This window comes from Homalodisca vitripennis, chromosome 2 (genome assembly GCF_021130785.1).
Source record: "Homalodisca vitripennis isolate AUS2020 chromosome 2, UT_GWSS_2.1, whole genome shotgun sequence".
Lineage (NCBI taxonomy): Eukaryota > Metazoa > Arthropoda > Insecta > Hemiptera > Cicadellidae > Homalodisca > Homalodisca vitripennis.
The window spans coordinates 127,205,690-127,333,748 of NC_060208.1; the positions used below are offsets into that span (position 1 = coordinate 127,205,690).

General features: G+C 32.1%; 3 protein-coding genes across 6 annotated transcripts; 2 read left to right on the forward strand and 1 right to left on the reverse strand.

Moving 5' to 3' along the window:
- Nucleotides 1-29,190: 29,190 nt before the first annotated feature.
- LOC124354702 (retinoblastoma-like protein 1) lies at nucleotides 29,191-72,824 on the forward strand. 2 transcript variants are annotated; one of them, XM_046805352.1, is made up of 13 exons: nucleotides 29,191-29,328; nucleotides 34,818-34,954; nucleotides 38,846-38,974; nucleotides 43,087-43,202; nucleotides 45,925-46,097; nucleotides 48,417-48,627; nucleotides 54,535-54,925; nucleotides 56,897-57,052; nucleotides 61,008-61,141; nucleotides 65,182-65,361; nucleotides 69,311-69,419; nucleotides 71,242-71,375; nucleotides 72,622-72,824. In XM_046805352.1, the coding sequence occupies exons 2-13, from the start codon at nucleotides 34,936-34,938 to the stop codon at nucleotides 72,805-72,807; spliced, it is 1,938 nt and encodes a 645-aa protein (XP_046661308.1). In that variant the 5' UTR covers nucleotides 29,191-29,328; nucleotides 34,818-34,935; the 3' UTR covers nucleotides 72,808-72,824. The 2 variants fall into 2 exon arrangements, with proteins under 2 accessions (XP_046661308.1, XP_046661309.1); XM_046805353.1 differs by lacking the exon at nucleotides 38,846-38,974.
- A 2,673-nt stretch (nucleotides 72,825-75,497) lies between these two features.
- LOC124354703 lies at nucleotides 75,498-98,476 on the forward strand. Of its 3 annotated transcripts, none has more exons than XM_046805354.1 (6): nucleotides 75,498-75,594; nucleotides 75,680-75,820; nucleotides 88,626-89,003; nucleotides 91,274-91,399; nucleotides 94,175-94,326; nucleotides 98,207-98,476. In XM_046805354.1, the coding sequence occupies exons 2-6, from the start codon at nucleotides 75,769-75,771 to the stop codon at nucleotides 98,348-98,350; spliced, it is 852 nt and encodes a 283-aa protein (XP_046661310.1). In that variant the 5' UTR covers nucleotides 75,498-75,594; nucleotides 75,680-75,768; the 3' UTR covers nucleotides 98,351-98,476. The 3 variants fall into 3 exon arrangements, with proteins under 3 accessions (XP_046661310.1, XP_046661312.1, XP_046661311.1); XM_046805355.1 differs by having other exon boundaries at nucleotides 75,557-75,575; XM_046805356.1 differs by having other exon boundaries at nucleotides 75,521-75,820; nucleotides 88,612-89,003.
- A 7,133-nt stretch (nucleotides 98,477-105,609) lies between these two features.
- Nucleotides 105,610-112,448, reverse strand: LOC124354704 (ejaculatory bulb-specific protein 3-like). Its single transcript, XM_046805357.1, has 2 exons — nucleotides 112,154-112,448; nucleotides 105,610-105,893 (listed from the first exon to the last, which is right to left on the reverse strand). The coding sequence occupies exons 1-2, from the start codon at nucleotides 112,431-112,433 to the stop codon at nucleotides 105,709-105,711; spliced, it is 465 nt and encodes a 154-aa protein (XP_046661313.1). The 5' UTR covers nucleotides 112,434-112,448; the 3' UTR covers nucleotides 105,610-105,708.
- Between the last annotated feature and the right edge of the window lie 15,611 nt (nucleotides 112,449-128,059).

Genomic DNA, 128,059 nt, shown 5'->3' on the forward strand with positions numbered 1-128,059 from the left:
TAAGTTGTTTTATATAAATATGCCAAGCATATCATATTTATTATATTATGATATGATGTGATACAAGGGTCATTCTGAAAGTTTTAGTGATACCAACAGATTGTGTCTTTTCTGAATTTATGAGCACCAATCAGTATCTTAAAACAACTTGGGTTCATTTATGTACTTATGTCTTGTGTTCAGAAAGATCAATTTTGTGAAATCATAAAGTAATCGGAAGAGCATTTTCGGGTTATAATTTTAAAGCAGTGGCGGGTTAAGAGGGGGTAATCACTCCCTTGTGTAATCTTATAGCATCGTGCTAGGGTGGGCACTCAATCGGGAAACCGTACTATATATAACGTACTGGGGAAAATAGGAAATAAGCCAGGAATGTCATAAAACCGGAAAAATGTATAAACCGACTTCTGTTTCAAAGAATTTATGAAAAAAAGAATTAATTGAACATCTATATCTTTTTGAATTTGGAGTTGATTAATCCATTATATTTACACCTCTTTGATCCTTTTAACTGTGAACGAAGGTCGATGGCGTGCAGGCAATTATGTCGCCGAATTGTTTACAGTACGTGTCGACAGTACATGGTTACTGTATTGTGTGGTATGATTGCCGATGTTTTCACAAGTCCCACCTGAAACCGGTTGATATAAGACTACCTCTGGTATTGTAGTTGAGTTTATCTTGGTTAGATCTACTCATGTTGTGGCGTTCCAGCATACACAACTTCAATCTAACGAACAAGCTGGGGCCTGAACCACATCCTTTCTTGTATTTATATGATAGACTTTAAAATGGAGTTGAAATGTAATTTCAACTTCAAACCATATTTTCACTTTAACTTGTAAATAATTTAATATTATGTGTTAAATAAACTTGTAAATAAATCCAATTTGAAAAATCTTTATTCGCTACAAAATATATTGATTGGAAGAATTTGGACCAAATATATATGCTGCAGTAAAAAGTAATGTAGTCAATGAGGCTGTTGATCTGGCTTCCAAATTTTACAATTAACTAAGATGACTGTTGGTAAGTTTGGCCAATAATCCATTGAAAGGGTCATACACCACATATTACCTAACTGATGTCTAATCTAAATAATTTTTGCCAGGTAAACAGTGACCTAATGAAATAAAACTATAATATAAAGCAAACCCATGTAAACAACAAAGACAAACATGTAGATTTAGATATTAGCTGTAGGGGAGAGTGTTGTTTCTTGGGTCAGTTGTGCCTTTGGTCAGTCACTATAGTTTCGCTATCAAGCGGCAAAACTCAAAACTACTGTGACTTAGTTGTAGAATAATCCACCAGGACTGCTTAGAGTGTTGTTACTTGTAGTTAGGAGGTGTTTTGTAACTGTTAGTAAATATTATGTTTATTCAGTGTGAAAAATAAAATTCAATCATAATGTTTTGTGTTTCCTGAAGAGACTTTTACTATTTTTTATAACAAGATACGTAGCACTGGTTGGTAGTACATTTTACTGTCTTTTTAATGACATTCATTAGGTTAGGCAAGCATAACTTCTCTTTTTTTCCGAAAATGCTAAGAAGTAAAGAAGGTAAAGAAGGCCACCAGTTAATGTTTCGACACTAGAAAGGGCAGTCAGTGAGTTTTAGATAGTAAACTACCATTAAGAACCGCTGCAAAAAGATTTGATATTTCTAATACAATCCTTCAAATGCACTTAAATAAACATAGTCAGAGAACAAAAAACGATGATACCAATCATGAATTTATCTATGAATCTAAATTGGCCACTAAAAAAGTATTTAGTTCAGCGCAAGAAATTGAACTAGTAGATTATTTGAAACAGGCAACCAAATTTGCATTATGGCCTAACAAAACGATGACCTATTAATGATGATTGACCAACAAGAAAAAGAAGCTACTGAAATAGAAATGTTTGAGCATGTCTCAATTTGAATATAGAAAAAGGAAACTTTGTTCTTGTAAAAATATCTGCCAAAAAAAAGGATTTGTTATTTTGTTGCACAAATTGTATGTGAATTGCCTGATCAGAACTATGAGATACAATATTACAGACGCGTTGAAGGTACAAGTAAGTTTACCCAACAAAAGCAAGACATATACAACATTACTCATGAAGATATAGAGAGAAGACTACCACTGCCAACTACTACTGGTTCCTCGAAACGCCTGTCGAACTGTGTGCAGTTCCCTGTACACTTTTCTTCTTATAATGTTGATTAGGGTTATTAATTAAATAAATTTAGTTCTAATTACATACTAACATTTAAATAATGTATTGTATATTATATTATTTGTTCGTATACAGTGGCCAGCTTTTGTTTCATTTTAGGCTACAGGCCCACCATTTGTTCATATCACATTTTCACCTTTATTCAAATAAATAAACTTTAATAATTTTGTAAAAACACTATTGTTGAGATTTGATTACCCAATAACACAATTTTCAGGTGAAAAAATTATATCAAGCATTTTTACTTGATATTACTCCAAGATATAACATATGACCCATGGTACAACACACTGCTCTACCTTGGGTCACCTTGTCAATTTATTAAAATGATTCAAAACAAAACTTTAAAATGGTGTAAATAAATAACTAAATGTATCAATAGGAGCCTTACTAATCTGACTAAGAAATGCACTGATAATATTGGTGCCAGGTTTTAAACCCTGTTGTGTAAAAATGTATTTCTGAAAAATGACCCGAGGTACAACACCTTCCCCTAATGATGTCTGTACAATGTTCTGAACGTGAGAACTATTTGTAAAAGAAATACCAAATCTCCATGAACAACTAAAAACCACCAAAAAACGCTAAACTAAAAGACTTTTTTTAACTGTTCGAACGATGATATAAATTAAAAGTTGAAAGTGAGGAAAAGATTTCATCATTTGGTACTGAAAGGAAGTGTCGGTTAACCATTGAAGTGTTAGAGGCCAAAGTACAGTATCTCAAGGTGGAGGTATAGAAAATGGAGGAGAGGTCAGCTTCCACAAATCTCCCTGGGCTCCATACCAGGCAGCTAACCGACTCTCCCGTCTACTTTTTGTCACCCTCCCATCAACTTAAAATCAACACTTAATAGTCCTGGTGATCTATGGAACTTTATGATGTCTTATTAATATTTGACTCCCAACTGACTATGCTGTCAAAATATGTATTCAGGGGAGCATAAAATATGAAGATGTTAATGTTCCATTTATATTCATGCTGGTATAAACAAACTGAGAAGGGGCTACAGGAGAGGTTCAGTATGTAATGGAGGGTACAGAAAGTGAGAGGCTTTTCATGATATGACAGACGTTTTGTTTAGGTTCTGAGGAGGTGCCTAGTGGTGTCACACAGAGTTCTCAAGAGGAGACCTCCCTGATTTTGGCCTTGTTCTCAGGTCAGGGCTGAACTGGACACCTCCAGATTGCAGATTGGAACGCTGAACATGAGGTCTCGGAACACAATTTTGATGAGACGTGTTCACTTGTGTGTGATATTTGATCAGAACGTATTTGGTGTTAACAGAACCTGGCTTCATGTGATACACTCTTTGAGAATTATCAAATTTCAGGGTACACATTGCTGCCTAGTGACAGTCATGGAGACATGCAGGGTATGAGTTGCCTTCACCACTTGCTCAAGACGCCATTGTATTTGAGCAGCAGGGCCGGCCTGAGGCGGAAATTGCAAAGTGCGCAAGACTCACATTTTATGCTCTTACCGGGAGGGCCGGGAAATAATTGTGAAATGTAAGGTCTAAAAATACAGTTTTTATGCATTTTGGCGCCTTCTAGCACATTAAGTTTATGTCTCTCAATTTGATTTATTATTGATTGAATTGATAGGTTCAATAATCTTTCTTGTACCTTACTCCTTAAATCACTATTATATTAAATAAACTAATGAAAGTTTCTGGGTCAAAAAAATAAAGCAACAGAATATAGTGAACCAATAATTACAAGAGTTTAATAATGAAGCACACACAACACAAGTTTATTAACTTAAAATGGGTACATGGTCTCCTATTATATATTCTTGCACTCATTTCGGAGAATGAATGAATTATGTCAAAATAATCAATTGACTAAGACAGCTCGTTTTCAATTAATAAAATTGAAAAGCTATTAAGTCATACTTGGGACAGTGTTGACCTGAGATAAGGTTTGATCAACTTCAGCTTTGAAAAGCTTCATTCATCGGAGGCGACCGACATGGACATTGTGGATATGATCAGTAACGCTATCCTTTTCTGTAAGGTCTTTTATTTTGTTCGATAATTAGATTCTGTAACCCAGAATGTTTGCCCTTCATGTTGGACCCATTGTTGTAGCCTTGGCTTCGGCAATTTTGAATGTGAAGGCCATAGTTTTCTAAGGCCTTAAAAACGAGTTTAGTCATGCCATTGCCAGTGGTGCTGTGATCTCAACAAAGCCAACAAAACTTTCATATATTTCTACTGTTTGTCACTTTTTCCATGGACATTGCGCAAGATTATAGAAAGTTTTTTCTACTTAAATCTGGAGTGCAGTCTAGAATTAATGCAAAGTACTTTGCTTCTTTAAATCTGTTTAAAATATCCCCTCGTACTTGATTTTCCGTTAAGGAAAGAAGCTCGTTTTTCATGGTTTTCCCAAGATAGGAGGTATATCTTCGTTTTTCATTCATTATAACTCTTGAAATTTCTTCTTTCATCACAGGATTGATGGCTATGAGTTCAACAATATTTAAGTATTTTCCGTGGTCTAGTTTATATGGTGATTCATGGGTCCCTCTAAATGCAAGTTGGTGCTGCGCTAAAAAGTGTGTAATAGCAAGGAGTCAAGTGAGAACATTTTCCACCTTTTCTTTTCTTTTTCAACAATCCTTTGATGTGAATGGTCGATTGCTGTTCTTTCACTCAGTATTTTTTCTGCTTCAACCCATTTCTCGTAACACTTCATGTGATTTGTAGCAGTTTCATGTTTTTGCATATGTGTATCCAATAACTGTTTCTGTTTTGTTTTTTTTAATAAAGTTGTTGTTCCTGTTCCTGATGTGTTAAAGATCCTGCAGCAAAAAACAATACAATATTTTTGTTTTTAGAGTAAGTTAACCAACGCTCTTTTTTGACAATGTTTTGCTAATCTGCGAGGGAGTACCCAAAAAAACCTAAATAGCACTGCCGTGGGCGGAGCTTGTGTAGTACGCATTTCTGCCGCTAGGCAGTTATAGCTTAATTCATAGCCAGTTAAGTACCTCTGTATTGTCAATCTGGCTATGTAGTTCCGTTCATCTACAGTTATTGTTTTTTCTAGTGCTGTTGCCGTCTTGTTTCGTTTTTTATGATGGCAAGTTTAAGTCAGCAACGGACAGCTATGAAATCTTGTTATACACTCGGTAAAATGCTGCTGAAACTGTTTTTATGTTTTACACCGCTTACCAAAATGATGCTATGAGAAAAACTCAAGTGTACGAGTGGTTTGCTCGATTTAAAAATGGACATGTCGATTAATGACAACCCTCTTTCAGGACGCTCATCAACTGCCCGAATCAACGAAAATATTGAAAAAATCGAAAGCTTGTGCTTACAGAGCGTTGACAGACAAGTGATCAACTGTCAGAGATTAGTGGGTTATCCTAGAGATCGGTTCAACGAATTGTAACGGAAGATTTAGGAATGAAAAGGGTTGCTGCCAAGTTTGTTCCTCGGGTTCTGACTGACAATTAAAAGGAACATCAGGAAAAGAAACGCTTTTGGCTAAAATTGGCATGGTTCCGCTGCCCCACACACCTTATTCGCCTGACCAGGCACCGTGAGATTTTTTCTTATTTCCACGCATGAAAAGGGGAATGAAAGGACACCGATTTGACAACTTCGAAGAGGTCAAAAAACGAGCCATTTCTAAAGATGATTTAAAAAATGTTTCGAATAGTGGAACCACCGGTGAAACAAATGCATTAGTTGTAATAAAGAATAATTTGAAGGGGATAAGGTACTATTGTAAAAAATTCAAAAATATACAGCTTTATAAAAAATTCCGGTTTCTTTTGGGTACCCATTGTGCAATAAAACATCGCCAAATTTACCGTCGCCACGCGCATCTAGATGAAAACGACAGGTCAGCAATTAACAATACTTGTAACTTATTTACACTCAAGATTAAATGTTGTATTCATTATAGTGTGGCATTGGAAATAAAGTATCATTGGGATAATGTAAATTTATCTCAAAGCGAGAAGTATCCAAAACTACCAATAAATAAGTTATTATAACTACTTCAGTATTAGTTGAAAAAATTAAATATAAAATATTGGGTTTTACAATATCGTAACTTTTGTTTCAGAACACGCCAGGACTAGCACTTCACATATTATTGTATTAGATTTAGTAATTAAAATAAATGGTGTATTGTACCTTTGATTGCATTAGTTACACATAACTAATTGTGTAACTGGTACAGTCAAATATTATAGATTTGGTTAAACTCTAAATTTAATAACCTAAGGGTAAAATAAAGATTCATTTTAATAATAATATTGTAATAAAAATATAAAATTTCAGTCTTATTATTCATACAGTCACACTAGATTCCAGAAGAATTCTTCATAGTCAATACTTCTTTTAATTTAAAGCAATCGAGGAGTTAGATGTAACACAGGCGTATGCTGTCAAACGCCCTTTTCTGTGAGATGACTTTTTAGCATTTCTATGGTTTTAATAGTCGGCCTGGAGAGTTTTATTCTTATACACCTACGTTTTACTTTTTGGTGATTTTTTTTTAAAGCAGATGAAGTCTAAGATCACAGCTAAATACACTCGGGTAAGCAACTGCAGGATTAAAGTGATAATTTTGGTTAGTGTTGCTCTAAATAAGTGAATTAAACAGTGACAGCGAAAATACACTTTCACACTAACGACAGCAGTGCTTTGTATTACTGCCTTGAATCTGAGTCAAAGAAATATTATTGTTCTTTCGTTTATGACTTTTTTTAATGAAGAAAATTTTTAATTTATAGAAGTAGTATTTATCTCAGACATCAGAGATGGCCAAAATTAAACAAGTTAATGTTAAGGGTTTGTAGCCGGTTGACAATGGATCTTGGTGTAACTGTTTCTCATTTGTTCCCCGTAAGAGGTCATATATTTAGCCAATGCGACCAAAACTTTGGAGTTTCTGGGAGAAAAATTAAAATAGCAAAATAGGTCCACACATTTACAAAGTATGTTTACAATCTTTCAAAAGAAAGAGGGAATCCTAGCCTCTTCGTCTTAAAAAATGGTGCACCCACTCTAAAATAAAAACATGTCAGAGGGGTTCAAGACATTTATGAAGAAATTTTTTTTCAATCAATCATTAGCCTACTCCCTTACTCACTACTTTAAAGATTTAGGGGGAAAGGATGATGGATAGAAAAAGGGCTTATAGACTGAAAAGGGTAGTATGAACAAAATGGTTGAATGTCACCTCTAGAGAAAAGGCTTGTGTATTACTACTTTTCATTTATACATGTCTACAATAGTTATACTAAAAAAAAAACATTTTATCAATAATTATTTAAATTACAAAATTAGTAACATGTGTTCATTTTAAATACAGAACCTCGAAACGTATCATATAAATAGGCATAGTTTGTTGAAATTTTGAAACGCCTATTGATTTTCAACTCTCAGCCCGTGGCTTAAGAACCGCATTAATTTGACGATAAATTTGTCATTGATGTACATATGGTTAATTTTATCACGCTTTTATCAATTTACATAAACATAGTTCAAAAATTGAAGTACTCTCTTTATTTTACATTACTAGGTTAACCTAGTTTGCAATTATGTGTTAAGTTAGTTATTTATCTGAATAAGAAATCAGATTGCAGATCTCGAAACGTAATGTTACTTATTTTTTGTATCAATGAACAATAACAAATGTCTAGGAAAATTCAGAAAAAGCTTCAACTATCCCAAACTCATGCAACTAGTTCAGGCCTTTTTTAAGAAAGACTCTTATTATCCACGGAAACAGCTAAAAATGAGGATTGGCTATTTGATTGTATTCCTATGGAAGCAAGTTCATCCCTAACATTATTTTTATATTTCAGCCGAAATTAGGCTATAATCCTTAATCTTGTCCAATTATTATAATATTCTATGATCATAATACTCGTACACCGAAAACTCAAGTTTTGATCATTCTATATCAGGCAATCATATCTTATTAATTTATGCGAGGTTGAATTGAGAAGGAAAATATTATTGTTTACAGCACAAAGGTTATCATTTTCTATAAGTGAGTCAATGTTGTTCCTCTTCATGTCTCTTTAAATTTGCTGGTTTCAGGCTATTATATAGGTTGTGATGGACTTGTGGTATGAAAGACAGGAGCGACATCATGTCACTGTGCTTCAGGGAGTTAATTTCTTTTTCAGCAGGGTAAAGTTTTGCTACATTACCCAAAGCCTCTTTCAACACTCTGATAGTTATATATTCCTCCGTTATATTTTTTACGGCGGCCAGGTTGTCTTTTGAACATATGGACCTTGATCCCTAATTCAATGTATGAGTAGGATTATTTAAAATGCGTATATTCTGGGTTGTGCTTAGTCACTTTTCCTGAAGTAGCATATCTATGCCACCTTCTTTTTCTCAATACTCTTAATATTTTTTGTACTGTATCCAAAAATTATTTTTTTCAAATTTAAAAATCATCAGTGTCCATGCCAACTACATGGAATGGTTCTTTTACCCCACATTCCTACCAACTTTTCTTCCAATCAGATACAGTAAAAAAGTTGTCTTCTTTTCGAGCTGTTTTTCAATGACACCAAAGTCATTGTCGCCTGACATGAATATGTACCCAGGTACAAGAAAAATATAAATAATTGCTTCAAATTTTCCAACATGAACCAAAATATAATATAATGTAAAAAATATAATATTCTTATTTTGGTCACTGCAGAAATCTGTAAAGAATAACTTTATATAAGCAAGAACCAATTTCACAGGAGCCACGAAAAGCTCCTGCTGTTCTCTTACCACATATGCATAAACCCTTTGTTACTATTAAACACATAAAACCCAAGATTGTACACTCACAGATGCCTCAAATAAAATACTCTTCAGTGGGTATTTTGGGCAGTGGAATTGCTTGTTGAAGATCATAGGTAATGAGAGTATTCATAAAATTGGCTTTGACATTATCTTCCAGCTTCTGAAAGTAGTCTATAGCTTGTTCTTCCTTTGTTTAATGTAGGCGTATGGCATAAGGAATGGCCTCTTCCTCCTTGAGCTTCCACTAATCGCAAATTAATAAAGTGTCAACTAAGGGCAATTTAAACCAAAAATTAAATTTGTGGTTTAAAATAGACGGGTATTTTTCGTATTTCAAAGGCGGGCCTACATCATCATTATCATATCTGTCTTCAATTTCTTTAATGTATATCCTGTATATTCCTTTTATAAACGATACATTTCGAATGAAACTTTTGTTGGGATTCTTCTCTTACTATTGTGGCTTGTATACTGAGGTAACATTTTAATATGATTTATTACAAAATTAGCTTGGAAGTCACTAAGCTTTTTACCATTGTTACCATGTTTGCCAAGTTTACCTGAGTGTGGTAGTAATATAATAGGTCCACTTGATTGAACTGAATGGTTCAGTTAATCTGCACATTCTTTATCACTTAGACCTACAGTACTCGTGGCTCCTGCGGGCTTATCTCCAGTCCTCAATGAGTTACTTAACTAATTTAATGTTTTTAGTAATTTTCTTAATTAGTTAATAATTAATTAATTATATTTATTAGGGTAGATGGATAGGAAAATACCTTCTCAAATCACTTTAAAAATTGTTTATTAACAAGCAGTTCATTATTGCGTTCTTAAAAAAGCAATTCTTGTATTTGTTAGATCTTTATATTTTAACTCCCAAAAGAGAACACTACCACGTTTGTTTTAAAGGTCTTCTCAAGAAAAGGTTTTCTTCCTCCAAATAAAATAAAGTTAACTTATTGTTTCAAAAATAAAATTGAACTGAAGATTTGACCTTCTTATAAAACTCAAATAAAATAAAATGTACTTTTCTCTATTATAAACGAGGGTAAATAAAACTGAACTAAAAACTTCCTGAAAACTCCTTTGTACCCCTTGTGTCACAACCCGTTGCTGTTGGTACAGTCTCAAATAAACTGTTAACTGCAAATTAACTATGTTTCACCTAAAAATCTTTGTTAAAGGAAAGAAAGAAAGAAATTTATTTCTCAAACAACACCTTACATACATAGATACATTTAATAAGTATATCATGAGAAATATTTAATCCTCCAAGGCTTAGCCTGATTGGAGGCTTTACTGCAAATTTAAATATCACCGTTCAAATGGCAACTAAATTATATAAACAAAAATAAAGTAATTATACTTAAATCTATAATACACAATCAAATACTGTATACAATAAATACTACTCTTCCAAACTACTACAATTTATAATATGAACACTTACAAAATCATTAGACAAAACTACTTAAATACTTATTGAGAGAATTTATGATTTAATAACTATAATACTTATCATAACTATAATAATTATAATACAAGGCAATATACAGTAAGTAAAGCAAAGTACAGTGGAGTAAAGTAGGAGAGAAAACTAAAACAATAAATCTTCAATATTCTGAGTTGTAAACAACCATAGTCTTAATTTTTTAAGAAAAACATTTATATTACTTAAATCTTTTATGTTGTTTGGCAATTTGTTAAATAATGTAGGTGCTAAAAAATTAAATGATTTTGTAAAATACGTGTTTGTTGGCTTCGGTACGAACACATTTTTATTACTACGCAGTCTGTTAATACACTCATAATTTTCCCTACAGTTTCTACTTCTTAAGAAACAATTTTTGAGTACCTTATATACATAAATATATTTTAAAGGAAGAACTTTTAAGGAACAAAAAATTGGAAAAGAATGTTCAAATCGATTACTTTTAGTTATTATTCTCATAAACTTTTTCTGTGCTGTAATTACAGTATAGGTTTTAAGTTTGAGACATATGTGCCACCCCAACACACTATTCCGTATTCTAACCTACTATGAACTAATGAAAGATATAATGTTCTTAATAAACTATCACTATACATGCTTCGAATACGCACTTTTCTCAATTATTCAAGTTTGTGATAGCATAGTTAAATGCTCCTCTGGTGATTTTACTATATTACTGCAAGGTTTATTAATACAGATAAGGAATTTAGAACAATTATTGCTTTTTTATGCAATGAATAAACTAACTATTGGATAATACATATTCAATGTAATTTATGGTTACTTTTGTTAAAAAGATATATATTTAGCCATACTGTGTGGCATATGTATATATGGATTAAAAAATCCATGCCTGCTTGGTACGTCCCGGCCTTCATGGGCGTATGCAAGAAATTGCTTCTATGCAGCATAAAGCCATTGCTCTGTCCACAGGTAGAGCCTATCATCCAGAAAGTTGCAATATGCTAGACAATGAGAATTGGTTTCAAATGCTAGTGCAGAAAAACAGGCTCAATGATCATATTAAAAAGAGAATATTGTCATTAGTTCCCAGGCTAATAATTAAGTTCCTATACATTTTATAATGTATTTCTCCTTGAAATTTATAGCAACTATTGTGACTGAGAAATACTGTAATTTTATTCTTACATTTATTATTATTACTAATAATATTAGGATTTACTTTAACATTGAAACTGAAACATACTACTGTTAATTGGTTTTAATAAAATACCAGTTAAAAATGCTTGTCTTAAAAGTATTTTCCTCAGTTAAATAATTGTATCTTCATTTGCACAAGTAGATAAAATGTGACATTAGTTTTATTTCATTAAGTATTTGTTGTACTTTATTAAACACTGAATGCATATTTATGGACACAACATTAATCTTAAAATTAATATTACCTTACGCGTGTGCGTGTGTATTTTACTAACTGAAAACTTGTAAGAGGTGTAGTTGATTGATTAAAATGAAAATTACATTTGAATTACATTTGTACATTTATATTTATGGACACAACATTAATCTTAAAATTAATATTACCTTACGCGTGTGCGTGTGTATTTTACTAACTGAAAACTTGTCGTAAGAGGTGTAGTTGATTGATTAAAATGAAAATTACATTTGTACATTTGAGTTTGGTATCAAAGTGTACAAAGGGGTACGGTAGGGGAAAGAGGTTGAGAACCGCTGCTCTAGGCTGTAGTACAATTACCCGCCGTTGCTAGCACCGAGTCTCACAGATGTCTGGCAGTAGTCATGAACTCTTTAATCTTAACTTTCTGCTAGTGATCTGAACAATTTGAGGGGTCTCCTACACTTTACATTTTAATGTCTTCGTTGAGTCCAACTTATTGATTTCGGGCTTCGGCCGTATTTTGAGGTTTATTGGGGTTAATGAGCTTCTGTGTGACATTAACTACACATTATCTATCAGCCTTCTAGAAGAAACGTAGGTTCATCATATTTCTTGAATAGTTGAGTTTTAAGTCTTCTTAAAACTGGAGAAACTGGAGTGGTAAGCTCCGCCGGTTTCTCATGGTTCCTTATCATCTTCATTTAGAGGCTACTCCTATATTCTGCTTTTTCTGTAATGAATACTGATTATAATGTTAACAATCTCTTTAGTTTCTCTAGAGCTCAGCTTCATTTTTCAATCTTTGTTTCAGCGAATACTGGCTAAAATGTTCACAAGCAGTAAAGTTCATTCTTACATCAACCTATTGTTGCACAGCAATATATCAATAGTTCGTTAACTGCAGAAACATCTGATCAACGTTCCTGTCTAAACAGGTTCGATACTGGAAAAGGAAACTGTAATAAGCGGCCAAATATTTAGCCAGTGTGCATCTGAGCCCTTAGCCAATCAGATTCTTCTTGGAGTTTGTTGATAAATATAGTTGTCCACACTAATAATTCAATGTTTTACATTACTACTACATTGCTATATTTTATGTTTATTAGTGTATAAATTAAAAACTATCAGCTCTTTTTATGCATCAGAAGTACTTTAAATTAATTATTTATTGTCTTCAGGTTCAGCTCAAAACTTTTAACACACTTTTTATAATATCCTAATTTGGTATATGATATTAATCCTAAAGAGGTGCTTTAAAAATTTGTATCAATATAAAGTTGGTGAAAATTTGCACTCACGGGTTATTGAACGGTTTATCTTAAAACTACATGAAAAATTTTTACGAAAAAAGGAATTAGCTTAGTGGAATAAAGATTTAACTACTATCTTCTTAAAATATACTTCTCTTAGATAAACACGAGATATAACTGCCATGATAGTTTGTAAGTTTTATGTGTGCAAGTTTGTGTATTTGTGTATAATCATATGTGCACACATATTCAAAAGGTGCACATACCATGGGATTATAGTATAACTTCGGCAAGTGATAAAAAAACAAAAACCTTTAATTAGCAATTGTATTTAAATTGCTTTGTATTCATCTGCATGTCCATTTGGATTTGCATTAATACATTTATAGTTCTAAACATGATTAAATTACAGTTTATAACTCATTTAAGGGTACAACATGTTTACTTAAAAATATTGTGTATTTTTTATACATTTTCGGCTGGATTTAATTTAATATTAGATTAAAAGTTTCTTAATTTGCAATAAGTTATATATAATGTGATTGTATTAACTTGAGTGGCAGTATACTCTATCTGTATACAAATGTGTTTTTTTTATAGCGGTATAGGTGTTTGTAATAAACCAACGTTTTTTACAAGATAAATTACAGCTTTTATCCCTGTTAACCTAATGCGATAGCATTTTGGAATAAGGAGTGGTCAAAAAACTAACGAACATTTTTCACGTCAATTTTCTTAATTTACCGTCGTCTCCAAATCTACGAGTATTTGGATCTCTCACATCTATAAAACATGTTCATAATACTTCCATTATCCGCCTCGTTATAAAGCTCAAACCTTTCATCTTTAATTTTAAATATTAGCATTTCGTCAAGACTAGGCTGTTGGATAGCTCTTTTATTTTTCAAATTTACATTTTTAGGCTTGCAAAAGCACTTTAGACCAGTGCTACCTCAAACCAAGCTTGTTATATTTCATATAAGTTAACATCAGTTTCTTGTCCGTATTGTGGTATTGACCATTCAGGAAGATGATCCACTATAAATTTTTAAGTGGTTGGGCATAATTCAGTAAAACAATAAGTTCTTGGTTAAAGATCAATATGAACGACTAAAGTTTGTCGTTTAAAGTTATCAACTAAAGTTGATTTAATATAGGGAAGAGAAAACAATAAATTATTTAACTTCTTCTGTGTTTCATACTGTATGCCTTTGGACCACTATCCTTTTTCCCGCCGTTTTACATTCATGGGCGCAAAATCCATTGTATCATTTTTTATTGTAAATGAAAATTTGTATTAATTTTGATTTGAAGTTACATTACAAATAATTTTGTATTTAACTGTAATAATCTTAAATTATTTTAATATTTTCACAATTTAAAATAGCTTTGGACATTGTTACTAATTGTTAAAGTCACGTTCACATTCCCGCCATTACTCTTGTAATAACATCGGCCTTTCAAGATGTTTTCTGAAGACATTATTTTCAGCTGCATTGTGTAGGGTTAGTTAGTTTCAGTTGTGTAATAGAAGCATTAACATGGGGCTCTCTGGTGAAGCTGAAGAAGATGTCTATAAAAAACATCAAGATCTATGTCAAGATTTGAATATGGACAAAGATTCAGCTAATGAAGCTTGGCAAAGTTACGAAAATATTAGGCAAAACTACACTCTTGAGGTAAGGTTAAGTTTGGAACAGAACCCTATTGTTGTCACCAATACAGGTTTATTACGTTTTATATTATCATGGTAAATCATATTTGTTAAGTACACCATATCATAATTATTAACACTAAAAGCAAATATGTATCAAGAATGAAGGATTAAACAAAAGATACTCTTATTGTGTCATTAAAACAATAGGCCCATCTAGATAATTTTAATGTTGCTAGGCTCAAAATTACAACTTCCTCCCTTGAATATACTTCTAAGCTTCCAGTGCAATTTAACATCTAATTTAGGGGATCAGGCCTTAAATCATCTTATGTTTAGAGGAAACTCAAATCATTCTTTATTTGTCACCCTTTCAATCCCTAGATTTTTGCGGGTATCTGCTTGAGTGCCGTTTTCTGGCACTGTGGTATGTCTCCCAGCGGGTAGAGTACGATAAGTGGACCAGGTTTTTTATATTGAAATTAGCCTATCAAAGGACATTAATTATTATACTCCTTGATATAATCAACCAATAGTAATTTATTTGAACAATACCTATCATCTGCAAAGTCATAAATGGGCTAAATCATCTTTACCAATTGCACAAATATTTTCATATTAAAAAAAAAACAAGTTTTATCTGTAAGTAAATTCTTTTAAATGTAAAACCATAATTTAATTTTTAATTTTAAACACTAAAGGATGACTTGCTATGTTTTTCTCAGTTTCAAGATGTTTGTTTTGTTTTTGTGTTTTCTTTGTTATTTAAATGCCATCTTTTCTATCACCTGTCTTAAGTTTACCGTTTTATTAACCCTTTAAGGAGTAATGACGTCTTGGAATGTCACTAGGTTCTGTTCCACAGGAGTAACAGCTGAAACGAAAATACAACCCAGGAGTAAAAAAAAAACACATTAAACATATTTTTTTTTTTTTAAATTGATTACAAATAAAAATGTACAAATTTGGAATGTTTACATTTTTTGTGATTTACAAATTTTTTTTGTGTGAAATTCCTCAAAACAAGGGTAAATACACAATGCTACATTGCAGTCTGGGCAAGCAGCAAACAATGTAAACGAAACGGTAAACCACTTCACGTTTACCTAGTAATGCTCAACAACACACTGTAGCGGGAAATTCCATTAAGTTCTTGTTATTTCTAATAGATGGCGTGTGCGGCCTGTCCGCTCGAGAAATAAGGTGGTTGATAACAATTTCTTATTTGTCGATTATTCTGCCTAAAAAATTACACTACCAACTATGGTTTGGTTTAAAATTAGTTTTAAATAACTATATGGTTCTAAATGGATGCAAATAAAACAAAAACAAAAGAAAAAAATCAATTTCCTAACAAACAATAAATGCTGTTCTGGAACGTCACTACTCCTTTTGGCTTGTTTTTCATTTGACGTTCTGGAACGTCATTACTATTTTGAAGCAGTTTCCTGTACTACTCAAAGGGTTAATTATTATGGTTCCTTAATTATTTATGGCATTACGTAATTATTTAAGCTATTTCTATTAATGTGAAACATGTGACTTCAATTAATTATTTTAGGATATGATGATATTGATTGACAGTTCTGATATTCGATATATAAAGTATCAATGATTGTAATGGTATATATGAAAACCAGGTTCTCTTATTGTAATCTGCCCCTCCCAGCTCCACCCATATTTTATTAGAAATGTAGAAGTTAGCTAAACATTACGTAGGACTTTTATTTATCTTATTATATAAATATATATATATATATATATATAATAACTTAAATACATGGTATAACCTACTCTACTACATGCTTTAAACTAGTCTCTTAATCATGCACTAGGATTTTGTATGAAGAAAATGATTGGTCTAGCCTACTTACCAAAAAATATTTGAGTATATTTACAAAAATTCCTAGGTCAAAAGATATATGTTTTCTAGTACACATATAGATAAACTTGAACAAGGTTTTCACTGAATTATATTTACAAATAGATGAGATAATTAAAAAAAAAATACTCACTTTTTGGTTTAGTTGGCAGAACTATGCAATATAAAATGCAAAATATATTAACCCTTTGCATGCCACTGATAAATCCATTAACTTTCCTATAACGCCAAGTAAAAAAATTAAATTAATATTAGCGTATTTATTGATCAAGATAAAAAATAACTATTTACAAAATTGCTTATTTAAAATAAATTTTCATATCATTGTACAATGTAATTAAACTGAAACGTTTAATTACATTTTACTGTAAAACAATATAAATATTTCAAACTAATCACAAGATACAGTGAAGAATAATGACAAGATATATAGTAGACACGGATATGTTTGGTTATGGCTCTGTAGGAGACGCAGAACTGATGAGCAGGTGGTCGGAGTTAGGCAAAGGGCACTCCCTTCCCCCTGCTGCAGAGTGAAGGTATTTAATAGGTATAATATATACCAATATATAGAAGGTATAAATATTTCCTTGGCAACTGCGATAAGCACTGACCATTCACCGGGCATTTCGAAAGGCTTTTGTGAACTAAAAAAACTCCAAGAGACAATTTATACGATAGTATAGAAATACAGTTATATCCGATAGGATATAACTGTATTCGGTGTTTTGGTCAGTCTAATATTCTAAAATATGCGTAAATAGTGTGGAAAGGGTTAATAGGTCAGGAATGTAAAAATACTCAGGTATTTATGAATCAGGGTCTGAGTAAATATCCAATGTTTATCAACATTTTTAGAAATTGTGCAAACTCATTTTTATAGTTGTTTGAACACTATAAAGTTATCAAAAGTGACATAAATTAGAATTGGCACTTACTACTTAGATTAAAAGATAGGATTAGAATAAATAAGGCTAAGTCTAACTTCTAAAATAAAAAAAAAATTAAAGTAACAGTTTCAGAATTATCGGAATATTCATGTCATAGGCACAAACCTACAAAAGGTTTAAGAACCAAAGGTACTGAAACAACCCTGAGTTTACTCCACGAGAGCAATGTTAAACTTTCAAACACTTTTGTTTTCAGTCAATTCTAAGTTAAAAGACATAATTAATATGAGCCTAAGTATCTAAACACTTAGTTATTCTTGTAGTATGTATACTTTTGAATATTTAAACAATGAAATATAAAAGATTTTGAGTTTTTATGAATAGTCCATACAAATATTATGTAGGCTAAAATTCTACTTGGATGCACTTTAATCATATTCTTAAAATGATATTTTTTTCTAAAAAATCTACAATTAAACAAATAGCATAACTGTGTTTGAAGTTTGAAATTGTCTTATTGGGTTCAAATCAAGAGGAATGGCAATACAAAACCTGTACATTTTGAAACACATTGCAGTTGTTTTGAAGGATAGTAGTTGTAATGAAACGGATAAACGATATTGTCAAAGAATCAAAATGACAAAAACACATTAGCAGTTTTATCGAGAAAAAAATTGAGCTAGGCTACAATGTTTTTTAAGTTTAACCAAACTTAAGTTAAAACAACTAAAATATCTATGACAAAGCATATTTTACTTTAGGTCCTCTTTATCAAATATATTTTGTTATCTTTTTACATACACCACCCATACTTAAATTATTGTTGTAAGGCCTATTCTTACGATGAAAGTAGCAAACACCCTCTCTATCCACATGTTTGTTGCTATTTTTTAGTAATAAAACTGAAGATTTTGATAATTCTGAAGTTTATTTACAATAAAAACCACCTGTAGTAACCTAGTAGGTATTTAAGTTCTAGTTGAATCTTTATGGTATTTTCATCTGTAAAGTACAATACACTGTAATTAAATATTACCAACCCTTTTATAATTACAATGGGTCCGAGTAAAATGAATAGTTTATGATCGGGTTAGTTACCTTTACTGTTGTAGTAGTTAAATGGCAAATTAGGTTAGTCTTCATTACATTAATTCTATGAATATTAGAGCTGTATAACAAATTTAACATGTTCCTCTACAGGGAGATCAACTGCACTGGCTAGGATGTGCCTTGTATGTAGCTTGCCGCAAGGCTACTGCTCCAACTGTGGGCCGAGCAAATATGCTTGTTGAAGGAAATCTTGTTAGCTTGACTCGTTTGTTGAGGTTATGCAATCTGAGGTAAGAATATTTTGTTTTATATTTCATAAGCTCTTGGTACATCCACCTATTTTTAAGTTAATATGTTCAGAGTGGATTCATCCACTGTGTGATTGACAAGCTTCTAGTAGCTACACACACACTTCACCAACTTCTAGTACACCCATTCATTGCACAGTTTGTTGCTAGTAGATTTATTAACTATATAGTTAACAATGTGCTCTTAGGTTTATGTCATGCAATAAGAGTGTTGTCATGCAACAAGAGAACTTCAGATGTCAAGACCACATCACTTATTTTATATTGCACAGCAATTGAAGTTGAATCAGAGTATCGCAATAAGCGGCTGGATTATTGTTCTTTCTTGTTCAATAAACTCGATTAATAATATTCCATGTCTATCCCAAAACACGGTCACCATAACTTTGTGTATTGAGATTTTTTGTTTTGCTGTCATTTTAACCGATGAAGTCATGTGACACCATTCCATTAACTGCGGTTATGTGAGAAAGCCATGTCTCATCACCTGTAACAATGTTCTCTAAAAGTATATCGCCTTCCTCATCACATCGGGTCAAAACCTCTAGAGCACTACCCATTCTTCTCATTTTGTGTTCCTCAGTAAGCAGTCTGGAAATCCAATGTGAGCACATTTGCTAAATTTCACCTGTTCAAAGATGATTTTGTACAATTTGGTTTTTGATGAAATGGTTAATTGCCAATCTTCACAAATATTTTCATCAACAACTTCAACCAAATCTTCCGTGATCACTGATGGCCAGCCAGATCACTGTTCATCTTAGACATTCTCCTGTCCATTTTTGAAAACTTGCTCATTTCCGCACTTTTCTGTCACTCATCGCATTAGGGCCATATAATTCATGTATCTGTACATGAATATCCGCTGCTGGAATGTTCCTTGTTCTCTAAAGCCGGATAACTGAATGTATTTCACAGTCGGCGGATTGATCTATTCTGTTGAACATCTTAAATTCACATAGTAAACAGCACTCTACAATGATTTCACTGCATCATTTTGTGCGCAAGTCTTGCTGGGAGTTGGTGCTCATGCTCATTGCGCTATTTGCTCACCTCTTAGTTACCGCGAAACGGACCATTTTATTCTTCAAAGTTTTTAATTGATTTACTATTTGCTTGTTTGGTCCATGTGCATGTGTAATCGCACATATCCAGTCTGTGGAGAATGTTATACTGTTATTAATTTTTCATAATTATTTTTGTTTATTGACTACTATTTTTAACTTTTACTCTGTAATGGAAACTTGTTTATTGACAATGTTGTTAGTAATTAAGTGCTCTGTGAGTCTGTCCTGGATGTTTTTTATTTTTATTACAGGTAAATGACTTTCATAATATCCATTACTAAAATACTTAGATGTATAGTTAATTGTGTGCTAAAAAACTATGTAATTCTACATATTATTCATTTTTCAATTTGTTGTCAAATATGGTCTGCTAATACTGGGCATTAGCAGTAAAAGTAATTATGTCCCTCATTCTGCAAAAGAAAGGTACTTTTAATAACATTTTAGGTCTCTTCAGAATTCCAAAATGACTGGTTTGACTGGAAAAAAATACATCTAAAGCTACTATGTAATCAGCTGTTTCAGTCAGCTGACATCAATTTCCACTACTTTGTTTGCTGAGTATCATACTATATTCACTTTGTGAAATAGCTGTATATTTACATTTATTCCTACATTCCATACAAATTCATGTATTCTTTAAACAAATACATGTTTAGTGTTATTTATATGACAAAAAACATCAACTTTTTCAGTTATACCATGTTTCCTGATAGTCCGACTTTTTTTGCAAAACGGCCACCCTTCGGTCCACATTAGGCTGAGTTTGCAGAACTCTACTATAAATCACAGAAAAATAGCATTTTAATTTATATTAACTAGCTGATACCCGTGGCTTCACATGCAGTTTTAAAAACCGAAGTCAGTAGCCTACGTAATTAAAGCACAAGATATAAAATGTCGGTATCTTATGTTATTTTCAAACATATCAATTGCATATTATTTTAGTGTTCATGGTTCAGAGGATCTGAGGTTACTGACTTATTAGGTTTTGCACATATAGGAGCATTTCTGATTTGAATGAATTACGTTCCAACGCCACAGCTGAGTTTACATTTTGTTGTTTCGGTCAAGAAAATATATACATTATAGTACTCTAAGAGGAAGTTGAACTGGAGCTAAACTCAACATTCATATATTCACGGGTTTCAGAAACCTACTTCGTTATAAAAACCGTTTATTTACAGTCATTGTAATATATTTCTGGTCTAAATCATTTTTAGTGGCATAACTGAGTTTCCATTGTTGACTTGATGTAAAAAATATATATAATTGTGTAGCACTAAGAAGCCTACTTTGGCCTCATGTGTCTACTTCTGACGGTTTAAAATTTGTTCTAGCCTACTATAATTATGGTGCCACAGTTGACTTTGCCATATTGACTTGATAAAAAAATGTATGTGTGAAAGTAAGTCTCTGAAATCTACTCCGGTCATAAAGCGTGACTTCTGGTAAGATTTTTCTTGTACCGTTGTAAAGTTTGTCATGTTGTCTAGATAAATAAACTACATGTAGCACTGAGAATCCTACTTCAGTCAAACAGCATCTACTTCAAACCATTTAGATTCTCTTACAGTGAAATCTATTTACAGTGTAAAATTTAAGTTTGCCTTATTGACCCGATCAACAAATATTTAATTTAAGTCTTAGAAACCTACTTTGGTTCACAAGACTACTTCTGGCTTTTACAGTCTTTTTTTAGTCTATAATATTTTCAGAGGGAAGTTTCTACTAAGTTTTCATGCAACATTTCAAAATAATTCTACATAATAGATTTTGTGTTGTACAAGTCACGTTTTTCGGACTGTAGTGTGGGTAAAGAATGATTTTTTTATACATGTGAGTGTTCCTCTGTTTTTCCTTAAGACCATGTAAAAAAGACAATGCCAAGAAGCTAACTCTTGAGTGTCTCATTTGTAAAAATGTACAGCTTTGTTAATTAAGTTGTGTTTTTTAACAGTGTTTTAATATTATTTCCATAAAACTAACTTTAAATAAAGTATGTACAAAGCAATACATGTGTTTAATTAGTCATTGGTGTAATCTGGAATAAAAATTATAGTGTAACTTTGTCTTTGCTAGGGATGACTTTGTTATAGGATGAAATTTGTGTAGTTGTCTCCAAATATTTTGGGAGGTGCTTTGGGATTACATCCTCCGGAAAACAATTTTGTAGTATATCAAAGTAAGGGATCAAATATAATAATTTTTAGATTAGTTAACCTTTTTAAATTACAATCCTTACTATTCTTGTATTCTGGTAAAACTTACATTTTGTTGTTTTATTTTTGCAGTTTGATCCAGTTCTTTAGTAAAAGCAAGAAATGGGCAGATATGACGAATCTGTCACCTGAGTTTCGAGACAAAATAAACAGATTAGAACGCAACTTTGCAGTGTCAATGGTTATTTTCAAAAAATTTCAACCAATTTTCAATGATATGTTTGTGGAGCCTACAAATGACCAGCCTCGTCAGTCAAAGTCCAAGAAACAAAGGTAAAAACAATTGCTTTTTGTGAACAGCTTAATAGAATGCTTAGTATAGTATGTAAATGAAGAATGTTGTACTTATAGTAAAGATGTGTTAAATTAGTGAAAATGAGAAAAACTGTTAACTTTAATATGCTGCCTTGAACATCTTGACCATGAAATGTTGATAATGAACCCGCCTAAAGACCCACAAACTAACTAGCTTTAAGCTAAGACTTGGATTAATAAAATAAACATTTCTTCATCAGAAGGGTTAAGCATGTGCAACTTTACTGGATTCAAGATTGCTTTATTTGTCATTAACTAACAAAACAGTTATAATAAAATTTGTCAAAGTATAGTAGAAATTATAGGCAGGCTACAAAATATGTAAAACTGTTATTACAACACGGATATACAAACTAAATTACTGCAGGATAAATATTATTTTGAAAGTGAACTGTATTTCCATACAATTCATATGCATTGATAAACAAAACAATAAGAAACATAATAAATTAAAAACTTATCAAATAGTCAACAATAAAGCATTATAAACGTCATTAAATAAGTTTATAACAGTAAAATTTTGAAATTATTTAATATTAGTTAAGCGTAAAATACAACATAACAAAAATTAAAATTTTAAAGACCTAATATCACAGACCATACATTTGTTTAAAGAGTAGTATGCTTTTTATTTCAAAAACCTAACAACATTTATTTATATTTAAAAGCCGTGTATTTCTGGCAATTTATTAAATAATTTAATTTTCATATACATGTTGCTATTATTTGATTTTCAAGTCTAGCTATCTATTAATCTAACATTTATGTTTACCCCTGGTTGTATATGCATGTACATTCTCCCTAATTTTACAATTCTGCAGGTCTGCTTTAACATCTTATAAACAATAATACAGTAGTCTCAATAATCCAAGATAATTGGGGCTGGTGGTACCTTGGATTTTGTGAAACTCTGATTACACGGAATAAATGGAGAAAAAAGCGTTTTTAATGTATTATTATATGATATTTAATTTATGCAGTAATCTACATACAGTAAAACATAATTCATGATTTAGTTACCTGGAATACATATATGGTTTACTTAAAAAAGGAGTCCAAAGCAATTTGCGTTAAATTTGATGATCTCTTTTTTGCTGTAATATCCCGCCATCATCTGAGGAGCATTGTATCGACTGGGATTGCTTCCGGTTGTTGTTTTACGTAGGTAAGTGTTGCATCCAGTACGACTAGCCCTTCCATGTGAGTCATCACTGCCATACTCTCTTCACACACATCCTCGTCATCACTTTGTTCTGCTGAGTCATCTGGTTCAGATATCATTTTTATAATAGCTTGTTCAGTAACTTCATGTTGTTCATCATTTTTTAAACACTGGGCCACTTCACTTGCATCTGTTTGTTCATATCCTGAGAGCTTCTGTTGCTTGCAGCATACACTGCAATAAATGATGTTGATATTTATTTTTCATAGCTTCCAATACACCTTGATCCATAACCTGAATGAGGCTACTGATTTTTGGCAGCAAAAACAGAGTGTGGGTTCCATCAAAAGTGAGTTCTTCTTCTTCAGGGTGGTACTCAGCGTTGTCTAGTGTCAAAATCGCTATCAAAGGCAAATTTTGTTTCCTTAAATATTTTTTCGTTTCTGGCACAAAGTCTTCAAAGAACCATTTCTTAAAAATTGCTTTGTCCATCCATGCAAATTTTTTAGTTGTATAAGTTACGGGCAAAGCAGACTTTGAGATATTTTTTAAAGCCCGAGGTTTTGTAGATTTACCTGTGACTATCTAAATTCTAAATTAACTACTTAAAAATCAGTATTTATCTTCGTATAATATATACTACCGCCTCGTAACATTGGGTATTTCCTACAGAAAATATTGGCAAGAGTTTAACTTAGTGAAACATACAATACATTCTTCTTCTATAAGCAAATGTTAATTTAATTGTAATTATATGTATAGGTATAATAATTTTTGTTAACCAAATATTTAGCATGTCTAAATTATTTTCAATTGATTGAATATTATGGTGAAAAATATTCAAATCTTAAGAAGTCAGCTACACTATTGTTTGTATGTGCGTCTCTGGCTTTAATCATGATAAGCAAAAAGTTAAGGAGAGGATTACAGTTGTATCATTCACTTTACAATACGTTAATATTAATATTTACAATAAGTTCTCGGCTTAGTAACTATTACAATACGCAAAATCAATACTTTTAGGCACAGCTCGTGGGAATTTGGCTTCAAGGCTGAGACATGTCAATAGGTCTAACGAATATCACTAAACATACTGGCTTTTTAACTCAGCCATGTATAAAACATTGGAAGTGTACAGTTATATTTGTTTTATTGTAATATTCTATATTACAATTGGTTAACTGTGTTTCAGGAATTTGCCCTGTACTCCCAGCAGAGTATTTGACTTTGTGTGGACGCTGTTTGTGTGCGTCAAGTCAGAGTTTCCAGAGATCAGTGATGACCTGGTCAACTCTTACCATCTACTGCTGGCCTGCTGCGATCTCATCTATGCCAATACTGTAATGGCCGACCGAACCGATCTGCTCAACAACAAGTTTCCAGGTAATTGTTTAACTTTGTGAAAAATTTAAAACTATTGTTTGCTTGTAATGTGGAAAGTACTAGTTTAATACTAACATAAATAAATAGTATTAAAAAAACATATAAAATATGTTCTTTCTTTAGAACTTATGTTGCACCATTACCACATTATCATAAAGTTCTGAAAGTCTAGTTTGAAATATTGTTTGAGTTTCAATTGTGGTTTTTATGCGGAAGTAGTTTATACATTTTAAACCTTTTAGTGTGTTTCATGTGTCTGGCTTTGTCAGCAAACACCTCATGTGGTATTTGTGTAGATATGTCTATGCAAACTATTTCAAGCAGTTATTTGTTTTACTAGATAGAGGACATTTCATTCTATCTTTATGTTATTACTAAAACATGTATGTTTTATTTAGCTGGTATTTGTAACCAAAAATATTATTATTTATATCAGTTAATTGTTTCAATATTATAGAAAATTATGTTTTGCTGCTGTTAAGAGTGGCTTAAGTTTTACATTTTACTCATTACATATGTTTAAATATTACTGTTTTGGTCAAGATAGATAATTTAACGAGTCAAAATATTATTTAATGGACAATAAGTGCTTATGATCGGTGTTGTAAACCTAGTCTCATTATGAAAATTAGTTTTTATTGTATAAAATGTAAACTGTTAAAAAACAAATCAAATCAAATAATTTATAGTCAAGTATTTTTAAAGTGAATAGTATCTACATTCTTATGTCATAAAACTCATTTACAGTATACAAACAATGCTCAATAAGTACATTCTTTACATACAGTTTAAATATATTATATTCTAAACTTCTAACATTTAAAGGCAGATGATTGAAAAAATTTATGGCATTGGACTTAAAACTTTGTTGAGAATTTACATTGCTCCTTCCTTAAATTATCCTTGAATCTTGTATTATAGCAGTGCACCTCAGAATGACTTTTAAAATTATCAATGTATTTTTTAACATATAGCAAACAATTATAAACATATAGACTAGGTAAGGATAAAACTTTCAACTCTTTAAATAATGATTTCAAGAGTAATGTATTCAGGGGTTTTATCATTTTCTGCAGTTATTTGTTTACTATACTGTATTTTAAAAACTAACTTTGAAAATTGCAAAAAACAAAGACTGGTTAGTTTACCCATGATGTCAGTGAGGGTGGACTGAACAACTCCTGTGGCTGGGAGTACTCTGGCGTTTTTGAAGTACTGCATTGAAGTTTTAATGGGCTATAAGTTGGTGTAAAGATAAAAATATTACACTAAAAATAAAAATCAACATGCCATTTTTTTTTCAAAATCACATAATTTGTGTGCAATCTTCATTGTGATTTCAATTACATTTGATTGACCCAAAATTAAAATTTAATATTTGATAACTTAGAACAACACTTTCAAAGACATCTTGTCACTTTGAAAAATTACTACAATTAAAACATTTAGTCCAAACCATTTAAAGCATTTTTTGTATATAAATCTATTTAAAAGGCTATATTTCTTGCAAAATTTCGTCAAATCAATATTTTTCATCATGGGTGGTGCTTGCTTGCACACATTTATAAAGTTGTGTTTAAAAAAAATTCTTGTATGGTTAATGTACTATGGTTAGAAGCCTGAAAATGAATTAATCATAATAGTAATACTATATATGTTAATGTCTACTTTTGTAGAGTCTAACCTCAGTAAGGCAATTGTAATAATAACAAAATAAAATTATATATTATTAACTTCCCCCATTCCATTTGTAGCCTAATCTATTGATAGCAATAATTTCAAAATTTTAACTTCATTGCTATACAAAATTCCTCAGTTTTATATTTTTCTAAATTTGTGTAACTTTCTAAACAAGGTTTTTCTGTTCCCCATAAGGGTAACTTATGGGTGCTGTAGGTACAGCAAAACTGATATGTTACTTATGGGCAACCAGGAGTGGCAAGTCACTAGCTGTATTTATGTTAAGATATTGGATTATCTAGTTTATGAAAGTATATCTAGTTAGTTTAAATACACTAGATCTTGTTTAGTGTATTTATAGCTCCCAAATGACCATTTATCTGAACATTGTAATATAATCAGAGAATTCATGTTTTTTTTGTCATGGCAAATGTGTGAGTTAATGGTAGTCAGCACTGTGAGATTGACGAGTGAGAGGTTTTGGTTTCTGTCTTTTAGTTTCCAATGTTAAGTGGGTTATTTAATAGAATTTAGTTTACCCTAGTTAGTAATCGTACTATATAGGGAATCTAAGCACAGAACCAAATTAGTTTTTTCCAGTAATACTTAGCAAATCAAACTTATTAGGTTTTTAATCAGTTAAATGATATCTTATGACATATTTTGTGTTATAGTGATAGTTTAGTTTTGAAGTGGCACGTATAATACCTAAGTACCATTAACTTACTTACATTAAAACATAACACCAATATTTAATACTTTTATTTTTTTGTGAGATGAAAAAGATGTGTCTGAAGAAGATAGCCTTGCTATCGAAAGGCCTCACAAAAAAATAAAAGTATTAAATATTGGTTTTATGTTTTTATGTAAGTAAGTTATCAGTAACCAATTTAAGCTCCATCTACAACCTCTGTACCATGACATTTTCTCACATAATGTTATAATTCCTTAATAGATACAGTTACAAATTTAATTATGACAGTTTATTTATTTAACTAATTTAAAAAACTCAATTTGTGAGGCATGTTGGATGTTTTGAAAGTTACTGTTCAAAAGATTAATCTTATGTCAATTAATAAATTGTAGTTCCAAACAACTTAAATTACTCCTCATCCCAGTCACAATTGAGTGATGGAATGGAATATTTTTCAAACATTTCATAGAAGTAAATGTACAAATACAGTGGAACCTGGCTAATTCGAACTTCTATAATTCGAAATCTTCTTTAATTCGAATATTTATATTGGTCCCTAGCATTTTCTATATAATTAATGCAAAAATATCGTGGTTAATTCGAAGTTTATTTTGGATAATTCGAACTTTTTATTCGAGCCCACGAAAAGACGCTGCACTCTTTCTAATCGCAAGGCCATTGGACACAGATCTAGCCACCCTCCCGTCCTATCCTTCCGCGTCTATTGTTTTGTAGACGTGACTTCGGTTGTCCAGCCTATGGACCAGGGGATCATAAAAAATCTTAAACAGTTTTACAGACGTTTATTGGTTGAGTACATACTGACTGAAGATAGCGACGCCCTAAAAATCAAGTTAGGCATTCTTCAAGCCTCTCGCATGTGCAAGAAAGCTTGGGACAAAGTAACGCCCGAAACGATCAAACATTGCTTTAAAAAAGCTGGTTTTGTAAAAAATGACGACGGCGGCGAAAGAGCCAACGACATTATAGCGGAAGCGGTACCTTCAGTTGACGGCTGGGAGGACGTCATTACTGACCCTGCCATCTCGTTTGAAGATTTTTTCAAAGTGGATGAAGATGTTACAGTATGTGGTGAGATAACAGACGCGGAGATCATAACTTAAGTGCTCAACAATAAACAAGATAATGACATTGCATCGGGTGACGAAGACGGCGAGTCATCAGTTGGGGGGAAATAAACGTTCCGAGTGCGGCCGAAGCAGCACATCACATCATGGAACTTAGACGTATTTTTGAAAGTAAACATGACGTAAGTGAGTCTATTTTCAATTAATTGAATATGGCAGAATCTTTTGTCACTTCCGAAAGACTTAACTTTAGAAAACAAGTGAAGATTTCCGACTTATTTCGAAAAAATTAAATAATATTGTACTGTATAATGTTCCTTATCACCATTCAACTTATTTTCTTTTATCAAAAACAAATAATGCAATTGTTTATTTTTTAGATAATTCATGATTCAATTTTGCACTGTTTTACCATACTTTGCTTGGTAGGAATGCACAGGAAAACATACATTTACAACCATTCATGTTATTTTCAATAAAGATTTTCAGCAAAGAAGTGAAGTGCCATTATTTAATTCTTAACTTTTTTAATTCGAATTTTTGGATAATTCGAATTTTTTTATTGGTCCCTTGAGATTCGAATTATCCAAGTTCCACTGTATTTGAGAAATTACTTAAGTATGATTTTTCATCTATTGTATACATTTGTTCTGAAGGATTACCCAGGAACTATGGAGAGAGGAACTACCAACCTCCCACTGAACCTCCCTGTATTATCTACCAGCTGTGTTCCAAACATGATGGTATCCTGGTGGAGGCTAAGGGCATTAAAGAGTACTGCTGGAAAAATCATATGAAGAAGCTGTTTGAAAGAAAGGTACATCTAATGTTTTCTGGCTGTCTATGTTGAACATAAAAATGAGTATAAAACAATAATAATTAAACTATGATGTCTTATATTATAGTCTTCCCCATATGTAGTATAAGAGAAAACACCTATTAATTGTAAAAATATTTTGCTTTTCATTGGCAATTTCTAGTTTGGGACTTGTAATCAAAAAGATAGTATTTCATGAATTAGCCTTGACCAAGCCAAATTTGGCATGCATATTCAGTTACTCAATCGTCTTTAGCATATACATAGAGCACAGTTGTGCGTCAAAAATTAAGTTAAAAATATAGTTACATGCAAAGAGATTAAAAATAACATTGTTATTGAGATAATAGGTCATAATATCAAACCCTAGTTATTGTTTCTTAGTTCATCAATGGCTCCTTCAGTTTAGAGATTCTTAAATGGTGTGCATAGATCGGTCTAGGAGCCGGTTAGTGCTGTTTTCAGTTTTTTCTCTGATAGCCTCTTGGGGTTCTCAGGCAGATAGTTGTAGAATGTAGCACCTCTGTAGGAGGTCTTCTTGTAAAGATAAGACGATGAGCGTCTAGCAAAAAGTTTTGCCTGTGCCTGGTGTTATAGGGATGTTGGTCTGCCATCATAGTTTGGTCTGATTTCTAAAGGCCTAGACTACTTAGTGTTCATATTGCCCTTTTCTGTATTATTAACACTCTTTGAAGATTAGCACTTGGTTTTAATTCACCATGTGTTATTAACACTGCCGTCAACCATAGTTACAGTTTTAATAAAATTCTGCAATTTTGTACTCTTATACAAAAGTATATTGGCATGACGTAAGCATTTAAAAAGAGGTTCAGATTGCTTTTTGTTTTGATTAGAATAAGTTATAAACATTATACGAAAAACCACAAGAGAGTGCAGTTGAGGGAGGAGCCTATTTTGCCCGTGACTTTGGAGCGGCCAACGAGAACTGAGCGACGTTGCCAAACTTGTTCCCCGCTGTAACCACAAGCCACGCGAGTCCAGCGTTCTTAAAATACTTAACCGTTACGCTCGAAAGAAATATTAGAGCTGTCTTGAATTAATTAACTACGTATTACAAAATGTAATTTTACGGTCATTTCTAAAAAAAGTACATCTCTGTAGCTTATTTCCATGTTGAGTTAAATGGATTGAAATAAATTATTGTATTATATTACTCATATACGAAGATCGTGTGATTAAAATCTTTAGCCGAAATATAAATTAAAAAGAAAACATAAAAATACTGCAAAAAATGTTAATTTCCCGTATTTAACAGTTAGATAATGCCATTATCACTGATATATAATAAGGCATTACATGTTTGCATAGTATAATCATGTTATGTTAAATGGATTTTCAATTTGGTAAGAAAGTTATCAAATACATTTGAAATATATATTCTTTTGCATAAATATACTTATTCAGTACATAACGGTGGGAATTGTTGCCGCAACGGTTTTTTTACGCACTTCGGTACTCATAAATTTATAACCATTAGAAAGCATTTTTCCTACCTGGCTATTAATAGTCTTGAATATGTGTTATGTAAAATTGTTTTCACACGTGGGTGATTTAAATATTTAAACTGGCTATAGTTGAAAAATCATACAGCACAAGTTTTTTTATAATATGAATGCACTTTCTTATAAAATTCTAAAGTAACGGTTTTCTATAACATCCAATGAAATTTGAACACAGTACATAATAGATGATGTCAGACGAGTGAAAATGTGGAGGAACCGGGTGAAATACCTGTAAACAAAAGCCGCACCAGCCAGCAGTGGTGGTAATACCAGACGGATGAGTCATACTGTTTCCAAGAAACACCCCCTTCCTCCTTCCGGTCTCTGACCGTCAGTCAGTGCCTATTGTCGCTTAATCACTGGCGGTTGAAAATACTGCATTCTCTTAAATTCCAGTACGCGTATATTATTTTGTGCTGAATTTTACTGTTGGTGAACGTTTTCGTGTTTTTTAAGTGTTGTTTATTGGTAGCTATTATAAGTGTACCGATTATTTTCTGTGTAAATTGTAATATACTTGTTATTGTGATTCCTTATTTGGACAAAATGGAGTGTGGTGATGTTTGTTCAAGTGCACAGCCATCCGGAAGTAAGAGCGGTAGTGAAAAAACCCTATGTAGTGGAGAACGACGTATTATTTACAACGTTTACAACTTTTTCAAAAAACTGTCTTTGACAAATTTCCGTCATACAGTGTCCAATATAAGCAACATGTATATTAATTTTGTGTGTGTTTAGTAATCGTTTAAAATCACTGAAAAGATTGTTGTATCGTATGGAAATAAGCAAGTACTTTACTCTGACTAACTGACGGGACGATTTGTTTGTTTTAATTGATAGTTAGTTTGTAATAACATTAATAAACTATACAAGTAATTTAAATACAGCAAACTGTCAACGCATTTTAAATATTGTTTTTCAATTATACTGATAAGTTTTAAATGTTCAGTATCAGTGTTAGTTGTGACAGCGCAGCGGTTTATCAGCCACAAAGCGCCAGCCGTGCCGCGCGGCAGCGGCAGTTGTGTGGCAACGTCGCGCAGGCCAGTCCATTCTATTGGTCGCCGCCAACTGCACTCTCTGGCGGTTCCTTGTATAGTAACAGAACTTTTCTTAACGTGGCATCAAAAAATCTTTCAGTTTTTGTTTGTTAGATCAGGTGGTTTTTGTCAGTGGGAATGTTGTTGCTCTAAATACAAATTTGTATTCTTTATATTTTTTCATGAACTACGTAGTTTTACTACAAATTAGGTATAGGATTGTTACCTGTGAGTTGGCCACCCAGGCCTTGCTGCCCGGTGTTGAATGTCTATTAACCCTTTTAGGACCAGACCAAAATTTGACATGTGCTAAGAAAATTTTTGCGTTTTTCTGGCCATGCTCCAAGAACTGTGCATATTAAAAATGTGCGATTTTTCAAGCGTTTGAGAGAAAAATCATATCTTCAGAACTAATTACTGTACAGATTTGTTTTTAGGCTTAAAATGTTTATAATTAAATTGTTCATTGTGAAAAAATAAATTTAAGTCATTATATAGCAAAAAACAATTTGATTTATCTGTTTTCAAATAAAAAAAAGAAAAAAAATTAAAAAAATTGAATTTGATCTTTAATAACTACCAAAAATAAGAATAAATTATCCGTGGGAAATGGTATTAATTTATTAGTTCTACATATAATTCTCTATAACTGTACAAAATTTTAAAGCCCTGGAATAAAACATAAAAAGTTTGTAAATGAATTAAATTTTTCTGTAACACTGGTTAAAACACACTTTTCAGCATTAGCCTGACATACAAAACCTTACAGGCTACTAAGGATATTATTCGGTACTTTGGGATTATACCGACCACACCATTATGAAGAACACAAAAATATACATTTATAGAAACAAACATGACAGAACGAAAAAACAACTCTTTAATTACAAACTTACAAGGATTATCAATTGTTAATGGGGTCAGATTCCGTTATATGCCCCCAACGCTTAAACTTTTTTCAATGAACTTAGAACGTTATAAAACGATGTAGTTGAGTAACATACTAACATTCCATCAATCAACAAGCATTTCCAGGTATTGTGATCGGTATTGTTGTCGCCGTTATCTTTCTCGAGAATCCCGATTACGGCAGGCCGCGCGGCATCACATGATTATTTAAGTTTTTTGCGCGGTACATAAAAACTAGTTTTGTGTGTTTTTTTCAATAAAGAGTTTAGTTTTTGTTTGGTAATGTTTGTTTTTGTTGAATTTTTGTGTTTGTAGAAATGTTGGGGTAAAACACAGAAGTACAACAAAGCGACGCACCAGCTGAACGGGCGGCGAGACTCTGCAATCACGTTATCTACTAGACCGTTCGACTTTGACCTCTGTCTGAGGATGGGGAGGGGTTTGCAATAAGACAATTCCTGTTTTATATTGACGAAATATTGTTCTACGCTAATCTAGTAATCAGTAGAAGCAAAATGTCAAATAACGATTCATGTATGGGTGTGGTCGGTATAATCCCAAAGTACCCTGACAACATTAAGATGCAACATGGCCGTAAAATATTTTTTTTCACCAAGCTGATGATTCCTAAGACTTTTAAAATTTGATATCATAGTAAGAAACATACAGGGAATAGAAAAATAGTATATTTATTCCGTATAGAAGATTAAAATATCTCTTAAAAATATGAAAAGTCCGTCGGCGATAAATCAGACGGCTGGTCCTTTTCGCATAGTACGCCGCCGGCGATAAATCAGACGACTGGTCATTTCCGCATAGTACGCCGCCGGCGAAAAATCAGACGGTTGGTCCTTAAAGGGTTAAATCGTCATAAAACTAGCCCAAAATTTTCAAAGTGACTTATTTTCTCACCGACATGGAATATTTAGATGAAATATCGATGACATAACAAACCTGTTGAATGTGAAATAATATTATGGTGATAATTTTGTTTTTGTTTAAAGTTTGTTGTTTATGATGGTAGGTTTGAAAGGATAATATGATTTGACATTTGTCACTATTATATGTTACAAAATATATAACACTCAACAGCATAAACACATGTCTCACCAGCACAGGCGAAAATGGAACAATAACAAGAAAATCAATGTTGATATTTCCTGTTGTATTGCGGCGTGTCATATGAGACAGGAAGGCGATGGTCGTTAGGGTGAAGGGTGAAGGCCGTCTCCGGGTCAATATATTTTGCTTCTAGATCTCAATACTAGTATAGATGAGTACTAATGTAGATCTCAATTTATACTTAGTATAGAGATACTTTTAAATATTTTTAGTTTTACTTCTTTTTTTTGAATATTGGTACACAAAGTGTTCTAACCTTTATGGTTGCTCTGCTAATTTTATTTATGAAGCTATAATAAGTTTGCGTTTGAAACAATTCTCCCACAGTGTATTTTGTTGGCCTCATTCCAATTTTATCTTATGATTTTCTGATCAGTAATGTTAAGCGATTTCAGACTATTACACTAGCCCATTTTTCGTATTTTCTGTATGTTCTTTAATTCTCATATTTAGTGGTCTTTTTGTCCGGCCTATGAATTCCCTATTACAGTTTTACTGTAAACACAATGTTTTGGCTTTGTGTGGAATTTTTTGGTTTTGTTCTTATGAACCTTTGTCTAAAAGTGGTTCTAATATTATATTTTCTGCCTACTCTTCTAATTTTCTCTGATAATCCCGGCACATAAGAAATTGACATGTAAGTAAATCTTTCTTTGTTTTAATTTTCTAGCTCAAGGATTTTTTGTTTCTTTTGCACTTATTTTATTGGTAATTATATTTTAATATTTGTCATGTGTATTGTTTTATTTTAGTGTATATACACACACACTTACACTTTCCCAATGAGTATTTACAAAGTCCGTGAACGCATATATTAATACAGTACCCAATTCTAATATGTCTCAATGGTAAGTGTCTTTCTATGTGTCAGTAAGTAGTGATTAATTATTTCCAGGTTCTCAGAGGTGAACCGAAAACTTTAAGTGGGCTTTTAGACTTAGCCAACTTTGATCTCAACTTGAAGGCCATCAACAAAGTGTATGAGGAGTATGTGCTGAGTGTGGGAGACTTTGATGAACGGATTTTTTTTGGGTAAGCACATTTTCTACTCAGTTTACTTTTAAGTGTGCTAATGTAATCGTTTGGTAAGTGTGGTGAGCGCATGTGATGGCTGCATTTGCTTCTGTAATGCCAAACTGCACCTTATAGATTGACATAACTTTTCAATTTTACACACTATCACCATGTAAATAAAAATAAAAGCATGATCGTGTTTTTTTTCACTCTTATTAAAGGAATAAATTAAAACATTATTTAAAACAACAAAACCCAGTTTTTGATATCTCAAAAAAGAATAAGAAGGTTCATAAAGACGTCTTATCTGGAATTAGTTGAAGTTGACATGTAACAAAATCTATATATATAAATGCGAATGTTTGTTTGTATGTTCCGTTATAACTCTGGAACCAATGCACGAAACATCGTGAAATTTTGTACAGTGATTCTACACGTTCCTGGAAGTAACATAGGCATACTTTTAGAGAGGTATTTGGTCCAATTTTAATAGTTTATTTCATTAAATTTTTAATTATAAATTGTTGTTGATGTTGGTGTGTTTTATATTGGATCCGACATACTGCGCTACGACACGTAATACAAAGCGAACTGATACTTAACAGCTGATAATACTTTCAGCTGAAGTTCATCAAAGAGGCAGAAACATTTGTTTACATTTAAAACATTTTTATTGTAAAGTGCTTGATCAGTAGTGTTTTTAAATTCAGATTGCATCAATGATCAATAAACTATTTAATTCAAAGAAAATACTATTAAACGCTATTATGAAATCAACCTCATTATACAAATCCGTGAATGTTTGCACATAAGGTAATCGAATTTGGTTACATCGAAGGTAAATGAAAAGAGCCGAAAGAAGACACTTTATGATCGAAACTTGGTTTCTTTGATACATTTTCTTGAAGGCACACTCCTAAAATAATACTGGAAATATCTTAGACAGAAAATTAATTTTAACAGACTGAATGTGATTCTTTATAACCTAATTAGTTTACCGAGATTCATCCGTATACAGTAACTGTTCTGAATAACTTATCAACACCTAGCAAAAACCACGAAAGATAGAGGCAGGAATGTGATACATACCTTCATAATGCGCCCAAGAGGCTCACGAAGGAACGACTGTCAATTATCTCAGCAATGTTTAGAATGTGATAGAAAAAGAATAAGTGAATATAGTGTACTGTTTTCAACGGGAAATTGCGTGCGAAGCCGCGGGAAACTGCTAGTAATAATATATAATTATAATCAAATATGATCATAAGAAAAATTAAATGTGATGAAATTCAAATCTTTTCCATGCATTAAAAAGATAGGTTCCATAATGATAATTACGACAAACAAATAACCAATTTTTAATTTGGTGTTTAAAAATTGTTATTTTTGGCACCATTTCCTAACTAGAAAGATACAGCCAAACTTTAATGCAACAATTTTTTTAAGAGAGCTATTGATAGGTATAATGAAAACCACCACCTTGCTGTTTAATTTTGTAGATTTTACTTGTTTGAAATATTCTAAATTTGAATTATTAAAAAGAATTGAAAATGTGCTGAAAAGTAACAACTGTAACTTATTTTTAGAAAGAGTAATCTTTGGTAACCTTGAATTTAAATTTAGACACTAAACTTTTTAACGAGGTATTAAAAAAAATTGACAAACCATACAACTTTTGACGTTTTGGTCCACCCTGTATACAACAAGCAAAATAAATAAAAATTTTTAAAATGATCAGTGAATAGAGACCTTTAAAATGAGTTGTGGCTCCACAAAAAAACCTATACTGAAAGGTTTTACATCAAAACGTAACTTTTGATATGAAACCTGTGGTTTCAAAAGTCCTTGTCCAAAAAGTAAACCATATTGGAAAAGTATTGTTTTATTAACATCTAGTACTGTTTTAAAAGTTTTCCAATAGCTCCAAGAGTCTTCAATGAATGTAAATAAAAATAAAACTGAATCTTTATAACAACCTTCCTCAAGCCCTGCATTTTTAAGTAAAAATTATACTTTTGGTGCATTAATATATTGTGTTTAATTTTAATGTCAATATATGTATGATATATGAAATGAGGTTAGTTTTTATGGTTTTTCTTATGGTATAATAAAATAAAATCTTAAACGTTTTGGATACACAAGGTACTGGTTAAAATTTGACTTTTAATAAAACCTAAAAACCATGTTAAAATAATTTTAAAAATATTATTCTGGATTGAATATTATTAGGATATATGTTTTATTCTTTACTTTGAAAAATAATAAAAAGTTTTTATGAAACTCTGTTAAATATTTATCGTGTAATAGGCCTATCTTCAAATTCTTGCAGATTTACAGATTTCAGACTCAGTACTTTATATATATTATATAAAACTTTGGAAAATGCCATTACTCTTAAAGTACAGTGGAACCTCTATACATCCTAACCTCAAGGCTGTTAGAGCAGACTTCGATACATAGAAGTTTACAATTATTTTTCTATTATTTATTATATCAAAGTTAAATTGACAGACCTCTACATAAAGAGGTCCACAATAGCTACAGTAGTAATGCACGCTTGATAATGAATAGTTTATCGGACAATGTGTAGTATAAAATTATAACAAGTATTGTACATAAATTTAAATTTATTAATTTTAACCAAACAAATGGTATTAAAGTATAGATGGGAACATGAAATAATAATTTAAAAAGTTATATAAATACACTACGTTTGCCATTGCATTTTAACACAAAATGCTGTAACATTTGAAAATATAACTAGTTCACTGAGTTAACTTAAGTTCGCTAGAATCACAATAAAGTCTAAATCAATCTGAGAGTGAAGTGGTGATTCACCACTAGTGACAACAGAAACAAAGGATATGGTGTAGGTTTCTTGTCTCGACATGAGAAATATAGTACTGTACTTCGGTTTTGTTGCGCTGAGAAACTGAAACTTCATTATATAGAGGATTAGGCAAAATTGATCGTGAAATTCGATATATTGAGGTTATTTACGTTAAACCTTTTATATATCGACGTAAAATTAGCATTGAAATAAACTGCTCATTCTAGGGGAATGACAAAACTTCAATTTGTCAAGGAGTAAGATAAATTGAGGTTCAATATATCAAGGTTCCTCTGTATTAACATTTGACTTTCAGTTTAGCGTCTTTTAACTGAAGGTGGCTCTCTATAGGTAACTGAAATGTCTCAAGATTTACATTGTCTTAACAATATTTTGACACTTTGTGAACCATAAAACTTAAATTATAGTAACGTAGAGTTAATCAAATTTAAAACGTGGAATAAAATTATGTATTTCTTATTTTTTTAATTTAGTGTTCTATGTATAGTAAAACTAAGAATCTCAAGTAGTTTACTACAATTATGGGTTTTTTGTTGTTGTTTGTTATAGACTTGTTTCAGTGTTATTATTTTTATTGTTTTGGTGTGGCACTTAACACTTAAATGGAATGCTATTTTAAGCTTAGCTTGCTATTATAACAATACTGACCAGATAACAAACCTGCCACTCAAACAAACTGTTGTGGGTTTCATTTGTTCCTCTTTTTACTTAAAGAGTGTTTGTTACATGTTTCTCCCATGTTTAAAAGCTCTTAAAATTGTCACATTTTAATAAACAAATACAATTATTGTAGCAGTTAATTATTTTTTCAGTGTTAAACATAATGTAAATGCAGTCAACCTAATCTTAAAATGTAGTTAAGACAAAGTTCAATTATATTGTGCTTGTACAAGAAATACTAGTAATGTTATTCGTTATATTTCAACTAATAAATCAATTACCTTTTACAAATGCAACATCAGTGAATAAAAAGTTTTTAGAATCTCTTTAAGAAACTATATGTAAGTGTTAGTGCCACCAGTAGTGTGTCCATGTTGCTAATGCTTGGGGTGGTGTAGCTAAGTGCAAACAGTTGAGGGTAGATAGACTCCAGTGTGACCCAGGCCCTGCCCCTGCACCCCCTGTCTGCTCCGCACCCTCTATCTGCAGCCCCGACAGACCGGCACTCAGGCCCCTCAACACCACAGGTCAGTGCTCCCCTCCTCACACAACATCCTACAATATATTCATTTCAAACTTACATAGAAATGAAAATGTAAATTTATTAAAACTTAACCACATTGATTTTTTGGTCTTGTTATTATGCACAACTTTGTCTTTAATCTTTGCAGTACATTTTATGGTTTCCAAGATCCCTTCAGTGTACAGAAAATTTGGAACATGCAGTATATATATATATATATGTATATATATAAAGAATTGAAAGAATGTATATATATATATATATATATATATATATATATATATATAGGACTTCACTTTATAAATGCTAAAATAACTTATCAACAAAAATAAATTTGATTTCTTTTTGAACAACTAACAAGAATGTATTAATGAAGAATTTTAAAAAGTTGATTAATGAATAAGAAAATAATTTAGTGCAATGTTGGGGATTACAATAATGTAGAGACAAAAAGGCATATTTGTTTTAACAATAATTTGTGACAGTAATTTGGTCTAGTTAGTCTCAGCAATCAGGGAAGATGGTGAGTTCTTTTTACAGCAAGGGTGGGTGGGGGGTTATCATGTTAATTATTAGCAATATTTTCACTGGATTTAATTAAAGTTTGTTATGTATTTAAATCAAGTTTGTATTATATTAATTTTGCTTACTAATTTTGATATAAATAAAATATTAGCAATTTTATTATTCCAGATTATATGCCAACAATTGAAATAGTTAAAAAAAACTGTAGACATTTCTCATTTTTATAATTGACAAATCAGATGATAATATATCATAAACATAAAAATACATTTTAAATATAAGTTCTTGAAGTAAGTATTTAAATTAAATCTTAGCCTTTTTAAAGTACTGTAAGTGTGTAGTAAATTAGGCTTGAATCTAAAATATTTAGATAAATATGTGAAACTCTTGCTGCTGTAGATCAAATTTCAATATGCAGTAATTTATATAAAGTAGAAGGATTTCACAAATTCGAAGTCTCTTCAACCACTTTGTCGGTTTTCAATTGTTAAAAAATAGGAAATTAAAGTTAAGTTGTGAATATTAAAAGTTTAAGCTATTGTTCAAAACACTTTTTGGTGGGGATTTTTAATTGAAAGAGTGCTTATAAAAGAATTTATCACTTTCATCTTCAGCTCAAATTAAAAGAGAAATGAAGTTGATGAAACAGGAAACTATAATATTCATTGTTGTTGATGATGCAAATCAGTTGGTACTTGATAGCCAATAAATGACAGACTTAGTACAGCACTATATAAAAATATAAGGTGATGGGGAATTTTGAGATCAGTTTAGAATTTTATGCATATTAATGCAATGATGGTGCATATACTCCATGGGATTTGGCTGAACATGGACAAACACCTTTACATTGGTCTGATGAGTAACCATGATATTAACGAGAGAATCATAGAATCAACAAATTTGTTAATAGTTGAAGTGTTATGAAAACCATTCAATTAAACATGTTTTATGTTCTTTTTTGTGTATTTATACAGAAATTAATAGAATAAAAAAATTGTTATATTTACAAAATATGAGTAAAAGATCAATTTTGCATTGTTCCTCGGCTTGTGCGTCTTTATTTGTAACATGGATGGTGGCAGGAAAATGTCGGGCAGTTAATCTCAGGGGAGCATCTGAGTCAAAGATTTGTCTAAAAGTCTTTCACGCACCATTGTACACACTCAGTAATTGCACAAACATCCTCGTTTATTTACTCACAGTAAACACAACAAATCATTTACAATCAGGTAAACCGGCAACATAAAAGTGAGGTTATAACATGTATCCAGTATGCAAATAGAAATAGAATCAGCTGATTACTTTGAACAACTGATTGAATAAAGTCATATGGCAGTAAATTGTGTCTATAAGAAATAAACAAAAAGTAATTGCAATCTAGTGAGAATGACAAAAACTGCTTGTAAGCGTTTCTTATCTATTTCACAAGATCGCATTTGTATTCAGACTAGAGATTATTTATCACAAAATAGCACGTTAAGACAACATTTCAAAGATAATAGTCTGTCATAGTCATTAATTTGTACATCAACATTTGAAACAATTACATGAGTACCATCAAACAGGTGCATCGTCAAAATATTAAATATACTTACTAAAGGTAACTTAAACTACAACAGATAAGAGTTATATAGGAAATGTTCAAATTAACCAATCAATTAATCTATACCCAACACTTAGAGGGCTTAACAAATGAACATTATTCTGTAATTAACATTTATATTGTGTTACTTGGACTAAAAAGTCTGTGTACAATCATTAATTAAGAGTGAGTGGCCATCCCATTTTATAATTTGGTAGTAGAAAGATGTAAAGTTGAAGATATACTACCTCAACTTAATTAGAACTGAGATATTAATAATGCTAAAATAAAATATTTGGATGCTTCTTATATATTTAAATTTGTAGTTTTATACGTCAGCTCCATTTTTGGGTTGTACATTCACAGCGTAAAAAGACTCAAGTACCTAAGTGTCTTTACCTGTGCACTGCTCGTCTGACTCGGATAGTCAGACAGTAACATATAACCATGGTCAGTCATCATTCTTTCAAGGCTGCAGGAAATGCATTTTGCATATTGTCTCTGTGTAAACAAAATAAATGCGACATGAACCACAATGCAGTCAGTCAGAGTTTAGCAAGACCTGAGGGGATTCAGGGCTGATAAGTAGTAGCATAAGATTATAATTATTTAGGGCTGCCAATCAATATGAAGATGATGTAAATTATTATTAGGTTGATCAGGAAAGGTGTTGGAAGGGTGTAGGACTGGCCAATGTGTTGTATTATTCCTAGGAATGTATTCACAGTAAAGCTGTAATTTTATAGTTCCTGGAAAAGTTAGGAGTTGAAAATGGTTAGTATTAGTTGATTAATTATTTATAGAAATTAACCTATCATTAAAGCTGGCTGTGTTAGGGACAAGGCCGCTCAGATGGTAGTTGTCACCGTTACTGCTGTTTCAATAGTTATTTATGGACCCTAGGTGTTGTTCGCCGTATCTGGACACAATGAACAGTAAGATATCAGTGTTATCTTGGCATGCAATACTAATGCACTAATGCTTTGCATGATGTCCACTCTGTGTTCTTTTCCTTCTGAAAACTCTGATTATAAATAGATTTAGTTTATAGAATTCAACATTAGAAAGGTTATTCAGAAAGTAACCGCAGTTTATGCAGAGCACGGGAAGTAGTGGAGGTAGCACCCATTTTAACTTTGAAACATGGGTGATGTTACAGAAAATGCCGGCAAATTTGTAGTGCTTAGTGTGTTATAAGATTTCTTTGAACAAAAAATCACGAACGATTTATTGTGAATTGTTTGGTCCAAATATTATAAGTGAAAGTCTGTAAATGGGTGCGATTTTAAACAAATAGAAGAACAAACATTCACAATATTAGAACTTGCTAGTTGTTTTCCTGAAATTTCTCACAGTCTATTACACAAGATAATAAAACTGCAGACACAAAACAGCAGTAAAGGCAATGGGGACATACCTCTTCTCCAAGCAAACGCATCAAACTTTGTCAGTGAGGAAAATCACGGCTACAGCTTTTTGCAAAGCTAAAGGCATCTTACTCTTTGATTTTATGGAACATGGTATGGCCATTACTTCTGAGGTTTACTGTGACACTTTAAAAGGACTAAGAAGAGTGATTCAAAACGAATTTTGCATCTGCATGGCAGCTCTCGTCCTCACATATCTCGAAGAACAAATGAACTTTTGGTCGAGTTCAAGTAAGATGTTTTTAATCACCCTCCTTACAACCAGGATTTAGCTTCTAGCAACTTTTATCTGTTCCTGAACATAAAGTGGTGGTTTGCATTTTTTGTGGTTCACCAATGATGAAAAGCTTTATAAAGTGTCAAAACATGTTGGCTACATTCACAGGTTTTATCTTTACTGAGAGGGTATTTTTAAAACTGGTCAGAGATATGACAAGTGCTTGAATCTGTTTGGTTGATGTAGATGTTTATAACTACATTTTTGTATCCACTATTTACTTTTCATTTCAAAACGGAAGTTACTTTCTGGATAACTCTAGTATGATTATGCTATGACTTAGTGTTATTGAAAATTTTCAGGAGACGATGCCAACACAGACATTGGAACACCCACAAAACTGGTCGGGAGTACCCCTATTGGAGATATTTCAGAGAAACTTCAAGCAAAGCGAAACCTTAACCAACAGATGGGCAGCGTAAGTTTTAGCAATGAAATATTGTAATAGATATAAGATGTTTATGTCATTATCCTGTTAATGTTTAATTAACCCTTTGAGTGCTGGAGCATCGCTGTCAGCGATCCCACATTATATGCAAGAAATGCCAGAATCGCTGTTAGCGACTTCTGCAGTAACGCTTATATTTTATATAGTATTTATCTAAATTGGCTCAATGACTATACATACACATTCAAAAGGCTTCAACGTAACTTTTGTTGCATTCTGGTTAGATTCTGATTTTTATGGCGGTTGTAAAGTGAGCGCATCAGTCGAGTTTAGAATCGACTACTACGCGGACGAGCCGTCACATGTTTTGTTTGCGCTGCTGTTTATTTCACAAATGATATTGAAAGTTTTTAAGTGTAAATGGGTTTGTAGTGTTAGTATCTTCAAATTATTTCGTTTGTGTATGTTGTTCTAGTCTGTGTGTAAGTAGAACAATGACTTGACCGTGAGTTACGGCGATCGTAAGCATCTAAAATACGTTTGTATAGTTTTTATTTTTTGTGTGTTTGTTCAGTGATATTTATAAACAATGAGTCATAAAACATTGCTGGCAATGACCTAGTATTGCAGGCATTAGATTTAAGCATTAGCAGTGTAGACAACACACAGTGTGTTTAGGTTAGGTTAGAAAATTTCTGGTTTTGTAGTGGTTCATATTTTCATATTTATTTTCCAAACTTTATTTATAAGTATAAAAAAATGTGTATATGTCTTTTTGTAAAGAATTAAATGGAGTATAAGATAGAATAACTAAAAGAGAAAAAATAAATTATTTCAATAACACTAAGTTGTGTCAAAATAAAAAACAAAATGTTTTTGCTCATAAAGTTTTTGTTAATGATTTTTTTATTTGTATAAAAACGTTAAATAAGTTATCAATGTATTATATGTATAAAATAAAACCCCGAGACATTATACTAATAAATAAATTTGTTATGAATTTTTAACCACACCCTTGCAGAATCAGGCATTTTCGCTCGGCATTTTATGCATACCATATAGCAAAACGCTGTGGCACTCAAAGGATTAAAGTCGTATTACAGCATGTATTAGTATATTGTTTTGTACTCAATTTTGATAATTTTTGTTTAATTTTATAACATTTTTTGTACAGAAGCACACAATCTGTTAAATATTTTGATATGGAACTCAGTTCAATTGTGGCTGCAACCCAAGCTCAATATTGCCAGTCTATAATATTCTCTAATGTTTACATACACTTGATTTTATTGTGTCGCATTGTTTTGTGTGTATTCGTAATTATGTAGTTATTATTTAATTATTGTTTATACATGAGTATTGTATTGGTACTGTAATCATACAGGAAATTACCCTGTATTTTTTTGTATCAATCCATAAAAAATAAATACAATTTTTAAGAATCAGGTCATATTCTTATGTCTTAGAAAAACAATATAGGAATCGGAGTCTAGATTCGAGACCGACGTACACATTTTCTTTTGAAGTACAAATAATTTTTTTTTAAAGAGTACATGCACCAATTTGTTTATGCACAACCTCCTGTGCAGTTTAAACTTTACGGCAAATTGAACAGTACTTATAAAATGTATTTTATAAACACAGATTCATTTACAGATAATTTAAAGTAGTATCTTCTGAGATACTGGTTATCAGACTAATCTCATGATTCCTATTGAAGGAAAATAAAAAATACTAAAAAAGTAAGGGTGAGCAAATTACCTTCATGCAATCTCTCGCATCCAGGAAGGAAGTGGAAACTCTCTCGTGTTAATACTGATCTTTATAGACCTATTGGTGCAATCCTCGATCAATTCCAGTTATGCCTCTTTTTCTGATTAAATGTCTATGGTTATTATTACACTCCACTGAGAACTGAGAACAATTGATATTTTAAAAATATTTATATAATTGGAAATTGGCAAAGGGTTTGTTTCTCATACTTCTTAAAACCAACCTATAATAGTGCTAATAAACCTGGAAACACATTATGCATATCCAGGTTAAAAACGTGGGGCGTGTTGGCTATCAACTACACAAAGTTAATGGGAACCTACACGATCGTCAGACAGGTTGGGAGTTGATCAACACGAATTCTGTTCATGAGCCTAAACATGCTAACTGATTTTTTGTTATACTTTATAAAGTTCTAAAACAAAAACTTCAACCTCTCTGAGCATGGAAGTCAGCGCACATAGTATCTCGTGTGTTCTGATTCAACATCACACTTGAACTTCAAAATTGATTGAGCCTGTGCTAGTATATTACAACTGTTCTGTCTTTCAGGTATGCTTCTGTTGTTTTGACTTTATTTTGTCTCTTGTTATTATGAAGACCACCATGAGATAGTAATTGTGAAGAAGCAATGATAATCAAATTTATACTCATTAGTTTTCCCATTGGACAGTTTGGGTGTTTGACTCTCTTTGACAAATTCCTTCCGTCTGGAGCGCCCTGTTTTCAGAAGTTCACTAGAGACTGAATGGTATTCATAGGCAACTTATTAATCATATTGAAAATGAAATTCAAGTTAGTAATGGAGCAGTTACGGATTTCAGTTAGTAGATTTAGGAGGTGGAGACCAAAGCACAATAACATAGTTTAACAAACAATCTCGCCAAACAATATCAATACATAAGTAAGGTGCTATTAAATTTTATGGATACTTTATAAGAAAGGATTAAGGAGTGGTAAGAGGAAGATGTATGTATAGATATCGCAGCTGACTCCCGCCACCCCCTTGACTGGTCGCAAATACCTCAAGAGCAAGGAACAAGGTCAGAATGTGACTCCCGTCTCTACTGCCACACAGACTGTACAACGACTGCAGAGTTTGCTGAGTGGTCGACAGGCCGCCCCTTCTCCCTGGTTACTTCAGACTATCAGGTTGGTACCAACTAAACAATTCTAGGACCTCAAGTCTTGTATACAATATATGAATGAGTTTAGAATAACTATTGATTTTTTGTGTACTTTACCAAAAAATTTATTAATTTTAGAAAGTCATTGAAGTCAATACTTTAGAGACCATGTAAAATGAGGCTGGTCCCGTTTTTTGTAGATTCTGAACCACCTAGACATTGGTTTTACTGTATGAAGTAATTGATTATTATCAAAAACGTCAATGCTTCTAATCACTGGTCCCTACTCGACCCACATGCCTGCCTTCTGTACATGGGCAAGAAGATTGTTATGAATGTTTGCTTCATATTACGTACAAATAGAATCATTATATTTAAAATCTGAAGTCGCAGGCTGATTTAAATTTGTAATTTTAGTCTTAGACTAATAATCTTATTTATAGAGAAAAACTAAGTTTTCTAATTTTTTCATAAAAGGACATCATATAGGTAGGTTTTTGATTGGTTACTCACTGATCAGTTGTCAGTGGTTGGTTGATGTGTGCAGATTTATTGTGACGTGCTTTGTTTTTTGTTTGTTTTTTTTTTAACAAAGATTATAGTTGTAGTTAGGTCATTTATCCACTTGAGTAAGAGATCAGGTTGCAGATCTTGAAATTTAGTGTTAGAGTTACTTTCTATTAGTGAACAAAGGTAAATTCTGTTTAAATACTGTTTTCTCCAAGACCCTTCTTCTGAAATACAAAACATTGCAATTTCATGTAATTTTCATAAAGCCAAGAGGTTAGTTTTTGTAAACATGTACAAGATGTATCTTCTTTTACAAAACTGAAAAATAATTTGTAATAAAAATATATTACAATTTATTTTAGACTTTGGTAGTGTTACTCAAGCAACATAAGTGGTGTTATTAATTGCCTCACTAGGAATATAGTTCATCTTGGGGAAACAAAAATTCTGTCTAATCAGACAATATCTTCTGTTGGGATTACAATCCTAACATTGGACATACAAATTCTAAATAAATAAATAAAAATGTCTTAATCTAGCCAACGTTTTTTCATCTTTTCCATTGCTTTTCATGTCAATGGCAATTAAGTAAATTTCAAATTATTAAATGAAGAATACCTCTAAACTTAATTATTTTTTCATGTATACCTCCATTCATGTATATCTGTCAGGTGGAGGATATTACACAGTTTAGGAAAATGGAACCCTCATAGTATAAAAACCTCTCTTTTAGTACTGTGTCTCGGAGAAGAGGTTTGGAATCATTTATCATGTCATCATTTTGCATACCACTTCCATGGACAGCATTTTGGTAGTTTGTCAAAAGGGAGATACATGATCAAAGCATTCCAAATGTCAAATTAACTTTATCACTGGGTTTTGATGTCTTTGAAATCTATGTATATCTTCCCTTGAGATACTGTTGACATATGGAAGGTAGAAGTAACAAAGAATTGACAGAAATAATGGAGAGTGTGCATGAGCTAAACCTGGCATTCTGAATCCACAATGATCGCTCAACCTGCTAAGAACGTGCTGGGAAATGTGAGTGACATGGCCAGTAACGTAAGATCACAGTCAAACACAACATTGAGAGACTTCGCTTACCATCAAGTACGGCAGGATAAATGAATTAGGTGGTACATTTGAAAGAGTTGTGGAAAAGGTCTTAGGTAATACATACCACTGAAATGTATTCATTTGATATCCTTATTTTGGATTTTAGTCTCTTGCCCAAAATTGGCAACCTCGTAATTTTAATAGAAAATATTGTTGGATAGGCTGATAAATTTGTGAAAATTCAATATGGTAGGTTATAAAAGGCTTTGTTGACGCAAGGTTAGCCTACCGAAATAATTTGATTTGAAATTATAATTTCTGGTCTTATTTTTTAAAAGTAAAAATTGATATTCATATTCAGACAAAAGTATTGTCCGATAGAGCTGGAAATTTGCTGCTGAAATACCACCATAAAGGCTATGTAATGAGAAAATTCCTTTGGCTTGAATACAACCACTGAAGGATATTTAAGTAACATGGTAATTTCAGATTAAACCTGCAAATTTGAGGCAAGTAACTCTAATAATGGGTACAAGGTTAAATGGCATATGTGATATTAATCAATTATTTCAAATGATAAATAATAATATTTTAAAATATATCCACCCCAATAAGCCTGTATATCCTTATATTTTTTAGTACATAAAGCTTCTGGATTCTTAATGTTACTTCAATTAGTAAATTCAAATTGTATTTTTGGTGTTGCAGATCAACACTGCTGTAACCCTATTATCAATATACTCATTAGATTACATCATTGTTTGTCATTTTGTAGTAGGGTGTGTGAGACAGACCCCAAAATTGAGGAGAGGGTGAGGAGCCTGGGGGAGAAGTTTTGCGCAGAGTACACCCAGACGACTCCAAACCACCTGGGCACTCACATTGACTTTGCCCAGAAACGTCTTCAGCTTGCTGAGACCCTCTTCTACAAGTTGCTGGAGAACATATTGAAGGATGAAATCAAGAAGCCCAACTTTGATTGCAATGTAAGTTGCATACTGTACTTTGATCTAGTAATGTGTCAGAACCAAATCTCGAATCCACCAAAACTTCAAGTAAGATTTGGATTCAAGAATTGATTGGTGGGATTAAATAATGGAATCTGCGGAACCTCACTGTGTCATTATTTATAGGCTAATTGGCATTACATAAATTACTGATCGCCAAAACATGTTTTTACCATATTCTGTGTTTTAAAGACTGTAAATAGATAATCTAATATAAGGCGGTAGCTGCTAGAAGGGCCTATCTCAAAAAACCATGTTTTGAGAAAACTGCATTTAAATGTTTACTATTGGATAAAAGCCATTTATTTTGATAATTTATTCACTTATTATATTTTTTATTTTACAAACAGATTTCTTTTTTATATTTCCACAGTGTAACTGAGTTTAATTACTTTTATTAACCTCTATTATTAACTTTCGGAGGAACATCTTTTCCCGAAGTGGAAGTATAACCTAGGCCCGGCTGCCGCTTTTGTTTCCGAGCATTACGGCCCCACTGTTCAGTGCTAAATACTTTTCTCTTTACACCTTTTGAGTTAGATTTCAAAAGAAGTTCACCACTCATTTCTTCAGTATCTAACACCAATCTAAATAAAACACTCAAATACTACTTGTAAGCTACACAATCACAATACAAAACGACAAGAAGTGAGGTTATATTGTACAGCAGAAAACACAAACACACAGCCAGCTGATGCCACCATTTGTCTATGCTAGAAGGGCCTCTCGACACATAGACGTTTAAATAGGTTTATCTTGACAACAAAGAGGAATATTTGAATGAGTGAGATGGAGGTTATACTTAAACATATGGAGAAAAAATATAAGCGATCTCCGCAAAAAGGGTCCATCTCAAGATAAGCCCTTCTAGCAGCTACCGCCTCAATTATCGTATTTTTGTAATTAATATTTTGGTGGTAGTTAACATAATCTATATTTACGCTCTGCTTTATTTGTTCGCAAATTACCAGTCACTAACACGTGTTTTGCTTGTACTGTTTTAATGAAAAACTGTAGGTTGATAACCTAATTAAAAAACTATCTTGCTTTTTTTAATAATATTTCGCTTGCAGGTTGTATTTTTTTTTATTTATTGTGCATTTACATGTGTCTGCTGCATCTATAAATCGTACTTAGTCTATAAAATGCTCTAAGTATTCAAGAATCAGGGGTTTTGAAATAATCATTCATACAAGTAATCTAGAATTCCTCCAAATAGATCATGTAATTATATTTCAGTTTAATAATTTTACAAATATTCCTTTTATTTATGTGAAGATTCTTGTGCTAGTGAGCATGAATGTCATGTCATTGATAGTGGGGATAGAACCACCCCCACTAACAGCGTAAATATAGATTATGTGTTTTAACCAGATGCTGGAAGGTTTATTAAGCCCCCGTTTGCCTGATTAAGAGTTAATGACCTTCTCTAATCTGTTACTCTTCTGGTTCAACTTTCCCCTTCGGTCCAGTCTTACCTTCACAAGAAGTATTCAGACACTCATTCAGAGGAGCAGCTTCTGCCCTGTACCTTCTTATCTTAATCAAAGACCTAATCAAACAGAGGCAGGGAAACTTTTACCACCAGTATTGTTCACCCAGACAGGTATAAACAAGCAAGGATCTAAAGGGGAAATGTGAGTAGTTATATTAGTATCTAACTAGTCCAGCTCAGTCAGAAGAAGTAGGTAGATAGTGTGACTGATGAAATATTAATTCTCTTAGGATTTACATTTTCTTAATATCTCAAAAACCGTTCCAGATACAACAAAATTGTTTATAACAAAGAGTTTAGAGAATCCTATAAATATTACAGAACACCTTTTATTTGTCCTCTAACTTTATAAATAATGAAGTTGTGTTTTAAAAGGCCACCATAATGAAATGAAACTGTGAACCAAGCTGGCCAATGAACTTTGCTAAGATATTTATAAGATCAATTTTTTACCAAGTTTCAACTAGTTTAGGCTGAATTTAAGTAGCAAAGCACTTATTTCAGCTTGTAGTAGACAGAGTTCCATTATTTATATTTTAATAGAAACAGATTAAATAGCAATAGAAAATACAAAATTAAGAGTGTGTGTGAATAGCAAAATTTTATTACCCCTTTTAGCACCAAAAGTCTATATATAGGCTCAACCTGTTAAGTCATAAAATGCCAAGAGCCTTTATTTAGGCTCAAGCTAGGTTGGTGGTGAAACGCTAAGAGCCTATATATAGGCTTGGACAAGTTCGGACGTTAAGCGCCAAGAGCCTTTATTTAGGCTCTCAACATTTTCATGCAGTACACAACCATTTATTGACTAATATCAATAAAATTAGCACTTATTTATGTATTTTATGTAAAATGTACTATAGCAAGTAGCACTGCATAAACATTCATATGATATTCAAGCAAAATAACAATACACACTAAAATGTTTTATCTGACAATAAAGGTTTTTATGGTAAAATTCAGTTCTATACTTTGTTTACAAATAAATATATAAATCTAATAAATGTTAATATTATATTACCAAATTTTCACAGGTCTTTCTCAATTAAATATATTAGACTATAACACAGAGGTTTGTTGAGTAAATATTTTTTCAGACATTTATTGAGTTCTTAATTAACACACACAAAAAATGGATAAAGTATCTAACTTATAAAGATCAATTTTAACAGATCAACATTTCATAAATTCCATTAGATGTCATTGTTATCCTACTAATAATGAAAAAATGAGATAAAAACCATTAGTTTATCATAAAATTTAGTGAAATGAGAACGATTTATATCTATGTGTGTCATAATTTGTAATATTGTTCTTGCGCTACTGCGACATACCCAGTGGCTATGCCGCGGCGCCCGACAGAACAACCTGCACCAGTAACTCTGGTGTTATATGAAGCGACTTGCCCAATATGATTGGTGCTAAAAGGGTTAAGTTGAGTAAATATTGTTTTAATTCAGCTTGAAGAAGTAGGAGAGTGATTTGAATATGCTTGAAGAAATACAAAAAATAACTGAAATAATTTTAATAAGAGATACAGAATATGAAATGCCCAAATGACAATTTACTAGTGAGGTATCTGGGACAAATTTCTATTACTTCTTTGATAACTGACATAATTGGTAGATGTAAAATCATTCCATATAAACTCAATACAGTTATAATAAAAATGTTACCTTACTATTTCAAATTTAAACTTGACATCTCTTCTAGTTTCACAATTATGCCTCATAAAAAGCTCAAAATTGACTCATTTATGAAAATTTATACTGCTCTAGTATCTCTCAGAATCAAACTAGAAAGATGGGTGTCATTCTGCAGCATTTTCCAAGCCATTTCCAAAAATGTATAACACAGGGTATTAAAATATTATTAATATATATTTCTTATTTTTACCAATTTCAAATAAAAAATGTATTTTGTATTTTAAAATATGTGTCCCTTTAAAATTGTTTAACTGATTCTCAGGTAGTCTGTGTATATTGGTTAATTGATAGTATAAGTTTCATAACAAGATCATAATATATTCTTACCATCGGTTACAAAACATTAAGAAAAAAAATTGATATAATTTTTCACATCTCGACAGATTTAGTAAACATGACATCCATGACACCTGTATTTCCGACAAAATGGTGGCGGCTATTAGAGCTGGCCATAAGAGCTCTAAGGACAAATTATAAATACTGCCTTCAAGTGCATAGGGTAATGGTGTCAGGGCTAGGTCATTATACATGGTTGGGCCAAAGTAGCTGAAGCTTCCCCTTCCGACCTCAAGCCAAACTTGAGGAAAGTAAAGTTTTCGGTCTTGGTGAGTGTTCCTTTGAGAGATCTCTTCCCGATACAACAGTTTATGTCCAAGGTACCGGGCTCTCCAAGACGTAGGACTTTGTGAGCCATGCAGTTGGTTAGGACCCTGCATAAATCTTCCATTGGGGCCAAACCGACTTTTTTTCTACATGTTCCTACTGATTTAGTCAAACAATTAATTTAATGGCAGAGTTTTGTACTTTTTGAATTTTACAAGCATTCCCCGCTGAAATACTATATCCATATGCAGGGTAGCAGTTGTAGAACACTAACAATGTAAGTGACTGCATGATCTGCAGCTTTGTGGACTCTGGAAGCATATTTCTAAATCCATACCGACCCCTTAGTCTACTCAAAGCACTTTGTGTAGCATATGTTACGTGATCACTAAAAGTGAGGCCTGGATCCAGTATGACTCCCAAAGTTTTCACTTTGTCATACTGCCAGACTATTGCCACACAGTAAGATCTTGCCGAGAGTCTGTAAAATAGTGCATGGGGCCACATGAATAACTTTGCACTTGTCTGTAATGAGCTTAACGCCATTAGTCACTGACCACAGGCGTACACTGAGTAAAACAGAGTTGATTTGACCAATAGCCTCGCCCAACCTGTCCAGGTCATATGACAAATGCAGCTTATAATCATCTGTGAATAATTGAGGAGTACAATAGTGCATACACCTGGTAAAGTCAGAAGTGTACAGATTGAACAAAATTGGTCCAATACAACTGCCTTGGGGAACACCCTACTGTCTGGCCAGCGGCAATGATGAGTCACTACCAATTCTGGTTATCTGCTATCTCCCACCAAGATATGAAGGTATCCAGTTCAAGATATTTTGCCCAAAACCATAGTAATTTATCTTAGCCACCAGAGTATCATGAATGATAGTCAAAAGCTACTAATCAAGCAACAATACTTGATTATTGTAAACAAATACTCAAGCAAAACAACAAGACTTTATTCTACCTCTGTTCTTTTCATCCATCAAATCACTAAATATGTTTGTGAGGGCAGTGCAAGTACTATGGTTTTGTAGATCTAGATTGCATTGATGGCAATCTATCATTTGTTTTTATATGTGTGCTTAGCTGGTGAACTACTATTTTTTCTAGAAATTTTGATATAGCTGGAAGAATTGATATAGGCCTCAGATGCTTGACACTTGTAGAGGTCTACACTTTCAGCAACGGGTGAACAATACTGGTTTTCCAATTTGTAGGAAAATTCCCTGTTTTAAGAGACGTATTTATTAAATGAGTCATCACTCCGAGAATGAAAGGACTCACAGCTTTTAACATATTTATTGAAATACCATCAATACCAGCCACACTAGATTTTATCTCATTCATTGCTCATTTAACTTCTTTGTCCGTCACAGCTTTAAACTGGAATTCTTTCTCAATATTACCCATTTTAGTTATCATGTACAAATACATGATTTCTTTGCTGACTTTACCATTATTCCCCACCGCCTAGGGATAGGAAACTTCCATTATTAATGTCAACTATATCACATTCTTCCAGAAGTGTTGGGGTTTTAAGAAGAAGCCAGATTCTTCAGAAAGTATCAGGCTTTTTTTGCTCTTATCAGCCCATTCTAATGCACTTGTATTTCTGCTAACCTGTAACATCTCTTGTTTTCCAATATTTGTTTCATGAATTATTTTTCAATTTAGTCAGCTTTATAATTTCTCTTTTTCTCCGAGGTGCTTTTCTTTTTGTCACTCTCATGGAAAAAAAAGATTTGAGATGTTCCATCAAACACTTTTTGACTGCTGTCTGGAGATAGTCATCTACTCATACAAACTGTGGACTAATATCAATTTTGTTATGATAATTGTTTCAGAGTCTGCTGCAACATGAGATGTTCCATCAAACACTGTTCGCCTGCTGTCTGGAGATAGTCATCTACTCATACAAACTGTGGACTAATATCAATATTGTTCTGATAATTGTTTCAGAGTCTGCTGCAACATGAGATGTTCCATCAAACACTGTTTGCCTGCTGCCTGAAGATAGTCACCTACTCATACAAACTGTGGACTAATATCAATATTGTTCTGATAATTGTTTCAGAGTCTGCTACAACATGAGATGTTCCATCAAACACTGTTTGCCTGCTGTCTGGAGATTGTCATCTACTCGTACAACTCCCAGCAGCGCACGTTTCCCTGGGTGCTTACTGCACTGGACATCGAACCCTATCATTTCTATAAGATCATCGAAGTGACAGTGCGTGCTGAGGACCAGCTGTCTAGAGACATGGTCAAGCACCTCAATTTGATAGAAGAACAAATCCTGGAGGCATTGGCATGGCGTGGTAACAGCCCCTTGTGGGAGGCCATAGGCGCTTCGGAACTACCTATACCCACCTGCGAAGATGTAAGTCTGCCGGGTCAGCTGCTGGAGGACAACCCCACCCTGACACCTCTTAACAACCCTGCCATCCGCCGGCTTGTGGTACCAGGTAATCTTTATATGAGTTATATAAAGCTCTCTGGAACTATTTATCATATACGCGAAATTGAGCTCGGGTTTTTATTTATTACCTCATGAAAATACCATGTCTGAATGGAATAATTAGAAATTGCATATAATACATTGGGACATGAACATGAGTCTACTAAATAATAAGTTAAGATGATACTAAGTACTCAGTTACCAGGGATTGCTGTCAAATACAATTATATGGATATATTTGATCTATGATATTTAGTTATAACATATATATGTATTTACAATATCATTAGGGGCGGGATGATTCCGATACTTGATACTTGACAGTATCAAAGTATCCACAATTTTCAATAATACAGCTATTATCATTCAATTCTCATAATGCTACTTTAAGCGTATTAATTACTAAATAATAAATCAAATCAACAGAAATATTTCAAATACACTAGAACTGAATGTTGCATCCACAAAAATATATATAAATAAGTATTTTTTTCGTCAACAACAGCTAATCACCATTACACAATTTACCGAGGGTTAAACATTTTATTGTTGTACTTTCTTTATGGAACATATAGTTAGATAACCCAATTAACAATGAACAAATTACCGTAGTTTTATAAGTAATATTTTGCTTACAGTTCGTATTTTCTATATTTATTTTCTTGCATCACCAACTCTGTAGCATATATTTGTGGACCAGCTGGTTGGCAGTATTTACATTACTGATTGCTAAAACATGTTTTTGTCATATTTGATATATTACAACATACAGGTAGATAACCAAATTAATAAATTATTGCAGTTTTATAAATAATATTATGCATGCAGATGTCCACTGCTAGGTAGTAAACAAACAAATGTTTGCTAATTTGTTTTTATGTCATAATTTGTCTAGTTGTGTAAATAAATATGTCCTCTGTAAAGAGTATATGTATGTTTATATATTAAAATTTTTTATCATAGCTAAGGGCGATCCACTTTTACCTTCAGATTTAGTTTAAGGGAACAAAAAAAACCATGTAGCTTATCATATTTTTAGTTACAAGTATTGAAAAAAAATCAGTATAAATTCAGAATCAATGCCACAATTTTGGTATTGAAATCAGAATTGACTTTTGTTGTATCGGCCCATCCCTAAATATAACTGCAGTTGATTGATCATCTTTCCATAACAATGTCTTAAAACTAGTTGTTTTCTTTATCGCTCAACTTAGAAAGCCTGAATAACTTTCGTAATTTATACAAGAGTATAAAGCCGCAGAGTTCAGTTTTTGTTGTTATATATCATAAAATAATAACATATTCAGATAGTGCTAACACTGAAATATATATTGATTTAATCAAATATATCTAAATTAAATGTGAAATTGTTTTCAAATACAATTAGTTAAAAATGCAAGGTCTACTATTAGACAAACAATTCAGGATATTGGAATAGTAAAATGGCTGCTTTATTAAAGTATTTTTATTTTGTTTTATTCGTCTTTTTAGCTTAAGTAGGAGAACAATATTAAATTAATAATATCCCTCTTTTAGAACTTATCCCCTATAGAACTTAACTCTTTAAAACTTGTATTTGAAAAACAATTTAAGATATTTTAGACTGGCTTTAACTAATTTGGGGGAATTCAAAAGTTGTTAAAACTAATCATCATAGCAATAACATAAATTAAAAGTATTATTTCAGTTTCTTAAAAATTATTAAATGTGTATATTACTTTTTAGATAGAGATGTGAAAATTGCTGACTCCGTTTTGTATTCTATGTGTGCAAATAAAGATTTATATTTGAAATGTGTTACAATTTCAAAGTTTCATAATATAACAACAATACATGAATCATTTCAAAATTAGAATCTTATGTTGCTATGAATGAATTACTTGTGTTTCACTTATAAAGGTGTTAATAACTAATTTCCATTAACGTAACCCAATATCATTATTGTGTGATGACCAGCGATTCCTACATGTTGTTGTAGTAGTGACTCAGTCGCCTGGTCCATCCGCGTCCGAACGCTTCCACTCTCCAGTCACCTCTGCTATCGCCAAGAAAAAGTTGTTTATAGAAAACACAGGAGGCGTGTGTACAGTAAAGCCCGGGCAGTCACTGCTGCAGGCCAAATTAAAACCACCAGGTCAGTGAAATTTGCCCAGGGAGTGCAAAAGTCATTAATATTTGTATATTCTATATTTTCTTAGAAGAAAACTTAATGTCATAAAGTTTAATATAATATGAAACCATTACTAAGTTTTGTCTAAATTTATTTCTGGTGATATCAGATTTAAATAAATAAAAATTGTTAATATTATTATGATACCAGGCTGTAAAACAGTGCATAAATCAACTTTGTGTTATGCTATTTTCTATCTCATATCCTGTAGAATCCATGTGTGGTGATAAAATAACAATGATGTATTGTTGATTTAACTCTGATTTTCAATTTGTAAGGTAATTGTATGGACTTTTAATAAACTTATCCACAAACTACCATAAAAATAACTTTGTAAAGCAACAAAAGAGTCTTAATTCTTCTCATGCAATGATTATGATTGTGAATAGTCATTGAAAATTATTAATACTTATAATCTGTCTTTTATGTCTTGTATATCAGTATAAAAATCACCATTTAGTGGTACTGAATGAAGTAGTGGTCATTTAACAATTTCAAATATTTGACATTAAAGGGACTTGCATATTTTACTTGGCCAATAACTTTAACAGGGAAAATGTACTCATTAAATTAGTAAGTACAGTGGAGAGAGAAAAATACAAAACTTGTGGTTTATGAATTTTGAAATAACTATATTTTTTTCAAAAAGATTGTATGGGGCGTATTCAGAAAGTAAGTACTGTTTCATTGTATAAATATCGCAGCAGTTGTGTGGTCATAGTCCACGGATGCGTGTATGTCTTCCGTGTCACTAGCTTTTAACTAACGCCATTTTGGTTGCTCTATGTTTAGTTTTCTTATTGTAGTGAACATTTATAACAATCTTTTTTTTTTTTACTTTTGAAAACTCATAACTCCTTTTTGCCCATTTAAGAAGTTTTTGGGTTTTGTTTTTGAGTGTTTCTAACCTTTTAGTTCACCAACATCTTTCTTTAGCCTGTTTTGTCAGAGAGGGCAGTTTTTCTCATAGACCTTCATGTTGGCTTGCTCTGCCAATTGAGCCAACCTTTCCAGTTCAAATTCATTTTTCTCACAGGGTTCTATTTCCTCCAACTCTTTTGCTAGAAACACTCGTTATCCCCTCCAGTATGTGAATTTTGGAACCCTGTTGGTCACGTTTATCTCAACTGTCACCTCTATGTCGAACCTAATGGGGCAGTGGTCCGAAAGTGAGGCCTCCTGTGAGACATGCCACCTTTGGAATGTTAATTCCTTTAAGGCTTTTGGATGAGTTAATATCCAAAACCTCTTGTCTTACTCTAGTTATAAAAGTGGGATTAGACCTTCTATCTTCTAGAATAAGGTCATTACTAAAAATAAATTGCAGGAGATCCTCACCTCTTGGGTTAATGTTGGTACTACCCCAGTAGGTGTGGTGCGCGTTGCAGTCACAGCCGAGGATGAGGGTTATACCTTTTTCTCCACAGTACTGCAGTAGCCTTAGTATTTACACTTGTGGGCAGTGTGTTGAAGGGTTAGGGAAATATGCTGAGGTAAAAATTACCTCTTTATCCACTTGTGAGGCTACTTCCACTATCACTGCCACTAGATCGTTTGTATTTAGATTTGTAACAGGGAAACCAGTTATATATTTTGAAAGTAAGATACAGCGCTCTTGGGTTTTCATTTGATCGATCGTATAGAAGATTACTATCCTGAGTCATTAAGCCTGTGATGTAACCTTTGTTGATCCAAGGTTCCTGGATTAAGGCGATATCCAGACCCGTTGTGATAAACCTCCTTCCCAAGATGTCAGTTGCGCCATTATCATGGTGGAGCTCTGAATTATGCGTATACTTATGGAATTATTTTGCTCCATGACATTGCTAGGCCTCATACTACGGGTGACACCTAAATGTTGATTAGACAGTTTCGTTGAGAGCAGTTCGATCACCCGCCATACAGCCCAAATTTGTCGCTGTCCGACTACCACTTGTTCCTGCTCATGAAGCGCTTTGGATCTGACAATGAGTTGAAAAATTCTGTGAAATCATGGTTATTGTCACTGGCAGGAAGTTTCTATGTAGAAGGAATTAAAAACTGACCCGCTATGTCAAGTGTTTGAGTGTTAGTGAAACTATGTTTAAAGTATGCTCTTATTGTAAAAATAAAACTGAGTTGAAAAAATTTATTTTGCTATTTTATATTTCCAAAACAGTACTTACTTTGCAAATACACCTCACCTCGTATTCAAAGCACAATTTGCTATAAAATTCCACTTTTTGAAACTTTATTGTCTTTTTGTTTTTACAATCCCATTTTTATTAGTGCCCAAATTTATCTAAAGAGTATAACACTACAGATCCTAAATATCTAGTATGTTGTAATACCCTACAAGATCTTTAATTTCTGTTATTAAGGCCATCTGATTTTTATCTTTTGTATCAACTTCTTTAAATGAAAGCAAGCTTATATAATGTTAATATTTTTATAGATTTTTTTGTTATTGTGGTAATGTTTGGCAAAAGCAAAATCACCCAATACTTCATAAAAGAGTAATAATTGCAATACTTAATTGATGTTGGGTCATTTGAATTATTCCATATAATTTATAATAGTATATATATACAGGGTGTACATAAAGTCCTGCACGGGTATAATATTTTCTAAACGATAACAGATAAATAAACAAGATTTGGTACATCAATACTACACCTAAAAATCTACTTTTTGAAGGAACTATCAGTTTTCTGTAATATCATGGGGACGTCCCGCAAGGAGTCAGAAGGAAATCTTAAATAGGAGCATAGGTCAATATGGACATCATTTTAAAGGGCTTATCTAGCAGAGTGTAATGCCGCAAAAACCGCACTCAAAAAGATTGATCCAGTAAAAAATGGCGGCTGTTCAAAGATTTTACTTGGTTACATGTTATTAGTAGCCATAACCCCAGTAAAGCAAAACTGCAACCAAACGAATACTGCAGCTAACTACTACATTATGCTTGTCAGTTGTACAGAAGTGAATTATGACATTAGTTATCCTCAAGGGTTACAAATTTGGTCCTAATATATTGATAACGGGGAAAACCTGATAACAGTAACAATTAGAAATCTCAGCGACCTATGACGATCGGAAAACACTTCCTGTTTTCATAAAGTGTTGAACAGTTCTCCCTACAGTTGTTCTAGAAATTGGCTGCCTCTCGTGAAAGTAGTCATTAAATAAATGGCATGCTTCCTCGTGTGATCGTCTATACGTTCACGTTCGTCAAGCGACATAGTGTAGTTGAAGAACTACAAGCAATACGACAAACTCTTTTGTACTAAAGCGCACTGATAAAATGGATGGACAGCACTACTAAAACAAGAAAACTAGAATAGCCTACTATGAATAGACTGGCTAATAGGAAAGTCCTAACTGCGACCCAAAGATAAGAGATTTCTAATTGTTACTGTTATCAGGTTTTCCCCGTTATCAATATATTAGGACCAAATTTGTAACCCTTGAGGATAACTAATGTCATAATTCACTTCTGTACAACTGACAAGCATAATGTAGTAGTTAGCTGCAGTATTCGTTTGGTTGCAGTTTTGCTTTACTGGGGTTATGGCTACTAATAAAATGTAACCAAGTAAAATCTTTGAACAGCCGCCATTTTTTACTGGATCAATCTTTTTGAGTGCGGTTTGCGGCATTACACTCTGCTAGATAAGCCCTTTAAAATGATGTCCATATTGACCTATGCTCCTATTTAAGATTTCCTTCTGACTCCTTGCGGGACGTCCCCATGATATTACAGAAAACTGATAGTTCCTTCAAAAAGTAGATTTTTAGGTGTAGTATTGATGTACCAAATCTGGTTTATTTATCTGTTATCGTTCAGAAAATATTATACCCGTGCAGGACTTTATGTACACCCTGTATATTGTACAATGTATGGTTGGGCACTGTTTGAACTGAGTGTTTGTACCATTAGTGTCAAGTACTGGTGAGGAGCTAGAGCCAAGAAAAATGTCCAGCGTCATCATTAATCCAGCTTTGCTAAAGGAGAAACAGAGCAAACCCAACAGGCCTCGTCGCACCGGCTCTCTTGGCCTCTTCTTCCGAAAGGTAATGTGGAGTTAAGCAATTATTTTGCTTTTCTAAGGCTTTCCATGGCAGTAACAGCTAAGAAATAAAAATGAACCTCTGAGTTTCTATTGCTAAGTTTCAGATTATATCGGTCCTCAGAACTTTAAATCAGTATTTTATAATAAGTATATTATAAACAAAATACATAAAACTTAAACGTATTGTATTGTGAGTTGTTGTTTGGGTCCGATATGATGTACAGTAATGACAGAATGAATTGAGGGCTGAGAGCCAGAAGAAAAATGTTATGTATAGGATTAGTCACTGATCAGCGGTACAGTGTGGTATCGCCCTGCTGCTCACTTCTTCATATGCACAATGCAAACTAAGTCGCTGTTCACCGCTTGTATTGTGGCCGAGGCCTCGGTTTGGTCTATGAACGATTGCTTCTCACACACACATTCTGATTTGTCAGTAGATTACATAGCTTAAACAAAGAAATGTTATGTTATGTTTGATATCACAGTCACATCCAAACCTCGACTGAATTAGCTGGGTTTGCAATGACAAGAAGTTGCACAAGATTTATGTCTGACAGGAGAAAATCACTAGTTTACAGTTCTTGGAAAATCACTAGTTCTTGGATCAACACGGATGCAAGAACTCTCGCAAGCGCTGATGCAGCCTGTGTCACACAGTTGTTTGCAAGAACTGGAAAGCGCTCTTGGCCATTAAGATTTCAGTTATAAACATAACTGAGAAATTGCTGTCAGGAGTCGACTTTGTATTGACTCCTGCAACAACCCGCAAATTGCTCATCTTGTTTGCGCCCAGAGGGGGTGTAAAAACGCATGACTAAACAAACGCTTGGCCTTACCGTAACCAAGCGAACAAGTGTGGGGCTCTCCAACAGGTGTTTTCTTGAAGGCATAACTACTAAAAAAACACCCCTTCCTCTTCTGGGTCCAGCCTGGAAATGGTGTTCCAAATACTTTGAGCTTGGCCTTTTGTTTGAGCCTTATTCAAGCTCTCATCTGGTTTCCTGATTTTCCTAGAATAGTTGTTCACTGTCCAGAGTCACCTTTTTTGCCCTTAGGGTTTTCTCCACATATTTTGCCAGCATTTCTGTCCTCTGAGCATAACTCCAGTGATATAAACTTCCTGCAGTTGCATCAGCTCTCTCCTATCTCTTATCAATTGTCTGTATCTACATAAGGCATGTTCCTTATCGTCCCGAGATGAATCTCCAAAAACGTAAGTTGGGAACTCCTGATTTCCCATCCTGTGCAGAATTGATCCAAAATAACCGTAACCCGAGACAAGAACTGAGTGAGGAAGAAGCCCACCTCGTCATGATGTCTCTTAATCCACTCTGTGATGTTACCAATCAACGTTTTTGTCCAACTTCTGTGAGATGCAGTATCCCAACAAACTTTCCATCTCTGCTAGCTCATAAAACTTTAGCAACTAGCTCTGCTTCCTCGACTCTGAGCTCTTCCTCGCTGTCAAAAACATACTTCCTCAGAGCAGCTTTTCTCTGAACAGAAGCTATTCTCTTTCAATATTTTCCTTTCCTTAAATAGTTTCGGCCCAAACATCACATCCATAGAGTAGGTTGGAGTCAGTAATCGACTTCAAGAGGCCTTCGCCCTTTGGACGGGCCCCAGATATTCACCATTAGTCTGCTCAACACTGCTGTTACCTTGGTAGTGTTTTCTGATAAGTACCAGATATGCTCCCAAGAAGAGAGCTTGGTATCCAGTTACACACCAAGGTACTTCACTGCAGGCTTTATACATATTTTCAATCGCTAGTGTTCTCGGAGCCATCAGCTCATGCATCGCTTTATCATGTTCAGCACCAACTGTGCATCTTTTGTGCTACGAGCAACAATGACTGCAGCAATGTCATCTGCATACCCCACCAGGAAAGCCTCCGGAGACATCTGCAAACGCAAAATTCTATCATAGCAAACGTTCCAAAAGTCAGGATCCAAGATGGCACTCTGAACAGCCCAGCTTGTGATCTCTCTCCTACATTCGTCAATTGATGTCATGAAGACCAGATGTTGATCTGTCAGGTATTTTTGCACTATCCTGAGCAGAAACTCCCGGATTCTGAAATGTTTCTCTAAGGCCTCCAGCATGTCAGTCCATCTTGCAGAATTAAAAGCATTTCTTATTTACAGAGTGGCCAACTGTAATATGTCCCTGGAGTTGTGGTTCCTTTGCTGTGCCACCTAAAATGTACTTTCCACTTCTTTGGTGGCACCAATGGTTGACATCGCTTGCCTGTAGCCATACTGCCGTGCGGAGAGGTCGCCTGCCTCCCGAATCACCTTCGTCATACGTGGTTGGAGATGTTTCTCCAGCAGTTTACTTGCAACATCAAGCATACAGAGAGACCTGTACGCTGATGGTAAAGCGTACTGTCTTGTCCAGATTTTTGGGAAAACACCCGAAAACAAGCAACGTATGTACAATCCACAGTCACCTTCAGCACCGGCAACCGGCACCACATGCACCTCCAAATCTCTCATAGGATGAGTTGGAAAAAGAGTGTCAATGACGTACTGCATCCTTTCAGTATCCAGCGACAGAGATAAAATCTTTTGCATTTCGATCCTGTATCCCAGACCCCAGGTGTCTAAGTTAATGTAATTTCTAAACTTTCAATCTGAAGCACTGAGTTATTGGAAAATTAAGTTGTCTTCTTGCACGTCTTTATTCCAAGTGAGCTACATCACTTGCTCTCCTCACTCTGATCAGGACCCTACGCCGAAGCAGATAGTCTCCGTAGACCTGCAATCTCATCTGTCCACTAGTACGTGGCTTTTTTCCTTCATGGCATCAGTAATAAGGCCATGGTTGCTTCCACTAGGTCTTCGGTTGTGCCTGTCCCGTCCAGTACCTCATTCTTACCTGTCTCGAGTCTCCAAAAGCACTTCTTCATTCATTTTTCTCACGCCCCAACCAGCGGGTGATGGATGAGCTTACAGAAGGCCGCAATAAATTATTGTTTCGGCCGAACCATAAGCTGAAAGTGATATACTGGTGATCGCTACTAGTATAGTCCTCACTTACTTTGCAGCCTACAATATTACGTGCATATACCTCCGTTGCAAAAAAAGTAATGTCCAGTGTTATCTGTGTATACCCTGGCCTGCAAAAAGTGTATACACTCCCCTTGATGATCACAGCAAGTTCTGTTCTGGTATCTCAATAATGTATCTTCCTCTATGATATACCATTACCTAAGGCGACCACATTTCCATCAAATGTTAGGGTGCCCTCCAAATTGTCAATCTTTGTCCGGAAGTCTAGGATACTCTCATTAGGAGTGAAGTAGCAGCTCACCAAAGTGAAGTCCGCATATCTCACTCAAACGATCCCCTTCCAATTCCTTTCAACAAGCAATTTACCTCTTCTATCTGGAGTCCAAATGGCTACTGTTCCTAGGTCATCCTGAAACCACCCTGGATCATATTATATATGAAACCGTACCTAGTGGGGGCTTTATTATACGATATCAGTAAGTTTAGATTAAGGTTATCATAAATTGTTACTAGTAGTACCAAAGTTAAAGTTAACCTTACAAGTGCTCACGTGATCTGAGCTTGAATTTGGGGCCCACCAAAATCACATTGGATTATCTGGTACGTGATTTGAGGTTGGAAAAGTTAAACTATCTGGGTTGTGACCTGACCTGAGGTAGGGAAAGTATTGATCAGAAGTCCCCCTGGCCATTAGTGCAGTTTCGGTGGTGCCTTCCATACTGTATTTCTGGCAAAGAAGGATAAACATTCCACAGAAATTGTTGTGATTTGGAGAAGAATTAAACTTATCATCTTTTGTTTTTATGTAAATGAAAGCATTCATTTTTTATATTTATAACACTTACATAAGTATTTACCTTCTTGTATAGTCTGAAAATACCTTAGAGAATCAGAAAAGAATTTGAAAAGAAAGGTTATGAGTGGCCACCTTGTGATATTACCTGTGTAATCTGTTCTGATAATCTTTATCTGCAAGTATATTGCAGTGTGTTGTGTGAATACTCACCTTAAGTTGTGTTTACAGTTCTATCATGTTGCGTCAGTGCGAATGCAGGAGCTGTGCAATCATCTGGAGTTGAAGGAGACAGAGCTTAGACGGAAGATATGGACATGCTTTGAGCACTCTATTTTAGAACACTCAGAACTCATGTTAGACCGACATCTTGACCAGATCCTAATGTGCGCTGTCTATGTCATGTGCAAAGTAAGTAATTCATATAAATCAGGAAAATTTAATCGAAGTTCAGTATATTAGGTACATAATTATAATTAATGCACCTTCTAGAGTTTTGTCTCAGAACTTGAATAGAATTTCATTTTCTAAGACAATTTTCTTTTTGGTTTTTTTAAGTTTCTAGATTAAGTGATAGTTTTTCAAACCATGAGTGTAATGTAGTAGAATGTAAATTAAAACTATCGCTACTAATTCCACTAAATGCTTTAGTTTTCCGTAAAAGTGTTGTTTGTCAAATTGGTGTATTTGTATAAGTCTTACTTTTAATTTAGCAAGTTAAGCTTTTTGAAATCTTCTATCAGACTTATTCAAAACTTTTGTAATAAATTTAATAATTTATCATCTTTTAGTAAGTGTATCGGAGTGAAGTAAATAACATGTGAAGAGAGCAACATGCTGTTCCGCTCTTTCCTGCTGCAGATTGCTCTGGAGGGTGTGGCTGATAAATACAACAATCATATAGATTATAATGGATTTGTTGTGAAAAGATCTTTCTGAATATATGTGTTAATCAATATTTAAAATTTCGTTCAAACTAGTTTTAGTAGTTTCTAAGATGTACTAAGACATCTTAAAAATATATACTAATTAAATGATGACCATATATAATAATATTATAATTAGAAGATGTCTGACAATCAATCAGTAATAAGGGTTATCAACAAACAGTTTTTCTTGGCGTAACTAGAATAAAAATAAAATAATGGATTCAGTTGAATAAAATTAGTTGTATGGGACAATGACTGATAAATCTGACCAAAGGAATAAATGTGTGTAAACAAGAAGTTTGATTAAAAACTGACAAAGTAACAATAAAATGGAATCACTAAAAATAAGGTTAGAGCAGGTGGAAAAGACTAGAACCGGTTGTTTAATTCATGAAGCCTCATGGCTAAAATTGCTTTCAAGTTTGAACATGTTACTATGTGCTTTAGAGATTAATTTTACACCTTAGTTGAACACAATTAGATGGCCAACCGACCAGGAAAAAGTCAGAAATTAAATCTAACACATGGGAATAAGCTGAGAATCTATTGGTAAAACCAAAAAATCTCAAGACATTTTTTATTCAAAGCACTTATAATAGGAAAAATTAATTCTAAACAATGTTTTAATTTGTACTTTATCAATTCCATAGTATTTTCTGACCGTGGCTCCGGAAAAATTAAATTGAGACTGACAGTGTATGGACAGTCATGTTCGTGGTTTGTTTACACAGTGCGTAACCTTGAACAGTACCTGATTGCGACATAATGTGGTGTGATTTTATCTATAAAATGCCCAAGAACCGTTCTTGATGCTGTGCCAATTTGTCTCATGTTGATTTAAAAAATTTAGTGGGGTTAACCTTGAACAATTACACCCTTACTTCATGTCACGTGCTGATATTTTATAGCTTGTGACCACAATATCGCAGATAGGTTGTGACTTGAACCAGTCTTCTACTGCCTTTCTTGTACTTATTTGTTTTGCATTCCCAGGTTGTCATTTAGCCAAGTAATATCAGTATAGTTATCTTGATAAACGTCTAGCTGTCAGTTGTGATAATAGCGTGATTTCATTTTTGTGTGAATAAATAAGGCCATCAGAAAATAAGTAATAAACATTGATTACATTAATTGGTTTCAAAGAGTTGATTAAAATAGTAATAGAAAATAGACATAAAGAAAACTCCATAGACAGGGTAGCCATCGATTGGGTATTTAACGGTCTGGAAAAAAACAGGAATAAGTTGGGAATTTCCTTTAGAACCGAGAAAATCTCTGTTTCCAAGAACTTATGAAATAAATAATAATTTGTTTCCTCCTTGAATGAGACCCTGATTTTCTCAAAACAGCATACTTTACGTAACATGGTCCTTGAAACTATGAATGAAGGTCAACATGTGTTCATCTGATGCCGGTTGCCTCCACTAGTGTAGTGGAAGTTATTTTGGTTAGTTCTACCCCTGTGTTGTGGTAAGTCCCCAAACACGTAACAATCTATTGGACAGTCAGCCAACCGATCGTGTCGACCATTGGCCACTTTATGAGCAATAAATGAGCTATAAGTGGCAAAGCAGTAGTGGCCATGATACAAACTGTGTATTTGTGTTTAAGTTTTATTCAGTCACCAAAATGGGTCTCTGAACGAAGTTGGCCAACTCTTATTCTTAGGTAAAAATAGCATTTTGAAAAGACGTTTGTTAGATTGCACAGGGCTAAAATGTACAGAGTTCACTAAAAAAACAGTCTTAGAATTTGGTTTAGTGAATATTATCATCTGTTTGACAGTGTGATAAGACTAAGATATCCAACCAGGTGTTTTTAGTACACCAGAATATTAGTTGAATTTTACAATACCTGATAAGACACCTTTTGGAGAAGGAAATAGTGGGTTTGCAACAATTACCCCTCGAGAAGGCGGTGTTTGGGTCGACATGATGCACAGCAATGACATAATGTCATAAAGGCTGAGCGGCGGGAGAAAATTTTAATGCCTGGAATCGCAAATTTTTATTTTATCTATTCACCATACTTTGTGTAGTTGTACAATACGATTCTGTATAAACATAAATACATCTATTTTTATGTAAATTGAATATATTCTGAAAGCTCATTTAATAAGCTATTATTCCTATTATTTGAAAGCAGAAGTCGTGGATATGACTTGTAATTTTAAAAATTTATTCATCTCCCTGAATATGTGCAAATTCCTTTGAACTATAATGGTATTCTTATTCATGTTTTTCCCCAAAATGTCAAACAAAAGCGATTGTTAAATATGATATATTTGCACATCCATATACATCCAAAGCATTATTTACTTATATTAATACAGTAAAACAAATTTTAAAACATTAAAATAACAAAAATCAAGTTTAATTTAGCAACCCATGTACTAGGAAATAGTTATTAATTTACACCAATTGATAGTATATAAGTCAATTAATAATAAAAAGAAAAATTTTAAAAAGTGTAAAACTAATCATGATCCCATTGCTATTGGGCACTAGAATTTGTATTGTACCACAATTTTAACAGTGTCACTTATATGCTGCTTTGCAACAAATGCCTCCTATGTGCAAATGAATGTTTTTGAAGCAAGTCAGTACTGTCTAAAATGATGATTTGCGTTTTTCAAATAAAAATGTATTTGTGTAATCTTGTTAAACAGTAATGATGAGCTGATTTAATTTACTGATTGGATTGTTAATACATGTATATTACGTTTCCTGCAGTAATGATTGTTACTATCATCTGTATGAATAAACAATTGTTGTGCATACACATTGATTTATTTTGAGTTTTAGTCTCAGTTATTATAAAATAAGTTTAAATGTTAGTTTACTCTAAAACTGAAGAAAATTAGCCATTTTCCAATTAATTGGCTGGTCATTAACGAAATCTATAATTCAAGGGGTGGGGAAAATTGCATGTCTGTCTGTCTATGTGCACAATATCTCAAGAATGAAAACACATGACTTAATATAACATTAGATTAATGAAATTTTGCAAAAACCTCAGCGAAGCCTGTTACACGACGTGTGATTTGGCATACTTCCTTGTTAAATATGGAACCAATCGCGGTATTCTCAAAATTAATGTAGATTGGCCAAGTTAAACTGTAGAATTAGTTATAGTTGAGCATATTTGTACTTATACTTGTGTTTTTTATAAAACTGCAAATACCAACTGTGTGCTTTTTGTTTTTTCTTTTATGTTTTGTTGGTTTACACATGTATAATTCAAACAGAAAGATTATTTCAATCTAATTGATGAGTAACATTAGCTTTTGTACTGTTACTGTACTTAAGTAGGTCATGTGTAATAATTGACAGATCAAATTTAAATTGTCTCACCATAAATAGTTATAGCCAATGGCAAGTATTTTGTTACATTTGTTCAGCTGTAAAATGACATGGCCTTTATGATTGCAGATCGAGGGCCTGGATAAGCCGTTCACAGAAGTAATGAAGTGCTACCGTCTCCAGCCACAGTCGGCCAGCCATGTCTACCGCAGTGTGCTGCTTGCCTCCCGTCACAAACGTCAGTATTTTGTTGATAACTAACTTGTAACAGTTTATGTAATCAGATTTTTTTATACAGGATCACTTTGCAAAAGAACAATGATTTAGAAATTATTACCTGACACGATGTGAAGTTAAATTATGGTATTATTAAAATGAGTAAGAATAACCTTTTTATTGATAGCTATAAAACACAGTAATATCTTTTACCCATGTTCATCCTAATTTATTTTGAGATGTTTCATTTTGTGATGTGGTTTTAAAAAATTTTTATTTTTTAAGGAAAGGTCAATCTCTTTTTAAGAATTATTTACCCATCCTCATAGTTCACTGGCCTGTGCCAGGATCTTATAAAATAAAATAAAGAGAAAAGAATGCAATACAAGGATTTGAACCTGCACTACCTCATAACACAGATCCAATCTCTGATATCGAACAGTGCAGACATTGTTTATCCCGACTGCTAAATTCATAAGTTTGTAATTATTTTCAATATAGATCTCCAAAACAGATATATTAACAAGGACTTTATTTTATAGAGACCATCTAACAGTTTCAGACAAAATATTAGAAGCATATGACAGTTTCCAGTAACACTAGTGTCTGTTTAGGAAAACCCCTTTGTCTCTCATTCTCTTTTTCTCTTGTTAATTATCTTCTTTTATGTTCCCTTTTCTGAAGTTATATAAAAAAATCCCATCAGCAATAGTGAGAGAATCCCCTATTGAGTGTATCAAAGAGAAAGGACCACCGTAGGTTTGTAACATTCCTGGGATAGCGTTCGTCCTTACAGAACGGTTCCTGCTTCGCTATATGATATATCATGCATTTTTTTGTACCATCCATTTATTGATGTAATTTGAATGATTTATCAACTAAATTATCTTGAATTATTGAAGAATACATACATTTATAAGGAACTTAACCATTGCGCTCGAAAGGCCAGCAGCACTGGCCACACCCATGTTGCAGACAGCTCGTGTTTGTTTTGCCTTAGTTTGTCCTCGTAACTCATATGGCCAGAACAGATGGCCGCATACTTTCATTGACAGCTTGGCAGCCATATTTGTTGATTGCCTCCCCAGATCAGAATTATTTTTAAATATCCGCTGCGTTATTTGCATAGTAGTTTTAAATTTATTTTTAATGAATCTTTCTAATATAAAGATAACCTACATTTTCTAACACAAGAAAAAAAACCATACATTTGGGACATTTAACTATGACATGTATATTGTTAACTAAGATATGTAAATAAAATGTTATAAAGTAAGCCTGTATACTTATGTTATACTCAGACATGAACTATTTCACATTTTTCTCAGTCTTTACATTTTTTTATGGAATAAAACTTTTAAAAATATACCTATGTGTAGTCAAGAATAGTTAATACAATTTTCTTTGTTTCTATCCCTTTTATCACTTTAGTGTATAGGCCCACTATAGGCATCAGTTGTCTTATTTGCACAGTCAATGTTTAGAGTAGAATTGTATGCTGATATAAAATTTACTGATTTACTTAAAAATGACTTTAAAATAAAGCTGCTTGATAGGTTTCAGCACTCACCATTCATTATAAAACAAAGAGAGTATTAGAAAATAACTGCTATGTTTAGTGGCCAGTGGAGCTGGCCTTACGAGATATGGATGTAGTATATCTTAGCTATTATAGCTGGACATACAAGCTGAGATAACATTACGGCAAAACTTGATCCGCGTTTCCGACAAAATTGTGGCGGCTAGTGGAGTTAGAAATATGAGCTCCAAGAACAAATTATAAATACTGCCTTCGTTTTTATAGGGTTAAGAATAATTTTTAGTAATATGTTTATTTTTTTTAGGAACAGAAACCAAACCATCTGGAGTCCCAGTCCAGGAAACAGAAAACAGATGTGATATAATAAAATTCTACAATTCAGTTTATGTACAAAAAATGCAGAATTTCGTGAGGAAGTTCGCTAATGGAAATGCTCAGGTTTGTTTAGTTATATCAATTTTGTCTCTTTTCATACTTCAGCAAAATTGTATGAGATTTGTACATACATATTTTGTTTGTATATAAGGTCTCAGTTTTTGGATACCTAATTAATTATGCATGAGATGAACTTGGTTCTCTAGGCTTAGGAATATTAATTTTATATATATATATATATTATGCAACATATTAAATGTAAGTGTCCTGTGGAGTACTGGGCTTACATACCCAGATGTAAATTGCTCCATCCAACCTCTTCTCTACACAACCTTTGAGGAAAATTCTGCAATGTACTTCACAGAGATTTGTCTAATAAAAACAATATAAATTAACACATTCACTACCAGGTCTTGCACAATCTTACTCTGCTGTACCTTCCAATACTAGAGACTGTGTTGCTTATGAGTCAAAGTGATCATTTAAATATACATTTCATTGACTATACATAATTATCACATGTAAGAATGTATAAATAAAATGCATTGTAAAAAAATAGCAGTTAAATGTATTAATTTTAATAGCCTAATAGTAAAATTTGACTTGCTGGAAATAATTTTTGTACATAATACTTAGGCTATATCTGCCTATAAGTAAGAGCATGAAAAGGACTTGACATATGTATGGCTAATTTGCTGAGATATTCAGGGAACAATCAAGTGGTATTTGAGGTTTTTGAAGTTCACCTATGTCCATTCAGTTTTGTGTCATCTTGTAGCTCGAATTTTTCTTCAGATGCACTTATAGTCACTGTTTCACCAGTTCAAAAAAAAATCTATTGGTCATCAACATCACTGTGTATTCGGTAATCATCTTCAAAATTACTGTATGTAAAACTAATGAGTGTCTCATTCAATTATGCTTTATTTTTTGTGTTTATTATCATTTTCATACACAAAACCACTATTAGACAAAGAATAGAGGAATAAAGAGCAAACACCATAATTACAAGTAAAAGTAAATAACAAAACCACATGCCTATCATCAAACTGCTGGCACTCGTCCAAGGTTACCATCACACACTCTACCATCATCAATGTGCCATTCTGTTTGTGAGAATATGCAAAAACGTGTTATTTTGTACAGACTTGAATCTTAATTTTATTTTTCTATTGGGGCTACTAAAAGTAATCATGTATTTACAGTGCTGTGTTTCAAATTTAGTCTCCTTTGTTTTAACCATAATTTTTAGTTACCAGTGGATGTTTACATTCTATTAACCTAATAAGCTGATTTGTGGTGTTTGCAGAATGGCAACCTGACTCTGTCCCCACTGCCGGTAACGAGATCTGTCCCCATGTCACCTCGCAGGAGAGTCTCTGACATGCACAGTGTTTTTATCCGTCCCCTCACCTCCTCAGAGCCTAACGCCTTCCCTCCCTCGCCCACCGGGTCCCTTAGCTACTGCTTCAGCCGAAGTCCTGCTAAGGTATGAGATTTTTTACCTCAACAGAGTATGAAATAATTATTTATATCAAAAAGTCAATGTTATACTTGGTAATTTTATCTTGGATCATTGCAAAAAAGGTATACAAGGTTAATAAAAAATATGGATACTCCATATTAATTTTGTAACAATCTCGCCTAGAAAAACTAAACTCAGTATACATGTGTAGGGAACAAAACTGAAATTTTCTGTTAGTATCACAAGATTGTCCTGTCCCCCAAATACCAAATTTGGATCCCAACTTAAAAGTTTTGAATGTAAACCCCCGTCAAGTTACACATAATTTTACCTCTAAAATTTGACCTACCTCAACAAATGAGGTCTCCAGTAGGCCATTCTTTTATTAAAGGGAAAGTGTATTAGTCTGTTGATTGTGTTCGCAATGTTAAGAAGTTGTTATTCACAGTATGGAGCTTAGTGAACATGAACATATAACAATTTTATTGGCACGTGGTTATGGAGGTCAGATTAGATATTATGGTGTGGTGAGAAACATTCATTGACACTTTTCCAAATCACAGTCCTATTCAAATATTAGAAGTAAAAACCCCTTAAAATGTTTTAAGGAGACAAGCAAAATCAAGTATTTTACCAGAGCTAGAAGACCAATGTCATCTACAAGCGATGAAATGTCAATGGATGTTTTGATATGTGTTGTAGAGAATCTCAGTGTCTCAACTCGTTCTGTTTCAAAAATTTAAAATATTTTCCATATATCAGTATGTAAAGCTTTGCACAATAAATTTAATAATTATCAAATCCACTTAGTGCTTTCGGAGGATGACTTCCATATCTGAATCCTATTTTGCTATTAATGATTAGGAATATTGATAATAATCCAGTAGCATTAAATAACATTGTTTTCATAGATGAAGTGTCATTTATGCTAAACAGGAATGTAAACTGGCACAACTGTCAGTTTTGATCTGATGTTAACCCTCACTGGATGAGAGAGGGTAATATACACAGTATCCATAAAATTTTAACATTTTTTCTGGGTATTGTTTGTATAAGGTCAATTTGTTGGACCCACCTGGAAATATTACAACAGATTATTCCAGCTGCTCAGTTAACAACAAATAACTTCGATGTAGTCTGGTTGTCATACTACAATCAGGATGTCCGCATGTAGACAATATCTTTCCCAATCGCTGGATGGGTAGAATAGGAATTATCAAGTAGTCTGCAAGGTCACCTGATCTATCACCATTAGATTACTTTGTGTGCAGACCACATTAAAGACAATGTGTATAAATCAAAACCACAGTGCATAAACAATTTGAAACACTGAATTAAGCAAGAAATTCAAAGAGTTCCATAGAATTCTATCCAACTTGCCACTTCACGATTTTACAACAGGTTAGCACATTGTCAGACCGTCGATGAGAGCAGTTTGAGCATGTCATGAAAACAGTGAGGTTAGTAAGGCAAATGAACTTAACAAACATTTGTAAAATGTATTTGTTTCACTTTTACAACAACAAAATTCATTCAAACGAGTTGAAATGTCATAACTTTGTTTATTATTTGTTATTTTTAACAATTTTAGACATAAGGGTATTAACAATTTAAATTTGATACCATTCTGCACTGGCTTGTGAGCGAACTCTAGAGTTTACCATTAATTTTGTTTTATAAAGACCTTTAAAAAGATGTGTAACTAGCAGGGGTTTACATTTAAAATTTCTAATTAAGCTAAGATTTATTATCTTGTGATACTAATAGATAAGTGATAAGTGCAGTTTTATAACTTACAGGGTTATGCTGAGTTCGGTCTTCATAGATGTTGTTAAAAAGTTAATATCGAGTAACCATGCCTTTAATTTGCCCTGCATAATAATAAAGTGTTCAGACTTTGGTCAATTTGACTTTTTTGGACAGAATTTGTAGATTCATTTATGTTGGTTATTTGAATTTTTCCACTATTGCACCTGGTCAGTCTTAGAATTCGACGGTCTCCTAATAGTGAGCTATAAACTATTAGCATCTGTACTGTAAAATGTATTAGCAATATTAAGAATGTTAAGTTTAGCTCCAGTTCACCTTCCTCTTAATGCATTGTCTGGAATCTGATGCTGTTTCAGACTTGACTACTGGGATCTGGAGCCATGTTTGGCTGATGTGATAAAAAAAGTTGATCCCCCCCCCCCCCACCCCCCCCCCCCCCCACCCCCCCCCCCCCCCACCCCCCCCCCCCCCCACCCCCCCCCCCCCCCACCCCCCCCCCCCCCCACCCCCACCGAATAAGCACCCTCTTTGAACAAGGGGGTGTTAATTCAGGACCATGACTACATTCATGCATTAACTTAGCACCCCCTTGCCATGACGTCAAAGCCCCAGGGGGTGCTTATTCCAAGGGGTGCTAAAGCAGCGTCCCCCATCTGGCAAGTGCTGCTATTCATAAGAAGAAAACAGCTTACCTAACTTCAGTCAGTCCTGTTTCGTAATATGTTCTGTTACGTTTAGCCTTAAATAGATTTTACTGTGATCTATTTCTTGTTCTGTGCATGCAAAATGGAAACCACTAAAAAAGGAAGCCTCTCAATTTTCATTCCATTTTAATAGAATCTAGTACATGGTAAAATATTTAATGTTTATTGTTTACCAGGGATAGAAGGGAATATTGTTTCTAATTGGTGGGGCTTTTATTTTCTTGCGTTGGAGACACTGTTTAAAATCAACTGATAACTGATAAGTCTGTCAAATTTTAGTTTTAGTGTTGTGATTGTGATGGTTTAGTTAGTTTTCTGAGTGTGGTATGATTTTGTGTCGCAGGTTGTTGTCACTGAATTTTATATATTTTGAAAGTGTCTGCACGTTTTTACATTTTAATTAACTGTTTCTACAATTTTAATTTCAGAGCTGCCTGGCGCTTACATACAATTGAGTGTTGAAGTATTGAAAATTACAAAACAAGCCCAAAGTTACGGCTGAAGCTTTAAGCCCATCATGGCGCCGATCAGCAATGAATCACGGAACGCCAAATTAAAGGGAGTAAAGAGTAAGTTAATTTTAAAATTTAAGCATTAATTAGGCCTCTATATGCTAACAGTTAGCACAATTAAATTAAATATGCATAGTTCTAATCTATTTTAAATTATAGTGCATCTAGGTGACCTTAGCTCTTTCAGATTAACCCACCTACATTTAGTGTCATTTGGCTGCAGTATGATAAGCAGTCACAAACAGCAGTGTGAAACTGCCCATAGATTCCATCCATAAAAAGAACTAATCCTCTGACATGAATCCTAACCTGTTTCATGAACTACTCCTGACCTAGTTCCTGAACTAGTTCAATTAATAAAACTAAATATTTTTATTATTTAAAAACAAAAAGAACAAATACAATAACAAATCTATAGAATCTACTTAACAGCCACGTAGGTGATGATTTTGATAAAACAGCCTATACACATTGAGTATATCGTCTACTGTATTATATTACTATCCTCATTCTTAGTGCCACAAACACAATGGGATGAAGATTTTTTAATAATTATATTGTATTATCGGTATCAATTTAAATTAACGTGACCATGGAAAGGTATGTTCATTTTTTTTCCTGAAAACAATATTGAAGAAAAAATTGTTGGCAACGAAAATCAAAGTAGCTGCTACGATTTTTTTAAATCCTCTGAAAACTCCGTTTTTGACAGTTTCCTATAACTCCGTGGTCTGCTCAAACTCAGTATAGCCAGATTTTAAAAACCGATTATCATACCAACAACGAGAAATTGTCGTACTTTCATATAAAATAATCGTACCAAACACATTTAATGAAAAAGTATTTTATGTTCGTATAATAAATTATGTTATAATTAGCTTTTGGTTTGTTACTTGTATAAATTTGTCAAAAATCTTGAACATGGTACGATAATAACTACCCATCGTGTATCTTACCGGCGCATAAAATCGATGAAATTATCGTACCTTTACCTATTCTTACCCTCCTAGTTCAGTAGTGGTAATGGCACACCTTTGTGTTGGATGTTCGGTATCTCACGTGGAAGCAATTCGTAAAGACGAGTATGGAGTTTTATGATGCCTGCCCGCTGCGCAGTGCTGCACACTGCTTGCTCTTTTAGAAAAAAAATTATGGTTGCCTGTAAAGTCGGTTTTACGGGCGAAGATTTTACGTGACAACATCTTTTTCTCGGTAGAATATTTATTGATATGAATATTATTAAATTGCACAATAGGAACAAGGAATTGAATGAAAATAAGAATTGCACAAATTTTAACTATAGAAATATATTTTGTTTACTAAAACATTGTACATAATTTGAAATTAATTAAAATTTGTTATTGTAAATGGTAAAGTTGAATAAAACATTTACTAAAATTGGAATTTGAAATTCTTGCTAAACACAGTTAAATTCTAACTCCGCGCGTGGTGATTGGTCGGTTTAGTTCGTTTGTTTGGTCGCACTGTTATGACAGGTTAGAGGTTATAATTTGTTATTTTAAATGTTTGACCAGCAATACGCGCTGTTTCTTCTCAATCGACTGAATTACGATTGATTGCAGAGTGATTTAAACTAATAATTTACTTAACACTATCAACATTTGTCAATAGTATGACATAACCTATAAACTCAGTTTCTCAACTTTTGTGTCAATCTAACAATTAATCAATCAATCATAGTTTACGATAATGAAATATCAGTGTACAATTATTTACCTTTATTGTTGTAGTTGTTGTAAATGACGAATCTAAGCACTCCACATTTTCAGGAATAAACCTAGTTATCTGCTTTATCCCGTGCGGCGGACCCACAGTTATCTGCTTGATCCCGTGCGGCGGACCCACTGGACGGGCATCGTAACGTTACCGGGCGTTACATTTTTTCATGAGTGACTCCGAGCCGCAACCTAATTTAAGACGTTGTCACGTCAAAAATTAACTCGAGCTTGCAAAAGTCGAATCCCAGATCACGTGATGCCCCTGCTCCTTAACGCAATAATGTCCGAAAGGCATCAATATAATACAACAATATACTTTCATATGCCCCCAGTTCATATGCACCTGTGATAATAATACTTGGCTATAAATGCCCAACCCATGAAAAAAAAAGTTCATTTTCCATGGTCACGCTAATGTAAATAAATACTGTATTATCTGTATTAATGACCATACAAAGTACTGAAAGCAAAACGTTAGACCAAATAACATAATATATATTTCAAAGAACAATATCTAGTTAGGAAGTAGACATTAATGTATAAATATTACAAATTAAAATATAATATATAAATATAAAAAACAATAACATTTACACTTATTTATTTTCAAGGATATACATGACTGCTTACGAAGCAAAGAATACACATACTGTTTTTGCCGCCATTACTTAATAACGAAATACATGATTTTTATTTTGAATTTATTTCTAAACACGTTTTTACTTTCAATAAATTTTGAATGATGATGTCAAATTGAATTAAGTTTTAGGCTATAAAAATGTTAATATAGGTATAGAGAAGTTATATTTTTGATGTAAAAGAAATGAATTTGTTTTTTAAATTCTATTTAAAGTACTCTTGAGCCGTGTAGGCTATTACTTAACAGGGTAGACATGTTTGATAGCATTTAAAAAATGCTCGAATGGATCACCACCAATAATCATAATTTCTCGTCAATGATGGGCAATGCAGTTACTTCTGAGACAAGTTTTTAAAATTTCTTTATAAAAATATTTTGAGGCAATATTTGTATAATCATTACCATTGTTTTTGATGTTGTCGTTAACCTTATCCTACATAAACGAAATAACAACAGTTCGTCAATACGTCACTAGTCTAAATAAAGAAAGCTGGCAATGATTAATTATGAATACCTATAGAAAGTGTTGTATTCAATAGTATCGATATTCAAAATCGATAATCTTCATCCGATTGTATTGCTGCCGCTTATTATATTGTAGCCTGTCATTTCATCCTGTAGTGTTTGACGTTTTAGAGCTTCATTCAAGGTTTAAAAAAAATTGTTTCAAATATAAATTATGAGCAATATATGCAAATGTATATATTTTTTGTTTATAATTAAACAAAGTAATTTACATTTTAAGTAGGCCATAACAAAATTTTATTTAAAAAATTTTTTAATGAAATGTTAATTTTGCAAAAAGAATTTCTCAAATTTGGGGGGAGGGGGAAAACAATCCCTATCAAATCAAGTTATTGTGAAAAATGTAAATGTGAAATAGCCATTTTATGTCAAATTTCATCTAGTTTTTCTCAAACTAGATGAAACCACATTATAAAACAAAAATCGGTTATGCACATAAATTATGGAAATTGGATCTATACATAATATTTTGGCAATACAAGTTTTTCTAATACATTTGTACATGAATAAAGCCTCTTATATGCATATTTTCTTACTCAAAATGAAATGAACTATACAGCAACAATTAAATAAATTCCATTACTCATTTTTTTTTGAAAAGTATAAAAAATTTACCTTTTGTCATTATTAAAAATTTAACAAAAAATTATACAGCAAAGTAGGGTATAAGACATTTTTGAAAGTCTGTACTATAACAAAATTTATGGTTTATGACTGATGGAAAAGTTTTTGTAGTTTTAGAAAACCACGAAATATAATTTTATAAGTAGGCTATATTATGACAATACCAAATTTACAAAATAAAATGTGATAATGCGCACTAAAAGTGTTACTAAATTAGTTAATCTGATTTACATCAACCTAACCATTGCTGAATTAGAATGAATAATAATATAATCAAGCAGGTATATCAATATAATACTATTTCACTAAGATATTGTCTATATCTTACCCATCACTAGATAGTGCTTCGGAGTGGCTCAACATAATGGTTGTTCTTCTAAAACCAAAAATATAATATTTACTTATTTTCCTTATTTCCTTATTTTCAAGAGTTATATTCTTAATTTGTAAACTCACTATATTTATAGAACAAAATTATATTAAATGTGTGTATTTTTTATCCTTTGCAGCAATTTTGGTAAGATTTTAGTGCTACAAAAAGATTAATGAGAATCATCATGACTGGTGCCAGTTCTATTGATCAATGCAAACTCTTACTTATAAAACTAAAACTACATACCACAAATTAATATGTATTCGATTTAGTTAAGTGTATATTCAAAAATCATAACCTCATTAAAAATGTGAAAACCATTATAATACTAGGCGAAGACAAGTGATTTTTATAGTACAAAACGGCCAATGGCAATTACATTGTATCATTAACTACAATAAAATATGTTACTTAATTAATAATGAACAAAAACCTAGTTTTTGTATAACTTTGTTATGGCTTAGTAAAAAACTATTTATTTTTATTGACAATTTTTTAATAATTTTTATTTTGTTATTGTTATATTATTACATCTTACAGTTTTAACTCAAGAAGTAAGTTTTAAGACAACGTGTATGTAAAATTTAGGCTTGGGATTTACCTATAACTATCGACAGTATTATATTTTTTTAACATAATAATCATTATTATTTACATTTACAAATTATATGTTTCGTAATACTTCATAAAAACATTGAATAATATAATCATTTTTGAGATCAAATTCCATGTCAAATCAATCTGAAGCATGACCTCTTGGATGTTTGCAGTGTTTATTTTATTAGTAGTTTAGGCTACGCACCAAGAATGTTAAAAACCTCAAAATTTTAAAATTTTACAGCTATTAATTTGTTATGTATCATAGATAAAAATTTTAAAATTTCAGCAATGATTTCGTACATTTAAAATATAATATTTCTGGCACTAAGTTTCGTAAGGAGGTTAAAATTGGTCCCTTTTTCATAAGCTTTTAAAAACTTTGTTGATAAGTTTTTAAATGGCTAATATTGACAACAAAATAATGATTTCTTCCAAAATAAAGAATTTTGAAAAACTGAAAAAGGCTCCACTATATATTTGTGTAATATGTACTTGTTTGCATTTCATTCTGTTAGATGTATGCCAAGTTTCACCATTTAGCATCAATTAATGAATGGGGATTAATCTTATTTAATTCATCAATAGCCACATAAAAACAGTTACATGACAGGCCATGCTGGGAGACGAGTGACAATCATAGTAATGTCTTTTATTTTGAGACATTTAATTATATTGTAAAACCCACTTAAAAACAATTTTAGTTGAAATAGCATCGTTTAGGCCTATTAATGATTAAAAATTTTTAAGTTTTATTCCTACTATTGCAATTTAGATTAAATTAAGTGTTCTTAATATTGTATAATAATCTATTGTGTGTATTTTGTTTATAAATGTAAATATATAGGTATAAATAATTAATAATAAAAATGCAATATTGAACATATACATGTAGTATGATATAAAAAATGAGAGAGTCTTACAGTTATCCAGAAAGTTTACACTGTTGGTATTGTCACACGTATTAGTATTGTGTGTTCTCTGCATATATAATGTTGTATATTTTGCACTTTTATTTGATTTCCTGTGCTGTCTCCAGGCACAACGTCCACACCATCCTTGTATTCCGGAATTATCAACTTCTCTAAAGTCCTAACAACACTCGTCTGCAATGGCGACATGAAGTTTTGGTAACATGTAAAGTGGTTTTAAAAGTGAATCTTATTGTTAATTATTAAATATGAAAGTTTGAAGCAAGATTTAATTGGAGCTTTGATCGGGATTATTAGTTAAGTGACTTAATCTAAATGTAGATTCAATAACAATATAGATTTTTAATATTGTTATTGAATCTATATTAAATCTATAACTATATAACAAAACTTACCAACACATTTCCAGGCCAAAGCTTTACTGGGACTGAAACTGCCACATGTATGATTTATAACAATATTGAATAATGATTATTTATTCTTTCAACACTTTATTAGTATAATAATAATGTACACTTTTTATTAACCCTGACATACAGAAAGAGTGAAAGTGAATTTGAAAAGCACAAAACATGTGAACTAATTTTTTGGTTACAGTACTCTGATGAACTTGTTTCCTGTGCTATCAGTTTTGCTTGTTAGATATTCATATGCAGAGAGCGTGTTTTAACTGGATTGACAACAGGTTTTTTTTTATTTATTTATTTATTTTTTTCTCTAAGAAGCCGATCCCCTTTTAAGTCTTATTCTGCCCGTCCTCATGGGCCACTGGCCTGTGCGAGGATCTTATCAAACAGAATAAGGGGGAGAGTCGATACAGTACAAGGTCAATGGTACTGATAAAAAGTGCAAGGGTCACAGACAGGATTCAAACCTGCGCTATCTCTAACTCAGACTCAAAGTCCGACGTCTTAGACCGCTCGGCCATCGGCACTCACTCCCAAGTTCTAAGTGATTTGATTCAAAAAATACATTGATATATTTAATAAGGAAGTAATGACTGTTTGAAAATATAACATAAAAATCGTTATTTTTGAAAAAATTCATTTTAAAGTTTTTAAACATTTTAACCTCCTTATCTTACACATTTAAGAAAACATTAATGTGCCAAAATAGTTTTTAAAGTGTATATTTTTAGTTGAAACACTTAATTACAGCTTCAAACTCAGAAATACATGTAATCTTATATACAGGATGTCCCATAAGTTAATGATAATACTCAAGGGAGCTATTCAGCCTATTTCAATTAGAACTTATCTTATTAGACCAAGAGATATTTTAACCCAAGAGCTGGCAATGGTGTCGCTCTGTACTGGCGGCTCTACTTTAACAGCCTCGCAGACGTTTCTTATAATGTATCACATTTCATAACTGTTAGTCCAAATATAAACTGTTATATGTCAATGTATTCACAACTATATGGAGAGCATTGTAATAACAATATCTTATTGTTTCCATGGAAACATATTTTTATTTTTTTTACAAAATGTAAGAAAAATGTTTTTTTGGAAATTTTTTTTGTAAATACTCCGTTGTGTAACTGCTTAGCAATAAGCTTTACATCAAAACCGTAAATGGATAACTTATTCGAAATTTTGTCCTGATTCCAAAAATATATAATTATTGTAACTTTTACCTCAAAACGTATGTGTTACAGGGCTTTGTATGAAAATGCACCCATATTTACTTATTTTCAAAAATGCGTACATTTCTAAATAAATATTATGGTTCATGGGTAAACATAATCTCTTGAACTTGAGAACATGGGTAAACAGCGTCACTAGATCCCGCCCTGCGAGCTCTCTAAGATCATTTGATCGGTCTCTAAAGTATTCACCCATACGGAACAACTAAAACTATAACCTAAGAAAGCTAAAAAAAACAATAATAACAACACCAAATACTATTGGATTCGTAACCTCAAACACAAAACCCGGCACTTGTTTACAGTTTCACAACAATGTGGTTGACCCGTACTACGTTCACGTCAGCTGTCCAAAAAAACAATGTTTTACCGTAAACAAAGAAGACAATAATCGAAGTAAGAACAGTAAATCGGTACTATAGTTATTGCTCTTCCAGAATATATAAAATAAAAATCATTTATATGACTTTAATTGCCTACAATTTCAATAACTGTACATGTCTACTTTGGCGACGAATATTCGTTGTTGCCAAATCGGACGGGCCTTTGGCGACGAAAATTCGTTTCATACCAGCTCTAGGGTTAAGATATTTGTTTGAACATTTTAGGTCTCTTATTGTATTTATTTTAAGACCTATATAGCATTTTGTAAAACATTCCATTTCAAAATAAAATTTATTTTTTATTGATACAAGTAATTGAAATTTGTACAAAACGTTATGTGCTGCTACGAACTGAGGAAAACATGTTCAGAAAATTAGATTACTGTAATATACACTGAGCAGAGATTAAATGAGCTACTTGCGCCAGGCTCTGCTTCAGGCTGTTCAATTTCCTCTGGAACAGCATTATTTTCTACTGCAGGGAAGAGAAGGTCTTTAAATTCCTCCTTATAGCAGAATGTTGTACAAATATTTCTTCCTGGCATCCGTCAATCCAGGAGGAATTACTCTTTCCGGAAATCTTGAAAGTCCATCCTCGGAGGAAAACATTTTACAAACAAAAACATTACCATCACTTTCAAATTTGCAGTTGACAGTACCTATGTAGGTTCCTCTAAATTCGACTCATCACTACTTGGCAAATCACGTCAACAGAAGAAATCTTCATACATTTTGTAATCATCGTCACAGATTCTGTCCACCCCAAACTCATTTAATACTTTTATAACTTGTTTTTCATCTATTGTTAGAGAAACGCCACAACAACAACTCACCACAGTGACTCTACACAGAATAAAATTAAACAGCTGTGTTATGACAAGTTGCAGACAGTAGCTGATCGACTACAGTTGGGTTAAATCAGTGGCTTATTTTCACCCTAATAGAAGAATATTATTATATATTTTGCTATATTATAGATAGTTAATTTGTAAATATTAATCAAAATACTGTTAATTTTTATTATTACAAACTTCAAAATACAAACGAGTATCATCACACTACATCAAGCAGTTTTGAGGAATTTATTTAGCCAAATAATGAAAAGGGACACAAAGTCGGCTATTGTTTTGGTCCTGGAAATGTTCTAATAGACAGAACTCGAAGTAGTTGATTAAAATGACGCTACTGCAGGACACTAGGACAGTACTGATTTAGAAGGTATTATGTAGGATTTGGAAAAGGGAACCAAAGTCGGTGCATGTTATTTCTTCATAACGACTTTGTGTCCATTTTCGCCGGCCTGACAAAAATCACTTTATTGTTATTAATCTAGTGTTTCGATAACAAATAACTTTAAAATTGATATTAGGTTATGAAGTAAGAGTTACAGAAAGATCATCGATCTCCTTTACCAACTTTGGGTCCCTTTTCGGTTTCCGCATCACATATGTAGTGACAGCCCTATCAATATAATTGAGACACACATGGCTGATGTTATCAAGGTATACAAACATGACAAAATATAGATTTTGCTCACAGCATCTCAGATGACTTCACCAGTCCTCATCAAATGACTGCTGGTGTATCAATCGTTTAGAAATCATTTAGGGAGCATCTCATAGCACCTCACCAACCACTTAGCCATAAAAGAGAGCATAAATGGTGCATCTGTGTTTAGTTTTTTTTACCAAAGACAGCTATTTTGGTAAACCAACCAAAAGTAGTTATGACACTGCATTCAAGCACTTGACTGAGATCTTAAAAAAAGAAAACTACAGTATATTATTTGTTCTCTAATTGGCTGTGTGCGTGACAGGGTCAAATTGAGCCATTTTTTCAGCATAGTACTAATGCTAGAATAACTATTGTGACATATGCCCGAAGACATAATAAAATGCTTAAAAATGAAATTACTCATGAAGATTTCGTTGCACGGTCAAGTACCTAATCTGCAAAAGATCTGGGACAAGTTCTTCACCCCATTGTGATGGTAGCATTCCTTTAGTCAACAGCAATGATTTGATGTATCAAGCGTGTGTGATGTGGTTAAAGTTGTGCTAGGCATCCTCACGTTTAGCGAGAGGCTAAATCAGAGTAACTGTGCCAATGATCTAAGTGCTCTTTCATATTCCAGTAATGTAAATAGTGCTAAAGTAGACTGTCTTTCAATAGAAAATGGATCCATGAACAATTGTTATTTGATCAACAAGGGATTAAATTTAAATCATTGTACAGACACTTTAAGTACTGCTAACACAAGTAATATAAAAATTTACATGCAAGAGTTTCTTTATCAAGTTCATGCAAGAGCATTGGGGAATCAAGTTTTTTAGAACTCATGGAAAAACAACAAAAATTACATAGAATATCAAATGATCATTCCAATTAATACATATCAGCATGAGAATAATTTAAAAGTATTCTTTCTTAATATTCAAGGTCTTACTAATATAAACAATAATAAAATAACAATTTTGAAAAGTTTTTTTACACAATTACATAACCCTAAATTGGTTTGCATCACGGAGCATTGATTTAGGGGGTGAGGAAGCAGTGTTTGCCTTTCCATCTGGATATCATTGTGCCAGTGCATATAGTATAAATAATCATATTAGGGGGGCTCTACACTGATAATTATATCAGGTTTGTTCACAACTTATTGGAGTCAAGAGCCTGTGATATCATTCGTTTTTGCTCTGAATTCCATTTGAAGTGTCCTCTAACTTCATAAATGAATTAAATATAGTGGTGTCTATATATCACTCAACATCGGACAATCCCAAAAGTTTCCTTAAATCTTTAGAGGGTTTATTGAATTACTTTTAGAATTGGAGCAACTACACTATAGTGATGGAGGGCGATATAAACTACTAATTTGATGTAACAACCGATAGTGAAACTGCTCTTACTCTCCAAATTCTTTTAAGACAGTATAATTGTTACCTGAACTGCAGCCCTACAGGACGTTTAAATTGCCTGGACAATGTCTTGTACCAAATAACAGAATTTTTTAGGTTATTTCACCTGCCAAATTATAGAGTTTCCTTTCTCAGATCACAATTGTATTCTTGTGAATCTGAGGAGTATCACCAATTGTACAGATTATGTGAGAACAGCTAATTTTATCTTTTTTCAATCCATTATAAGATATGGACTTATTGTGTGGGGAAATGCAAGTACGATTAATAACATTCGTATCTTTCAAAAAGTCTATAAGAATAATTAACTTACAGCCACTTGAACATTGGACACCTCATTTTAATATTTGTAAAATCCAGACCATAATAAACCTTTATCTCTGTGACTTTATGAAATATATCTTTCAAAATCCACAATTAATAAAACCTAGCAGTAAAAACACTCCCACAATACCAGGAATAAAAATGCTGTATCTATTCATTTTAATAGATTGAGCACAACTCTTGAAAGCCATTCTGTTGTTGCACTCTCCTATTTGGTATACAACCACTTTTTAACAGTAGTGCTAAAGTACAGTAAAACATATTTTTCAATAAATATTACTTATGGCTGTTAGATAAGCCATATTATGCACTGGACGAGTTCTTCTGGTTAAAAAACATTTTATTTTTATTTCCTCAATGCCACTGGCTGTATTTGTGTATTGTAGCTTATGTTGAGGTAATATAAAATATAGATAATATAAGATTTATAACTGACTACATTTATAATGAAAGTTGTAATGAGACTTTGTCAATGATCTTTATTTTTATTGCAATAAAATGTGTTAATTTATAACATTTGCTGAAGGTTTCTCTTCAACTGTTGGGGTATTGAAATAGTTCCGGCAGTTCTTGTGCTAAGTCTTTTAAATATGTATCATCACATTGAACTGTTTATTTTTGTGATTGTAGATAATAATATTTGTAAATCCAGCAATTTTAAGCAGACTGAAAAAACTGTATGAGTGGCCAGCAGTTGCATTCTAATATACTAAATTAACTCCATATTTTGTACAGTTACAACTTAAGAATGAAGGCGTTGCCAGATTCATGATCAATTATCTATGTTTTGCATTGCTAACCAAAAGATTACAACTGTTTCTTTAGGCAATAGGAGAGTAGCGACATGTTTTCTTTAAAGGCAAACATACTAAAATTCTCAAATCAATTCTTATGTTGAGGAATTTAGGTGGAATCTTTTTTTACATTTTCTTATTATACCTATCATGGTTAACCTGTGGTCTCTGAGAAGGGATGTAGCCAGTTGGTACCGAAGAGGCCATTTGTCAGAGTTATAATGTTTCGTGCCATTTCATGAAACATATTGTCCGGTTGTTTACAAGTCTTTGTTTACAACAGCTTAACCTGAATTGTCAACAATGTAAGGGCCTTCAGACAACTTACCATCATAAACTGCCATATTGATTTTGTAGAAGATCGTTGCAAAACTCATGGCAAATATTTTCAATCCATACTTTCCCGGTTAGATTTTAATTGCATTGATCTGTGAATGATCCAAACATCTCGCCAATTGTGAGATACTTTTTGACAGAAAAGTTAATCTTATCCCATTCTACTACACTTTCAAACACCTCATGAATAGGAGCAAACTTATCAAACTCTTTCCAGTGCATTCTGATTATGGCATCTTCTAATCTCCTAGCACTTATCAGAAATTTAAATCTCTTCAAGCTTATACAGTTGTGGATAATGAATTGCTTCGAATCATTCAGAAACATAAAGAGTTCTAATTGCATTAGGATTTTCTTTTCCTCCTCATTGTTCTTTCTTTTCTACATTTTGTAGAAACTGTCTTATCTTCTTCAGTTCAATCCATTTCCAATGAAAATACGTACACAGTTCACAAAATATTTGCTTTGCATTAAACAACACACATAACTCCTGCAATGTCACAAATATTATATACATGGGAAGTTGCATTGGTTGTAATTGACCTGGTAATGTTGAAAAAATTCAAAACTGCCGTTTGGGGTATAAACAACCAATTTTGTACTTGGTGCTTTATTGAAACTAGCTGTTAAAGGGGGATCAGGAAAGTAGCTAGCAGTCAGTGAACTTTTTTAAAGGTATAAGAGAGGAGGGAGTGTTCACCTGAACCAAGTATTTAATACATTAAAAGGAAACACATTGACCCCTGACAGGTTAAAAAAATACAATTGTTTAGTAGCTAAGCTCAACAATAATGTTATCACTTTTTGTATGCCTGAAAAATTGATTTGAGGTGAATCTATTTCATTTTCTCTTGGGGGTTTACCCCAACAACCGTGGTTCTGAGGGGTGTCTACCAGTTCTGGTGGTTATAAAAAAGTATTATTAGTTAGTCCTGATATTGAAATTAGATCATAGAGTATTGTACAAAAATTTGTTGATCTGTCTTTATATTTAATAATTTTCTTATAACACTAGCAGTTAATTGTTTGCAGGGATAATGTCAATATTGGGAATGCCTAAACGTAAAGGAACTGGTGAAAAAGAAAAGTATATTAACAATGAAGATAATGTATGTGATGCTGTACCAAAACCGCCTCGTGGAGAGAATTATACATCTAACAATGATTCTATACCATACAATGTAAACATTGGCTCCGAGAGTACTAACCATGATGAACATAGTGATGATGAACAAGTAAAACCAAAAATAGAAGAAATATTTGATGAGGAACAAAAACCTAATTTAGAAGAAGAATCTGATGAGGAGAAAAAGTCGAACTTGGAAGAAGAATCAGATGAAGAGCTCAAACATAAGAATAGAAAACAACGCTTTCCTGATAATTCCGGAGGATATCCCACTGGAGGAATACGTAAGTGCTTATATTATTCTGAAACAAAAACTATCTTGCTTTTTATTAATAATGTCCTGGTTTGAAACCTCTGACTAAGCTGCTCAGAAATTACAGGTGGGAAGAACATACCAAATACTTGAAATCTAATATTTTACAAAAGAAAAACTATTTATTAAGAATATTTCTACTAGTCAAACTAAACTAAGTAATAAATTTTATGAAAAACTTATATCCACACAGTCAGTAAATTAATCTGTTTCCCATAAATGTTTACCATATATTGAAAATTGAGTAAAATATTAAAACCGTCTAACTTTTAGTTAAAAATGACGTGGTTCAGTTACAGATTTAAAAAATCTAGTCCCCCCAAGTTGGTAGCAATTTGTCAAAGATCAATATCATCCAAATGGTGTAAAATTAAAAGTTGGTATTACCATTTACATGGTTGACTGTCCATAACTGTGTTGTTACGAAACTTAACAACCTTTTGTTGAAAGTATCTTTATTTAGCTCAGAGTTAAATGTCAAACCAAATAGTTCTATGTAATGCCTGTGTTACATGACAGATATTACATTTATTTTGATTAATTAAACCAGCACATAATAATTACTTATTGTTAAATAAATTTAGAAATTGAAACTTTTACATCCAATCTATTAATCTACATCCAATCAGTAAACTGTCCAATCAAAATTATTCAAATTTAGATTATTGTATTGCTTTGTTTTGACCCAAAACTGTTATTACGGCTTCATTAATTTATGGACTGTCACAAAACTACCTAGATCTGTATTTTTACTTTTACAATTTTAATACAAAAAGAAGTATTGTGATCGTTCTTAAATATCAAATTTTCAATGGAAATAAATATTTTTGTATAGCCAGTGGAGTAAAACATTTGGTTTAAGAGAAATCTCTGTCTCTGTGTGCACTCAAATGTGTTATAAAAATATCACAGGTATTCCAATAATAGAATTAATTTTGACCAAATTTTTCATGGTGGTATACTTAATTTATTAAAATAAATTTTTGGCTAGATTCTATTTTGTCAAACTATTTCTTAAACTTGTTCTATGCAATGTATTTTTTCTAATACAGGAAACAAGCCATGCTACAAAGTCTTAACCCTTAGAATGCTGAATATAAATTTATGTACTTTCTTTTAGTGTGCTAATACAATAAAAAATCCTCTTACTGTATTAAAACAGGAAGTTTCCATGCTCACCATGTACTTGAAACAAAAATCACTTCTCGCTCTTTGAAAGTCAAATAATATATGGTGTAATTTTATGGGGTGGAACAGAGATAAAAAAAATCTTTAACCTTAATGGTTTATTTTCAAAAGAAAGCAGTTAGAGCTATTATTACTGGCCAAAAAATTGTAGTGTTTGCCCTCTACATCCAAGAAGCTGTATTTTGTAGTAAGAAACCAAATTCCAAAAAACCAATCCATCCATAGCTATAATACTAAAACAAGATCTGACTTTCTTTTTAACCTCACACCTTTATGCTTTGAGAAAAAGCCATCTTCTGCTGGGGTCAGAATATAATGCAACTTCCTCAAAATCTTCAAACTGTTAAAAATAGAAATTCAGGACAAAGGTAAGGAAATGGCTGTAATGAAACTACAGGATTATTACTTTTGAAGTATATATTACTAATGCTTAACACCACCAAGACAGCTTTTAACAATATATCTTTTGTAAAATAATTGATAGTATTACTAAACTTGAAGTTTATGTATGTAAATAAATAAACTGATGCAACAGAGTATTGAAGGACCCAAATGAACGTAACAAGTCAAGACTGTACCTTAAGCTAAAATCTTCAAACCTTTTATAAAAACTAACTAATCAAACAAATTAACTTCATTACATGTATCAGTAACTTAATAAAAAATGCCCTATATGTGTTTTCCTGCACCATCATATAACCTATATAAAAGATTGTTTTGCAACTTTACTACCTATTAAGTTTTTGATCCCAAAAACAATAGTGTTCTTCCTTGGACCAAGAGGAGCCATGTACCAAGTTTAAAGTCTCTAGGATCTTTCTAGCAAGAGTTATTGCACAGAAATACAGACGACAACACGATTTTAAGGACATGTTGGATCCTTAATAAATAAATATGATTGAAGATTTAAACTATTATTATTAAGTCATTACATTTCAGGACCGCTGGATTTGTTGAAATATCAAAATACATTACCTAATATGTAAAGAAGGAATATTATGTCATATTTTGGTGCTTTTTTCACTAAAATGAAAAATGTTGTTTATCTTTCAGAAAACAATATGTATGTAAGTGGAACTAACATTCACATCGGTCCAGAATCCAATTGCTACTATTACATTGGCTACGGCAACCCGAACCAGCTCCCTAAGAATCTGGAAAAATCTGAAGCAGTGAAAGGTAAACAATTGTTTATGAATAATCTGAACATTTATTCATATAAATGTTAATATTATTAATTATTGGACATAAATAGCCCAATAAAAAAAATAGTCTTGCATGTTAATATATATATGACTTGAAAATACGAGGGCTATCCAGAAAGTAGATTATGTTTCGCTCTGTAGCTGCAAGGGGAGAGACTATTATAGCCATTTTTGTGTTGGGGCGTTTCTCCGTTTAGTGGCTTTATAGCTGTGTTAGTGAGAGGTTACTGTCGTTCCTTGTTGTTTTGCAATAGCAGTTTAAAAGTGGTTATGCCAAGTATTAAGAAATCATGCAAAAATCAAGAAGATCAATACAAAATAAGTGCAGAGGAAAATTAAGTTTAAACGTTTTGTTTTTATACAACATCTGTCAAATCAGAATAGAGAAGTTCTGGATGCTTTGAAGTTGGAGGTGTTTACTGTCCGTTTCCTCATCCACCTTACAGTCCGGACCTTGCACCCAGCGACTATTACCTGTTTCCAGTAATAAAGACCTGGCGTATGATACAGTGCTTTGATGACAATGTGGAACTGTGGGAAGGTGTGATTACCTGGTTGAAGTTTCAGGCAGTAGAGTTGTATAACGCTGGACTTTTAAAACTAGTTCACCACTATAATAAATGCCTAAATTTGTATGGTAACTATGTTGAAAAATAGTATTTTAGTGACAATTTCAATTTTTTTCTTTACTCTGTTTTTTGTTTATATCAACGTAATCTACTTTCTAGATAGCCCTCATATTTTTACATATTTATTTTTGACTTATTTTACTGGATTTACAGGAGTATTATAAAATTATCTCTTTAGGAAAAAGTAATTAGTATAACTTTAAACCATTGACATGGTATTTTGTTATATTGATGTATTTTAGCACCTAGGGATTCCTATTAAATACAAATTGTAATAGCTTTTGTTGTAAAGGAAATATAGCTAAAAAACTTACAAAATTATACATTTATTATTTTATTACTATGCATATATATATAACAATAATAACAATTCTTTACTTACCAAAACGATATATACAAATCAATTTACATAGTTTGTTATTTATATATAGCATATAAGCCTAATAATTTTATAAATATCAAGAGACATAGGAATTGGTTTTGAGAAACAGTGTCATTTTCATTATTTACAATGACCTTGTTCACGAGTACCCCAACTAAGGCCCACGGGCTGTGTTTTGCCCATGAGAGTGTAAGCTGGTGAGCAAAGATTAATTTCCCTTAATAGTAAAGCTACGATTAGTTTTAGTATTGAGGAATAAGGCACCACACCAGCTAAACCAACAACTATTAGTTAAAGTTCATCTTTTAAATAATATTGCTTACTATTAACACATACGCTAAAAATGGCTACTGTAATTATTTGTGATAACACTTGTTATATTAGACATTGAGCCCCTAAGTAGTAAATGTTTTTAATTGTATTAAATTTAATGGCCATGGCTAAGTGCTCAAAGTTTTGCAAACATAAACTTTCTTAAGATTTAGTTTCCCATGCTATTTATAACAATCAATTGGTACCACAATATGGTAAAGAAATTGTGCTTGCTACATAGAAAAAAAAAACAAAGAAGTGCCCTGACATGTAAAGGCTATCAGAGAATGAAGTTAGACGAATTCCTCCTCCCATGCATACCCAGTGTTCCTTGTGTACAGATCAAGCCTGGAAAGAAGAGGGTAGGGTAGACCCTACTCTGCAATATGGTCCTCCTCCTCCCGCTAATAGCCTAACTTTCTCGTGGCTTGACTCAGTACAGTCTGCTCCCACACACGCACAATGTTCCTTGTGTACAGATCAAGCCTGGAAAGAAGAGGGTAGGGTAGACCCTAGTCTGCAATATGGTCCTCCTCCTCCCGCTAATAGCCTAACTTTCTCGTGGTTTGACTCAGTACAGTCTGCTCCCACACACGCACAATGTTCCTTGTGTACAGATCAAGCCTGGAAAGAAGAGGGTAGGGTAGACCCTAGTCTGCAATATGGTCCTCCTCCTCCCGCTAATAGCCTAACTCTCTCATGGCTCGACCCAGTACAATCTGCTCCCACACACGCACAATGTTCCTTGTGTACAGATTAAGCCTGGAGAGAAGAGGGTAGGGTATACCCTAGTTTGCAATATGGTCCTCCTCCTCCCGCTAATATCCTAACTCTCTTGTGGCTCGACCCAGTACAGAAAGGAGTCTTATCAGCTATGGTTTCACTTAGGGGAATGTTTCATACATATGAAGATAATGTCTATTTATTTCTCTAAGAAGTTAGTGCTATTCCAGCCAAGTCAATGTATCCTCAGTCTCTTCATATAGTTATTGGAAATGAATATCCATTTGTAGAGAAGCTAGTGCTTCTATTTCTTCATAAATCTACAAAGACAAGGAGAACATTGTCATCACCAGAGAAGTGTTTTCCCTGTACTGAATAACCAAAACTTTTTTTCTTTAAAGGAGTGTCCCAAAATAATATGATTAAATTTTATATAGTAAAGACATGGCAGATTGGTTATGCATGAAATGTGGCAGTTGTTTCCCACCAGAACAACTAAAGAATATTGAATATTAGTATTTGTTACGGTTTTATTGTTGTTGAATATTTTTCGTGCAAGTACTAAAACAAATAAAGTAAAAACGCTAATTATATTATTGCCCTTTTTTCTTACAAAGAAAATGTGTGCTTTTTGAGTATTATTTTAAATATAAATTTGTTATTTATTAAATATTATTTTTGTTCATTGGTTTTTTTTTTTCAGAAATATTGAAGTCCAAGGAGAAAGTTGAGGACAGTCATTTGATAGTTTTGTCTGAAAGCTTTGGCAATGAATGGAGAAACATTGGTTTGAAACTGTTATTCACAAAAGTTCAAATTGAACAGTTCAAGTTAAAGCACAAGAAACGCAAGGAGGTAATATTTTAGAGAAATAATATATTAGATGATATTTTAGTATTTTAGTATCTTAATATATTTTTTATAGAGTATTATAATTGTAATAATTAATTATCTATTTCAATCAATTGACACTATTTAATGTACAGAATGTGCAAACATGAGTAAAGATTGTTCTGTATTGTTTTTTGTATAACTGTCTTTTTATTGTTTTGTAATTAAACACAACTGTAAAATGTTTATGTATTGAGTTATTGTTAGGTATGATAATTATGAATAGTTTAACTCTTCCTCATCTCCAGTGATGTATTCTCTGCCTTTGCCACATTCCATTTCCCATTTCTTTTATTTTGTCTTTCACGTAACATTGAAAACTATCATAATGTCCATAAATTATTATTCTTTTTTAATGCAAGATATCTTTCCATAACAAAGGTGATAATATAAAAATAATTCATACAATGGCTTTTTAGTGTATAAATGAGTGAAGATGACAGTACATTATATAGATCATTAACATTTCATTGATTGCTTGAGTTCTTATAACATAAAAGTAGCATGGAGTTAAGGTTGCTCAGACATAAGTAATTTGTTTCTTTTTTACCCTCATATAATGTATTAATTTCTCTGAAACAGTAGTTCAAAATGATAGTACGTGTACAGCCATAAATCATTGGACAATAAAAATCCAGAAAATTCAATTAACAATGTTTCAGTAGTTAATACATTTAGCTCAGTTAATAGGTTCAAGACCATTCAAGATGGCATATTTAGTCCAAAACAAAACAAATTGCCTAGCGTTTAAATATACTATATGTAATTCAATGGACTTTTGATACAATTAATAGAAGCAGTAGACTGTGGTACTTAGATATGTACTACATTGAAACATGAATGTTTTATAAATAACAAAAATTAAACAAACTTTGTTTCTCATTAGTTGTAACTCAATGTGTATAATTTAATACTTTTGACTGAAATCAAATAAAGTAAGTATCTAATCAGCTCAGGTAGCCACCCGACTGGGAAAACCGAGAATAAACCAGGAATTTAATGCAACTGGAATAAGCCGGGAATCCTCCTGTCAAACCGGGAAAATCTCAAAAACAAATTTTCCATCTCCAAGAACTTATAAAATCTAGAAATAGTTGACATCTGCTTGAATCATGACCTGATTAATTTCAAAACATTGTATTTTACAGGTCGCAGTCTGTGAAATAGTGAATAACGATCGATATATGTTCGTGAGCCCCTTTTCACGCTTTCCAAGGTTGCACCCACTAGTGTAATTGAGTTTTTCTTGGTTAGTTCTACCCCTGTGTTGTGGCAAGCCTCCCCCCCCTCCAAACACGTAACAATCCATTGGACAGTTATGTCGGCCGACCAATCGTTTTGAGGCCTTAGCCACTATACCAGCGGTACAATGTAAGCATTAAAGCGCCAGTGTGGTAGTGATAGTGATACAAGCGGTGTTTGTGGGTATTTATAAATTATAATGGGGTTTCTCCAATAATCCACTCTTAGTTCTAAAGTTTCATAATTTACATGAGAATAAAAATCAGAATTGTTCAAATTCGGCTTATTTATTTCTAAAAGATAATAGATCAAATAACAATAATTAGAGTGAAAAATAAAAAATAACTTGTTGGATTTAAAAAGTCTCTCTTTGAATTAAAAAATGACCTCTAGCTTCCTCAAGGAAGCATATCTTCTAGCTTTCCTATGATCAAAATTGTTAATTGCTTCATCAAAACTTAAGACTATTTGTTTTGACTGATTCAATGCAAAGCACTGCCACACAAACAGATGAAAATCTAAATATTGTAAGTAATGTAAATATTTGAAATTCAATTCTTCTCATCAATTTTAGAGACAATTTCATCGGTCACAATGCTTGACCATCCACTTTGTTTTGATTGCATATGGTTTGGCCATTTTTAAACCATACACCACTAATGCTCTCTACCTTCAATAATCACATCTTTCCCATAAACTTCACAGAATTTGCGATAAATCTCAATTGGTGTACTTAGCCAACAACAACCATATTACCAATCGCACTTCACAACTCGCAGGATTTTCAATTGTCACACATATTAAACTGCTATAGTAAAACAACAAGGAGCAACAGTAACCTCTCACTAGCATGGCTCGATAGCCACTGAACTGAGAAACGCCATGACATCAAAATGGCCGCAATAGTCCCACTCCTAGTGGCTACAGAGAGAAATGTAATCAATTTTCTGGATAGCCCTCGTAAATGTGTTTCAAGTTTTTTTGTGTATTTATACATAAATTATTTTAATTATGCACAAAAGTTACTATATTTATAAAATATGAATACAAAATAAAATATTGTCAGCATTTTCCAATAAACATATTGAGGTACACGTTAGATACTTGTTAGTAACAGTACACAAGTTATCTCAGAAGTTTTTGATGTTTAGTAAGGCGTGGAAACAATCGGGCACACAAAGCGGAACGTTGCAATCGTGGCAAATCCAACTCATGTCCTGGCACTGCTGCTCGCTGACGCTGGTCCACCTGGTATGCTGTCCTTATCTGTAGCAGGGATGGGGTTGGGAGAATGCCGGGCAGTGAGTCACAGGGGAGCTAGGTCTTGGATCTGCGACCATCAGTTGTATCAAATTCAGTCTAAAATCTCCCAGTTTGATTTTTTGTCTTGTATTGAAATAGTATGTAGGCATTGATTACAGTAATGTCAATAAAATGGAAAAACATTTCTTATACCATTTTTCAGACTTGCGGGCACTGTCATTGAACGAGATCTGCATATCTGCCTTGTCAACAAGGGCAATATTCTTATTTTAGACAATGACTTCATAATTGCTTCCTTAGTTTTAGGGTATTTTTTGCAAGTGTCTACCATTCGAGGATCATGAACACTGGAAAGCATCAACAAATCTCTCTTATCTACCCATTTTTCAGCTGTCAGAGATTGTGTTTTTGGGATTTATGTTCTCCTGTCACCATTTTAGGAAACTTTGCCATAATTTTCTGTTGACCTTTACCATTCTCACCGCACCAGTTTCATTATCATGAAGATTTTGAAACAACAAAGGACCAGTGTCATGTACCAGTTATCTACGTGTAGTATATGTTCTAATCCTAAGTAAGTTGCCATAAGAGTTGCAACGCCTCTGAAATGCCAAGGTTTCCATTGTTTTCAATTGGTGTTTCCTTTTTTGTATAAACTATAAAGTCTAAGACATATCCAGTTTGACAGTTGCATAAAACAAAACATTTAACACCAAATCAGTGTCTCTTCTTTGGTAAATACTGTTTGAGAAACAGCCTACCCTTCCATTACACTACACTCCCATTAATACAAAGCTTTTGATGTGGAATAAAGGAAACGTTGAATACTTTTTTTAGTGTACAAGTGATGACATTTAGCTTTTGCAACACATCACTTTCAATTTGTGCATCATTGTTAGCTAAATTTAAAAATCTCAGTAGCATCAAAAATCTGTCCTGAGAAAATACTTTTCTAAAAAAGGAGTTGCTATCAAGGGGTTGGTAGTCCAGTCGTCATTTAGTCGTCCATTTTACTCATGGAACATTAAAAAAATAATGTTCCATGAGTAAAATGACAACCTAAAATGTGTAGATCTTGGCTTCAGACCTCTGATACCTATCAACCCATTTATTGATTTTAGAATGTGGCCGAATATTAGTTACGGGTTTTACCTGTTGAAAGTAACGGTTGGTTTTATGAACAATGTGTCCCACCAGATGGTTATCAAAGAGGACCTTGAAACAATCATTTTCAGTGCAGTTATTATTCCCACTCGTATTGTATTATTATTGTATTTGGACTTTAGGTAATGTTTTGAGTTTTTATAAGTAATATGTATTGTATTTTGTAATATTTCAGGCCTCATTTCAAATGTTATCAAAATGGCGCAGTAATCAGAAAAATGCTACTATTGGCAAGCTGTGCAGAGCCTTGTGGGATACTAAGCTGGAAAACGCAATCAAGGCCGTTAACAATCTCTCTTTGAAAATGGATTTATGTTAAATGGTATGTGAGTTTTTGTGTAACAAAATGAATTAAATGAAAAATATGTTTTCAGTCAAATTTACATATTTTACTTAAGACTTATTACAACATTTCCGAGAATTATTAAAACCACTTTGTCAGTGATTTGGCATTTGAATTACCCTATGATATGTTAACAAAAATGTAACTACATAAATATCGTGACATTATATAATGAGTATACAAAATATAGAGAGAAATTGCTCGTGGGTGGAATGAGTGATTACTAATCGATATTCATGTTGCCTCCGTATTATGAATAAGTACTTTGAATAATTTTTATGTGGAGATAAAAATTATTTAAGTTAAAATTAGTCAAATCTAATGGGATTATTGAATATCCACATACATCCAAGTTTTACAGATTTGTTATATAGTTGTTATATGTACATATTCAAAGTGGTCACTTTTTTATAAAAATAGTGTTGTATGTTAAACTTTATTTTGTATATTTATGACCAAAAATTTTAACTAGGAATTTGATTATGGTAAAACACTAAATACCTTGAGTTGGTCTAATGCTGTGCTGAAATGTGATAGAAACTATATATTTGATTTCATATGTACACAATTTGATTATGGTAAAACACTAAATACCTTGAGTTGGTCTAATGCTGTGCTGAAATGTGATAGAAACTATATATTTGATTTCATATGTACACAATTTGATTATGGTAAAACACTAAATACCTTGAGTTGGTCTAATGCTGTGCTGAAATGTGATAGAAACTTTGATTTCATATGTACACAATTTGCTATATTTTTGTACCATTTTACTGTGTTATAAAGTAAAAATGAGGTTAGCTAAAAAAAAAATGTATCAAATTTAAGGTATACATGTCTAAGGTTGATATTTAAAAAATTATATTATACTAGTGGACTATTGCTTGAAAAGAACACTTGAAAGGATAATAGAATTTTGGACATTTACCATCATTATACATTACAAAAAAGTATAACACAATGTCCTCAGGATTGAAATCTATCCTCTTAGTCAGTTGAAAATAAAGTTAGTATGTAAAAATTATAACATGCAGCAATGGACCACCATTAAAAAAAAATCGACCCCAACATCATTAATAAATTTAATGATCATTTCATTTTTTCCTAAAAGTGTATGGTACAAATACCAGGGGACTATTCAGTATATTCGAGCCCTTATATCATGGAAACCCATAATAGTTAATCTCTAAATTTTCACTGTTTAATTATAATAAATGTCCCTCTTCGAAAATAGTGAACATGCCCACTATATAATGCAAAGAAAATTTCCCGCAATTAAGTTGATTGAAAATGTTGTGCCTTGTATAGTTTGTGCGGGGGTTGTGTCATAATTTTATTGAAACCAGTCCTGATTCGGAAGGGAAAACAAAGGATATGATATTGGATATAATCTTGAACATCGAGGTGGCATTCTTTCAGGTCCTTCAATTTTTGGATACATCACAAATTATGGATTGCAATCAGGATAACTTGCTATCAGTTTTAAATATAACAATAATTTCATTAGCTGTTAACAAATTGTAGCGTCTTTTTCAATGATTCTGTCGGAATAAGTAACCGTGTGACACATTCTGACATTTCAAATGTTTAGGTGTCCTATACTACCAACCAGTCCCACAGTTTTGATCATTTAGAAGGTATATAGATTAATACATTCACAACAATAGTGATTTTATTTATTTTTTAATATGTTATTGTATTTTGCACGACATATGTCAAAACATAGTACAAATGTTTTTTGTTTAAAAAGCAATGAGAGACATTCCAAAATGTAGTACGATACATTTAATAAGCCTATTGCAAATACGACTGGATTAAACTTACTATACAGATTACATTAAGAACGCTACACTGGATTTTAAGAAACAGTAAGTGGGGCACTAGAGCCCCTTGTCAGCATGAACGTGTTCATCTGCTCTAGTATATTGGACAATTTTGTCATGAAGTGGGTAAAAATTTTCTTTTTTCATTTTTGAAGAACATATTATTTTGTATTGCCTCTCCTGTGTTATAAAAGTAAATTTTTGGCGTAATAGCAAATGGTCCAGTAACTCATAAACATTTGGAGTTATTTCAATTGTATGGTGAACTGATCACTATCCACTTTTTGTAAAGTATCTCGTATTTAGCCTAATACTTTCACTTACCATTTCAAAGGAATGTTATAATATCTGTTTATTTCACTGAAAGTTCTAATGAGTTATCTGTAATTATTAACACTTCTTCTCTTTTGAAACAAAATACATGCATTACATCCACATATATAAATACACACAAATTGCCTTAGCTTATTGTAAATTTAGAGAGTATCTAGTTGACATAATTAGTAATATTTGTTCTTAGATTAAGACAAATATATTTACAATATGAACATGGTTGCACAAAGCCTATTTTTATATCTTGTATTTATAAATTAATAAATCAAAAATAGTTTTGGGTACATCATTGTAAATTTTCCTCTGGTATTTTTCTTATTGGTGACCTTGTCAGAACCATGTCATTGTCTGTCCATCTGTACAATAACTCTTGATAGAAAGGCTTGGGGACTTGAAACTAGGTACTTGGGTTCCTCTTGGTTCAAGAAAAAACCATATTGATTTTGGGGTGGAAAGGTCAAAAGTGCAGCCAGTATGTCTGTCTGTCTTATAACTCTTACTAGAAAGATCGTAGAGACTTGAAAATTTGGTACATAGATTCCTCTTGGTCCAGAAAGAATCCTCTTGATTGTCGTGTCAAAAGGTCAATTGGCAGCTGTCCATATGATGGTTGGTTTGATAGTTAGTCCTGTACTATTTTTAATATAATATGTTAATGATCTCTCAGCAAATAAAAATTCTAGTTTAATATTATATGCAGATGACACAAATCTACTTATAATATTGGCCTTCACAGGGTTATTCAAGACTTTTAGTTATCACTATGATTCACAACAAAATTGGTTAAAATTGAATTTCAATAAAACTCAATTAGTGGTTTTTCAAACTGTTCAAAGCCAGAACCAATCTTGACTTTAACATAAAATTAGAGTTAATGGATTTACGTTTTGATATCAGTAAATACTCTAGGAATCCACGTCTCAATCATAAAATGGATAGAATATTGACTTTATTAGAGGTGAAGTTAGGACTATAAAGTCCTCTCTACCACTTGACCTCATAAAAATTAAACTAACATATACAGTATATGTATACATTTATAACTAAAATTTAGTCTATTTATTTACATTACATATTAAATGAATCTTAAAATAAAAACAATCATCAATAATTAATGTAACTTTATACAAATTTACAATAATATCGCAAGACACACTCGCATTCATTCAACTTGCATGCAATTGCACTAAGTACCGCACTCCAAAGCCGCCAACCGCTATACCCGCTGAGCCCCCAGCATCAAGGCCCTAACCCCCTCCCCAAAGCCAGTGCTGCTTGTTTTCAGATGTCAATCTTGAGAAATGTTGTTTACTTCAAAATAAAACTTATAATTTATTGTGGTATGTTTATTTCAGTTATACAGTATGTCATTGAAGTTTGGGAAAGTTCTAGTAGATTGGGAGACATTTTCAAAATTTAAAAGAAATGTTTAAAGATCATGATGTAATCTAAAAGAACTTCATGCAAAGGAACATTTAAAGATTTAAATATGTAAACCTGTCCATTTATGTGCTGAGATTTGTATTGTTTGTAAGGCAGAATTTTGAGCTTTTTTAAATCTATATAACCATAATAACAATACAAGAAATATAGATATATTGCACTTTCCAATTTATAGAATTTGTTTTTTGAGTGTTCACTACAGTATCTTGGAAGACAATCATACAATAAGTTGTCTACTAGGTTAAATTCAATCCAAAAAGATAATGAGTGTAAAATCAAAGTTTCAGATATGTTAAAAGAAAAATGTTATTATTTTATGGAAGAATATTTATGTGATACAATTTATTTAGTAACATTAGGAATAATGAATACATAAATTTGTACATTTTATTTAACACTGTTTCGTTCCTGACCCTAATTTAAGTTCTATTTTATACCTTGACAATGTTACCTGTTCACCTAGTTATGCTTCATTAAAAGAATGTGTAATATTTATATTGTGACTATAGAGAATTTTAATATTAAATTACAGTTTTCTGGTTATTTTGATTTTGTGAGCTGTATACAATTTGGCTTGAAATGACTAGTTCAGAATGTTTGTTTCTCAAACAATACAGTTCAAGAAAGTGGTCACTCCATTTTAAAAGATGCTTCTAAAATTGATTTATAAAACAACAATGCACAATAATTATAAAATATAGATTATTAAACAAAAAATGGTCAGCCATTAGAGATGAAATAACTGCCACTAGATAGTTAATGAATTTTTGACTGTGAAATTAAATATCTGCATTTATTTAACATTCATACTTTTATTAATATACGAGTAGTATATTATTGTGTACTTTCTGCAAAGTAGAAAGATGTGAAGAAGCATATAATATTTAGAATATTTTGTGCAATATTTGAGTAGCAACTATATAGCCTAGCAGAAATGTTATTTGTCATATATATATATATATATATATATATATATATATATATATATATATATACGTGTATGTGTATGTGTGTGCAATGAGTATACTTATTACCTGTTGATATATTTAATTTTATCATGTATTTAACTATCTATATTGATATATAAAATATAATATTTTGTACTATAACTAAATTCTACTAAAACACTGTTTTAGCATGTAAGTTTTTTATATAAACAAATTTTTTTAATGGCTGTGATGGAATTTGTTTTTAAAGCTTAACAAAATTAATTTTTAATAATATTTTTTACAAGTTGTGTGTCAGATTTTATATAAATAACCTATAACCCATTATATACTTTTTGTATCTCTTTTAATAGTATACATTTGTATTGTAACTAATATTTCTTCAAGATATACATATATACAGAGTACAATGTTCTTTGTACATTTGATTCTATTTTAAGTAATTGTGTTAAAAATCATTCCTATTGTGATATTTTGAGCAATTTTAAAGGCATTAAAATAGCTTTTGAATGTTTTTTAAATAGATGTGGTATTATGGAATTTTATTTCAAAAGTTTAAAAATGATACAAGTCCATACAATTCTATTCTGTTCTCAAATGGATAATTAATTAAATTTTATATAGTCAACATTTAATTATTCTAGAAACCTGAAATGGTGTTTATAAAACGGAGTTATATAGCGAGAAATTTGTTTTTTTACACATCAACAGTAATAAAAAAGTGTGATCACTCACAGCCAAGTGTAACAATGTTATTGTTGGTATTTGCGTAATGTTGTATTCAAAATTGTGTGTTTTCTTCAAGAATGCAATTTTAAATTAGGAAAATACCACTGTCTGTGAAGTGAAATCTACCGAATTCGGGTGACTAAGTGAAAAAGGTATTTCTTTAATATCAAGGAGGAACTAATAAGTATAAATACAGTAATAATTACTTGATATATCAACAATATTGTTGAAATGAATGTAAACCCATTCACTTAAATGACTTTATAACCCAATGTTGGAAATAAAATTATAAATACAACAAATTCCAATGCTTGTTAGAAAATAAACAGTTGGATTTGTTAAAGTTCTTACTTCTCTCATATTATCATATTATCTCACTTGCTTTGCTTTCTTGCAGAGTTCTAAGGTCATATATCTATTTAAAATAATGAGGATACATTGTTTGTTCTTATATTTAACCCCAAGGCTAACTCAGTTTGGGGTTCTTTAATGATTTGCCAGATTAAGTTTAGTTATAAAAAATTCTTTGCTATATAGCATTTTTTTCACCTTACAAAGAAGTTTTTGAATCCACTGCCATGAAAAAGCAATAACATTATTTATTATTATTATCAGATTATTGAATATTCTAAAAAATTTTCCCCAGTTAATAAGCTATTTTTGTGTTGAAAGTTGCGCTGCGTACTAATTTTGATATGGTTTATATTTTGGAGTAAAATTAAAGTTTGTTGTGTGATTTTGCTTGATGTTGTAGAGATTTTCAGTTTCACCAACCCGATTTTATTTGACATTTGAAAAAAAATTGTTTGTGTATATCAAATTTATCTTTTACGTAAATATTATTGAATGGTTTGATTTTTAATGAAGAATATTAAATCCAGCAAACAAAGAGCATACACACTGTATAAATATGAATGTTGTAGCATTTGTTCTATGTTTTGTAATTCCTACAATACAATGTGCCTTAGCTTTATAACCCATATACTTATAAACTATACTTCATTATACTATAATTTAGAAGTTGTATTGAATAAAATGCTCTAATGAAGATGTTTTCTTTTCCCAGTTTTTAATAGCCGATTTTATGAACCAACCTAGGTAAAGAGACTAAAAGACACCACTTCCCACCTAATGGTCAATCTGTATTTAACTGATTTAATTTTTATTTATGCGCATGAGAGTTGTTATTATATGTGACAACCTAAAAAAAAATATTAATATCAACTTTTGATACTTTAACCCTTCTAATACCCTCTCATTTCAACTTCCACCAAACCTAGTGTAACTGGCGATTGATTATTTTTTGTAGGAGATATTTTTCTATAAATTTCAAGAAAGAACCACATCATGTTTTTGTACATTACCAAAACTAAAACTGCTGATGGTTGATTTCTTTCTTGAGAAAAATATAACTATCGATTTAAAGAAAATTGAAGTTATGTGCACATGCAATGCAAATTGATTCTTAGCTGTTTTCGTGTATATAAGTTCATTTACAAGCAAAGGAAATAATAGTTTCCAAAATGGAACCTTCAATGAGATACCATATTTAAGTTGAATTGAATTCCAATTTTGAAAGTTACTTTAATATTATCTTTCTTGATAAAACTAAAAAGATTATTCCTATGATCAATAACCCTGAAATAATTTATTAATTGATGAGTGAGTAAAAACCTTGACAAAATCACAAATTCCAGTGATTATAAAGTGTAAAAACAACAATCACAGACACAAGTAATGGGAAGCATCGTTGTAAGGTGTTACAATAGTGCTGCATTTTCTAGTACCAGTAACTTGTAATTTAACATCTGTACATCAAAGACACATTTTTCTCTTGTAGCCTTTTTAACTAACAATATATATATATATATATATATATATATATTATATATATATATATAAATATATATACACTTCAAGATGTGACAGAAGGTAGCAAAATAATTCTGACCAAACAGAATTCTTTATGTTGGTTGTATTGTAAAATTAAGTCTCAGACAAAATAGACTAATGGGTGAATAAAGATATATTTTAAAACATTTATTTGCAAACAATACTTTTAAGGTTCATTAACCCATTTGAGGAAATCCTTATCATGGGCGTGATCAGGATCATACTTGTCAACTATCATGTCCCAGTCGGTTTTCCTTTTGGTAACAAACGCCTTGATAGTTTTCTTCACAAGAGTTTGTTGTTCCTCAGAGCATTTGGCACAGTTTGTCTTGTATATTTCCGGAAAGTATTCTGGAACAAATTTTATATCACTACAGTATATATGATATGGAAAGATTACAACTATACTCTTAAGATTTTGGTGTTCAACATTTGACCTACCCATCTCGCGTGTTTTATGGTTTAAATCGATCACTGTTACTTCAACCAATAAACACTTTTTGGGTGAGGCAGCAGGTTGAATCTATTTCCAACATGTTCATAATTCATAAAGGCATAGAGAAAAGTACAAATGCTGCATATACTTGTGGTTGGTTTTATGGGCTTGTTTAAGAAATTTTTAATAACTTCATTTAGAAATTATTTATTTCATGGTAATTGATATGAACCTTAAAGAAGTTTTCAAAACATTTTTAAATACTCAAAGCTAACCTTTTAACCCTAGAACTGGCAATGGTGACACTCTGTACTTATGTGCATTTCTAAATAAATATTATTGTTCGGGGGTAACATAATCTCTTGACTGCATTTATACTTATATAAGTATGACAGTTAAAACAAAAATAAAATAAAATAATAAATTTTAATCTTACCTTATTTACATATGTACAAATATTATACAAAGTTTCATTTTTTCACTCAGCGTCACTAGATCCCGCCCTGCGAGCTCTCTAAGATTACTTGATCGGTCTTTACAGTTTTCACCCATACTGAACAACTAAAACTATAACCTAAGAAAGCTAAAAAAACAATAATAACTACACCAAATACTATTGGATTCGTAACCTCAAACACAAAACCCGTCACTTGTTTACAGTTTCACAACAATGTGGTTGACCCGTACTACGTTCACGTCAGCTGTCCAAACAAACAATGTTTTACGGTAAACAAAGAAGACAATAATAGAAAGTAAAAACAGTAAATCGGTACTATAGTTATTGCTCTTCCAGAATATATCAAATAAAAATCATTTATATGACCTTAATTGCCTAAAATTTCAATAACTGTACATGTCTACTTTGGCGACGAATATTCGTCGTTGCCAAATCAGACGGGCCTTTGGCGACGAAAATTCGTTTCATACCAGCTCTAGGGTTAAATATGTGTTAATTCTTAAAAGTAATGGTTATATCACAGATAACTATCTAAAGTTGAAAAATTCATCCCAAAAAGAGCAATGTTTTCTGATAAAATTTATGCACATTCATTGTACTAGTGGCATATCCAGAGTTGGGGCCAATCCCCTCTCCATCTCTCCTCTAGATTATTTTTTGTAATGGTAAGGTTAATCTCAGTTTTGTGATCATAAAAAATAAAATGAAATTAACTTTGAGTACGAGTACTGTTAGTTAGGAATACTAGTTTTGAAATATTAAATATATATATAATACATTTTTTCTACAATATAGTTCTAAAATGTAGATATTCTTTGCTCATTTAATTAGTGTAGTAGTATGCATTACTGGTTTAAGCTACACTATGTTTGGAGTGATAGAGAGGGAGATATGATCAAGAAATTTTAAATACCCCTATGGAGGACAATTCAAATTCTCTCTTTTTATCTATGTAAATGAGACGTTAAAACATTCAGATGTCAAGATTTTTAATTCACCTGTTCTATTGCTGTGTATAAACTTTTATAGATCAGGTGTGTGACATTAATTAGCACTTTAGCGAACATAACTGGACGTCCGGTGTCTTAAGAATAAATAAATAAACATAAGTTGTCTTTTAATGATGAAAATTTTTAATTTTGAGTTAGAACATTGTTCTGCCACTGTTGTACGCGCAATTCACAGGTAATAATAAAATAATACAAAAGCTGATACTAACAATGTTTTGTAACTTCAATAAGCTGTTATTATAGCTAGGGTCAACCCTTTAAGGTCAGGTTTGTATCATTGTAATCTATCATTGAGACCTTTAATTTGATATACTGCTCGACCTATGCTCTCACTAAAACATTTCCTCCGACTCGTTTCAGGCTAGCCGTCCATTGAATATTTGTTCAAATAGTTTTCATGTACATCAAAATATGTTAATTTTTTTATCTCTATTTGAAATGATTAAAATAATTGTAAGTCATCCCGAATCATTTAATTTATTACTACCCTTGGCCTACTTTTTACATTGAGTATATTGCTATAAGTTAAAAGCCATGAACGAGATAAAGCCAAGGTCGGAGTACGATTACGATTAAGCATCAAAAGTCACTTTGTGCTCCATGTGGTGAATAAGGTTTTTTTATCTTAGAAAAATGCGTTACGTTTTATTTAATTATCATTACATAATACATCAACATATGCTGTTAAAACCATTGTTATTTATTTACTCTGAATGACTGAACAGTAAAGTTTGAGATTATAGAGCAGTGATAAACGTGTGCCAGCAGACTTTTCAGATCCATGTACATGTAACATGTTATACAAAAAACAGACACAGCATGGGCCAAATGAAGTATCAAAACAGCTGTTGTGTAGAATGATAAAAAATTATATTATAAACTTTTATTTATCAAAACGTAACTTTCATTTGTGAGAAATGTTGTGAATGGTAAACTATAAGTAATTCAGCTGAACTAACTTTGCTGAATACATATCTAAATTTTAAAGATTAGTAATTTTTAATTACTTTTGAAAATTAATAGTACCAAAAAAATTATCCTGCTGCCAAATATACTGTATTGCGTTTTGCATCAGGTGAGTGTAAAATAATTAAATTCAAGGAAGGATTCTGAAATTTACAATATTGGTAATTTATGTCTTTGTATATAATGCACATCTCGAAATAAGTTTTTTAATTTGTCTTAAAAGCTAAAAAACTTAGTTTCAATAGAATTATTATAAATTTCTGGTATAAGGTACAACAAAATTAACAATATAGCTTGTTATTTTAAAATATTAGTTTTTTTCTATGTAAAAACAAAACGGTAGACTTGAATCCAATTATTTTTATTATGTACATAAAATATATTCAGGGTTTCCAATATTATTCTCCACCAACATTTTCAGATATTTCTGGGCTAAAGACAAACGAAAATAGCATATTGAACTTTTTAAAACGTAATAATTATTTCCACCATAACATTTTACACGTATCTATTTTTAATTTGGGAACTGCCTGTAAAGTTGAAATTTGCCATACATTTTTAAAACCTAAAGGCCTAATTACAGATAAATATAAATTTTTACAAGGTTTATTTTTTTAATGGTGGTTTTTTAAGAACTAAGCGCAATCATCTTAAAACGATAACACTTATTATATATTAGTTAGACAATTTAATTACAAATCCAATGATATGAAGTTTACACAAATCGGTTGAATATGGGAGATAATTTGCTTAACTGTCACTATATAACAACACTGCTCGAAAAAACAATTAGCTAATTATAACATTATATTGTTGGATTATGATCATATCATTAAATACTGTAGGATTTGTTTCTTTTAATAAAACATATTGAAATAGAAAGATAAGTGTAAATTACAAAGGACTTGTAATGAATGTTACATTTTAATAGAGTACAAAATCGTTTATTTTGAATTAAAAGAACAATTTCTGTCCAGTATCCAGGCTGTGTTTCGCATATTAACACCGCCCGTTTGATTACACATTTGGTGAAAAACTTTTCTGGTCTATTTCTTCGTCAATTTAAATGTTTGTCTCTAGGGATGAGTAGATTCGTAGCACTGGCCCATAATTAAAGAAATAGATTTCTCTGTATCGGTTCGTGTATTTGATTAACTCACCTTAATAAAATTGTTACAATACCGATGACTATCATTTACTCTGAGTGTACACGAATAAAAGATCACGTTACAAACTAAAAAAATAACGAAGTATGGACGACCATACCACAAGCAAATGTCTAACCCGACGCAAAATGAACGCTAGTTACATAAGTTAATATGTACTATGACGAAGTGGCCTATGAACAACCATGGCACAAGTTGAGGGCTGTACTCAGCTTTGACGGGGTCCGGAGAGATATTTGGCCGCGCCGCCGTACATCGCATCGCCCTCCTCCCACTGTTATCCCATTGACAACATCTTGTTTTGTTAATGATAGTAAGATTTAGTAGTATTTAACAGTTATTAGGTTGAAATATCTCGTCCGTCGACACAGTCCCTTCAAATAGACGTGTGTTGTGAGTCCCGGGCCCTGGTAAAATTGTCCGAAAATAAAAGGTCTAAGTACGAGCCTGCCACAAGTAAATACACACACTTTTGTGGGACGAAGACAAAAGTTGAAGCAAGGATGATAATAGTATTTATTATTTATTATTATTATTTATACATCAAAATCATAACTCGATAGTTCAAGCAAAGAGAACTAACTAAGAAAAACTTTAAATAAGTATAATTGGTTCTAGATGTACTAATTCTAAAGCGTTGAGATAGAGGTAAGTTATGTTATGGTAAATAAAATTTAAAATTGTTCTGTTACATACGAAATAGTGCAATACACAACACGAAATGCTAATATCGTTCAACAAAATTATTAAAATGATCTCGTATATACTCAGTTATTATACGGTATTGCTGTTTTGTCAAATAAATTAGTTACAAAAAATGTTTGTCAACACAAAAGCCTATGTGAATTATTAAAAAACGATCAAAATAGTCATGTAAAGCACTGTTGGAGGATTACATTTTTTGACCTTTCATTTTCTATATATTTTGGAAATAATACGTTCAAAATTTAAACGTAACTTGTTTGAGAGAAAGGATTACCACGACCACAACAAACGATATAATCAAATTCTAGACCCCAACAACTCAGTGCTCAAGTTCGTAATGCCGCACGTTGATAGTGCCATTTTCATAAGTTCAGGTATGTGAATATGTGTAGCTTCACGTTGTTTGCGTCATGTGAATGAGGTTGGGGTTGTGAATATGGTGTCGTCTAGCTCCACGTTAGTGGTCATTTTGTGAAGGTTCGGAAATGTCTGCTCCTCGTTGCGATTTTGACGTAATCCCTCAATTTGGTAATCCCAATTTATAAGATGTCGAGATGTGTGCTGTAGTCCCACTTTTGTGTGGTAAATTTGTAATAATGTCAGAATGTCCCACGACGTTGTTGGTACCAATTTATATTGGATCTACGTAGGTAGTGCCAATTTAAAGAAAATGTCAAAATATGGATAATGAGTTGCATAAGAGTTCAATTTAATTTTAGTATACTCACTTTTCATCAAATATTTTTTAGGTGCATTATCACTCACTTACTTGTAAAATAAAGTAATAATCTAACTAATTCTTTTATAATTTTCTTTTCTTTTATAATTTTTATATTAATAAAATATAATAAAAATATTTATTATAACTAATAAAAAGTTTCTTCATATTATTTTATCCAAATTTACACTAATTTACTTTCCATTTCATCAGGAAGCAATAAATATGAAATATGTTTCACCATCTGTATTTGCTTGCACATACGAGTTGTTTTCATTTAAGCTTGTTTTCATTTAGTCTACAAAGTCAATTCAGAAAAGAGAACTATGTAGGGCGAGAGCGGGGAATAACGGAAGTTTAACCCTTCCTTATTCAATTTCGGATCCAAACTAATACGTTTAACTTTTAAATATAATAAATATGTGAGTTTATATTGTGTATAAAGTACGAATTTCTTTTTAGTTGCAGTTTAATTATTTGAATTTACTAAATATATAGTTAATGTATGTTTTCTTTACTGATTTTACTTTGACGTTTACGTGTGATTTGACGTCATAATTAGCGACGAAACTATATTGCGAGTATTAATTGGATTGTATCCGCCCTTCAATTAGCCGCGAACTTCCACTCGTTTGAAATTTGTACCCTTTATTACCGATCCGTCACAACAGATTATATTTATTTGGAAGTCCTGCCACCCAAAACAGGTACTCCCAAAACCACTAACAACAAACTTCCAAATATATAAAATTAGAAAGCAATGACAAATTATTCCAAAGAAATCTGAAACCATTTTTGTTGTCCAGAGCATTCTATACGATGAATGCACCTCTGGATCATAACATAATATAAGTAACTTAATTACAGATTTAAAATAAATTTCTACATTATAAAATAATGTGGAAATTTCCAAGATTACACATAATGTTATTTAAGTATAATATTAAGTATTAAATTAATTGTAGTAACACTTCTATAAATTATAAATAAATAATAAAAGATTATCGTCTTGATAAAAATAAAAATTTAGTGCATTTCTGCTCATACATAAAATAAAATAGAAAGAATTAATTGTAACAGAATCAGACTTTATTGGCCTCGATTAATTTTAAAAACAATTTCTTAGCTTAATTAACTAGTGCTAAGTACTTACTTTTGCCCTCCCGTCCCTCGGGAGTACAGGGGCCCTTGTCCATGAAGCAGTTGATGTAGGACTGCAGCACCCGTTTGTTGCCTAGGATGGAGTCAACATCTATCCCGTTCAAGCGACCCTGAGCGTAGCCGCGACCAAGCTGTGCTGCTACGTATGCAGCAGTTGCCAACAGCACGACCACGACAGTAATGCTTACCCTCATCTTGTTCTGCACTGGCAACCGGTTCTGGATCCTTATATTACTCTCAGCAAGATAATTATTCTTATTATACTCAATCATTATGCCTCCACAATTAACAAAAGTGACGTGCGTTCGTGATGATTCTCGCTTTTTAAATCATCGTTGTGACCGCTGTTGGCCAGCTCTCGTCCACTAAAAAAACCTTTATGCTTGCATCAGTGGTGGCTCTCAACAATCGAGATCCCCCCACACCTTTTTAATAAGAACCTCGAATAAAACGCAAGTTGCAAAATTCGTTCACTTCTATTTTATTTATGTATTTCTAATATTGCACTTTTGACAAAATGTGCGTACATTTGTTTTCAACCATACCATTTGCAATAATATGTCGTAGTAATCCAACTATAGTATAAAATTATACTAACATAATTATAACAATATCTAGTCTAAATTAAAACTCAAATACAACAAAATTTGTGTAGACAATTTTGTACATTTTTTATATATTGAAATAAATGTTAATTAAAAAAAAACAAATGAACAAAATCAGTAAATTAAATTTCAACATTTTTAAATAACAAAAATATTATTTAACCTTGAAATGCATAATACCATTGCGAACCTCCAAATCCGGAAATTGAACTGCAACTACAACAGGTCAGTTTTGTTTGTCATGCTCGAGTGATACAGGCTAAGTAATTTACTCAAATATAACTAGAAAATAATTAGTTATTTTAACTGCTACAAATTGATTTAGCATTGTAAAGTGTAACTTGTTTTAGGCCTAAATATATTGTAAATAAAAATTGTAAGAGATGTACACGGTGAATTTACTACAATTGGTCGAGCTCAAAAACTCAAATTATTGTTTACAAAAGATACATTTAGACCATGAATTGTTGCGTAGCTAGTTATGAAAATTACTAACCACAGAACAAATTGACTGCGGAGGAAAAAAGGACTTGCCAGCGTTAGCGTTATTAAAAAAAAGAAATAACGTGTAATACCGTCTCATTCCATAAGGGATAAGTAGTGGTAACCATATATTTGTGAGTTCCACATATATCCTGTATTAATTGTAAACAAGTTTGGGGAGAAACGGGATGTTAATCCGAAGATAAAAATCTGCAGTCCTCAGATTAAATAAGATGTAAATTAATTTATTGGATTTCCCTTATTATATTATCACACTGTTACATAAAATCCGTTCTAAAACATTCTCCTGTATATAATTGGTTCATAGTCGACAAGAAATACTTGCTTTGATAGTAATCGTATAGTCGTACATTCACGTGAAACTTATGTGTCAGTGAAGTTACATAATTATAGGATCAGCACTGTTCATGTCTATATAATCTGAGATAACTTATGAATTTGAATATTATTGTGAACTAAACATCGCTGTTATTATAGGAGTAGGTCGCACCACGTGTCGTAACATGCTTCGCTGAGGTTGAATTCAAAATTTCAAATCTATAGATCATTTCATTCTCTAAACCTCCTGCGGATAGATAGGCAGACAACCACACCTAAAAGAAGGTGAAATGACAATGGCCCTTAATAGAACTCATTCTTATAGGACATTTAGATTCATGCCAATTTTAAAGTCTACACGTGAAATCTTTCTCGGCACATCTTGTCAAATGGTGCATTTATATTAATTGGATTTAATATCAGGGTTAAAGCCATTTCATTATTTCACCGTCACAATAAAATTGTGTTTTATGTATTGGGGTAATTACGCTACACGTGTTCTCGTATGTCACATATTTGAATCACTTATGGATGTATGGAGTTTGTTTACAAATCTATTTACTATGCTACATTCTCGTTCCCATTATGGTTACCCATAACACAATGAAAAACTATTTGATAACACTCAGTCAAATCCCATGGGAGTGTCTTGCACCATCATCGAACCCAGTGTTCCTCATATAAAAATGAAGCTTCGTATACAATTTCAAGTCTATAATGTCAGTTCGTTTTCGAAATACGTGCGGACAGGCTAACATAAATGAGAATTTCCAGCCCCACTAAGTTTCCGAGAAGCTCAGCCAATAATATGTTGGAGATTGTTAAATATTGTAAGAATTGTTCTGTCAGTGCAATAATGGTTAATTGTAAGTTATTTCTGTATCTTATTAATGCACCTTGAATTACCAGTTTTCTTCACAAAAGTAACTACTCGATCATCTCTACTCGACATACGAGTATACTTATTTCCCCTCCTTGGAGACACACACATAAATCTATATACTAGTAGGGTGTAAGTGGTTCAATACATTTAATTGAAATAACTGGGTAGGCTATGTGTAAGAAACATATTTTATATTTTCAAATAGGTATTATTTATTTTGAATATAAATTATAAATTGACTACAATACGCGAACATGGCGTGTTACAAGTTCTATAGTTGTGGAAAATTTGTATATATACGATATCTTCCGATCCCGCTACAAACTAGAATGTTCACAAAGTGCGCTCTCAGACAGTGATGTATCTTCTAACTACTGTTACAGTTATTCCGTACTAATCCACTAGTTCACACTGGTTACTCTTTACAAGCATTTGGGAAAACACGAGTCAGCTCGGGAATACTATCACCAGCTGCGGCATTAACTAGAGGAAATTTGTAATCAAAATATAGTTACCGTCGCCGTACTTATTCCTACACAATTTTCGTTTGGGTTGTTTATTATAATTTATTAAATATTACAGGTACGGCGTTTAAGACATTTGCTAAAGACAGCAAAATAGTTTTTTTGTAAAGAATTATTGTCATTTAAAGTATTGGGGTCATCTTGAAATCGGATCCTCTGAAAACAGCATTTCTTTAGTATTTGTTTTTATTAAAAGCATTTTAATTTTAAAAAATATTACTTGATTTAAGAATTTAATTTCCTTAAGTCATAATCTATTAAAAATATGACTCTCCCTTAAATCTTAACTCAAGTACACCTTATGAATAATTCATATCCACATTTTCAGTTTTTATATTTGGGTCTTGTTGTAAAAATTCAAAAAATTGCCATTATAAATCCTCATGGAGTGATCTAGATATTGTAATATTTTGTCTCTTCTACTTCTTAGTGGAAATTATCTTACAGGGTTGTGAAATTGAAATTTCAAAACGAATAACTCAACCAAAAAGCGATTACAAAACCTTTAAAAGGTTTAACCTTACATGTTCGTTGTGGAAGTGAAATCACTTGAATGCCTTATAGTTATGCGTTAAAAGAAATACATGGTAATTTTACAAGGATTTAAAAAAATAATTGTTACTTGCAAATAAAAAGAAATTGTAATACGTGTTATATACTAAGATTAAGGAAGAAAACAATCACCTGGAGAAGTCATGATGCATGACTATCTTAGACAATTAAACCAGTGGAGACTGCAAATTACACAAGCCGCCTCAGGATCTAAACGACTCTGCACTAATGTGAGACCTTGAATAACACATATCTCAGATGTAAATATGAGCCTACTTGTTCATTATATCGTTGATAGTCTACTACCTGTTTTTTTGTTTAGTAGATCTACTAATTTTGTGTACTCATTGCGTCTACATTCAATTTAACTTTCTTAAATTCCTGTTTTAATCAATTTTTATCTGAACATAAGCTTTATCAAATAACCAGTAGTCCACTATTTCTTTGGTGAATTTTTTATGGTTTGATTGATAGTTTTGTGTATTTTATTTCGACACCCCGTAGTCTTAAGGAAGTGTGTCTATCTCTACACACACATTAAAAAACGGAAGATTTTGGTTTTCCACCTTCATTGTGAGGCAGGAAGTGAAATACTTTTAATGTATAACAGTAGCATCGCCTTTATCAGCTAGTAATATTTGACTGTGTCGTCTGTCCCACATATGATCGACATAGCCTTTATCTTCTCTTTTGTCAAATTGGACGTTGTGGAAGGAATTTTCTTGAGTAAAAAGCGGGCCTCACAACAAATCTGGTCACACAGTTTCTCGGATAACTGTGCAACAGTCGACTCAATTCCAGTTATAAAATCCAGTGCCTTTACCCATTTTTTTTCCACAGAAAAGTTTAAACCCTTAGATAAAACTGAGATTTCCGCATCATTGTGGATTTTGGAATAGACGTTGATTACATTTTAATTTTTTGCATCCGTATTCATTTTGGAATTTTTAGGCAAATCACATTCTTAGGGCTAATTTTATCCAGTGTAGAGTTTACTTAAAAACTTGTTTACATCTATTTTGTATGCGTTCATGAATGTTATTGAATTCTGTACCAAAAGGTTTCTTAATTTCGTGTTTTTGCATTCAATACTATTTTGGAGGAGTTCCTTTCATGGTGGTGATATGCACAAATATTTCTTGAAGAATGGTTTACATGCAGAAGACAAAACTGAATTGGCTTTCCTGGCTAAAGTACGTTTCATAAATATTAAATTGTTATTTTTTATATTTTAAAGTTATATGAGACACTAAATTCTTTAACATTAAAAGTTTAATTTTGTTTATTAATTTTATTCATATTTTTTGAATATTTCTTCCACTTCATATTGATTAATGAATCTTAAATATTAAATTTTAATAAATATTTAAACATTTTCATTGTTATTGTTTATATTAGTTTCTATAATTTGGTCAGTATAATTTTCACTCAAATCTTGTATTTCAGAAATAATTATTTAATTTCCACTCAAATCTTGTATTTCAGAAATAATTATTTAATTTCCACTGTCATTATATTCTAAAAATGAAATTATAGTTTGATGATAACTGAAATAAGAAATAAAAATTCTGGAATAAAATCCTGCTAAATGTCTTATAAACAGCATCTATTGTTATTCCATATCTCGTTGTACGTATATTTTTATCGTTTGACATTGTTAAATTTATCTTTAATGTTAATTAATGGTATTTATTTTTTTTTATTAATTTATTAATAATTATTTAATTAATAATTTAATAAATATAATTAAAAAAGTTAATTAATGGTTTTAATGTTTCGTCAGCAAAATTTGTATTAAACTGTATTTTTACGTAATTTATTCTTTAAGTGAATGTAAGGTAAGGCCCGATGTAACTGAATAAAGGTTATATTTATAAACAACAGAAACAATAAATTTGTTTCACGGTTAAATTACACTACGGCTTTGTTAGCTAGAAAATATCTAATCAATTTGGTTTTAATTCTTTTTTAAATCCCGTTAGGACGAAACTAGTAGTGAACTGGTATATGAGTTAATATTAACCGTGCTGAAGTTCAATTTAGAATTCAAGAAGATTTAAATACTGCTATTAAATGATGCAATAAGAATCAATTTTACGTTTGATTCATTAATAAATAAATTGGTAGTTCATAGATTTGTTCAAACCAGTATTTTACCATACATATTTTAGTCTCTTTGCAAGATTGTTTGGGGAGGATTGTTTTAGTGTGTTAAAGTCAACATAGCTACTAATAGCAGAGTATAAATTTGATTTTGTAAATTTTAACAGCTTTTAAATTCGAGCTTAAGTAACCTTCAGGTTTTAAAATGTTCATATTCAAGGAAAGTCTGCAGAAGCAGTGATAGATTCAGATCATGCGATATTTACGTCAATAATAATATAAGTAACTGATCGACCAGTTAGTTATAAAATAAATCGTCGTAAAACACTACAATATTTGAAAAGCTTTTCTTTATTTTCCTCGTCATATAATGATGTATGTTATTGTGATATATATTTCCCTTTTGATCTCTCCTAAAAGATTATTCATTAACCTAATAAACTCTTGTTCGTTCAGATCAGATGTCTATCTAATGGTTTGTTTACGTTTCGGTAAAGCTATCATTCTACTTTGAAAGCACGCGGAAAACATAACGTGACACGAAGCGAAAGTTTTCCCCCGTGCATAAGATACATTCATAGCCCTTACTTCAAAACCGTCATAGGCAGCAGTTCGTGGGTCAACACGAGTGCCAGTGCAGGGTCCTTTTACCAGATGGGGAGTGGTTGAAAATAAGTGAATGATGTGAATGATGTATTCTTAATCTTCATGGTTCATACTCAATTAATAAACAAACAAATGCAGTAAAAAAATCTCATAACAAATGTGCGAGCAGTTTGCTCCATTTTCCAGTGAGACAATATTAAGATGCATAAGAATGAAATAACAATAAAGTTTTTAGATGACAAGAGTGAACGATATTTCTTTCTTTATTTCAAAACATTTTAATTAATCTACTAACAATAACACCGAAAACACAACAGAACGTTTACGTAAATAGTTTATAATATAATTTGTATTCCATATTATATGAGAGAAGCGCTATGTTAACAGATAAATATAATATATGTCAGTTTATTACTGGTTAATTTTACGTTCTATCTATAAGTTTTATATCAATATAAATAACATAAAATTATTAAACTGATGACAATGTATTTATCGTTAAATTAGGAAACAAAATTCATTAGTATCTTTTAGAACAAATTTTTGTAAACAAATTTTATTGTATGCAAACTAATATAAAATATATATTAAGAAATATGTATAAAATAATGATAAGGTGGTAGCAGCGCCAAACAAAATCATCATAGGCATCCCAGAAGAATTATCTGGGAATACTATGGATTTTCTCTTTTATCTTGGTATTTTAAAATCCTTATTGGTTTTTATATTGTGGGAGTACACTTTTTACTTTAGAAAACGCCAACGAAAAATATGAATATTTAAGCAGGGCTGTACCCAGCAGCTTTATCGTGCCCCGGAAAGATATTCGGACGGGCCCAGTCATGTCCCACCACATCACTTTATCCTCCCCCCCATGATCCTATTGATATTATCTTTTTTTGTTAATGATAGTAAGGTTCAGTTAGTTTTTTCTGAAGAAGATCCCTGACGGAGCCGGGTCTCGGCGATCTCTCTCACACACTAGACATCTCTCTTAAAACGCCTACCATTACTATTATAAAAACAGTTAAAAATGTCAATACTTTCATGATAAAGAACATTTAAAAACCCCAAAATCACGTATAATAACCTAACATTGTACCATAAAAAATAGTTAATTGCTAGATATTATTTTTACTAAAACGCAAGGTTTCAGAAAAAAATTCACCTACGATTAATTTTTTTATAACTAAAAGCTCTTTTTTAATTCGTTTGGAAGGTAAATATTCATAAGAAAATATAGAACATTAAGATCTTTATATAACTTAAAAAATTAAAAATCATTTTAGACAGTGTCTTTTCTACGGAAACAAAATAAAAATCCAGTTTAAGGTAAAATAACTACTACAGGAAATCTTTTTTTAATTTTAATAATTTCACGATAAATAGCATTAAAATACCCTAAAATCATGTGTAATAACATAATATTGCACAATAAACACAATTATAAAAAAGTTTCAAGCGCTAGAGGTTTGTTTTGCTAAAAAAATTAGTTTTGGAAAACATAGTTACAGTTCACATAAGTTTTACAATAAAAAGCTCTTTTTTAAATCTTTTCGAAATGTCAATACAATATTGTAAAGACAATACAAAATCACGTGTAACATAACATTACTTAGTCCACAAAGTAACCTCCGTTTTGAAATAAAAAATAAACTAGTTGAGATACAAAAATTGTATTATATAAATGTAAAAACTGCAGCTTTTCTCTACTTTTCTACATATTCAGCATACAAATTCAAGCACTTATCATATCTTTTAACAGTTTTTTAAATTCCGTCTTTAAAAAAATCTGCCGCCTGAGAACGTAGCCAACATGTTACAGCGTTTTGAAGCTCTTCATCACTCGCAAACCTCTGAGATGCAAGCCACCGCTTCATGTACGGGAAAAGATGGAAATCACTGGGAGCCAAATCCGGGCTGTAGGGGGGGGGGTGGTCAAAAACGTCCCATTTGAACTTTTTCAAAAGTTCTGTAGTTCTTTGAGCTGTATGAGGGCGGGCGTTGTCATGGACAAACACAACACCAGATGTCAGAAGACCACGACGCTTGTTTTGAATCGCTCGTCGTAGCCGTTTTAAGGTTTCACAGTAAGCTGCAGCTGTAATGGTCGTACCACGCTCCATAAATTCAACGAGCAAGATGCCCTTAGCATCCCAAAAAACTGTAGCCATCAATTTTCTCGCTGAAAAAGATTGGCGAGCTTTCTTCGGCTTGCTAGGCGAAGCGGTATGACCCCATTGCATTGACGGACTACACTTTCGCTCATAATGTTTGGGCCACACACCGCACTCAATTCACGATGAATTTCAGCTGCTGTGTAACTTTTCGACCACAGAAATCTTATTACACCACGCACTTAACACGTGGCGGGATTTTCTATCACGGCGCTCATGTTTTTACGTTGTACCAAAAGAACGCGCGATCGCACGATGCTCTCCCTTGCACAGCTAGAAGCGTACTGAACGGCTGCGCACACCGGTGTGAGAATGGCGGCGCTACCCCCACTACTTATCGCGCCAGGCCCAAACGGCGGTTACTTTATGGACGACCCTCGTATTAAAACAAAACTCAAAACATAAACTTAACCTTACTCAGGCAACTTTCAAACAAACTCTACAACACTGTCTTCATGACACTCGGAAATATAACCGGCACAAACTCGTCCTAAAAGTCTTCTTAAGTGACTATCATCAATTTATTTATAACTTTAATATCTAATATAACTTATAAATATTTAAAATTAATAAAAAAACGCACAATTTATTATATAACATAACAGCTTCGCTACGACACGATATCGCGATCGCGATCCAACTGAGAAAGTGTTGTATTGTAGTTAGTTGTTTACGTCACCTAACAGCAGTACAAAGTAGAAATAATAGTTGAAAAGGTTAATTCAGTTGATGTATTGGACTTTGGTATGATATCAGTCAGTATGGGATAAATTATAAAGGTAGTAAAAATTAAATAGAAATCGTCTCGTTCCGAGACTCCGGCACTTTTCGTGTAGGACCGTCTCGTCTCGGAACAAGACTCTCGGTACTCAAGCATGTTCTTTTTTATCGTCTCGTAGCGAGATTTCTGGCACTAAAGGGCTTATAATTAGGAGCTCACAGTAGTATGTAACATTACTTCGGTATAAGATGGTTCTAGATAACAGTTGTCTCTGTGTTACGGTGTCTTTCCAAATAGTCTTCTAAGATTCAGTGATGTTTCTCCGAATAAGAATATTTATTCCAACAGTCTGTCATTTGTTTAATATGGAATTTGTAGTAAAAGGCCCATGTTCTTCATCTGATATCCTTGTACTTAGGTAACATATACAAAGGGACTTCAATGAAATCTATATTCATTTATAAAATTTTCTTTTGTGCACAATAGGGAAGTAAATAAACTTTTTGTTACTGGAAAGTAAAGTTACAAATAACCCGGGGAAAACGTAAATTGGAAGGGTACCTAATTAGTGTTTAGAGAGCAGATACAAATAATAAATGTACCAATAATATAGAACAAAATAAAGAAAATTAAATATGCGGTTTTTAGAAATGGGACTGTCCACTAATTTCCATTAGATAGTAAGTCAAGAATACAAATTAGCTTGGTAATTGTTACTGATTAAAATGTGTAAAACAAAGTAGGTAATAAAAAGTATGACTCTGAAATTAATAGGTTAACAGTCCTTCCAGATATTCGTAAGTAGTTGTGTATGATGGTGGCAAATGTACATTATGATTAGTGTATTTTGATTCCTTTAGTAATCATTCATACATTAATATTTTAAAGACTTATAAATCAATTACTTTTATAAATGAAATTGTGACAATAATTTAAAATACTGCTCCAATATTAGTAATAATAATAATATGTTTTTCGATTTAAGCTATAATGTGTAAGTCTGTGAAAGTGTTTAATATAATTTCCAATGTGTGGTAAAGTTTATTAATGTAGACAATAGTAAAAATGTTTTATGTGTTTCTTACAGTACTAATTTCAACATAAATCTTCAGTTGTTTTGTGGGATTTTGTTCTTGGCTATGTATAAGATAATTCTTTCTCTTCTAATTCGGAATGAAACTGTTTGTTTATATTTAAATACATATTAAAATTATAACTTATAACAGATTTTATTTTGATTTTGTACCTGAAACATAAAAAAATTGGTAGAAAAGATTAACACAACGGTTTGAGTTAACTTTTACACACACACGCACGCACGCGCGCACACACACACACACAAAAGCTATTTTTAAGTTGAATGTGGAGCCTTGTATGTGTTTGTTGATATTAATAAATTGAAAAATATTTTTCTATCACCAACTAGACAAATCATTTCTGGCACCCCAGGTTTAATGGTAGAAGATTTAATAGATTATGCTTAGGAGTTAATAAAACTACACACATTTATAAAAACTATTTTATTCCAACAATAGTACGAGCAATAAAAAACTGATAAAAACTTAATACTGATTACAACCTAAAGGTTTACATAAGGTTTTTCCAATGTAATTTTACAAACCATAGTGTGATCATTCATACAATCAGCTTACAATTAATTAAGTGGAATTGCCTTTCTATTTGGAATAATACATAATTTTTAAATACATTAAAACATAATGGTCATGAAAAGAACAAAGACTTTTGGGATTTTATGAACACATTTTATCTGGTATCAACTTTAAATTAAATGTTATATCTAATAGTTTCTCAAAGTAAACAAATTTGTGAAATTCACTGTATACATATCAAATATTCTCTCAACTTCCATACACAGTTTAAATACTGTATGAATCAAGAGATAAATTTGATGCCAACGCATAGAAGAAAATTACTTATGTAAGTTTATTTTCTGTTCAAACTAAAAAGGATATCCAACACACACTATGAAAAATTAAGCTTGTCTGTAATATATTAAGTTGTATTTTGCAATCCTGTTGGAAAAAAGAGAACACAGAAATGGTCCATTATGACAAAAATCGGTGTAAGGGTTTTTGTAAAATAGACCATGAACATTATTATTACCAATTTGACGTAAAGAAAAGAAAATATGTTTAGGAAATTGTTGTCGTAATATTTAAGAACATACAACTTTGTATTAATCCTATATTTCCTGTGGGACTTAAATAGTAAATTTTGTATCTCTCAATAACTCTAAATAATGAGTTAATAATTTTTATTTCATTTAGTTCTATGAGCTTCTAATAATATACCCATCTATTTCTGTTTCATAGGTATAATTTACCAACATTTTATCTTTCAAACTTTAGTCTGTTTGTCAAAGATGCGCACCATCATGATAGACAAATGGATCAAATAAAACTCAGTATAAAATAGTAAATAACTTTAAGCTGAAGAATAGTAAATTTTGTTTGTAATTTTAGATAATACCTTTGAATAATCATAGCAGTTACTTTAATATTAAATATGTAACAAATTCTATAATAAAACTAAACAAATTTGTAATATTTCCGAAACAGGATTAATTAAAAATCCTAATATGTGAGTTTTGTTTGCAACTTGAAATACGTGTGTTAAAAACTGGAGAAACAAATTTAAGATCTTAATATTTCTTGAACTAAACCATCAAACGAAATACAACTTCACGGTTTTTAATATTCGATTGCATTTATGATACATAATTTTAAATAACTGATCACTAAAAGTGGCTTGAATCACATAACCCTTTTCTTCTAGACACAATATAATTTTAAGGTTTTAAATAAATGCCTATTACCTTTTCAGTGCCAGATATTTTTTGGAGTAGTTGTCAAAAGTTCCAAGGCTATATAGATGTTACCCAAACGTGCCATACCATTTTTAGCAATATGCATACAGTTGTTACAGAATATTTAAGTTAGTTATCATAACTTTGCTATTTATTGGCCAATTTTCATAGCTTTTGTTTTAGTCTTGTATACAAATGTGTATATTAATACTGTAAACACTCAAAAACTTCTAAAAGTATAAGATACAGAAAAATAACAATAATAAAACCTAACATTGCTTTTTTTTCAAGCTTGAAACAATCTCACATTTAATAAAATCAAGCTCAGTAAACAAACTCAATTTTGACAACAAACATAATTAAACCTTTGAGTGCCAAGAGCCGATATGATTGGCCTGTTAATATTTCCGAAATGTGCAGAGGGCCGACTAGGTTGGCTTTTTGAACATTTATTATTCTGTTACTAAATGTTGAGATATGGCATTGTACTTGGTCTCATTTTATACATAACTAGCGGACCCGGCGCGCTTCGCTGCGCATTTCAATAAGTTACCCACGGCTTCGCACGCAAATCTTAAGAACCGAAGTCCTTATATTACTTAGTACATTTTTTTTTTACTATAATAAATTTTAGATTAAATTAGTTATATCTCCGATGCCACGATTGAGCTTGCTTTGTTGTCTCGATCGAGAGAATATGTACACACGGAGTTTTGAGAACCATACTTCTGTCAAAAAAAAAAAACAACTAAGGTTGATTTTATAACATTCTTTATATTTGTAGCCAACGTAAGATAGTAATTATGATATCTGCATTGCTCTTCTTATCAAGCATGAGCATGGTTTATATTAAATAAATATTGCAGTTAAAGGTGAATTTTTACGTCAAATTTGAATTGTATTATCTGGATAGTAAAGTCTATGTTTAACAGTGATTGCAGAAACAGTTTAAACAAAATTTGTCGTTTCTCTTAAGCTTACTCTATGCTTTAAAACTATAAGTGTAATATATGTTTACAAAGAACAGCTGATTAAAAATTTGAAAAGACTCTTTCACTTAATAACATATGTTTGCTGCAATGCATTTCTTACGGGTATTTCTGTAACCAGTGGGGCGGAATCCTGAATCGGGAAAGGGATAAAAAGTATCCTATAACCTTCTACAGATCAAGACGAACAAATTAAAAAAAAATTAGGCGAATCCGTCCAGCCGTTTGTGAGTGATGCTGTTACACACGAACAGTTTCATTTTTATATATATAAGATAGATAAGTTAAATAAACATAGTTTATCTATCTTGATTTGTTTTATTACAGCTGGTAAAAGCTATTTGCCTAATATGAGAGACAAATTTTATGCAAAAACAGGTTTTCAATATTTGGTACTAATATATAAGAAAAATCATACTCACTTATATACATATAAATATACTTAATTTTTTGATACATGGTAACTTATACTTGTTCCTACTTATATAGGGTAAAATGAACAAGTTGCATCCATCAACTTGATAGCAAAATAAAAAAATTAGAATTTTTCTTTATCAACGCGTAATTTTGTTGTTGTTAATATGTTAAAATTTAAATTAAGTAATTTTAACATATTTTATCATCCAAATAAATATTTTAAGTTATACCCTCCTTTTCCCCCAACACAATAAAAGAAAAATAAACATCCCATTATGTTTATTTCTGAAAAAGTTGTGAATTATTTTGTGGAACACTACACAAATACCAATCTTAAAAAATAAAAACTCAGTTAAAAAAATCATAACTCAGTTATACATATACTTACTTTTTTGAAATTTGATATGTTCGTTCCTATATACACAAGGAACAATAAAACATATGCATAAAAATAAATTATGATCATAAGAGTACAAATTTGTTATTCATAATTTAAAAATTTAATTTTTGTTTGTATTATTATTTTATTTTTTTATTTTAACATGTTTTATTATTTAAATAAATATTAAAAGTTGTGGCCTACCTTCCCCCTTACATAATAAAAGACCATCTCTGTTATGATTACACGATGTTATGTTTATAGTTATGATTTATTTGGCTGAATACTACACAAACACCAAAAGAGTACTTGGCATTGTGAAAGGTGACCTGTCACTGATGCTTGACACTAACAGCGCCACCCCTGCAAAAGAGTTTGGCACTCAAAGGGTTAAGCTGTTACTTCATAAGATGTTATACAGGATTTGCTATACAAATTTTAAATAACCAACTAAATTTCTTTTAAATTTATGTAGCCTACAATTTAGTTAAGAATCGTTAATCATATTTTTATTTTTATTTATTACTTAGTATTAATTTAAGGCCACTGATGATTTGTGTTGTCCTGAAAAACAGTAAATAGAAACGCTTGTAAATAAAGACGTTTTTATTTATTTATTGTTTCCAGTGTATCTAATTGAGAAAGCTCCTGCAGTTGACCCAGTTCAGATAGAAGTGGTCAAGTGTCACACAGCTGAGTACCACTATTGCCACATGATCACATAAACATATCATATAACGTAAACAAATTAGTTTTTACATTTTATTTATAGATATAAATGTTTGTCTTAAAAATTTATAAAACAATAATGAACATTCATTGTTTGTTTACTGTAATTCCAAAACTGAATTAAAATAATCATGAGATCGTAACCATCAAATACAGTAATTTTATCTCGTTGCCAAGCAAACGGTTTTATTAGTTTATTTCAGACCCTTAGATGACATTGTTTCTCTATTTAGAAGGCATTTTGTGTTGTTAAAAAAATTAAATAATTTCTCACTATGGTGCATTAAGTATTGATGACAGATGTTTAAGTAAACTGTACATTTCAATTAAAGTACGGCTGCCATGCTGTTCCCAACAACACAGCACTTACAGTACATACAATGGGCTAACTGCATTCTTATTCCATGTGTATTTCACACTCTATCTACCAGATGACATTTCATTAGTCTGACACCTTTAAAGCCTCGAAAGTGCTGGATAGGCGGAAGTCTACTATACCTATGTAAAAAGCGCCACTTTTCCTAATCAAAAGTAAAAATAATCCATTATAGGAAAACTAAAACCAGCAATGCCACACATAAACAAAGTAAAAGAGTCAATATAGACTATACAAAATATTGCTGAAAAATGGAAAATGGTAAAACACAAATTGTTGAGTTGTGCCACTTTTTCTACTAGTTGCAATATTAAACTACAAAACAATAATAGCATAACCTTAAAGTTAACAGGGTTTTTTAGATATGGTTTTTGTAGCAAGGTAATGAGTAAGGTAGTAAGTAAGAAGTACGAGTACAAAATAATGGTTCAATGTCAATAGTTAACTAAAAACCCAAGACAGACAATCTTTTCTACTTAAGAATAAATTATCACTTATATATTTCTGTTAAAATTCTTTCTTATTTCACCCTTTTCTAAAACAACACTCATAAATTAATGCTACAGCCTATTATAATCAAACTGTTCTTCACAAAGGTAAAAGAATGCTATCTGAGAAAAAGGTTGTTAATCAAAATTATATAATATTAAATGTACACTGATTATTGCATATTCAATTAGGAACATTTAATTATAGAGGATAACTATTACCCAAAAATGATTAAAAATAAACATATTTTGTAATTATTTTTAATCTTAAAATTTCTTATTTATACTGATACAATTCATTTTTAAACTTGTAGATTTTAGATAGTAGAACTATCAGAATATAACCACTCAGCTATCAAGTTCTTTCTAATATTTTTAAAATTGTGGCCTGAGTTTTTTAATATTAATAACACACCTAGTAAGACCAAGCATATAATATTTTTTATTTGCTGGTTATACTAATCAAGATTAGGAAAATGTATTTTTTAATTTATTTTTCTCAACTTAAAATTTTACATTTTGTTGTACCTTGACATTTTTTTTAACTTAATAGTATGCTCTTACTTCTAAGAGAGTTCAAGATTATCATGCACACTTTAAGGAAATCATATTTTCTCTTCATTAGAGATTATAAGAAATTAACAGGGAAGAGGAAATAAATTCCAGAAAATCTGTTGGACAAACCAAAACAAGTCTTCTA

Excerpts from the sequence above, each read along its gene's own strand:
- LOC124354704 (XM_046805357.1), bottom strand. The coding sequence starts at position 112,433 with ATGATTGAGTATAATAAGAATAATTATCTTGCTGAGAGTAATATAAGG. Across the intron at positions 105,894-112,153 it reads CGAGGGACGGGAGGGCAAAA|AATACTTTCCGGAAATATAC; the intron begins GTAAGTACTTAG and ends AATTTGTTCCAG.
- LOC124354702 (XM_046805352.1), top strand. Across the intron at positions 57,053-61,007 it reads GGCCAAATTAAAACCACCAG|TGTCAAGTACTGGTGAGGAG; the intron begins GTCAGTGAAATT and ends TTGTACCATTAG. Across the intron at positions 71,376-72,621 it reads TCGCTAATGGAAATGCTCAG|AATGGCAACCTGACTCTGTC; the intron begins GTTTGTTTAGTT and ends TGGTGTTTGCAG.
- LOC124354703 (XM_046805354.1), top strand. The coding sequence starts at position 75,769 with ATGGCGCCGATCAGCAATGAATCACGGAACGCCAAATTAAAGGGAGTA. Across the intron at positions 89,004-91,273 it reads ATATCCCACTGGAGGAATAC|AAAACAATATGTATGTAAGT; the intron begins GTAAGTGCTTAT and ends TTTATCTTTCAG. Across the intron at positions 91,400-94,174 it reads AAAATCTGAAGCAGTGAAAG|AAATATTGAAGTCCAAGGAG; the intron begins GTAAACAATTGT and ends TTTTTTTTTCAG.